The following is a 101588-nucleotide window of genomic DNA, read 5'->3' as shown; positions in this document are numbered from 1 at the left end:
AAAAGGACCTGGGAGTAGAAGCTGTTCTCTGCTGTGACCCCTGCTGATGGCTGCCTTGCCCCAGCTGCAGGAAGGGGGGCTCCTGTTCTCACAGGAACACCCCCCCTGTGTGTCATTGTCCCCAAGGATGCATCCTGGTTCCTGAGATGTAAAGGCCACAGGGAATTACTGAGCTTTATTCTCTGCTCATCTTCCCATCCTGTGGATGGTGGCCCCTGCCACCATCCACCCCTGGCATCCACACAGGCTGTGCTCACCTGCCTAAAGGAGAGCAGCATGAAACCCACTTGCTCCTGGCACCTCTCCATCAAGGAAACAGCTGGGGAACAGGAAGAATACAATGACACTGTTGACACAAGGAGAAAAAGGGGCAGGACAGTGGTATGCTGGGAGCTGGTAGGCAGTCGGTGCACTTGGCCCAGCTCCAGCCACTTGCTGCCCAAGCTCCTGAAATCCTTCCCAGAGCAGAGGAGCAGTCAGGCCTGACGAGAGTAAAGGTGACACTGGAGAGTTTTAGGGCACACTCCTCTGTCCATGCAGCAGGTGAGTGCAGAGCACAGGGGATGTCACCAGGGCACAGCCACCCCTGGGTGTCAGGCAGCACAGAACAGGACCTCCAGCAGCAGCAAGGATGGCCATGGTGGCCCAGAGGCCACCCTGCCCTGCTGTCTGCAGGCTGCATGCCCACCCCTTCCCAGCAAGGCAAACAGAACTCCCCTCCCTGCCCTCTTCTTCACTGGCTGAAGTCAGGGTGTGAAACACCTGCCTGTCCCTCACCCCTGTTTTCCAGCAACTGCATGGAATATTTACTACCCAGGCCCACCCAAAAGAAAGATGTGTCATTTTGTCACCAATTTATGGCTGGATGTCTTTAATCTTCAAGATACATCACAGAGACCTGAGGAGGAAGAGGAAGAACCAGCAGCAGGAACTGCCAAACCTCCTGTTTGGGTGGGAGCTAGAAGAGTGCTCCCTAGTGCCATGGACATGGCTGGCTTTTCCAGCCTGGAAAGTAGAGTTTCCTGCCAAATTCTGCCCAAAAAGCTACCTCTGATCTTTGGATTGATTTGCTTTACAGAATGAAGATGAGCATGAAAATGCATCAGCAGGTGCCAGAGCCACAGCTGCAGTTTCCCTCTGCAGCCAGGGCACACCAGGCTCCTGTGTCTGCCACAATGACATCCAGTGCTGTGATCCCAGGTGAAGGGACAGACTGGCACCCAGTGAGGACCCTGGAAAGCTCACTCTGCCCTGGGCTGAGCTTAGTCCAAGCATGCAGCAGCCTCTGGCGTGCAGCTGGAGGTGGCACAAGGCTTCTGAGAGCAGGCAGAGAGCAATCCTGCACAGCCAGCAGGCACGGTGGTCCCTGCTGTGCCACTGCCTCAGGCTCTGAGCAGGATCACAGAAATCCACAGTGGAAAAGACAGGGCATTCACTTGTAACATTCTTGTGCTGGGACAAAACACAACCCAGGGTCTGGGTGATGAGGGAACGAGGGTTGGGCTCCTGCTCACCCCACTGACAGCAAACCCACTGTCCCACACAGTCTTTAGCATGCTCAGGCCACTGCCATGAAGCTTCTCTCCCTCAGCTCAGGTAGCAGCAGCACAGCACAGGTGAACCTTCACCCAAGGACAGAGAAAAGGTTCTGAGAAATACAATCTTTAGTCCTTAAAACACTTCAGCATTTAAAGAGGCAAATACTTTTGTGCAAATGATGCTCAGACACGTGTAAAACAGAGAACAGCACTTGGTGCTCACAGGTGCACCTCAGCCAAAAACCTCAGAGGGAGGGGCTTGTCTGAAGTTCCTGGCAGGCCCTAGACAGGACAGAGGACTTCAGACACCAAAGTGCTTTCGCACACCTCCAGGCAATGTCACACCCTGACCAGGGCATAAGCCACCGTGGGCTCGGGTTTAATGTCTCAAGTCTGGCTCTAAGACTCCTGTACCTGCCATTCTGAGCAGGCTGATGCAGCTGGGATGTCAGGAGCTCCCCAGAGATGTTGTACCAGCACAGCTCTGGGACCAGCAGAAACCAGAGCCACCAGTGAGTGCAGCCCTGAACACACAGAGCACACAGAACCTCTGACAGCCTTTAATCTCTGCAGGCACACCAAGGTGACACAGCTGTGCCACAGGAGGGGACACATGCCAGTCCAGAGTGCAGCAACTGTGCTCACTTGTCAGGCACTGTGCAGGTGGTACTGGCTGATGGGGCACATCCAGAGCTCCTGCACCACCTCTGCAAGGTCACACTCGGTGGCACAGCACGGCCTGCCCAGGCTGTGCCCACAGAGGGTATCCAGAACCCACACCCTGCGCCAGCCAGGGGCACTGTGTGTCTGAAGGTCACGCCGGCACAGGGGCCAGCTCACAGCCCATGAAGCCTGCTGGTCGTTTCCTGTCCCTGAAGGTCACGCTGGCAGAGTGCAATGTCGCAGGCACGCCCCCAGCCCGCTGCCAGGCCCCAGGTGACCCTGTGCAGCTGCGGGGCACCCCGGGGGCTGCCCAGCCCCGCCACGGCCCCGCCGTCACTTGAGGCCGTAGAGGAGAGCAACCCCCAGGAAGAAGAGGAGCCCGATGGAGAGATCGGAGAGGATCCGAAGGCGTCCCTGTGCCGCGGACTCCTCCCGCCGGAGGCGCAGCTGCTCCCGCCGCGCCCGCTGCAGCTGCTCCCGCAGCAGCTGCTCCCCGTAGTGCGCGCGGTAGAAGGCGTCGAAGTCGAAGGGTGTCGGGACGGGCCCCGAGCGGGCGGCGGGGGGCGCGGGGCGGCGGCGAGGCGGCGGCAGGAGGGCGGCCCGGGGGCCGGGGCGCGTCGCGCAGCTCCTCGGCGCTCAGCAGCCCGCGGTCGTACTTGCGGCGCAGCGCGGCGCTGCCGAGCACCCGGTAAGCCTCGCTGACGGCGGCGAAGCGCGCGGCCGCGGCCGCGCTGCCGGCGTTGCGGTCGGGGTGGTACCGGAACGACTGCTCGTAGTACGCCGTCTTGATCTGCGCCGCCGTCGCCGTGGACGGGACCCCCAGCACCTCGTAGAGGTCGCGGCGCGGCCGCGGGGCTCCAGCACCGCCCGTCTGCGCGGCCCGGGACGGCGGCGGGGCGCAGCCGGGCCGCGGGGCCGCGGGGAGGAGCCGCCGCAGCCGCCCGAGCATGGCCGGCTCCAGGGCGGCCTCAGCGCCCGCCCGCCCTGCTGCGCGCCGCGCCGCGCCAAAGTGACGCAACGGACACTCGGCCGGGTCGCCGGGCAGTGACGTCACGCAGGCGCAGCATGGCGGGCAGCGGCCGCCGGCCCGAGCACCGCGGGCCGCCCGAGCTGGTGAGCGGCGACGGAGGGCAGCGGGCTCCGCTGGGGAACCGGGCTCCGCTGGGGGGAACCGAGCTCCGCTGGGGAACTGGGCTCCGCTGTGGGGGGTACCGGGCTCCGCTGGGGGATCCGGGCTCCGCTGTGAGGAACCGGGCTCCGCTCTGGGGGAACCGGGCTCCGCTGTGGGGGTACCGGGCTCCTTCTGGGGGGAACCGGGCTCCTTCTGGGGGGAACCGGGCTCCTTCTGGGGGGAACCGGGCTCCGCTGTGGGGGTACCGGGCTCCGCTGGGGAACCGGGCTCCGCTGGGGGGTACCGGGCTCCGCTGGGGGAACCGGGCTCCGCTGTGGGGGTACCGGGCTCCGCTGTGGGGGTACCGGGCTCCGCTGGGGGTACCGGGCCTCACGGCGCCCGCCGCTCTCTCTTTACAGTTCTACGATGAGGCCGAGGCGCGGAAGTACACGCAGAAGTACGGCGGGAGCATCGCTGCGGGACGGGCGCGGGCTGTGTTGGGGCGGGGAGGGGTCTCGGCATGGGGCGGGCAGCGGGGGGACCCAGCGGGGGTGGGGGGTTGGTCCTGGATCCCGCCGGGACTGGTGGGGGCCCTGCCGTGAGAGCTGGGGGCCCGGCCCCGGCGGGGAGCGGGGCTGGGATCCTGCCGGGAGCCGAGGGGTCTCCGGCCCTGACGGGAGCGCGCTGTGCGGGGGTTGTCGCCCGCCGCCCACGCTCTGCCGTGCCTCAGCTCCCGCATGGTGGAGATCCAGTCACAGATGTCGGAGCGCGCCGTGGAGCTGCTGGGGCTGCCCGAGGACCGTGCGTGCCTCCTCCTGGACGTGGGGTGAGCGGGGCTCTGCCGCTTCCGTGTCATATCTGGGGCCGGAGGGGTGCGCGGGGCAAGGGGGTGGCCAGGTCCCACAGCAGCAGTGTCTTCTGTGGGCTGCAGAAGAGGGACAGGCTGCTGTAAGGTTGGGGTGTGTGGCCAGCACAGCCTCAGACCAGCCCCGTGAGCCCAGCACTCCCCCCTTCCTCCCTCTAGCTGCGGCTCAGGGCTGAGTGGGGATTACATCTCTGAGGAGGGTCACTACTGGATTGGCATGGACATCAGCCCTGCCATGCTGGGTGAGCACAACCTCCCCTGAGTAGACCCTCGGAGGCCCCAAGGGTGGCAGCTGCTTGCCTGAGCTGTGCTGTGTTCTGTGCAGATGTGGCCCTGGAGAGGGAGGTGGAAGGAGACCTTCTCCTGGCAGATGTGGGTCATGGCATTCCCTTCAGGCCTGGCATGTTTGATGGCTGTATCAGGTGAGTCTGTGTGGCTGAGCTCTCCTGACACCCCCAGAGCTGCACAGCACCCATGGTGCACACCTGGTCAGTCACAGGTGAGAGGTACTGGCCTTGTCAGCCGCTCTCTTTGCTCTGTGCAACTTGGCTCCATCACTCCAGGACAAACCTCCAAAATTCTGCGTGTTAGAAGCAGCTTGTGACAGCTGTTTCCCAATGCTTGTCCTTTTGTGCTGGTGAGCTGGGAATTTTGTTGAAGGAAAGAAAGTAAAACTGGGGATATTGTCAGGGTGGCTGAGACTTGCTCAGAGGAGGAGAACAAAATAGAAGGGACACAGCTTAGAAAAGTCAGTCCCTGGATCAAGGTTTGGTGCTTGGCTTTGGGATGAAGGGGACAGGAGGACTTACCTGCTTAGAGAACAGCTGGGAAGAAGCAAGGGCTGTCCATTGCTGAGCCAAAAGCTCTGTTTTAGATTGCTCCTTGGGAAAACCTGCTTGGCCAGGCAAGGGACACAGATGAGCTCTGTGTCCCTCAGAGTTCCTCAGAAACGCTAATGATTGGACCAGGAGTAAGGGGTTCAAGCTGAAAGGGGGGAAATTCAGGTGAGATACAGAGAAGAAATTCTTCCCTGTGAGGGTGGGGAGGCCCTAGCACAGGGTGCCCAGAGCAGCTGTGGCTGCCCACAGCAAGGGCTGGAACAAGCTGAGCTTTAAGGTCCCTTCCAACCCAAAGCATTCTGTCATTTTAGGATTTGAGCACTTGGACTAGAGGGGATGCTTGGTGGTGCTTTTGTCCTTTAACTTATGCACCTTGTTATGTTTTGGCTTAGTGAGCCTCCAGAGGGGTTTGTGTAGCTGTGAAACAGAAGGCAAAACAACACAGACGAATTTATTTAATTTACCTGAGGCCCAGCACATGTCTAGTGCAGGAATTCAGCTCAAAGGGAGGTGGCAAGCTCTGTGAAGGAACCAATGACTCTGTCCTGAGGGTCTTCTTTTCCTTCTCAGTATTTCTGCAGTGCAGTGGCTCTGTAATGCTGACAAGAAGTCACACAGCCCCCCCAAACGCCTCTACAGATTCTTCTCCACTCTTTACACTGCCCTGGTAAGTGCCACCCTCTACCTGCCAAGTCTCTGCTGCTCTCATGTCCTTGCTTTTTAGCAAGGTACTTCAACTCAGGTTGTTTTCAGTAAATGCTGCTCTGAAGCAGGACTGGCAGGAGCAGCCACTGCCTGCCTTGCCTGGTGCTGCTTCTCATCAAGGTTGGATTTGATGGTCTTGGTGGTCTTTTCCAAACTTAACAGTTCATGTTTCTGGGATACCTGGTGTTCCCTCTGTGCCTCACTGGCTCTGTGGGCTGAGCAGCTCTCCTGGGAGCTTTGTCCTGGAGGTTTTGGGGAGGAGGGAGCTCGTGTCCTGGGCTGGGCTGGGGTGGCCCAGAGGGGTTACCTGCACTGGACAGGTGTTTGATCAGCTCTGTTTCCTGCAGGCCCGAGGATCCCGAGCTGTGCTGCAGTTGTACCCTGAGAGCTCAGAGCAGGTACAGCCCATCAGTCAGCTGGAGGGGGTACAGGCAGAGCAAGAATTTACTGTTTGGGGCTCTGAATGCATCATGTTCTTCCACATCATGGCAGTGTCTCTGTCCTGCCTGCCACTTCTAAAGCTCTTCAGGAGCCCCAAAAAATAACCTGTAAGGAGGATACCTTGTACAGGATCTGTTGTTTCAGGGATTGTTTTGGGCTGAGCCTTAAAATTGAAGTGGTGGGACAGGTTGTGAGTGTGGGTTTGAAGACTGGCTTAACTCAGGGCTGGAAAATCCAGCCCAGTATCCCTCTCCTGGAGAGTCTACTGTGCCAGCTAACCCAGGCTAGACTGAGGAGCAGGGAGAACCAACAAAGGCAGGGAATTGGTGCCTGGATGGGACTGCAGAACCAGGAGATAGGTGCAAGAGCTTAGCAGGAGGAAGAGCAGTCCCTCTTGGGAATGCCCAGTCAGGTGTGGTACTCCCAGAGAGAGTCCTCTTGGGCTTTCCTGGGGGATGACTGCTAATTAACTTTGCACCTGCTGCTTTTCCCAGCTGGAGCTCATCACAGCCCAAGCCATGAGAGCTGGATTTACAGGGGGAATGGTGGTGGATTACCCCAACAGTGCCAAAGCCAAGAAGTGAGTCCTGGATCTCTGTGTGTGTTTGGGGTGAAGCCTGGGTTTAGCAGTGATTTTTTTTTTTTTTTTTAATTTTTCCCTTCCCCTGAGCTGTTCTGTCTCCCATTATACAGTTCTGGACAGAGGTTAAAGCTTAGATCTGACTCTGTTATAAACCATCTCAGTCTTGCTTGGGGACTGAGACTTGCATTCTGAATCCCATGTTCATGCTCCTTATTCTTGTTCTTTCAGGTTCTTCCTCTGTCTCTTTGTTGGGACATCTGGCACATTACCAAAGGTGAGGGCCTCCATGAGGCAGCAGAGCTGCTGTCCTGGATGATGTGGAGGAGCTGTGGGCAGTGTGGGAGCCAAACAGCTCTGTGTGCAGATGTGACTTCATTTATACATGTTCTGCCAGTCACCAAGCCCTGCTCTCATAGAATCATAGACTGGTTTGGGTTGGAAGGGACCTTACCACTCATCTTGTTCCACTCCCTGCCATGGGCAGGGACACCTTCCACTATACCAGGCTGCTCCAAGCCCTGCCCAACTTGGCCTTGGGCACTGCCAGGGATCCAGGGGCAGCCATAGCTGCTCTGGGCACCCTGTGCCAGGGCCTCCCCACCCTCATAGGGAAGAATTTCTTTCCATATCCAATCTAACCCTTCCCTCCTTAAAGCTGTTCTTCTGATATCTGCCTTTTTTTGCCACAATTTCTGGAAGACCAGTTTGTTCCTGCTCTGGTCCTTCCCCTTGCAGTTCCCTGCATTCCCCTTAGATTTGATGGGCTGTGCCTGGTCCAGAGGAGAACACAACTTCCCAATTTTGCTTTCCAGGGCCTTGGTACCGAATGTGCCAGTGAAGAGCTGCACCAGGCAAAGTTCACCAATGAGAGGTATCATGTGGGGGTGAGGCTGCAGATCCTCCCCAACAAGGAGTGGGGGCCTTTGGGGGCTGAGCTTTACTGGGGATCGCACTGCTGCTGTGTGAGAAGCAATGGGAGGGAAAGGACAGGGAGGACTCAGCAGCCCAGGAGAGAACTGCTTTATCTTCCCAAGGGCCTGGACACAGGGAACATAACTAGTTAGTTCCCAGGACTCTTCCATGGGGCTGTAGGTGCTTACCCTAGAGCTGTAGCTGAGCAGTCAATCAGATGTGCTTTCTGCCCAGCACTGGGCTCTCCAGCTGGCAGTGGTGTGGGAGAGGGAATGTTTACAGGGCTCATGATGGAGCCATGGAGGCAGGCTGCAGTGCCTGAGTCCTGGCATTCCTTTTTTATCCTGTCCAGGTCTTAGCTGTGGCCTGGGGGTTTCTGCTGCTGGCCCTGTCTCTTCCCACAGCAGTGGTGCAGGGAGGAGCCCCTCTTGCAGCCATTGGGAGAGACAAAACAAAAACCAGAGGAAAGTTGTCGTGGCTGCCAGGAGCTTGTGGGTGCCATGTTTTCCTGCCTCTTACATTGCTGTTAACTGCTCACTTAGTCTAAGGGGTATCTGGTCTTGGAGGGCAGTAGCAGAGCTGGGAATGTTGTAGGAAGCCTGACTTTGTCTGCCTTGTTTGGAGTAGAGCAGACAAGGGGATGGTGGTTGTGCATGAGCCTGTAATGCCCTGAGATCCCAAAGAGCAGCATGCTGCTGGTGTGACATGGGTTATGGCCTGGGGGTGTGCTGGACTGCTGGATTTCATAGGTCAGGATACCTCAGCTCCGAGCCAGAGCTGGAATCGACCTCCTCCTCCAGTGTGTTTGGAGTTTGGCCACCTACCCCAGTGCTGGCTGAGCCTGTTGCCCAGGGTGGTGGGAGGGAAACTCACTACTTCTGTGACCCAGTTCTGAGTGACAATCCTCTGGGGCAGAGGAATGTTGCCCCCATGCCTCAGTTTCTCTCCAGCTGCTGTCCACTTTCCCCACAGGACACGGTTCAGAAATGCCAAGGGCAAGTCTGTGAAGAAAAGCCGGGACTGGATCCTGGAGAAGAAGGAGCGTAGGCGACGCCAGGGCAAGTGAGTCCAGCTGAGTCCTGCCTCAGAGGCTGGGCTGGCCTGCTGTCACCTGTCCAACCTCCTGCCACAAACCCGCTCCCTTCCCCTCCCGAAGGGGCCTGCAGGTGGTGCTGAGCTGTTCCCTGCTTTTCCCACAGGGAGGTGCGAGCAGACACAAAATACACGGGGCGGAAGCGCCGTCCTCGCTTCTGAACTGCTCTGGACACTGCTGGCACGCAAGGTGGCATGTGGGTGTCTCCAGAGAGCCTCCTGTGGATGGCACAGATGGCATCCCATGCCTGGGGACTTGCTGGGACTGCTCATTGTGGCTCTTAAAGGTACAAACTGGCTCAGGTACTGCCAAACAGCAAAGCTTCCAGGCCTGTTTCCCTGGTGAAGGTGCAGACAGTGCTCTGGCACTGCTGCTGGGCAGTGCTCTACAGTGCCATCACTTATCTTCCCGAGTGTAGTGAGCCAGCTGAGCTCCAGGTAAGCCAGGATGTGATATCCAGTTCCTCACTAAAGAGTCAAAGAGTTGAAGTGTTTGCTGGTGTCCTGCGTCCTGCCCTTGGTGCTGGGAGTACTGAGGTGGGAAGATGGTACCAAGTTCCCTGCCAGCTTCCCCTCTGCCTGCAGAGGATCCACACTAGACCCATGAGGACAAAGTTGCTGCTGGCACAAGTGTTACTCCAGTAGCCATTTACTCCTGTTGGTGCTTGGCACCAAGCCCACCCTGTTTGCTTTAGTGCTTCCAAGGTGACTGGGCCCCCCATCACCTCTTCCCTTCCCTTGAAACAAGGAGAGGTGCCACCCGGAGCTTTACAGTTACAAATGTTTATTCTACATAAAAATTCCACAAAATGGGAAGCTGTTTTGCACCCAAAGCCTTGGGAGAAGAAAGGAATGCTAGCAGGAAGGAAAAGAGGGAAGGAGAAGAGAGGCAACATACAGTGTCATCCAGCCCAGTGAGACAGAGCAAGCCAGGGTCAAGATCCACATAGAAAACAAGGACACTTAGCTCACAGTACAGCAACAGTAGAACTCCACGGGGGGCTTGGAAAGCCTTCAAGTACATTAATTACAAAAAAACCCCAATCCCCAGTTCGAGTGCAAGCTGTGCGTGCCCCACACTGCTCATGGAATACTGCATCAACACGCTCCCGGCATGGGGAGGGCGGGTGGCACTTGGAACAGAGGTGGTGGAACCCAAAGGACAAGCAGGTGCAGGTTGGGGGCTGGAAAGAAAAGGTGAAACATCTTCCCAAAGCACATCCACACTTGGTGATTTGGTCTGTACATGCAACGACAGGTAGGTGAAAAGGAACTCAATGGGGCTTCCCGTAGTGCAGGGGTAATTATTGCACCAAAACACCCTCCCCTCACAGCGAGGACAGTGTGAGCCTGCCTGTGGGGCAGCAGTGGCAGCCTGCTCCTCATCTCCCTTGCTTTGGAGCCCAGCACTGCTGCTGCCCCCAGGATCCCAGCAAAGTGACAGCAGCCCTGACTGGCCCCATCTGACTTCTGCTGCTGTGGGGGCTGCTGGCAGTGGTGGTGCCAACAAGAAGCAAGGGCCAAGAATTCCCCCTGGGGCAGTTCCTGGCCTTGTGCCTTGGCAGGGGTGCCACAGCCCTGATGTCAGGTGAGCTTGTGCCACTAAAGCCGTTGCCTGGAAGAAAAAAAAAGTCACCTTGTGCTAGCAGTTGGCATGGCTGCAGGGCAGGAGCATGGCTGCAGGCAGCAGCCTGGGAGGAGGGCTTTCCTGCCTGCCCAGTGTTATTGCTTCCTGGAGGGGTCCTGGGGCTCTTGCTGGCCTGGCAGAGTAAGCATGGACGGCAGTGGCAGGGAGCTGCTGAGACAGAAGCATGGCCACTCCCTTTTCCTGCAGCCAGACATGTCCCCCTGGAGCAGAGACCCTGCCCTTGCCTGCCTCCTAGCCCTGCCTGCATGGTCCTGGTGCCCCAAGCCCTTCAGTGCACACAGGCTGCAGTGCTGGAGCTCACATCAGTGGTGTGGGACTGTGAAAGAAGGGGGCTCTGGTCTGGGATGTTCCCATGGCTGCACCCCGAGGGCTTTGACTGGGCAGTGTGGGGAACCAGGCTGGAGCCACTTCCCAAGGGCAGCTGCATGCAGCAAGGGACTGGCTGGGGGGACCTCGGGTAACAGTGGCAGAAAAGCCATGTTAGGGCTGCTGCTGGGCAGGGCTGGCCCTGGGGCAGGCAGCACTCTGTGGCAGCAGCCACTGCCTTTCTCCTGCACCCAGAGGCACCACACACAGCCAGTGCCTGAGCCACAGCACCCTGCCAGCTTGTGGAGCTGCCCTGCCCTGGTGCTGGTGGGAGCTGGGAGGTGATGCTGCCTGAGGCTGGAATACTGGCTGCCATCAAGTGTCCCTTTTCTGCTACCAGCACCTGACAGCAAGCCCCTGTCCCAGAGTGGCAGTGAGCCTAGCCTACCTTGGGACTCCTCTGTGGTGCTTTGGCATTGCACAGGCCAGCAGAGCCCTGGGGTCTCCAGAGGAAGGTGAGGGCAGAGCCCTGTCCCTCACCTGAGGGAAACAGGCGATGGCAGTACTGGACCCCCCTGAGCTGACAGTGAGACCCCCACAGCAGCTGCATCTGTGTCATGGGCACAGCAGAGGGCACAGGACACCCAGGTTGTCCCACAGCACCCCACGGAGAGCAGATGCCTCACTGGATGGCTGGGCAGAAGGGCATGGTGCCAGCAGCAGCAGGGTGCCAGGAGGTGGCAAACAGGCACTGGCCTGCTCAGAACGAGACTGGATACAGGAGGAGGAAGGCTGCTACTCCTCGCTTGCAGGGGGCTGGATGCAGCAAGGGCTACTCCTGGGACCACAACAGGAGAAAGCCCAACTGCTTCTAACCCCCAGCCATGGGTATGAAAAAGCAAAGCTGGAGCAGCCCTGCTTTGCAGGTGAGTGCTGCCAGGAGCTGTGGACATCAGCAACAGCCCCAAACCCCGGCAGGCAGAGTCCAGGCCTGTGGGCAAGAGGAGCCAGGACCACCGTGTGCCAGGGCTGAGAGCACTGCGATGAGGCTGTGCTGCAGAATGAACAGCCAGTGAAATTCACTGGCCTTAGACTATCCGTGCCACCCTGCCCTGTCAGGCCAGCATCCAGGAGCAGCACTGGCCCCTATGTGCCCTATTCCTGTCCCCAGGCAACTGTGATGGCCCCAAGCCTTATTCCACGCTGCTCCATCAGGCACCCACCACCTGCACGTCCAGCCTTTGGCACCCTACTGGGGTGAGGGCTCATGTAGGGAGGGGACAGCCCTGCCACGGGAGGAGTGGCAGGGATGGAGCCCCAGAGCCAGACACAGTCACTGGCCAGGCAGGGCTGGGCAGAGCACACCCCTGGGGAAGGGCCCCAAAGAGAAGCAGCCCAAGGGAAGGTGTTTGCAAGCACAGATGCGGCTGACAGACATGAGAGTTCGAGGTGATGGGCAAGCTGGGGAGGTTGACTGGGCACGGTACTCCCGAGGACCCCTAACACCCATCATCCCTCCCTCCTCCTGCCACTAACACAGACTGCCCATCACACCGTGAGCAGCAGTGCCCACGGGCACTTCTGTCCCCCACCTGGTCCCAGCCAGCCACCCAGCCTGGAGCAGTGATGAGAGCTCGGGGTCCCCCCCGGGGTCCCCCTTGCACCCATCACCATCGCCGGCCCCCCGCCTGCGCCCCGGGGCTGGAGCTCCCTCCACACAGACGCACCGCACCGCACACACAGCGTCACAAACAACCATGCATTAGAAACTGAAATGCTGCTGGGAGGCTCCAGGGCTGCGTGGGTTGCTCCGGCGTGGCTGCAGCCCCATGGCACGCGCGGCTCCATCCATCGCACACAAACAGTCCTGGGGGGTGAGTCTAGCCGAAAATGCCGCCGAAGGTGGAAGCGATGACGATGCCCAGGATCACACAGCAGATTATGATCATGATCTTCTTCTGCTCAGGTGTCCCAGCAGCAGTAGGGAGAGAGGGGAGAGGGGATGGTGAGTGTTGGGGCAGGATGGACCCAGGAGTTCAGAACAGCAGTCCATCCTGTTCCCCTTTGCCCGTGATGGGCTCTGAGCAACACCCTGGGAGCCAGAAGGGCTCTGGCAGTCCTGGGCAGGGAGGGACACCCCTGCTCCTGCCTCTGCCTTGGGCTGGCAGAGCTGAGCTGGTGGCCTTCAGGTCCCCAAGCTGATATGGGATCAGGTGTTGGGAGCACTGGCACTGTGCTCAGAGTCTGAGCTGAACCATGACCTTTCCCTATTTTGTTTTCGCAAGGGATGTGGCTCTCGCAGCACGCCTGGTCCAGGGGTCCACTTTGTCCCTTTCCCTCCCCCCAAGCAGCACCCCTGCCCTATGGCTCACTGTCAGCTTACACACAGTCTGTGCTGGGAGCTCTGCCTCAGCTGTGCAACCCTCAGGACCTGGGCTGCTCCCAGTGGTGTGGGGTAACGTAGTCCCCGGGCACCTGCAAAGCTGGGGCAGGCAAGGTGCCAGCCGGGCCCTGCGCCTGGGATGGAGGTGTCAGCAGTGCAGGCAGGGGCAGATGGGCCCCGGCCAGAGCCGTGACTCACCCGTCTGGCTTTGCTCTGGTACTTCACGGCTTTTTTGGTGTCGGACACAGCCCGCTCCACGTAGTCCACCGAGTGCTCCACGTTGTACTCGATGCGGTCAATCATTTCTCCCTGCAGGAGGAGGACACAGCCCGCGCGCCCCCGCGCACGCAGACGTGAGCTCCTTCCTGCTCTGCTGCTCCCTGGCTCCGGGGGGATGCTGCCCTGGCCAGCAGCCCTGCATAGAGAGAAGCACCATCAGCTGCCTGCGGGCACTGGCTGTTCCCTGGGGTGCGGGCTCTGGACTGCATGCCCCGTCCCAGAGGATCTCTGTGCACATCCCAGCAGGGAGACAAGCAAGGGTGAGGGACAAGGGAGCTCCCAGCCCAGTCCTGGCGCTGACCTGTCCAATATCTCAGGTGACATCAAAGCCACAACAGGATCTACCAGCACCACCCCACATGCTGCTGAAACAGGAGGCGTGGCAGGGAGCAAGGACAGCGCCAGCAGCACCGTGAGGGATGCCCAGGAAACCACACACGTGCAGGGACCAGGGACCACCACTCCCATCTGCACAAGCACCGCACCGAAGGCAGGAGGGTCTGGAGCAAGGCCAGCCAGGACTGAAGAGCCCTACAGGAACCCCTGCCCCACTCTGCCCCTGCTGCAGGGGTAGGCTGGGAGTGGGGGCTCCTCTGGGTGTGGGGACATGGGTGGGGGTGAGCTCCTCCAGCCTTGTTCACCTCCTTTGGCCCCATCCTGACCGAATAGGGAAACAGCCAAGTCTGCAGCAGCTGGACAGGGTTGGCAGGAGTGGGAGGTTTGAAGCCCCATGTCCTCCTGCATGGCATGGAGGGAATTGAGGGCACAGAGCCATGGGCTCATAGCCAGCAACTCTGCAATGCCCATTTCTCAACCTAATGCTGGAGAGCACAGGGAGGACAAACCTTGGGGCTCAGGGGTTCTGAGCACTGAGCCCCACCAACTGCTCCCTGTCTTGTGTAAAACTGCTGCTGCTTCTTCCCACCTGTGACATGCCAGAGCAGAGCAGAGCTGCCAGCCCTGCTGCCTGCCCGGTGCCCTTCTATTCCCAGTGCCAGCAGCTCCGAGCTTCTCACCCACAGGAAAAGGATGCTGGCACTGTCCAGCCCTTAAAGCGGGGCATGGAATCATGAATTCCCCACGTATGTCCCCCACTGCAGACAGGACAGGCCACCAACACCACGGTGCCCTGGTGACCCTTGTCGTCCTGCCACTGGCCATCCCAGCACCACATGAGCAGCAGACATGCAGGAGCAGCCATGCAGAGCAGAGCATGCAGCACCACGGGGCTCGGCAGTGGGCCTTTACCTGCCACCGACGTCTCCTCGGGCCATGGCAGCATGGCGGGCAAGAAGGGGGGTGAGCAAAGACACAGGAGCACGTGCCTGGCTGAAGGGACTGGTGCCACGGGCTGGCAGCACAGCCGAGGGGCCACCCCGAGCTCACCCACCTGGGCCCGGTGCTCCAGGGAAGGTGAAGAAACCTCCCCCTGCATGGCAGCCATCCACTGCCCTCCTTCTGAGTCCCTCACTGAGCCTCCCACTCCACACACACAGCACCCCAGCTCTGAGGTGCCAGAGCCACCCTGGGTGGCTCCAGCCCTGGAGAGCCCAGCCCAGCCCCACTGGGAGCCATGCTGGTCCTAGATGTGGTTTTTCCCTCTCAGCATCCACCCAGGCAGGGGAGCACTGTTCTCCAGCCTCCCCACCCACCACAGGGAGCCCCATCACCCTCCAAGCCCTCCAGGTGAGCCCCTGGGCTGCACCTTTTCCCCACCTGGCTCTCCACCAGCATGGCCATGTCCATGAACATGTCGTGCAGCTCTCGGATGCTGTTCTCCAGTTTGATGATCTCACTGTGCCGTGTCTCAATCTCGTTCAGCGCCTGCTTGGTGATGTTTGAGTCCATGATGATCTGCAGAGACAATAAGTCCACTGAGCACCATGCTCAGACCCAGCTCCCATGCTGGGACGGGGGGCACCAAGAGAGGGATGAGCAGGAGCTACAGAGCCCCTCCAACCACCCAGGCCAGGCAGTTTGCAGTTTGTTGGATCCAGACTGCTCCAACAGATCCTCAGGCCAGCCCTGAGCCCCTAGGCCCCCTCCTGCATGGGCTGTGTTCATTACTCTCGTACTGAGGCCACTGTGGCAGCATGTCCAGTAGCCCATCCCCTGGGCTGGGGGCTGGCTCAGCTGCAGCTGGTGGCAGTGCTTACCCCAGAGGAGAAGATGGCCGGGTTGCCGCTCTCCAGCATGTCCTCCAGCTCCTCGCTGGTGGTGGTCCTGCCAGCTGCAACCACACAACACAGGTCAGCCCCCCGTCCCCACCACAGGTGCCACAGCCCTACCACAGGGCTCTGCTGGCTCCAGGGTAATTCTCCCACGAGTGGAAAAGAGCAAAGCTTTCAGCCCCAAGAGCACACAGGGCAGTTTGAGGGGCTGCCCTCTCACAGCCGGGCTCTGACACCCCACATTTTAAGGCCATCAAGCTGCCAGCTTGGCTGAGCTCACATAGGAATGCCCACCTGTCCCTCCTGGACACAGCAAGCATTACTGCAGAGCAGGGAGCAGTGCTAAGGGACCAGCAGCCAGCAGCACCCACGGTGTCTGTGAAGGAGGAGGGATGGGGAAGAAGCCACAAGCAGGCACGTTCTGGACAAACCCTGTCCCAGCCAGTTCAACACCATGAGGACACTGGGCTCAGCTGGACTGCCCAGGTTTTGCCCCAGCTGCTGTGTGACAGAAGCCAGGCTCTGTCCTTCCCCCTGTGGAAAAACTCTCCATATCTCTGGGGGCCTCCAGCCCTATGGTTCTTCTAAAAACAATTCACCCATACCATGTGGTTCCTTCCCTTCCCCGCCCCATACAGCGGAGAGAGAGGCTGATCCCTCCATGGTGGCACTGACCCCTGCATTAGCTGCAGTGAATTTCTTGGGCTAGCAGCCATGTGGGACACATGGAATTACAGCCAAACAGATGAAGATGCTGGGGAGGGCACTGGGGCTGCCCAGTGGGATGGGGAGGGGGAGCAGGTCACCTGAGACAGGGCAAGTGACACCCCACTGGTGTGAACAGGGCAGTCAGGCAGGAACAGCTAATGGAGAGACTCCACCAGGCTTGATGGAACCAAAACCTGCAGAGCAGGGCTGGGGCCTGTAGATGCTCCCCTGTGACATGCTGCCTGCAGCCAGTGGTACTGAAAGGACAACAGCATCCTCCAGGATGAGTCCAGGGCACCTCAGAGTGGGAGAAATGGGGCAGAGCAGAGCTCTCAGACACGTGGGCAGAGGCTGGAGCTCCGTGTGAGGCTGGTCTAGACAACTATGACCTGGTAGTGACCCCAAAGCCCTGAGAAGCTGCTGTTTTGAGTCACATAATAACCTGAGGGGGTTCACAGATGTGAGGCCTGAGCTTTGTCACCTGTGTACTCAGGGATTTCAGGATCAGTCAAGCTCCCCACCTACCCCAGCTCCAAGAAGGGTCCTCAGAGGAGAAGGGTCCCCAGGAGGAGAAGGGTCCACAGTCCATTTCCAGACACCATTACATGCTTTAGAGTGACAGAGCATCACTGCCACCAAGGATGACCCACGACAACCCTTGCCAGCTTTTCCTGCTGTTGGCTCCTCGCTCTGGGCTGACACCGCCCTGCTCCCAGAAAGGGAGAACAAGGGACCAAGCAAACAAATTTACAAACCCTCCTGATGATGTGCCCAGCTCTGAGCAGTCACTGGCTCAGTGATGAGGGGGAGCATGCCAGGTGCTGTCCATGGAGAGCTGCTTGCTCTGCCAAATGCCAGCCCTCGAGGCAGTCCTGAAGGGCTCCAGGAGATGCCACATCTCTCATGGGCTGGGATGGGATGTGGGATATATGTTCTCATCCTATCCTTCCTGCTGCCTCACTCCCCCTAATGCAGAGCACAGGGATGGCAAAAGCTGCATCGAGGTGAAGGATGAGAGCAAAGGCATTGCATGGATTAACACCTGGACAGGCAGTGCTGGCCTGGCCAAGGGCCACAGCTGCTCAGGAAGAACTTGCTTTAATGCTGAGCCAAGCCTGGGGCATGGAGACTGCATCTCACCCCCCACCACCCAGTACAGCACCTGCCAAACCATACAACCAACCTGCAGGACCTCAGAGGACTTCCCAGGAAGGCCACTGCCTCCTAACTGGGCTTCATGGTTTGGCTTCCTGGTCTGCCACTAGCTCCTCCACAGCAGTAAAATCAGCTCCAAGTGTCCTGGGTACCTGCCTGATCTGCTGCTCACTTTTCCACAGGGCCATGGCACAGCCAAAAATGGGAGTGAAAGGATGGAGCCACTGCAAGGTAGCACCAAGGGAGAAGAGCCTGGGGGAACACTCCTGCCCCAAAATTTGGTGAAACACTGGAAAATCCTGAGAATTGAACCTTGCCTCCCCAGAGAGCTCCAGAGTACATCTGCCTCTTACTTGGCATCTCTAGCAATTAAAGTTTCTTGGGGAGAAGCAGCTCTGCCAACAAGACAAGCCCAGAGCACGGAGGAAGCTGGAGAAGCAAACTCAGCCCTAAGCTGGCAGGGAGAGAACAGCAAGAGACAGTGCCCAGGTCACTGCAGAGCCACTGGAAACTCTGGGACAGGTGGACGTGAAGCCACTGAGGAGACTTCCCACCTCAAGGCACAGTCCTCAGCCCTGTAATGCCCTGCTGGACAGAATGACCACCCCCATGGACCAGATCCCAGGGGATGGGGCAGAGCAACCGTGTTAGGGTGTGGGGGAAGCTCCCAGGGAAGCTTCTGGTGCCACAGCTCAGTCCCACAGCCCAGCTGACACTGGCTGCCAGTTTGTCCAATTCTGCCTGCAGAAGGTTTATAAATAGGGAAGGCAGCTCAGGGCTGAAGGAGTCCAATGTGCCATGGCCAAATCAGGGCTCAGCTGGGCTCTTCAGGCTGGCAGCATCTCCTGGGCTGGCAGCATCCCTCCTCCCAGCAGCAGGGCTGCACAGGCACCTGCAGAGCCACAGCTGGGGCTCACACTGAGGACAAGGCACCTTTCCAAGGCTGGGATCCTCTGCCTGGAGCTGGCTTTTGAGCTCTTAGTAGACACAAATCCATACAATTCATGGAGAGATGGATAACGCTGTCCTGTCCACCTGCTTGTGAGGGAACAGGTACGAGTGACTGGCCCACTTGGCTGTCATCACCCAACTCAGACAGGTCTGGCACTGCCCATGCTGGTATCAGGACGAGAAGGATTCAGCTACAGAACCCTGTACACTTCATGCCCTCAGAGCTGCTCCTGGTGGGCAGTGTGATGCTGATGGTTACACAGCACAACCTCTGGCACACACAGACACAGCAGTGCCTACACAAGGAGAAGGGAACAGATCATGAGAGGGCTGTGGGGAGCCCCAGGGGGTGGCTACGGCCTGGGGCAGTGACTCTACATCACCAACTCTGCCACTGTCCTACTTGCAGAGCCAGATGTGGTGAGGATGGAGAAACTTGCTGGTACTGGGGAGCCTGCCCAGAGCACCTGAGCAACTGAGAAGTTCCTGCTCCCACCACTTTCTAACTCTGGACTCCTCAGCAGGAAACGAGAGCTGAGGATGTTGTGGAGATCTGTGCAGTCGCCACATCCCAGCTGAGCTCTGTCCCAAAGAGCCTGTGCAGAAGCAGCTGGGGCTGAAGGCCCTGCCTGGGACACCCCAGGCCAAGCAGAGCCCCTGCCCAGGCAGCACTCCTGGTAAAACATCCATAAGCTGTTCCTTTGGATGAGTCTTTTTGCCAGGAAATATTCTCCACTGGCCTGATGGGGGAATCCAGCTCTGGCAAAGGGCTGTGCATAGGGCTGTCCTTCCCCAGCACAGCCCCATCTCAGCTCTGCACCTCTTCTGTAGCAATGAGAAATGCACTTATCTCCCACACTCCTCCACACCTCCATCCTGAAGGGAACAAGAGTCCCTTGCTATCAGGAACTGGGGCACCTCCCCTACACCACACACTGCTCCATGGAGACTCCTGAGCAGCCCTTTCCCCACACCCACCAGGCTCTGTCAGGCACTGACAACCTGGCAGGATGGACAGAGCAGACACAAGAATAACCATGTATCTTCAGGATTTAAGCAGAGCAGCAGAGCCCTCCCAGAATTCAGTAGGAAAACAAGAGGAAGATTTCTTTCAGGTCTGCATCCAATCAAGGACAAGGCTGAGTCCTTCCAAACCTCCTCTCTCAGAGGGAGGCACGGGGATACCTTAAATTCCTGTTCACATGACAAGCCACTCCTCAGCTGTCACTGCAGGGTGATGTTGGCTGAGGGATGAGTCAGGCAGCTGGAGCAGTGACACATGCTGCTTTACAGCAAACTGGCAAGCTCTTGTTGAGCCTCGTGTCAGTCAGCCTTCCCATGCAGCCTGTTAGTATTAGACATCAGAAAGACTAATCTGAACTAAGGTTAAGGCTTGCACAGCTGTGTCTCCTTCCAGCCCTCCACAGAAATTCCCACACCCCACAGCACCCAGATTCCCAGACTAATGAAGCACATTCCCACAGGTGACCACCAAGGACACCAGACTGACTCACAGATCTACTGTCATTATTCACAGTGAGTTGTTGGAGGAAAGAAAAACATCCACTTGGTTGTTAGGAAAAAAGGAGGACTAAGTTCAGAGCCTTCCATCCTGATGACAAACCCCACAACATGTCTGGAAGTGAGATTATTTGCAAAAATCTCCTTTAATCTCTGCATGCCCTGGCTTCCCCCTTGATTATTCCCCTAATTACTTGGTTCCTCTTTGCTGGGAGATAACTCCTTTGCTCTAAACTATCCAGGTATCACTGACTGCCCAGAAGAACCATAAGGAGAGTGTTTCTACAGAGAGGAAGGACTGGACTGCTCCTAAGTGATGGGCTCTGGATGACTCAGAGATCTCAGTGCCACAGTAGTGTCACCTGGGTGAGGTGTCACCAGCCTCAGAGGTGTCACCTGAGGTCCACCCTTGACCACAACATAATGGCTGGGCGCAGAGAGGTGCCTGAGGCAGCACTGAGGCTCCTGCTCTTCCTGTGCAAGGGAGACCATCAGGAGCAGAGAGTGCTCCCATCTCAAGAACTTCCTTCTCTGTTTTCATGTTTAGCTTAGTTCATCCTGAAGAAGAGCGCCCTGAGGAAGTACACACAGGAATCAGGAATTCCCACGAGCTTCTTTGAATTAAAAATTAGCTGCAAACACAGAAGAAATCCCTCTCCTTGCGATGCCTGTGCTCTCTCTGCAGCATTTTGGGATGCACTTTGCTGGATGCACGTTGCCACTGAAACTCAAGGTCCCACCCCAGGTCCATCTCCCACAGGAGCCGTGGTCCAGCCGCTCCCAGAGGCTCCTGTGCATCCCAGGTTTTCCCAGGAACTCTGCTGGGCTGTGGGAGCAGCTCTGATCCATTGGGAGGCAGTGCAGGACGTGCCCCCTGGCACACACAGCACAGCTGTGTCCCATGGCAGGGTTACTCACTGATCTCCAGCTGCCTCTGGATCCTGCCCTTGCAGCGCTCCCGGTAGTCAGTCTGCGTGGCGTTGTACTCGGACATCACCTCCACGAACTTGCGGGACAGGGTGGAGTGCTGGGAGGGAAGAGAAGGAGACAGGGAGCTGAGGGCTCCATCAGAGGGAGAGCCCTGCTACCCCTGCAGCAGGGAAGCACCTCCTGCACCTCCAACCAGCCCAAAAGCATTTCCAGCCCAAAAGCTGCTGCAGAGAGCGTGACAGAGCACAAAGGAGGCAGGTGGCAGCAGGTGACACATCCCCAGGGGAGTGGACCAGAGGCATCCCTCATCCAGCCTACCTAAGCACAGCTTCCAGCCCCAAGAAGATACCCTGGGAGGCTGGCAGCACCCTCCTTGCACTACTTGTGCCTAGAAAGCCTGGAGGCCATGGCAGTGCCCTGGGTTGAGCCCTGCCTGCCATTGCCATGCTGCTGGGACATGCCAGACCCTGGACAAGCACAGCATGGACCCATGGGGATCACTCTGCATTGCTGGGGGCAACAGTACCCAGCCCTGCTCAAAGGCACAATCACAGAATCATTTAGCTTGGGAAAGACCTCCAAGATTCTCATGTCCAACCTGTGACCAATCCCCACCTTGTCACCCAGCCCAGAGCACTGAGTGCCACCTCCAGTTGTTCCTTCAGCACCTCTGGGGATGGGGACTCCACCACCTCCCTGGGCTGCCCCTTCCAATGCCTGACCACCTTTTCAGTGGAGAAATTCATCATGATGCCCACTGGCACAATGTGAGGCTGTTTCCTCTTGTATGTCCCTTGTCCCTGTGAGCAGAGCCTGACCCCCACCCAGCTGCCCCCTCCTGCCAGGGAGTTGTAGAGAGTGAGAAGGTCCCCCCTGAGCCTCCTTTTCTCCAGGCTGAGCTCCCCCAGCTGCTCCTCATCCAGACCCTTCTCCAGCTCTGTTCCCACCTCTGGACAGTCTCTGCACTGTGCCTGGTACCAGCAGCACCCAGATGTGTTGGTGCAGGTGTTCCTACACCTGGTGCAGCCCCAGCCAGCACAGCCCCACGTCCAGGAGGCAACACAGGTGACATCTCCAGGCTATGCTGCCACTGGCTCTGCAGCTATTCTAAGCCAGCACCAGCACAGTATTTATGGAGAGCCTCAGCTCATCTTCTCCCTCCTCCACCACACACCTCACACTAATGCCCCTGGCAGCTCCAGCTCCATCTTCTGCTTGAGAGGTGCTGGCCCAGAGCAGTCACAACAGCTCCCAAACAGCTCAAACTCCAGCAACAACGTGATGTGCCATCCAAGCCACTCTTCTGCTGCTCCAAAATTGTTTTTCCTAAAATCCACTTCATTCTCATTCAGCTGAAAACTATCAACATATGTTGATCTGGAGTCAAAAATAGCCTGGGTGCTGAGTGACACCCTTCCTGCTCACTAGCACACCATGCTACACCTCTTTTGCTTAAGAAATTACTTAACTCAGTGTTTATTTTCTCAGATTGTTATTTTATGTTCCTATGAGCATCCCACATGTCTACAATATGCATTTGATTTTTGAAGGAATATGGAGATTTGTGCAAAATCAGCGGGAAAAAAGCATTTTAAATGGCTTTCAGACATTACAGAAACCTACCTGAATATTCACAGCAAATAAAAAGCATATCAAAATGTACCTTGTGACTGAACTCATTAAACAGAAAATATTAACTCAAGTTAGGAAAAGGATTTGTTTCACTCAGGTCTAGCAACTCTGCACTCCCCAAACATGGACAAAGCAGCCCAAACAGGATTTCCAAAGAGCTGATGAAAGCTCTGGGTTTTCAGAGTGGGCTCTGAGAGCCCCCAGAAGCACACACTGAAACTGGAGTCCTTGCCCTTCATGTGATTAACAGGAAGGTATTTTTGAAGTGTTTCTCCCATGGGGTAATACACAAAATTTGTATTTATATATATAATATATACTTATATATGATATATACTTATAGAAACATGGAAAATACTGTCTGGGAACCTCTGGGAAGTTGCATCATTGGCTGCATTTCTGGACTAGGGATGCCCTTAGGAATTGTGACCCCTGTACCTGGGTCTGCTGCAGGCAGGTCCAGGTCTGATGAGACTCTTCTGTCTGGAGATGACCACAGCAAAGCCAGAACATAAGTCCATAATCCTAATGCTCAGCTACTCCTAGTTTACAACACGTTAACAAGGGGGAATCAGCTCCTCGTTCCTTCTTTTAGTCAGTGTTTAGCTAATAGCAATTCCATACAAACTGAAGAAGGCACAAAAACCTACAGAAACACCAAGTTTTCAAGCACCAGGCATGTCTAAATCAGCTCTCCAGTCTGGCTGATCCCAAATCCCATACAGAATGTGGGAAGGGAGGTGAGAGCAGGCCAGGCTTTGGGAATCCACAGCTGGAACTGGTCAGTGTCACAGCAGGAGGACAAAGGTGGTGGTGACCCAGGTGGGGCACAGGACAAGCGAAGACAAGCTGAAAGAAGCAGGGTCTGCTCAGCTGAAGGTGACAAAGCTTAGAGAGATCCTTTGGTTACAATAACTCAGAGGGAGCAAAGAAAGAAGCTGGAGCAAAATTCATCTTGGAAGTGCACAGGAGCAGGAAAAGAGATGAGGGACAAAGCTGGGACATGGAATTCCCATATTAAGGGGGGGGAAATCTTCGTAAGAGTGGTCAAACACAGAACCAGGGCCCAGAGGACCCATGTCTGTGGTGTCTCCATCCCTCTGGATACTGGGGAGACAAACACCTGCAGGAGCTCAGAGTCAGGGACCAGCCAGGTCAGAAGCCAAAGCTCCACAGTGGAGCAGTGTCACATTGCCCACCTCAGGCTCTGTGCCATGGCCAAGAGGTGCTCCCCTGCACCCAGAGAAATGCTGAGAAATGCCCAGATTGCAAGAAAACTTCACAACTCCCAGACTGAGGGAGTTTGGGTTTTTTAGCCTGGAGACGAGAAGGCTCTGGGGAGACCTTAAAGTCATTTCCAGTGTCTAAAGGGGCTCCCAGAGAGCTGGAGAGGGACTCTGGACAAGGGTCTGGAGTGACAGCACGAGAGGGAATGGCTTCCCACTGCCAGAGGACAGGGTTAGATGTGATATTGGGAAGAGATTTTTCCCCATGAGAGTGGTGAGGCCCTGGCACAGGTTGCCCAGAGCAGCTGTTGCTGGCCCATCCCTGGAAGTGTCCAAGTCCAGGCTGGATGGGGCGTGGAGCACCCTAGTCTAGCAGGTGTCCCTGCCCTTGGCAGTGGGTTGGACTGGATCACCTTTGAAGGTCCCTCCAACCCAAACCACTCCATGGCTCTGTGGTGGAGCACAGCCCTGAATCCCACTCTCCCACATACCAAGATGACATCTGAACCACAGAGTTCAACACAGACCAAATCTAAACCCTGCTCCAACCCACAGCTCTGGGTTATGCAGTTCCCATTTGGGGCCACCTCTGTTTTCCCCAGACACTGCTGAAGTAAAGCCTTGTCCTGAGAAACAAGGGCACAGCACAGCCAGTACCAGGGGCCACACCACTGACTGCCACCTCCCCTCCCTGCCACTGGCACCTGCACCTGGCATGACATCAGCTCTTGAGGGGCTTGCACAGAGGACAGAGCAGAACCCCTCAGGGCTTCCCAGCACTGCTGTCAGCACACAGAAGTGTCTCCAGCGTGGGAAGGGAAGGTTTTCCTTGGATGGGATCTGCTGACAGCCTGACACTGCCCAGCTGCAACAGAGCTCTGTCCACTCTGGATCCCTTCTGGAAGGAACAGAAGAGCTGCCCTGCATCAGAACTTGCTGCTTTCCTGCTGCTGCACCATCCTTTGGCTCTGCCATGCCCCAGCAATTCCCTGTCCCGCCTGCCCTAGGGACAGGTGGGCCCTTCCCCTCCCCCAGGGCCTGGGGCTGAGCTGGGACAGCATCTCCCTGCTGTGCAGGGCTGGAGGGTGCTCGGGTTCCAGCTGGGACCTGCACCTGCAGAGCTGCTCCATTACCATCGCTGCTATACTGATCTTGCACCAACCGTGGATGGGAGAACAGGCTTCCTGAGTGGCTTCCCAGGCTGAGGAGGAGATAAACTACAACAGCCAAAACTCCTCCAGCACCACTGCAGAGCATGCAGATATCAGGGCTTTTTGTGTGTGCATAACCTCCTGTGAGAGCCACAGAGCTACATCTGCATCCCAGCCCAGGTGATGAAGAGCAGCACTGGCTGCTCCTGTTGCCTTTATCCCTTTAATGGTTTGCTAAAACACATTCTTGGTTGCAGAACAGGGCTCTGAGATGCTTTGTCTTCACCCACATCCCCCAGTAGAGAGGACTCAGCTCTGCAGCAGTGCAAGGACAGATTCCAGGCTGGAGCAATGGCTGCATCCCACAGGGTGCTCTCTCACCAAAGCATCACCAGAAAGTAAAAATTACACACCAGCTCTGCAGGGCTGGGCAGGAAGACAGAGCTTCAGCCAGAGAAATCCACTCCACAGCTGAGCACAGGCCTCCTCTCCCAGCACTTCCTGAGATCCCTCAGCTGCCACTTCCCACTCTCCCCTTCCTGGTGCAGAGGCTCACCTGAGTTTTCCTTATCCGCAGGTCAGCCGATGACCTGTTCAGTCCTTCCTCTTGTTCGATGCTCTGCTCAATGCCTGGTCAGGGCAGAAGGACACATTAGTTTGTGCTGTTTGGAGAACAACCACAGAATCATTAAGGTTGTAAAAGACCTCCAAGATCATCAAATCCAACTTTCCACTGATTACCTCAAGCCCATTAAACCACACTGCCCAATGCCACATGTACTCATTTTTTGAACACTTCCAGGGATGGTGACTCTACCATCCAGAGCACCTATTCCAGTGCTTAACCAAAGGCAAGGGATTGCTTGGCAAAGGGACTGTGAAAGACTGGATCAAGGAGCAGCTGGTCTTGGGCACTTCCCAAATCCTGACTCCATTCAGCCTGGCAGCAAAGCCCTGTTTCATGACTGCAAAGCACCTGGTGCCCGGCCACTGGCTGGGATTTGGGGCTGAAAGGGCAGCACTGTCACCCCCAGGCTGGTGTGCCAGGACTGCCACATAAAATCAATGTGATTGCTTAGGTTTGATTGCCAGTATTCAAACAAATTGGAGAGCTGTTTCCACCAGAGAGGCAGGAGGAGAAAATCCAGAGCTGAAGTGTCTCTGCAAAATACCAAACCTCAAGACTCCTCCAGGGAACCTAAAAATAGCAGCTCCTCCAGCTGCCTGGACTGGCACAGGGAGTACCCACCATGCTGGCATGAGTGCCCTGCACTGTGCTGAGCACCCATGGAGCAGCACAGGGATCTGCCCCTTTAATTAGGAAGATAATTGACATGAAGCCCTCACTGCCCAAAGCCTGTGAGCCATGGCAGGGAGGAGCACTGTCATGTCCCACGGTGCTTTGGGCAGGAGGGCTGGCACAGAGCAGGACCATGCAATCCTGCCCCATTCCTGGAAGTGTCCAAGGCCAGCTTAGACAAGGCTTGCAGCATCCTGGTGTACTGGGAGGTGTCCCTGTCCATGGCAGGGAGTGAAATGAGATTATCTTTAAGGCCTCTTCCAACTCAAAACCATGCCATCATTCCAGGATTCTATGAAAGCTGCTCCTCAAGGCCAGCTCAGGACATACTAATTCAAAGACTTAATTGCAGGGGCTTATAAAACTTGGAAGAAAGCTCCCATCAGCAGGCTGGCCAGTGTGCAGAGACACACATCTCCACCTAAACCAGCCACGTGAGCTGGTGGCATCCCTGGAGTCTGGCTGAAGAGCCCATTCCCAACACTGATGTCCCACAGCTCTCAGAGCCCAGCACTTTCCATCCTGGAGCAGGTCCCTCAAGCCCAGCACAGGGCAGGTTCCTCCTGCAGCAGGGCTCACCCTCACCCTCCAGCAGAGCTCAGTGTATTTCATCAGTGACTGGGCTTCCTTCACTCGTCACAGAGCACTCCCCATTCCCATGGAATGGTATTGGCAAACACTGGGCATTTCTGACAACGAGTAAAATCACATTTTCCCAAGAAGCTAGTAATTAGAATTAGCCCCTGCATGAGTAATGTCTGGCCTGAAGAAGTCAGTTTGTTGTCAGCAGATGTTGTTTTTGATCAGTCCTGACTGTTTTCTGTCACTGATCATGCTGGCCATGAGGCGATTTGAGACAAAGCACAAGGACTAGTCATCTGCTGCTCCAGGTAAATATGATACCAGAGAAGCTTTTCTGGAGGAAGGAAACAGGAGCCTGTCCTGCAATCCTTCAGGCTTTCAAAGTCCCTTGCAAAACACTGAACAAAACACTTATGGAAAAGGATTTATGTTTTTTTAAGGCCAAACCCTATCACCAGAGATCCCAGTGTGTCCAGGGCCATAGGAATGGATCCCTTGGACTATGGAATAGATAAGATGGCCCCTGGCTCTCCTTCCTGCCTCTAGTTGAGATCATGTGCTAGGAGGACAAAGGGAGCATGGGAACAACAGAGGTACAGGTCTCCTGGCCCACACATGGGACATGGCCACACCAGTGGTGACCTAATGAAGGGCTCCAGGCATATCTGAGTCCTCCATGACTGTGAGACTTCCACAAAACCCTGGGATTAGTGAGGACACTGCCACCTTGGGGGAAGCACCAGCTCCTCTCCTACCCTTCAGACACAGCCAGGTCTTCTGCACCAATGCAAACCAAATCCCAGACTGATGTCCAAGACCACCACTGACAAATATGAGGTGCCAGGGGTGACCTGTCTCCTGTCTCAAGATGCTGTCATCCTTTCAGGCTCCCTCAGTCCCCTGGGGTCCAGTCTTGGAATTCTGGGTTGTCTGAGTGCTCCAGCACAACCCTGACCACCCAGACAAGGGTTGACAGCCACCTTGTTCTCACACCTCAGAGACTGACTGACTCTTCCAATAGTGGCAACGGAAGGTCACATCCTGCACCACATCCCACAGGAGCGCCTGTTCACTCACCCAGACCTGAAGAGAACCTTTGGCTAAGGTTTGCCCAGTGTCCAACCCCTGCCAGCAGCGTGGCCCAGGCCTCAGAGCCCACCTGGCTCCTGGCCCCATTCCCTCAATTCCATTCTGGGAACAGGGCACAAGGGTGCCAATTCACAAAGGGCAGATAAAAGCATCTGGAGGGTACAGCAGAGAGGGAAGGTGATGCTCATCCCTGGGAGTATTTCCAGCCTGGGACAAGAGTGCTCAGGCAGAGCCCCACAGCTCCATCACAGGCCAACACTCACTCTTTAGCTTGGAGCGCACTTTGTTCGCCGTCTTCTTTATGTCAGACATCAGCTCTTCCAGCTCCTCTTTCGTTTCTGGGGAGAGAGGAAAGAGCAAACATGGATGTGCTGCAGACACCACTAAACTCTGCTGCACTGCAGAGTGTAGAGAACGTAGCTGTGAGCACTTCAACTCCCTAACTGGAAATATTTCCAACCCCTGACTGAAAACACTCCCAATTCCCAGACCAGGAGTGCTCCCACATCCACACAGGGAACACTTCCACCCCCAGACTGGGAGCACTCCCACATCCAGACAGGGAACACTTCCACCCCCAGACTGGGAGCACTCCCACATCCAGACAGGGAACACTTCCACCCCCAGACTGGGAGCACTCCCACAATCCAGACTGGAACCACTACCACCACCCCATGCTCCGTGCTGGACTCTCCCCACACTCCTGAGACCTCCAGCTGCTTCCAGCTCTGGGGCCCCAACACAGGTGTTAAATTGAACAAGAATGAGGTCGGGTTAGACATGGGGAGGAAATGTCAAACCATGAGGTTGGTGAGGCCCTGGCACAGCTTGCCCAGAGAAGCTGTGGCTGTCCCACCCCTGGAAGTGCCTGAGGCCAGGCTGGATGGGGCTTGGAGTAACCTGATCTAGTGGAAGGCGTCCCTGCCCATGGCAGGGGGTGGAACCTTTCAAATTCCCTTCAAACCCAAACCATCCTGTGGCTCTGTGACCATATACAGGCTCCTCTCCCAGAAACCAGCGTGTCCTGAAAGAAGCCAGGATTTGCAGATGTGCCCCTCACCAATCTGTGCCCCTCTGCACAGCAGCAGGGCTGGAGCAGGGGCACAGCCCCAAGCCCAGAAAGCTGGGACCCAACTGTGGTCTGCCAGTGCAGCTCTCCCTGCTGCCACCCCAACACTCCCTCTTGATTTTGATGAGATTGATACTTAATTAAATAAAACTCTGTTTAATAGAGCTGAGGCATATTGACTGACTCATGTCAATGGTTCCGATGGCAGCTGCCAGTCACAGGAATAATTAGAAAATCCTGATGATGGGAATGTTTTGGGGGAAGGTCCTATTGTTCTGGAGGCTGTACAAATTCCCATCCCTGAGCTACAAGCTTCAGCACTATTAGGAAAAGGAGAGAAGGAACACATCTGTGAAGTCTTTCACCCCAGGATATTTGCTGGAGAATGGGCACAAATGCAGTGGAAGGAATAGGACATTTTCAGTTTAAGTTCTTATTTAAGTGACTAATTTTTTTTCCCCATTCTTAAAAAAACACTTGTAATAATAAGAAATAAAGAAATAATAACAAACTGTAACATGAAGAAATCTCTTGAAAGAATTTGCAATAATAGGAAAGCAATAAAAATAAGAAACTGTTATAATAAGAAATTAATAACCGCAATAATAAGGAATTAATAAATATTTCTTAATAAAGAAATAAACCAGCCTGGGCTGAGTAACTCCCTGCAGCCATCCATGCTGGGTAAGCAGACAAGGACCAGGAGTACTGGAGACAACAGGCTGCCATGGACACGGGGATGGGCTGGGAGCTGGCACTGTTCACCTGGAAAGAGGAAAGCCAAGGGGGCTCCTACTGTGGTCTGAGACCACCGTGCAGGAGGGTGGAGAGAAGCTGGGGCCAGGTGTCCTACTGCTCCTTGGAGGTGACATTCAGCTTCCTACTGAAGCTTGGAGGTGCACAGGAAGAGGACAAGCAGTGCTTGACCAAGCTGGGACAAGCAAAATGCAAATTAGATATTGAGAAGAAAAACATCCATGATGGTGGTCAAATACCAGATGCAGAGAAGCTGTGGGATGTCCATCCTTATGGATATTCAGCACAAGGCTGGGTGAAAGGCTGACCACTGGACCTGCTGGAGGAGACTGGCCAGGGACCTCCAAGGTCCCTTCCCACCCATATCCACCTTCAATTCTATTGAAAATTTCACATAACTCACTGCCATGTACTTCCCTTCTCCCTGTCAGCTCGGGCTGAGGGATCCCCCCTCTATTCTGCTCTTGTGAGACCTCACCTGCAGACCTGCTTCCAGCTCTGAGACCCCAGCCTGGGAAGGATGTGGAGCTACTGAAGCAAGTGCAGAGATGCTCTGAGGGCTGGAGTCCCTCTGCTCTGGAGCCAGGCTGGGAGAGCTGGAGGTGTTCAGCCTGGAGAAGAGAAGGCTCTGGGTAGACCTCAGAGCCTCTTCCAGGGCCTGAAGGGGCTCCAGGAGAGCTGGAGAAGGACTGGGGACAAGGGCCTGGAGGGACAGAACACAGGGAATGGCTTCCCACTGCTAGAGGGCAGGGATGGATGGGGTATTGGGAAGAGATTGCTCCCTGTAAGGGTGCTGAGGCCCTGGCATAGAGTGCACAAAGCAGCTGTGGCTGCCCCATCCCTGGAAATGTTCAAGGCCAGGTTGGACAGGGCTTGACCAGCCTGGTCTAGTGGAAGGTGTCCCTGCCCATGGCAGGGGGATGAGATGGGATGAGATGAGATATGAGATGGTCTTTAAGGTCCATTATGATTGTGTGACACACTGCCATGAAGCTGCCACTGAGCACACACAGGACAAGTGCTGAGCATGGGCCTGTGCTGGCCACTCAGGGAGCCAGCAAGGGCCAGAAGACCACACTGATGGAAGGAGAGGACAGAGAACAGGGCTGGGTGCCTTCCCTCAAAATATTTCCAACAGAGCAGCATGAAGATCACTCCTTCTGGCTTGATTTGAGTCACAGGCCATGTGAGGATTACTTGGCGGCCTGGCAGGCAGAGGCTGCCCAGACAATTATTTTCACATCCATGCTGTCTGTTTAAGTGACTCACTCAGATGTATTTAACCATTCCCAGAGAGTGACATACAGCCACGGGAAGCTGAAGTACCACAACACTGCCGTGCTATGGCCAGCATCCCTTCATGCCAGGGTGGCACTGAGGGGGCAGATGGGATGTTTCAGAGGATGAGTCAAGCTCCACACATCCCATAGCTCACCCAGGATGTCTGCTCCATTCCCACTGGCAATGAGCACAGTGAGAGCAGAGATGTCCATCCCCATGGCCACGTGTCTCCAGTCTCTGCTGGGAGAGAGGAATCTTTGGTCCAAGGTCGAGTCTTACACCCCTGAGAAGCCCGAAGCCCCAGGGCCTGCTGTGACCTACCTGGGAGGGAGCTCAGGCAGTGCAGGGAGCAGGCAGGTTTGCAGGCAGGGGCACAAACTCTTTCTCCTCCCTCTGCCAACAGCTAATGAGGCCCCAGTGTGACAGAGAGCAGACACCCAGCCCAGGCTGGTAACACTGCAGGCAGGCAGGAGATGGCAGGCAGGAACAGGAAGGCAAAAGAAGATAGGAGCAGGCAGGAGCAGGCAGGAACAGGCAGGAATAGGCAGGAGCAGGCAGGAATAGGCAGGAGCAGGCAGGAATAGGCAGGAGCAGGCAGGCAAAAGCAGACAGGAGCAGGCAGGAGCAGGCAGGAACAGGCCGGCAGGCAGAAACAGGTGGACAGGAGCAGGCAGGCAGGAAGGAGCAGACAGGATCAAGAGTGAGCAGGCAGGAGTAGGCAGAAGCAGAAGGGAGGAACAGGCACACAGGAAGGAGCAGGCAGAAGCAGGCAAAACAGCAGGCAGGAGAGCAGGCAGGTGCTGGCAGGCACAGACCTCCACCCTTCACAGGTACTGTCACTGTATCTCCCTGGACATTGTGGTGACAGTGACTTTGCTTAGGTGCTCAGCCCTTGACTCTTTCCTAGGACTAAGAAACCTCACCTCGGCAACCTTCAAGTCTTTATTGACAGTTACCAACCAAAATCATCAAGAAAAGTGCAATTCTGAGCTAATTCCCAGCTGAGTTACCTGGCAAAGCTGGAAGGATCTTTTGGCAAACACTTAGCTCTATCAATAAAAAATGAAAGAAGATCCTGGGAACAGTTCCTTGAAGAAAATTTAAAAAAAAAAAAAGTTTCTTTTTTGTCTAGGAACTTTCATTTATGGAATGTTGGGTATTTGTTAAAGGTGAATGCAAAGAGGAAGCACAGGCCTGAAAGCCCCACAAGGATCATCTGGTCTCTGGGAGCAAATAATAAGGAATCCTTCCTAGGAACTCTAGGGAGTTGGCACAAACATTTTCCACAGCGTTTCACAGCCTTAAAGCAACACAAATGAAATCTGTTTTACAAGGTACTAGTGATGAGATTGGCTAGAAAGGTCCTGAACCTGGGCCAGGGCAATCCCCTGTGCCAGAACAGACTGGGGGATGGATGGATGGATGGATGGATGGATGGATGGATGGATGGATGGATGATGGATGGATGGATGGATGGATGGATGATGGATGGATGGATGGATGATGGATGGATGATGGATGGATGATGGATGGATGATGGATGGATGGATGATGGATGGATGGATGGATGGATGGATGGATGGATGGATGATGGATGGATGATGGATGGATGGATGATGGATGGATGATGGATGGATGGATGGATGGATGGATGGATGATGGATGGATGGATGGATGATGGATGGATGGATGGATGGATGATGGATGGATGATGGATGGATGGATGGATGGATGGATGGATGGATGGATGGATGGATGATGGATGGATGATGGATGGATGGATGGATGATGGATGGATAGATAGAGATGGATGGATGATGGATGGATGGATGGATGGATGGATGGATGGATGATGGATGGATGGATGGATGGATGATGGATGGATGGATGATGGATGGATGGATGATGGATGGATGGATGGATGGATGGATGGATGGATGGATGGATGATGGATGGATGGATGATGGATGGATGGAGAGCAGCTCTGTGGAGAAGGCAAAGTCCCATTTGCCAAAAGAGATTTAGTACATCAGTGACCTCTGTGCAGTCCTTCAGTTCCCAAAGGCTGACATTTATTCTTGGAAACAGAGCTCAGAGTTTCACATTGCAACTTATTGATTCAAGCTGTGGAAAACAGGAACAAGAACATCAGATGCTGACTCAACCCTTTCCTAATTTTCTAGATTTTTTTTCAACTCTGGCCAACACAACCACTTGCAGCAGGTATGACAGAACATGGAAAAGGCAGAGGGGGACAGGAGAGAACTGCTCAACCCCTGCTCCAAGCAGAGCCAGGCCTGTCCCATCCACGCAGGAGCAACACAAGGAGCTTCAGCTGCCTGCCAAGCTGTAGAAAGAGGAAATGGCAAGGCCATCCATCTGCCTGTGCCAGGAGCAGGGCATGGGAGACAACCAGTACTGCCAGGAAGAACCAGAAGCCCTGGGATTTTTAACTTCCTGTGTGCCAGGAACAAATCCTGTGCAAGGTGCAGCAAGGAGAGACGCTGCCAAGGCTGAAGGTCAGTGCAAAATGTCCAGGTTTTTACAAAGGAGCAGAACAGAGATGATGCACAGAAGGGCCTGAAAAGCTTGTGGGATCCCCTGGGATGAAAGGTACACCCTGAAACACCCCTCATTCATCCACCTGCCTGTGTTCTGGGGTGATCCAGAAGAGATTAAATTGTAGCTTTTGACTTTTTACATCATTAAAAAGGAAGCAGGTGAGATCACAGAATCCTAGAATCATAGGGTGGTCTCGGCTGGAAAGCACCTTGAAGATCATTCCAACACCCTGCCATGGGCAGGGACACCTTCAACTAGGCCAGGTTGCTCCAAACCCTGTCCAACCTGATTTTGGACACTTCCAGGGATGGGACATTTAACTGAGTTCCTATAACATATTTGTAGGAAATTAAAAGCTGGCACCATCAGTGAAATTGCATTTATATAACAGCATTTGATACCAGTGGTGATGGATCCTGTTTCCCAAACTCTCGACTCCCAACAGGATCACCACAGGCTGCCAGGCCAGACCTATCACTGAGCAGGACAGTCTGGGGCCACTGGCTGGACACTGGGGGCTTTCTACCAGTAACTGGGCTTGTAACAGCAGAGTGGCCATGGGCATCCTCATGTACCAAGCCCAGCTCAGCCCTTCCATATCCTGCTGCTGAGACAGCTATCCTGAACACCTTCAGAATGTTCTCATTCTGTGGTCACCTTCCTCTGACTGTTCCTGCTGCTCCAAACTGGCCTCAGAGCTGGAAAATTCCCACAGGAGGCCAATCTCAGGATGAAAGGAGAGCTGTGCTATGTGTTAACCACAGAGTCACTGAATCATCAAGGTTGAGAAAGACATTCAAGATCATCAAGACCAACCTTTCACCAAATGGTTTTTACCATGCCCACTAAACCACAGCACCACACATCCAGTTGTTCACTGAACACCTCCAGGGATGGTGACTCCACCACAGTCCTGTGACAAGATTTAAACACTCTTTCAGTGAATTTTTTTTTCCCTAATATCCAATCTAAACCTCCCCTGGCACAACTTGAGGCTGTTTCCTCTTGCCTTGTCCCTTGTTCCCTGGGAGCTGAGCTTGACCCCCACCTGGCTGCCCCCTCCTGTCAGGGAGCTGTGGGGAGTGAGAAGGTCCTCCCTGAGCCTCCTTTTCTCCAGACAGATCTCCCTCAGCTGCTCCTGGTGCTCCAGACCCTGCCCCAGCTCCATTCCCTTCTCTGGACACACTCCAGCCCCTCGATGTCTTTGTTGCAGTGAGAGGCCCAGAACTGGACACGGGATTAGTGCCCAGCACAGAGGGATGGTGCCTGCCCTGGTACCAACAGCTTCTTCTGCAGCCACTTGCTGGCTGTTTATAACTCAGCAGCACCAAAGGACCTTGCTCACACCAAAGAACCTTGGTTTGGTGACAGCCCCATGCAAGGGTGGCAGAGCAGAGCCAGTGCAGTGCCTTGCTCTGGTTTCTGTTTTCAGAGGAAGTTGGATCTCATTTTTTTTTCCCAATTAACACTGAAACACCAGTTTGTAAACAGTGAGGGACAAAGGAGCGTCATGTGTAAATGACATAATTAATGCCTGTACACTGACATGAACTTGAACCCAACTCCTGGCTCCCAAAATCAGCTGCCCACCCTGCCTGCAGAGGGCTCATGGAGCCTCCTGCCTCCAACTCAGCAGCAAACCCAGACCCACAGCTCATCTCCGGCATCCTCAGCCCAACACATTCCACATTGCCTTTCCAGCTTCCAGCTCCACTGGAGCGGCTGTTGGGAAAGCAGGAGGTCATGGAGCTGGCAGGAAACAGCTCAGAGCAGGGGGAGTTTGGGAGATTTTTTAATTAAAAGCAGGCAAGGGATCTGATGGAAGCCCTGATGGAAGCACAGGATCCAGTGAGGGCTGTGGGGGAGAGGGCAGGTGCTGCACCCCTGGGACTCACCCCACCTTCATGAGGGGCATCCAATTAAGACAGCAAAATTCATGCAAGGAAAGGGCAGTGGATGGCTGCTCCCACCTGCTGCAAACGTGCCCATCTGTCAGAGCTTTTCAGCCCTGCAGCATCATCCCCAAGGTTGCTCTCCTGGAGCAATTATCTAGCTGATGAGCAAACACTCCTTCCTTGTTCATGGCCGCCTTCTGTCTTCCCTACAACTCTCCTCCAAGCCCTTCCATTCATCCTGTTAGCTCCAGCCCTTCCATTCATCCTGTTAGCTCCAGCCCTTCCATCCATCCTGTTAGCTCCAGGCTCTAGAGGAACCAGTCCCCCCACTGCCTGCTCCCATTCTGCCTGGAGCCACACACAAACCCTTGGCAGCTCCAAGATGGACACGGGGCACTTGAGCTGGAGTGCTGGAGCTCACATGGACCAAAGCTTCCCCAGCCCTCCCACAGACTCTGAGGGCACAGGTACCAGCTGAAGTTCCTCAGCTCTATTTTTATAACACTGACTGCAGTAATTGACTTACCTTCTTTAGTTTCTCCTGATCAAATTCCACTTTGAATACTCCATTATTTTACTCTGAGGCAAGGTCAGTTTAATCAGTCAATAATTACCCAGCTCATTCCCTCTCTCTTTAGAACTGATGCTCTTCTACCTCCCAAACTCCCAGTGCCCACTAGGTATGCCAGAAATTATTGGAAATCAACACTAATGGCAAAGGCACCATCTTACTCAGCTCCTGGAAAACTTCCCAATCAATACCTTCAGGCAGACTGAATCCAGCAGTGTCTATTTTTGGTATCAACTGTTTAGCAACAAACTGATTTACTGCTGGAATGCTGGAATTTAATCAGCATAAGATACATCATGTATTTCCCAAAAAAAGGAAAGTGTTTCCCATATGTTTGTGTTCTTTCTGCATTATTCTCCCATTTTCCTTTATTAATGCACCAAAATGGATGAGAAGTTCTGCTCTTCTTTAAGCATCTCAAGAAAACTTCAGCTTGTCCTTCTGGCCACTGCTAGGTGGGTTTTCTGGCTCCCTGTGACTCCCAGCTCCAGTTTCTGTGACACTGGGAGAAGGTGGGAAAATATTCTCCTCCTCACCACGCATGGGAGAACACAGGCCAATGTAAATCCATGGCAAGTGAAACTCCAAGAGTAGGAGGTACAAAGAAGTGGTAAGAAACACTGAGGTATGCAGGGAGGATAAAGTGCTTTAAATTCATTCTGTGAGCACTTGATATCAAGGAGCAAGACAGGACCATCCAGATGATTGAGTGTCCCTGCTACTGAGACCTGCCCTTGAAGGGTCCTTCTCCCAGGCTGTGACAAAGATATTTCACACTTCCTCCAAACAAATCTTTATACCAGATCTGAGGAACACAAGCTAGGCTGAATTTGGGATCAGAGACAGCAACTGCAATTCTGTAAGGTTTTAACTGGTCTCATAAACAGAGATGTTTGGAGGAATTAAATAATTCCTTTTTGTCCCAAGCTTCAATCACAGGATCATGGACTCACAGGGTGGTTTGGGTTGGAAGTGACCTTCAAAGATCATCCAGTACAACTCACTGCCATGGGCAGGAACACTTTCCACTAGACCAGGTTGCTCCAAACCTGGTACAATCTGGCCTTAAACACTTCCAGGTTGGATGGGGCAACCACAGCTTCTCTGGGCAACCTGTGCCAGCCCCTCTTGGTCTGATATTTTCCCCCCCATGTCCAATCTGATTCTATCCTCAGTTTAACACCACTGTCCTGTGCTGGGACCCCAGAGCTAGAGGCAGCTCCAGAGTGTCTCAGAGCAGAGGGGGAACATCCCCTCCCTCCCCTGCTGCCCACACTGCTGAGGGTGACCCCAGGAGAAACTTGGCATCCTGGGCTGCCAGTGCCTGTGGCTAGGTCAAGTCCCATTTGTCACCCACCAGAATCCTCCAGTCCTTTTCTGCATTGATCCATCCATCCATCCATCCATCCATCCATCCATCCATCCATCCCTCCATCCATCCATCCATCCATCCATCCATCCATCATCCATCTATCTCATCCATCATCCATCCATCCATCCATCATCCATCCATCCATCCATCCATCCATCATCCATCCATCCATCAATCCATCATCCATCCATCCATCCATCCATCCATCCATCCATCCATCATCCATCCATCCATCCATCCATCCATCAATCCATCATCCATCCATCCATCCATCCATCCATCCATCCATCCATCCATCCATCCATCATCCATCATTCATCCATCCATCCCTCCCTCCCTCCCTCCCTCCCTCCCTCCCTCCCTCCCTCCCTCCCTCCCTCCCTCCCTCCCTCCCTCCATCCATCCATCATCCATCCATCCCTCCCTCCCTCCCTCCCTCCCTCCCTCCCTCCCTCCCTCCCTCCCTCCCTCCCTCCCTCCCTCCCTCCCTCCCTCCCTCCCTCCCTCCCCCCCTCCATCCATCCATCCATCCATCCATCCATCCATCCATCCATCCATCCATCATCCATCCATCCATCCATCCATCCATCCATCCATCCATCCATCCATCCATCCATCCCCCAGTCTGTTCTGGCACTGGGGATTGCCCTGGCCCAGATGCAGGACCTTGTTTTTGACCCAGTTCAGTTCCATGAGGCTCTCATGCTTTTGTCAACTTTATTCCTGTACTTAAGTATCCTAAGGCACTTTAACCATCCCTCCCCAGCTCCTAGGACACACCACAGCTCTTTCCAAAATCAAACACAGCCCAAGTGCTGTATTAAAGTGTTCCAGATGGAAGAGTGAGTCTGTGCCCATGAGGGGCCCTATGATTGAGCATCCCAAAGGATGGGGGAGAAGGAGGGTCTGATGGAGGGACTCAGGAGGGAGCAAAGTCCTTCACCCCTGCACAAGGTGACACTCAGTGAGCCCATGTGGACAGAGAGACACAGGGCTTTGTGCAGAAAGGAAGCCAGCTGGGGAACTGTGGAAAGGTTATTTTTAGAGTCACACATTTCCATGGTAAAGAGCAAGTATTACCTCTGGCTGAAAACTTTTTATAGCACTGGCAGAAAAAACTGACCAGAATTAGTCCTACCTCCCAGAGCTTCAGCTGGGAGCGCACTTGAGATGCTGCAGTTGGTACCCACAGTAGCAAGTGTGAAATAAAGACTCAAAATGCACCCACAAAGAATGCAGACACCTGAACCTTCCAAAGCCAGATTTTTTTCCTTAACAAAAAAAAAAAAAAAAAAAAAAAAAAAAAAAAAAAAAAAAAAAAAAAGAAAACACCATGATTTATATTTTTAAACACTGACTGGAGTGCACGGAACTGTGATATTTCATTCAAATTGTCAGGTCCCAGTAAGGACAACACACAGGCAGGTCACAGTAGCTAGGAATGTAGGAATGGCTTTAGGGACATCCTGCAGCCACTGTCACCTGCAGTCACTGTCAGCTGCAGCCATCATCCCTGCATAGTGGTCATCTGGCAGCTTCTTCAGACTCCACTAACTCAAGGAAATGGGATAGCCCAAAATTACAAGTTGGAAGGAAGGTATAACCCACAGGTTGCCCTGTAAATTTGAGAGATCCAAATGGCTCATTCTCAGGGAAAGGTCAAAAAGGAGGAAAAAAAAATCCACCTCACAGCACTGGGTACTTGTTCAAGGACCTTTTCGTATAGCCATGGACTTACAGGGTGGTTTGGATTGGAAGGAACCTTAAAGCTCATCTCAATGCAATCCTCTGCCATGGGCAGGGATACCTTCCACCAGACCACATTGCTCCAAGCCCCATCCAACCTGGCCTTGAGCATTTCCGAGGATGGGGAAGCCACAGCTGCTCTGGGCAGCTTGTGTCAGGGCCTCACCACCCTCAGGGTACAACATTTCCTCCTTATCTTCAGCCCCAAATTTTTTGCAGACAACGACAGCAGCAAGGCAGGGTTTGATCCATCCATCCCCACCTGCACACACGCCTCCAAACACAGGAGTGAGCCAGCTCCGAGCCTGCACGTGAGTTACATGTGCTGGCCCTCTTCCATGATACCCATCCCAAGGCTGACTCACTGCCTCTATCTTTTGCTTGTTAATTTACCAAAATCAGAAGCAACTTGTTCCTGATGCAGCTCTGGAGCAGGGGAACACACCTGCCACTGGCTGGGGACCTCCCTCCCCCAGCAGGTTGAACAACTGGCAGCCTCTGACCAGTCCCCCAGCACACAGCTCTGCCCACAACCTCCCCACACACCGACCCTGCACTCTCCAGGTGCTGCTTGGGGGCTGAGTGCCATGGGAGTCACATGCCATGTCAGCTTGTGTGCCATGGGAGCTGTGTGCTGTGGGAGCTGTGTGCCATGGGAGCTGTATGCCACGGGAGCTGTGTGCTGTGAGAGCTGTGTGCCACAGGAGCTGTGTGCTGTGAGAGCTGTGTGCTGTGAGAGCTGTGTGCCACAGGAGCTGTGTGCCATGGAATCTGTGTGCTGTGAGAGCTGTGTGCTGTGAGAGCTGTGTGCCATGGAATCTGTGTGCTGTGAGAGCTGTGTGCTGTGAGAGCTGTGTGCCATGGAATCTGTGTGCTGTGAGAGCTGTGTGCCATGGGAGCTGTGTGCTGTGAGAGCTGTGTGCCATGGGAGCTGCACATTGTGGGAGCTGTGTGCCACGGGAGCTGTGTGCCACGGGAGCTGTGTGCCATGGGAGCTGCACATTGTGGGAGCTGTGTGCCATGGAATCTGTGTGCCCTGTGCTATGGGAGCTGTGTGCCATGGGAGCTGTGTGCCATGGAATCTGTGTGCTGTGGGAGTTGTGTGCCACGGGAGCTGTGTGCCATGGGAGCGGTGTGCCATGGGAGCTGTGTGCCATGGGAGCTGCACATTGTGGGAGCTGTGTGCCATGGAATCTGTGTGCTGTGGGAGCGGTGTGCCATGGGAGCTGCACATTGTGGGAGCTGTGTGCCATGGAATCTGTGTGCTGTGGGAGCTGTGTGCCATGGGAGCTGCAGAAGCTATGTGCTGTGGGAGCTGCAGGAGCTGTGTGGGATAGGAGCTGTGTGCTGCAGGAGCTGCATGTTTTGGGTGCTGTGTGGGAGATCTCTGCCACAGGAGCTGTTTGCCATGGGAGCTGCACATTGTGGAAGCTGTGTGCTGGAGGAGCTGTGTGGTGTGGGAGCTGAACAGTTTGAGAGTTGTCTGCCTTGGGAGCTGTGTGGGAACTGTGTGCCGTGGTAGTAATGTGGGAGGTCTGTACCATGGGAGCTGTGTGCCACAGGAGCTGTGTGCCACGGAAGATGTGTGAAATCAGAGCCACGTGCACTGGGAGCTGTGTGCCAGAGAAGCTGTGTGCCATGGGAGCTGTGTGCCACGGGAGCCGTGTACCATGAGAGCCATGTGCTGTGGAAGCCGTGTGCCATGGGAGCCGTATGCTGTAGAAGCTGTGTGCTGTGGAAGCTGTGTGCTGTGGAAGCTGTGTGCTGTGGAAGCTGTGTGCCATGGGAGCCACATGCATTAGGAGCTGTGTGCCATGGGAGCTGTGTGCCATGGAATCTGTGTGCCCTGTGCCATCGGAGCTATGTGCCATGGAATCTGTGCCATGGGAGCCCTGTGCTATGGAATCTGTGTGCCATGGGAGCCGTGTGCCATGGGAGCTGTGTGCTGTGAGAGCTGTGTGCCATGGGAGCCGTGTGCCATGGGAGCTGTGTGCTGTGAGAGCTGTGTGCCATGGAATCTGTGTGCCATGGGAGCCCTGTGTCATGAGAGCTGTGTGCCATGGGAGCCGTGTGCCATGGGATCTGTGTGCCATGGGAGCTGTGTGCCATGGGAGCCGTGTGCCATGGGAGCTGTGTGCCATGGAATCTGTGTGCCATGGGAGCTGTGTGCCATGGGAGCTGTGTGCCATGGGAGCCGTGTGCCATGGGAGCTGTGTGCCATGGAATCTGTGTGCCATGGGAGCCCTGTGCCATGAGAGCTGTGTGCCATGGGAGCCGTGTGCCATGGAATCTGTGTGCCATGGGAGCCGTGTGCCATGAGAGCTGTGTGCCATGGGAGCCGTGTGCCATAGGATCTGCGTGCCATGGGAGCCGTGTGCCACGGGAGCCGTGTGCCAGGGCTGCCCTGTGCTCTGGAGGCTGTGGGAGCTGTGAGCCATGTGAACTGCACGCCGCAGCCGTGGCAGTGCCCGGTGGTGCCGACGTGCTCCTCGGCACGCTCGCTGCAGCCTCCCTCTCCTCCCAGCACGGGCGTCAGCACCGGCGTCACTGCTGTGTCATCAGCTGCCTCTGCCCCAGCGCTCAGGAATTCATTGGAGGGGAAATCTCCCATCCAATGGAGGAGGGAACAGGGAATCCCAAAAGCAAGAGGGCCACCAAACCTTGCCTTCCTCCCACTTCACCACCCCGGTTTTCCCACAGTGTCCTTGCTCTCTCGGCAGGGCAGGTGACCTCTGACAGGGGGAGGGGAGGAGGGAGATGTGTGGGAGAAAACCCAAACACGTCTTTAACAAGAAGGATGAAATCACACAACTGGAATGAACAGAAAATAACAGAGATGCTACAAATTCCTGCAGAACAATGCAAGGATGCGCTTGGGCTGGGTAGGAGGAGGGGGGAAACAGGATGGATGCAGGTCTGGCACTGCACAGAACAACTGCCGAGGACTCACTCGCCCTGCCCAACTCTTACACAGGCAATATTTTTGTGTGCTGTCTCCTGGTGTTCCCCATGCTTTCCCCTCGGCATCTACCCTCCCACTCTCTCCCAGCCCCACATCCCTGCAGCTTCCTCCCAAGCCCTCCTCCCCCCTCTTATGCTGGATCTTCTTGCTGTCTGTCTCCTTTAATTATGGCTCCATCTTCACGCTCTGGAATTCACTCTCCTCTGCCAATTCATTCTCCAGATTCCTTCCTTTGCCTGGATTTTCCTTCCCCGTTCCCTCCAATCCTGGGTTCACTTTTGGGCACTTCATAACAAGAAAGACATTAAAGAGCTGGGGAAGGGTCTGGAGCACCAGAAGCAGCTGAGGGAGCTGGAGGGGCTCAGCCTGGAGAAAAGAAGGTTCAGGAGGGACCTTCATGCTTTCTACAACTCCCTGACAGGAGGGTGGAGCTGGGTGAGGATCAGGCTCAGTCCCCAGGGAACAAGGGACAGGACAAGAGGAAATGGCCTGAAGTTGTGCCGGGGGAGATTAAGGTTGGATACTGGGGAATATTTGTTCATAAAAGGCCTGTCAAGCCCTGGCACAGCTGCCCAGGACAGTGATGGAGCCACTGTCCCTGGATGGGTTTAACACGCATGTGGATGTAGCCCTTGGGGACATGGGTTAGTGGTGGGCCTTGGCAGTACTAGGGAAATGGTAGAACTTAATGATCTTGGAAGTCTTTTCCAACCATAATGAATCCATGATTCTATCCCCCAGATGTCAGCAACCCCACACAATCACAGCAGCTCCTCCTCCTCCTCCTCCCCCTCCCCAGTCTGCAGGAAGGGATGTCCTTCACTCTGCAGGGTGGTATTTCTACCTTTTAGAGAACAGGATTTATATTCTCTAGGGGGAATCCTTGGGGAAATTTGCACTGGGGTATCTTCCAACCACATTTGGCTCTACCCAGGGTATTCTGTATGCCACACTCAGTGTATCCTGGTCCTCCTCACAATCCCCAAAGAGAGAGAGAGGCTTTCCCCAACAACCTCCTTTTTGCAAGTTATCCTTTCCCACATTTGCAGTGCCTCAAAGCAAGGTGTGCAGGGAAGGAAAAGCACGAAGGAGAGTGTCTCTGGTCCTATGGCAGGATGTAGTAGCCAGGCACATGTGGGTATGTCTCACCCATGCTACTAAGCTGGACACAGGGACCAGATGATTAAAGGTTCAGGGTGGGATAGGAACAAAATGATGTATGAGCCCCATTGTGGGGTCAATCCTGGAGCAAGCACTGTGGTCCTGGACCACCAGCATCGCCTGGTTGGGAAGTCCAGCCATCCCCCACCCACCAGTGGCCTTTCTCTCTGAACTGACTACCTGTCCATGTCCTGCAACACAGGATGCTCTTAATCTCCTCTCCCAGACACACCATAAGGACCAAGGAGCAACCAGGAATAGACAGCATCAAGGAGTAAAAGTCCAACACTGGAGCAGTGCTGCTGCTGTGACCAGATGGCTCTGAGAAGGTGATTCTCCATCAAGTTTTTGTGAAGAAAATCCCAGCCTTTCACACTGAAGACACCGTATCAAGCAATAACAGCTCAGGCTGGTGCTGCCTTTCAGCAGGATTGCACACAGACACACACACTGGCCACAAAGCTGTTTCCCTCTGGCACAACCAGCATCCCACTAGGGACAAGTACATTTCCTCTTACCATTAATTATTACTTATTAGGAACCTGCAAGGATTGAATAGCTCATTCCACAGCTCTTCCTAGTTGTTTCAGTATCTCCCACCTCCAAGGTAAGGTGGAAACTTCTGCCCTTTTGCTGTAGAAGATGCCATGTAACAGATGAAGCCCCCAAACACCCCAACAACACAGAGAAATAAAGGCCAAGACCCTTCCCCAGCACCAGTGCTTTCCCTAGATTGACCCAAGTGAGAGGCTGGTCAGCAGGAGATGGCTGGCAAGGGTGACAGCTCTGCAGCAGATTTTATCCACTGCTTCCCCAGGGCTTGCTCTGATGACACTTAACAAGAGACCACGTCTCCCTGGGCACTGGTCCCACTGCACACACAGCAGCAGTTTGTCAGCACTGTGGCCCAGCTCTGCCCGCTCCATCCTGACATTTCAGTAGCTCTGTGGGAGCTATTTTGGTCTCTGCCAAAGGCAGAGCTCTGACACAGGCAGCCAGAGGAAGGAGGAGGCAGTGGGGATGCAGGAGGAGAAGGCTCCCAGACAATGCACACATCAGCATCACCAGCCATGTCGTGGAGCCCCCTGCCCTACGCTGGCTGCTTGAGTGAAGGGTGGATTTGCTTCCAGCCTGCCCCAGCCTGGGGAGTTGGGAAACTCCACAGAGCTGTCCTGGAGGAGGACATGGCACACAGGGACACCCCACACAGGGAAACCTGACCTGCCAACCTCCTTCCACCACCTCCAGACACAGCAGGATCTGCACATCCCAGCTTGGATAGGCAGAGGTTGAGCCTGTGCCAGAGCAGGAGCAGCTCAGCAGAGCACCAGGAGCCTGCACAGCACTTCAGAGAATCACAGAATCATGGAATGGTTTGGGTTGGGAGGGACCTTCAAAGGTGATCCACAGCCAAGGGCAGGGACACCTGCTAAGCCAGGGTGCCCCATCCAACCTGGCCTTGGACAATTCCAGGGATGGGGCAGCCACAGCTCCTCTGGGCAACCTGTGCCAGGCCCTCACCTCCCTCACAGGTAAGAATTTCTTCTTAATATCTAATCTAATCTCCCCTCTTTTAGATTAAAACTGTTCTCCTTTGTTCTGTCACTATTTGCATGTAGAAAGTCACTCTCCCTCTTTTTTTAAGTCCCCTTTAGGCTGGAAGAGGCTCCAGGCTCTCCCCAGAGCCTTCTCATTTCCTGGCTGAACACCCCCAGCTGTCTCAGCCTGTTTCCAGAGCAGAAGGGCTCCAGTCCTTTGATCCCTCCACGTTTCCCTGTGGAGACCAGGTCAGAGAGCACATCTCACCAGCAGGAACTGAGCCTAGAACAGCTCAGGGCAGAGGGGCAGCCAGCATGGGGCTGTCCTGCTTCAGCCCTGATGGGTACAATTTCACCTCTATGCAAAGCAGGAAGGGATTTTCAATTTACATTCATCCTGCAACGTTAATTAGGAGCCCCAGGCACACATAAGGAAGGAAAAGTTTTCCAACTCCCAGGTCCCTCCAAGCCATAACTGCTGCGTTAAACTCCAGGTCATGCTTGAGACAAACCTGGACAGTTCAGAACCTGGTGCCTTCAGGGACCCCAAGTTGGTCTCCTACTATAATTGAAACTGGAAATAGGAATACCAATGCCAGGGGATCATGGGATTATGGTCCTCCTGCTCGTGATGGAGCAAGGCAGCAGCAGCATTCCCCACAGCTGAGGTGCCAGAGCAGCTGACTGCAAGAACACCCCACCAGGGGCTCTGAAAAGCCTGTTTACATTGCAAGAATTTTGATTTTTCACATGACAAATTACTTCAATCATAAAAATATGCCTTTTTTTCCCCCATTTTTCTGCTGCTCACAGCTGATGGGACATCATTCCCAGCTGCTCCATCCATATCAATGACCACCTTCCCACCAGTGGTGGGTTCAGAGGCTGGTCCCGAGGGAAAGCCCTTCATCAGCAAAGTTAATGACTTTGGGCTGCTGGAAAAAGCAGCTCAGAGCTTCTCTAGTGAGTGAGCAGAAGCTCCCCAGGGCCTTGGGGCTGTGTCCAGCACCCTGCTCAGACCTGGTACACCCTGGAAATGGAGCTACAATGGCAAACACTGACAAGCCCTTTATCAGCATTTTTTCATGTAAAACTGAACAACAGGGCAAACAAAAAAGAACAAGATGGAGGGTCGAAATGTCACTTCATTTTCTTTTCAATTAAGAGCAAATTTTACACATCCTTCCCCAGCTAAATCTTGAGAGCAGCTCCATTTGCTGTGGCTCCACCACTGCAGAAGAGGAACAGCAGGAACTAAGCAGGATCTTCTTAAAATTCAGAAGAAAATAAGGTGGGTGATGTTCTGCCTACATTCTCCAACTTGCTTTCCCACCAGGCTGCTTTCCTGTAGCACCAGAAGCTATTAAAAGCCCTTGCAGTAGTCTCAAGAGCACAGAATTATCTTCCAGATTGGGAGCTCCAGATTCTTTTTGGTCATGGTGAGATATATAATCCACACATGGTGCCATTACCCACTCTAAGCACTGTCTCTGCAAGAACCCAGATGGATGCCAAGAATAAGGCACTTCTTATAGCTGAGGCATTTTTAAGAGATGTTAACATGCCTTGCATAAACGTGTCCTACTTTCTGACTCGGGTTGAACACACATGAGTCACTCACTGCATCCTCCTAAAAGCCCACACCTGTACAGAAAAATCCCACCTCCTCTCTCACACACCCAACCTGATCAGGAAGTGGTGACAAAGACAGGACCACGCTGGGTTTATCATCATGATTCAAAACTTTTAAGCCCTCAATGGAAAAAAAAATGTTACTCCACATCACTGCCCGATGCGCTGCAGAGTCACCTTCCACCGTCGGCACAGGAGGATGCTTTTACAGGTGACTCTGAGCTCAGGACAGACCTGGTCCTAAAAACAAGCTATCAGCATGAGGTTGGAATTGCCTTTCATCACAAACAGTAGGTGGGGGTGACAAGAAGTGACACAGAGACTTGGTGCTCCTTCCAAGTGGAGATACAATGGGGACAATGTTCTCCACCACACAAGGACAAGGCTTTGCTGCCCTCAGAGAGCAGATACAGCATCTGACTGGCTCTGCTGCTCCTCCCATGGCAAGAGGAGCCTTTCAAGTCTTGACATTGCCACCTCTCCTCAAAACCTTCTCACTAGGCTAAAAAGGACAGGAAAGGAAAGGGCTGGTGGAGGTCACACCAGCCGTGGTTTTTCACCAGGGCTTTGGCCGACAGAGAACTTTGGAACTTCAGCCTTGTTTCTTCAACAAAAAGCTTCAAAGAGAACACCTGTCAGTCTGAGAACAGCAGCTCCCTGCAACTGAGAAGAGCAGGCAGCATCACAGCTTGTTCAACAAGCCAAAGGCAAAGGGAGCACAGAAAAACCATTTCCAGCTAATCTGCCCCTGCTCTGCTTTCAACCCAGAGACTTTTTAGGAGAAACCTGTGGGTTTCTATCCCCTGACTAATTGAAGTAACCACAGATACAAACTGTCTTCTCATCTCTGCTTTTTTGCTCTAGATAAATGCTAAAGCACCTATGCTGCCTTAACTGCCCTCAGAGATCCAGAGACTCCTCAGGGTCAGCTCCTTCTTGAACTCAGGGGCTCTTTACCTGGGGTTAAGGTCTTCCTTCTCCTGAGCCTTTGTATGATCAATCTTTTAAGGCAACCCTTAATTTAAGAGACTAAAGACCAATAATTGTTGGTACTGGAAACAGTTAACTGGAAACCCTTTGACACAACCTATCCACCTGTAATATCCAACTGATTATTGCAAGTTTTGAAATATTGACGCAACTCAGAAACTTTTCACATTGTAATAAAAAGTCAAACAGTATTCAAACCACTGCCCACAGGCACAGAATGAGGGATGGTTTCATGTCATGGCACTAGAGAAAGGCTGGAACTGACACAGGCTCACTCTGGTATGTGGGCATGCCAGGATTTGGTTATTTTCCATCATAACTTTCCCCTGAAGCTGCTCCCTTTATGGCTGTGGTTTGAAGGGCAGAGGAAAAAGTTTCAAATCTGGTACCAGGTCAGATGGGGCTTGGAGCACCCTGGGATAGGGGAAGGTGTCCCTGCCCATGGCAGGGGGTGGAACAAGATGAGCTTTTAAGGTCCCTTCCAACCCAAACCACTCTGAGATATTATGATTCTGTGATACCCACCGTTTTGACCAGACCTGAGAGGAAAAGGCTTCCAGGTCCCAGGTTCAGGCTGGGACCATGGAGGTGACAGGAAACCAAAAAAGCAGCCTTTGGGTTATGGGAAATGGCACAAATGTCCTTGTGTGCATGCACACACACACTCAACAGCTGACCTGGAGATGGTGTCCATCAAAACAGACCAAAACAGCATCAAGGGCATTTCACAGATCAATACAACCATGGACCTAGAGTGGTCTGGATTGCAAGCGACCATAAAAGCTCATCTTGTTCCACCCCTGCCATGGAAGGGACACCTTCCACTGTCCCAGGCTGCTCCAAGCCCTGCCCAGCCTGGCCTTGGACACTTCCAGGGATGGGGCAGCCACAGCTGCTCTGGGCACCTGTGCCAGGGCCTGCCCACCCTCACAGAGAAGAATTTCTCTGTAATATCTGAAGTGCTGCTACCTTAGGGCTGCTTCCAGCCCTGACCACCCTGGCAGTGAGCAGAACAATGATGGATCACTCTCCTTATTGAAAGTGCACAGGGAAGTGGTTCATAGGAGGCAGGTAATGAAGAGTATCTGCACAAGATGGTCTTCAGCTGCACACACATCAGTATTTACAGATCACAAGCCAAGTCCTGACCTGCTGGATTCTATACCGCTTGATTAATTATTTACCTCAAAGCTAATTAATCATCCCTTAACTCTTGGTGAGGTCTTCTACCAGTAGGGCACATTTATGGAGTGACTCAATAAATACTTCCACCATTCAGAACTTCATAGGATTAAGAAGAAAAATCTTCTGTGAGAGAGCCCCAGGCATCTGAGAGGCCATGTTCCAGTTGCATTTCACCTTCTTTACTGGACAATTCTTGGGCCTTGCCCCAGTCCTGTTATCCGTGCCATGATGCTCAGTGCTTCTCCAGACAGCACTTTTTTTTAGTTGCATCCAAAGCAACTCTTTTATTTGCATTTTTGCTAATAAACTCATAACTTGATTAGGAAAACAGAGTTCTGCTCCACCTCTGTGGGGCCTGGAAACTCATTAACAGTGCTGAGAGATAAGATGCTTAAACCTATTAAGCAGACTCTGCTGGCATTAAAAACAATTTCAAGATTTGTTGCCTGCTCTCAAAAAACATTTCTCTCTGACAGACCTGAGGGACTGAGGCAGGATCAGTGGAAAGGGCTCTGGGGACACAGGGGGAGACATGTCACCACAAGGGAAGTGACAGGGCCATTATCAAGGCACACTCTCCTTAGAGAGTGTTTGGCCCTAGTGTTGCCCAGCCAGAGCCTTTGTAGCCATCATGCACAAAACATCAATAATTCACCCCCTTTCCCCAACCATAGAATCACAGAATCAATTAGGCTGGAAAAGCCTTCTAAGATGATGAAGTCCAACCATTCCCCCAGCACTGCCAAGGCCACTACTACTAACCTATGTCCACAAGTGCCACATCCACACATCTGTTAAATCCTTCCAGGAATGGGGACTCCACCACTGCCCTGCACAGCCTGGGCCAAGGCTGGATAACCCTTTCCATGATGAAATTTTCCTCAGTAGCCAATCTAAATATCCCTTAGCACAACTTGAGGCTGTTTCCTCTTGTCCTGTCACTTGTTCCCTGGGAGCAGAGCCCAACCTCCACCGAGCTCCACCCTCCTGTCAGGGAGTTGTGGAGAATAAGAAGGTCCCTCCTAAGCCATGGCCTGTCACTGTCACTAACACGGTGCAGACTGAAGTGACAGACTAATTTCTTTGTCCCTATCAGCCAGCAGCTATAAACATCTCCAATTCAGGCTGTTGAGTCTGGAATATCAACCCAAACCCCATCTCTCCTGTCTCAGTCACAAGCCAGGATTTATGGTAACACCTCCCCAGCCCACATGTCCTCATGTCACCGTCTCCAGAGGAGACTGGTCCAAACACAGCACATCATCACCAACTGGAGAGGAACTGGAGCGTGTTAACAACATGACACGTCCCTGAAAGGGCAGCCCAGCACTGCACTGATGCAGGAATTGCATCCATGAGCCAGCTACATTAGGTAGAAGGTCTCAAGTGTGAGAAAAATCATTCAGCATCACCACACCACATGAATCCAGCCCCATCCCCAGGCCAGGATATCCCTTCTGGGACAGCCTCAGCAGGCTGAGTGCTCCAACTAAGCAATGGGGTACCCAGGGTGTGGGCAGCCCAGGGGTGCAGGCTCACGGCTCCATCCCACCCTGCGCTCACGGAGCTGTGGAGCATCTGCAACAAACACTGCTGAGCACCCATAGATTACAGGCAGGGGATCCCAGCACTGATAATTCAGCAGCAAATTGCCAGGGAGGAAGCCAAGTGACACATCAGGGGGACTTTCTGATCCTACTGAATGATCTCCAGCTCATAAGCAGCAGTGTCCCATTAGAATGGCAGCAGCTTTCCATGATATTTCACTTTTCAGTCGCTCCCTGTCTATTATTTACACCTGTCTGCTAAATTCACTTGGAAATACCTCAGGGCCCATTCCCACAGCTCTGCTCTAGTTGAAGGATCAAAATCCAGAACTAGAACTCACAGAATCACCAGCCAAGGAGGAGGGGCTGCTGCTTGGTGCTGTGGTAGGCAGCCCAGTGACGGAGGCCACACACAGCTGTGGGTCCCTTCCCTCTAGCCAGCACCCATCCAAGTGGGTCCCAGTACAGCAGGGATGCAGGAGCCACAGCCCAGCCAAGCAGAGAGCAGTTTTGTCCTGGGACTGGCTATCTGACAGGTTAAATCTTCCCCTGGAGAACCGGGAAGCACGCTGCTCTTGATGGGAATAGCTCCTCTCCTGTGCTCCTCACTGCCTGCTGGAAGCTTGGCCATGACCTTGGAGCTTCCAACCAGTACAGAAATGAGACAGACACTGGCAGATGCAAGACAGCCTCCAGCATGGCTGCTGAATCACTGCTGCTCTGAGCTGTGGAGGCACTGGGGAGGAGCTCTTGCCAGAGGGAAAGCTGGGGGGACTTGAGGAAACTGGAATTGCAAAGAGAGGGGTTTGAGGAATGCACTGTGGATGGGCAGGGCATCAGTGGGATGGTCGTGTCCAAATTGTTGCAGTGAATGGCTCAATGTGCAAGAGGAAACTGGTAAAAAGAGGTGCCCACCAAGGTAGGACCAGAACTAGTTCATACCTCCATCAGGACACAAGCTGTGGATCAAGCAAACCCCCAGCAAGTTTGTGAATGGTACAGAGCTGAGTGGTGCCGAAGGGAAGGGAAGGGAAGGGAAGGGAAGGGAAGGGAAGGGAAGGGAAGGGAAGGGAAGGGAAGGGAAGGGAAGGGAAGGGAAGGGAAGGGAAGGGAAGGGAAGGGAAGGGAAGGGAAGGGAAGGGAAGGGAAGGGAAGGGAAGGGAAGGGAAGGGAAGGGAAGGGAAGGGAAGGGAAGGGAAGGGAAGGGAAGGGAAGGGAAGGGAAGGGAAGGGAAGGGAAGGGAAGGGATCCAGAGGGACCTGGACAGGCTGGAGCAGTGGGTTCACAGGAACCCCATGAGGTTCAACCAGGCCAGGCAATGTCATGGACCTGGATCAGGACAATCCCTGGTGCCAGCAAAGACTAGGGGATAGATAGAGATGGATGGATAGAGAGGGATGGATGGATGGATGGATGGATGGATGGATGGATGGATGGATGGAGAGCAGCTCTGTGGAGAAGGCAAAGTCCTATTTGCCAAAAGAGATTTAGTACATCAGTGACCTCTGTGCAGTCCTTCAGTTCCCAAAGGCTGACATTTATTCTTGGAAACAGAGCTCAGAGTTTCACATTGCAACTTATTGATTCAAGCTGTGGAAAACAGGAACAAGAACATCAGGTGCTGACTCAACCCTTTCCTAATTTTCTAGATTTTTTTTTCAACTCTGGCCAATAAAACACTTTGCAGCAGGTATGACAGAACAGGCAAAGATGCAGAAGGATGGATGGAGGAATGGAGGGCACCTTGTGGTCGCTAAAAGAGAAGAAATTTAGATTATATATTAGGAAGAAATTCTTCCCTGTGAGGTTGCTGAGGCCCTGGCACAGGGTGCCCAGAGAAGCTGTGGCTGCCCCATCCCTGGCAGTGTCCAAGGCCCAGCTGGATGGGGCTTGGAGCAACCTGGGATAGTGGAGGGTGTCCCTGCCCATGGCAGGAGGTGGAAAAAGATTAGCCCTTAAGTCCCTTCCAACCCAAACCAGTCTGCAAATTCATGATTTCATGAACTTCTAACCCCAGTACTATGGGAGCTGCTGGCACTTGCAGTGGGGGAGCTACAGGGGTGTTCTCCTGTGAGAAGAGCCTCACCAGGAGCTGCCCTTTGCAGGGCACAGCCAGTGCCAAATGGCTGCAGAACAGATCGGACAAGCAGAGACCCTCAGTGACAGTGCCTCAGATAAAGGCTACAAACGATGTCCAACAGCAGCTGTGAGCAAGAAGCTCAGCTGTGAGAGGAAAAAGCCCTGCAGACCCTGAGGCCAGTGCAGAAGGAGAGGCTGGAGGTGCTCCAGGCACCAGAGCAGAGCTTTTCCCTGCAGCCCACAATGAAAACTATGGTGAGGCAGGATGTCCCCCTGCAGGCACAGAGGATGCCATGCTAGAGCATGTGAATGTGTCCATAAGGAAGCTGTGACTTCACAGAGAGCTTAAGCTGGAGCAGGCTCTCTCTGTAGATTGAAGCTCTAACTGTGAACCTAACACCCAGAACCACTGCCCACTCACACCATCCCCAGCCCTTGCCATTCAAGACCTTCAAAGTACCCACACAAGCTGCTATTCACCCCAAACTCTCTGAGCAAACAGCCTCAGCCTCACCAGGACCTGAGACAAGCTAGGGAGTGTTCACATTCATGGTGGGGAAGAAGCCAGGAGACAGACACTGGTCTGGGCTGTGGAATGTGCATCCAGCCAGCCCCTAAGTCCTTCCACTCCCTCAGTCCCTTTGCCAACAGCTCAAGCTGGGCAGAGGGGATGGGGACAACCCAGGAGACAGCAAAGGAGCCTGATAAGGGAAAACAAAAATAAATCCCAAGTCCTGAATGAGCTTTTGGGCAGCTCATGACATCAAATACTGCCCAGCTCAGGAAACTGAGCAGAAACTTCTGCCTGGGGAGGTGGTGGAGTCACCATCCCTGGATGTGTTTAAAAAAAGACTAGATGTGGCACTGGGTGCCATGGTTTAGTTAAGGCAGGGCATGGGTTGGACCCGATGATCTTGAAGGTCTGTTCCAACCCAGTCACTCTGTGACTCTGTGAATTCTGTGAAATGGGAGGTCCAAGTGGTACTCAGGAATGTCCCACAGATGTCCAGGCCATGTGCTTGTGTGTGGGTGGCTGGGTTGGTGAACACCAGTGTGCCAGCTCTGCCAGTGGGATTCCAAGCCCTTGGATGGCAGGCAGGCAGCTCTGGGCAGGCAGCAAGGATCAGCCTGCAGGGGCTGGGCTGGCAGCTGCCCCAGCAGCAACCGCTCCGGATCAGCAGCTCCCAGGCACTTCCAGGAGGCAGAGCCCTTCCAACCAGCTCTCTGCAGGGTTTCCAGGAACAGCAAATGGGCAGCAGTGCCCCCACGGTGATTAATCATCTTCCTGGGATGCAGGGAATCGTTACTTCCCACCCCTCTGTGCAGCTGGTGCTGCACCCACACAGCACTGCAGCCTCGCAGCTGGTGGCACCCTTGGATCACTGTGGGTGCAGGAGGGGGCAGCGGGCAGAAACCCTGAGAGAGTGGGCTGGAGCCTCATGCAGAATGTGGGTAGTGCTGTGAGGCTATAAAATACAGGGATTTTGGGGGGAGTTCAAGGGGAAATGGGAGATATTTGCTGTCTGAATGTTTTCTCCTAAAACAAGTGCTGAAAGGATTTAAAACACAAATACTTGATTGCTGCAGTGATTTTGTCAAACATACGGCAGCACTGTGTGAACTGTCTCTGGAACAGGATTATCATGGAATCATTTAGGTTGGAGCAATCCTCCAAGATCATTGAGTTAACCCAGCACTGCCACCACTAACCACATCCCCAAGAGCCACACATCTGTTAAATCCCTCCAGGGATGGTGACTCCACCATTGCCCTTCACAGCCTATTCCATTGCCTGACCACAATTTCTGTGAATAATTTTTCTCCGATCTTGTTACATCCTTTCAGGGAGTTTAGAGAGCAAGAAGGTCTGTCCTTCTTGAGCCTCTTTTTCTCCAGGCTGAGAGCTGTTTTTAGCACTGGGTAGAACACTGGATGCAGAACCACATGCTGCACAGCATCACAGCCATGCCATGGGCCAGCACCACTGGACTGGACATCCTATTGCAGGTGTCTTTGTTTTGTCACTATTCATCAGGAAAAAAGTCCCATGTATCTCAGGAACACTCCAGAAGCACTGTTGGTTTGGCCTGAGCTTGAAGCAGCCGTAGCCCCGCTCCTGAAGGAACCAGTCAGCTCACAGAGTGGAGGGGAGGGCAGGGGACAGCAGGGCAGGGCAGATGTGCACAGTGCCAGGTTTGCCCCGGGCTGAGTCTCATTCCACCAGCTCCTGCCAATTCCCAGCCTGACCCCCTCAGATACTGGTCACTCATTCCTGAGCTGGTTTTGTGAGGAGATCTGCTCTGCACTGATCAGTCAGGGATGGGACAGGCAGGCATTCCCACCCTGATGTCAGACCCACTCTCCAGCTGGGCTCACTTGGTTGCTGCCCAGGACTGTCAGGGCTCCAGGAGTGTCTTGGAGCTGGTCACATCACCATCAACCTGTTCTCCCAGCAGGCTGTCCAGTGTCCCACTGGGTATCCTGCCTGTCCACCCCTCAATTCCTCTTCCAGTTTCTCCTCAATGTCTTATCAGTTGATGATGTCAGACCGTGGGCAGCCAAACTGACTGCAGCACCTGCAGCTTCCACACCAGAGGACTCCACCACCAATCCAGAGAATCCTAATTTCCAGACATCACACAACTCAAGGGTTGTGTTGAGCCTGCCTTCCTGGCAGGCTCCAGCCCTGTCCAACATGAGGATTCCCATGCTGCAGCCATGGTCTACCCTCCTTGGCACATGGCCACCCACCTCACTAGCCCAGGCAAAGGTGTCCCTGCACCCACCCAGCAATGTCCCACCCCTCCACCAGACCCAATCCACCTGTGCTCCTCTGTGCTCCTGCATACCCACTGTGAGAGCTCCCAAGCTCCTTCAGCATTCAGATTTCCTGCTCTGGCTACCACTTGCTCAGACTGCTTGCCTGAATTCTCCAGTTTTAATTGACTTCTTCTCCCTCTCTTCCCACCTAAAGCACAGCCACACACATCTCCCTGCCACATATGAGTACAGTCACCCAAGGGGACAGACGGACACTGCCTCTCCAAATCCAAATGGATTTTCATCAATAATTCCTCCTCAAGCTACTCCCAGCAGTTTTCCACTCACTATCCCTGACACTTTCCCCTCAATAATGTAGCTGTACCTTTGTAGAGTCAGTTCTTGGAATGTGCCCACAGCAGAAGCTCCTGGTGCACCCACAGTGGGGTCTCCATGGGTGATGCTGAGGTTCCAGAGATCCCAGGACTTCTGGCCACCCTCCTCCTCCTGCCTGTGCTGCTGCCCAGCTCTACTGCCCAGATCCTGCTGCTCCTGCTCTCAGCGTGCCTAGAAAGCACCAGTCTCCCACGTCAGAATAATCTCAGGAAAGAGTAAAAGGATTTAGGGTTTGCTCAGCTCAGCCCTCCTAAACCCATTTCTGCAGATAAGGGATTATCCCCAGTGCCAGCACCAGCGATTCAGCAGGAGAAGGCAGAGCTCCAGCTGCAAAAGGAACGCTGCTGGGGCTGGAGGGGGTTTGCTTCAGAGCACCCTCCCCACCTTAGGGTCCCTGTCCCTCTCTGCCCACACAGGCAGCCCCCAGGAAGGCACATGGCTGGGTGACGTGGCTCCCAGGGGTGTCAGTGCTGTGCCAGCTGTGGTGACACAGCTGCACAGGGCAGGGCTGGCCTCCTCACCTTGTGGATGCCAGGCTGCCACTGCTGATCCTGCTGTTTCCTTCTCCCAGCACTTTCCAGAGCAGCCCCAGATTTCTGTTCTTCACCCTCTGGTCTTCACACCCCCCTTAACACCTCCCCCCACCCTGACAATGCCAAACCTGAGAGCCAAAAGCATGAGGAATCCCAGTCATGTCCATGCCAGGAGGAGGACTGAAGGGATGGGGAGGGGATGGGGGGATCCTGGCTGCCAGAAGAAGATGAGAGAAACTCAACCACAGACCAGTGTCTGTGACACCCAAGAGCTGTGCCACTGATGCCTCCGATGCCACCCAGCATCCCACCTGCTGGGGACAAGGCCACAGCTCAGCTCCTTTCTCTCCTTCCTCCCTCTTTCTAACCTCTCTGGATGAAAAGACTCAGGCTAGGAGAGGGCCAACAGACCCACTGTGCAGCCAGCTTGGCTCACCCATCCAGCCACGTGGATCCCAGCCAGGCTCAAGGACCAGCCAAGGCTGGAAACCACAACGGGAGTGGGACCAAATTCACACAAACACAAGATGAACCAGCAGAGAGAGACAAGGGTGCCACAGGCTCAGGGCAGTGATGGCCTCGTGTCCCCTCACCTCCAGGGCTCCTTGCTTCCCACTCCATCCCAGCACACAGAACAACAGGGACTGAGGTACTGTCCTGGGTGACACTGCTGCCAGTCACACAAAGCCAAGGAGCCACAGGCCCCTCCTGCACTGAGATGGGAGCAGCAGCACCTCAGGCAGTAAGGATGGGCTCCTGCTCCACAGTCACTTCCTCACTGCCCATCACACAACAGGCTCTGGGGTGCAACAGGGAGTGCTGCCCAAAGGAGATAAAGTTTTCCAGCAGCAGCAATAACACAGGTTCCAGGAGTGCCACTAACCCTTCAGGCTAAATTAACCCAAAATAATTACACAACAGCTGATTTTGATTCTTTTTTAACTTGTTGCCATGAATCAGACTCCAGTTAGATATTAACTGCACTCAGTGTGGTGGATCACCCAGCACTGCTCAGGGTGATGGAGCAGACAATGGGTGCTGGTGATCATGGATATTGATGATCATGGAGCAGGAGAACTGCATGGGAAAAGGGAATATCACCTGGGATAGCACATTAAGGGGAAACAAAAGAAAAAGCCACAGGGGTACAGGAAGAGAGGGCAGAGATGTCACAGGTAGCCTCACTGCAGCGTTGGGATGATGCATAGGAAGCCCATTGTTGGAAAAATCCCAGCTTTACAGAGATGAGGCAACAGAGAGTGCTGACTTAGGAAGGCCATGGAACAGAGATGACATGGTTGAGAGAGAGATTGAACTAGAAACAAGTTTCAACAAGTTTCAAACTATGGCCTTGCAAAAAGACCAGGTATTTTAGAGAATTAGAACTGTGAAAGATGCATTGTAGCAAGACCTCATGGGGTAAAAATATAGGTGATTCGTGTTAGAAGCATTAGCAGCATCGTGTGGTAAAAGCCAATAGGCTGAAAAACATTTAAAGGATATTGTAACCAGGAAATAGGTTGGCTTCTGATGGAATGGTGTTGAGTTTTACATCTCTTATGTCTCACCCTTCAACAAGACTGATAATGGAATAAAATCTTTTAAAACACCTCTCAGTTGCTCCGTCTCTGTAAAGCTGGGATTTTTCCAACAGTCCAAGTGTCCAGTTCCTGTGGGCAGCACCCAAGGGCTGGCAGTGGGTGCCACCACGCTGGGCACAACGTGGCTGTGGGAGCCTCAGGCAGGTGGTGGCAAAGGGAAGGTGAGGAACAGTACGAGCATTCCTGCTTCCATGACCTGAGCATCCCTGGCACCCAGGGCATGAGCATCCCCACACCCATGGCCTGAGCATCCCTAAACTCACAGCCAAGGCATCCCTGGCACCATGGCCTGAGCATCCCCACAACCATGCTCACCCCTGTTCTGCCTGGCACCCCATGGCACCCACTGGACCAGACCAGGGCTGGTTTAGGGCTGAGGGGCAGCATTTTGCCAGTTTGTTCCCAGAGATCACAGGGAGTGCTGGACTGATCCCTCCCTGGACAGCTGTGTCCACATGGCTGACACTCGGCCGAGTCACCATGACCTGCCAGCCCTCTGTCCACGCCCTTCAAACACACATTGCCTGTGGCTACCCAAGCACAGCACCCACCACCCTAACACAGGAAACCCCAGCCCATCCCACACAGACAGATCCCAACTTCCACAGAGAAAGTGAAGGGCAACCCAGCCTGAAAAGCTCAAGAAACGCTGACCAGCAGCTAGGTCAAAAATCCTGGAGACCTCACACCCTGGGGTACCCCACCTCTTTAAAACCAGAGCTGGGGCAGGTGCTGGGGCCTGGGAAGGCTGGGGTTGTGCAAAGCCTACACAAAACACCTGCACTGCTGCAGCGACCTGCCAGGATGAAGCCAGAAGGGCAAACAGCTCTTTAAGCAAAATGTGTTTGTTCCTGGGCTGACGGTGGTACGTACATCGATCGCCAACAGACTCAGGCTGGAAATGAGAAGACCACTGGAGGGTATGTCCTAGAGTGACCCTTAAACAAGGACTACTGGCAGGAGAAACAAAACTCCTCCAAGACAGAGCTGAAGCAGTGTCTGTAAGGGTGACAAAAATATCTGTGTGACACAGGGACAGGACAAAACCTGCTGAGGCAACCCAAGCACAGTGTGGCATTGCCATAAGGGCCACGAGTAGCATTAGCACCATGCTGCTAGGGATAGTCAGGCCGAGTGAGGGACTGGAGACACTTCAGGAGGTCCTGGACCCCCGCAGTGGGCAGAGGAACCCCCCCCTCCCTGCACCAAACACCCCTCCAGTCTCTACATCACAGACAGGTTTGGTGTAATGGGCAGCCACAGCTGCACTGACCATGGGTGGAAAGAGGCTGAGAACACATTCCCTTAGGGACCTGCCTGGAGGAGGGAGAAGCAGAAGCAAAGAGGCAGGATGCTGAGAGCCACAGGGGCACGTGGTGCCTGTTCTTGCTGTCCCTTGAGTGCCTGCTCTGCTGTGGCTCTGCTGCCACACCATGCCCTTCCCACCCTGCTGAGGCTGCTGGTGAGGACCATGACATCCACCAGCTGCACTGCTGTGTCCTCCAGCCTCAGTCCCACTCCAGGAGCTGCAGGAAGCAACCAGAATCATCCAGCCTCCCTGGGCCACTCACAATTTTATGTCCATCAAAGCCACTCCACATCCTGACATCCAACTAGGCCAAGGGCAAAGTCCTGAATTTGGGTCAGGGCAATCCCCAGTGCCAGCACAGACTGGGGGAAGGAGAGATGAAGGGATGGATGGAGAACATCCTGCAGAGAAGGACTGGAGGATTCTGGGGGGTGACAAATGGGACTTGACCTAGCCATGGGCACTGGCAGCACAGAAAGACAACTCTTGGGCTTATCCTCAGCAGTGTGGGCAGCAGGGGAGGGAGGGGATGTTCCCCCTCTGCTCTGAGACACTCTGGAGCTGCCTCCAGCTCTGGGGTCCCAGCACAGGACAGTGGTGTTAAACTAAGGGTGGAATCAGATTGGACATGGGGAAGAAATGTCAGACCAAGAGGGGCTGGCACAGGTTGCCCAGAGAAGCTGTGGTTTCCCCATCCTGGGAAGTGTTTAAGGCCTGATTGGACCAGGCTTGGAGCAACCTGGTCTAGTGGAAGTTGTCCCTGCCTACAGCAGGGGGTTGGAATGACAAGAGCTTTAAGGTCCCTTCCAGTCCAAGCCACTCTGTGAATATATCCCTGCTTCAGGCCTGACTGCCTGGGCAGGGGCAGCTCCCAGCTCCACTAAGGCTGCAGATGAAGGGTGAGAGCAGAAGATGAATAGGGGGGATATGTTGCTTTTGCCTTCTGTGTCCAGGACATGCCCAGACACCTCTTCCCAGATCCCTTGCTCTGCTGGGACTACACTTGTTTCTTCTTCAAAGTCTGATGAAGTCTGGGCTGTCTCTGATTTCCCACCTGAGGGAAGCTGGGAGAGGGTGAAGGAGCAAAGAGAAGACAGGAGAACAAAGTCACCTTCACCTCTCCTCTCCACTGCTCCTCCCAAAGGAGCATCACAGCCCTGAGCCTGCAGCCTCCAGCACAGCACTACTGTAATTCCTGGTCTTCAAGAAAACCTCCTCCCTGCCCTGGTGGGACCAGGCACCAGGGGAAAGTAGCCCCAGAAAACCACTGCATGGTGGTGAGTGGAGCTGAGAGGGCACAGAAAGCCATGTCTGAGGGGGCAGCTCCAGCAGGAACCAGCCCCAGTCTTGTTCTTCCAGCAGCACCAGAGCAGCAGCTTCTTGGAGCACACTCAGCGTCCTGCTGGGACACTCTCCCCAAGGACCTGCTGAGAGGTGAGGTTGTACTCACAGGAGAGCACAGAGCCAGCTCAGAGGGGTCCAGCCAGCACCTCAGCACCCAGACAGCTCCAAATTGTTTTTTCTACACAGGCCAGTACTACCTCAACAGCATCAGACAGAAGTGAGCAGCTACAGCTTGTCTCCTTGCCTACCTGACACATCTCCACCAGAAAATGGTCTGCTAGGGGCCACTCTCCAAGGAACTCCCAGCAGCCAGAAAGACTGAACAAAGTCACCTGTGCCCTGGTGTTGAACACCACCACCCTGAGCCTGCACAGCTAAAATAATGAAGCTGGAAGTCAAGTGCCCATGGAAGAGAACCTCCCCTTCCTTCCTGGTGCAGCTGTAATGGACCTGCTTCCAGGTCTGAAATATTTACTGGGTCTCCCAACGCCTGCAGAGATGGGCTGAGCTGACAGGCTGAGAGACACAACTTGGGATCTGAAGATTTCTGTTCCCAGAGGCAATTCATGGAGTGAACAGCTGTGTTACATAACGCTGTGCTGGAGAGCCACGGAGCACGGCCACTGGAGGGATGCAGTGCTCATAGGACAGGGATGGCACAGAACCCCTCCTGACCACTCCAGGAAAACAGCCAATGTGATCTCACTGCTTGCTGGCTGGAATGTCACCCAAAGCCACCTCCTCTGGGATGCGGCCTGCACCATGGACCAAACAGGAGCAGCTGATTCCAGCGCCAGGAGCAACAACAGCCGCAGCACTCACTGGGAAGGATTTTAGGAACGGGTTTATCAGGAGCTGTGACTCAAATCTGGAGTGGCACAGTGATGGCCCCAACCCAAGAAGGAGCCCAGCCCCTCTGCTTTTCCAAGCCCACCCCAGTCCCACCATGACACTGCCCAGCAGGGTGGGGAGACCTTCCTGGTGCCCCTGCAGCCAGATCCAAACCTGCCAGGGCCACGGGCTGTCACCTCACTGTCTCAGTGGCAAAGCCAGCCAGCTCCCCACCCACTGGGCTCCAAAATAAGCCCAGGCAGCAGTGGCAAGCCAGATCCAAAAACAGTCTGTGCAGCCAGAAGAGGGATCAGCAGGAAGGGAAGGATGAGCCCTTCCATGAGACACAGATCCTGCACCTCCGCATGGCAGGAAGGTCAGCAAATCCAAGTCTCACACAGACACTGGACCTCACTTTCTCCTGCAAACAAAGAACACCAAGGGACTGCATCTGCCTAAGCACAGCCACTTAAAAAGCAGATTCCAGTGGGATTGTGTCCATGGAGTCTCTCTCTTCTATTACTGACCCTGAGAAAGCAGCTATTCACCAGCGGCCACTACACACCTCTCCATCCATCCCTCCACTCAGTATTCCAACAGCAATGCCAACCACTGCCCATACATTTCCCAGACCACCAGCCCAGCTCTGTTCCAGTCCAAAGCCCCACTGCAAAGTCCTCCAGCTCCAGGAGGGACTTGCTGGTGGTGTTTAAGGAGTTTGTATCTCTGACGGAGACGCTACACCCACACCAAACTAAGCTACACAGCACATGTGCCTCCAGACAAGGATGAGAAACCAGTGACATTCTCTTATTTCCTGGAGGAACATTTCCCCTCATCTTGCAGTGAGGGTTCCACATGATGCTAAAGTACTTGGAGATCACTAAGAAATAAGCAAGGTGTTGTTCCAGAGGGGATGAGCAGCATCCCAAATCCCTGCAGGGAGCAACATCTTGCCCTGATGGCCATCCCAGGTGTCACTCCTTGCCCTGTTAAACAGCAAACCCCACTGAGCACATCCCAAAATTAGCTTCTCACAACCTACATTTTAGTGTCCTTTGGTCCATCCCCCTGCCATGCCTCATGGGAACTTCTTTCTGAATTTCCAAATTAATCTTAATAAATTCACAGCCCTGGGTTACAAATTTGCATTAATGAGCAGGTTCTCTGTGGGTTCAGGAACACAGGAGGGTGGGGGTGAGGCTACCAGCACATCCAGCAACCTGGTAGAGCAGGTTCAGAGGTGGCCACCAAATGGTCCAAGGGCTGGGACAAGGGGCAGTGGGGTCAGATTGGACATGGGGAAGAAATGTCAGACTGTCAGGGTGGTGAGGGGCTGACAAAGGTTGCCCAGAGAAGTTGTGGCTGCCCCATCCCTGCAAGAGTTCAAGGGTACATTGGACAGGGCTTGGAGCAAGTGGTCCACTGGTCTAGATTTAAGGTGTCCCTGCCCATGGCAGGGATGTGGAACTGGATGATCTTTGAAGGTCTCTTCCAACCCAAAGCACTCTGTGATTCTGAGTCTCTCCACCACTGAGCCCTACCACACCCCTGAACACACCACAGTGCTACAAATCACTGATTTCAGATGAATGTGTGGGCTCCTCTCCCTGTCCAAACAGTTCTTGATGTGACAAACTGAATTCTCTACAATACCAAGGCAAAGTAATGCTATAGAACAAAACCAGAAGCACTTCCAATGTCCTGGATGCTTCTGGAAGTCATAGGAATGTCACCACATCTCGTTCACTGCATATCTCAGACTTTTAAATAGATTATTATGCTTTTAGGCCATGAGTGCCCTTTGCAGACCCAAGTGGACCCCATGCCACTGCAGCAGCCAGGAGCACAGCAGCTCTTCTCTGAACACTCCCAAACAGGAACACTGCAGCATCTTAAAGTGAAAGCACAAGAGCCTGGAGGATGATTGAGCAATAGCCTGAGACATGTGAACTCCCTCGAGAAAATCCCTCGCTTCCAGGCTTGGCCAAGGAAATTTTAGCTGAGGAGCAGCTGCCAGGAGAGGGGAGCCTGAGACAATTTAGGAAGGGAGGAAGGGCCATTCCTTAGAAGCAATTACAAAATCTACTGATTTGACATAGGGCTGGACACAGGGCAATGTGTGTGTGGGCACCCTCCTGGGACCTCCAGGCACAATTCCACAAGCAGCCATGGAATTGCACTGGGCAAATGAGAAATGGATGGGAAGAGGGTAGGTGAGCAGAAACCTGGTCTCAGCTTTCCAGCCTCTAAGCACTGGGAGCACGAGCAGTGCTCAGCCCATGCAAGCAACACCTTTGCCAAAATGAGGGCTCTCAGTGGCCTGGAGCCATCCTGCAGGGTCAGACCTGCAGCATCCAACACCCCTGTGACACCAGCACCATGATGGAGGAGGGCAAAGGAGAGTCACCTGGGCTCAATGTTACCTGAAGGTGGAGCTTGGGGCAGCAGAGCTGCTCCAGGGCTGCCCCTCAGCAGGTGAGCCTGGCAGGCTCCAGCACCACCCTGCAGAGCTCAGCCCTGCTCTCCCCACACAGCTCAGCCCTCGGATCTGCCCGCTCCACAGTAAGGGCTTTGCAGACACTGAAGCTGGAAAGCCTCTGCTGACTTCACCACCCCCACAGCCGGCTCCTCGGGCTCCCCTGGGAACAGGGGACCACAGCATTCACAGTTCTAACTCTGCCAGATCCCCCAGACACCCAAATGTTACCACCCTTTGGGTGCTCAAATCCCTAATTCCAGCTCCTGGAAACAAATCTCTTCTCTGAAAGACAAGGCTGGAGGCTTCCAGACAAGGTCTGGAAGGGATGGATTCTTTGACCAGCCAGCAACAAATTGTCCCCAGGACAGAGATGCAAAGTCCCAACTGCCCACCTCTGGCTCAAAGAGGAGCTGTAACATTTCTGGGCCCAAGTAGGTGACACTTGGTCTGTTCTGTCTTATCCACAGACTTTCCCAGGCAGCCCAGGGCAAGACAACAGCCAACCAGCACAAAAACAGCCACGTGCTCTTCCCAGCCTCCACACTGCCCCATCCTTTCAGAAATCCCCCTCACTAGACTCTCACCACCTCTCCAGGTCTTAAAGCCACCAGGCCAGCCCAAGCCCTCCCTCACCACCCAGCCGTGGCCACCTGCAGGCACAGAGGATTGTGCCTGGCCCCAGCCACCCACCAGTGAAGCCACGTGCCCACAGGACACACGGGGCTCACGGCTCACTCACTTTCATCAGGGTTGGGGGAAGCGAGAATGGCGCTGTGCTTCCTTTTCACTTCTTCCACATTCTCTGAAATTTTATCAATGAAGCCTCGAATTTCTTCAACCTGTGAAGTGAGACAAGACAGGTGTCTGTGACAGACCTGGATTTTTGGAAAGTGAAGGGATTATTATACCCTGTTCCAAAGCAACCATGACATGTCTGAACCACAGCAAACATCCTCCTGGGTAAATATTTTCCAGCTTGGAACTACAGTACCACTGTGGAATCAGACCTTCTCCATTCCACCAGCCAGCTCTGAGTTACAGCAGTGTAATACACACTGCATGTCCTGTATTCTCTGTGATACACTGAGAAACTTCTGGGATTTATATAAATCAGCATCAGACTGATTCCCAGACTCTGCGCCACTGGCAGAGCACTGCTGAGACTGCACAAGCCAGGCTGGTAGCGCTCAGTCCCCTAAGGCTTCTTCCTCCATAAAAAGCTCCAGAAACACCCAGTTTGATCCTCACTCCCCATTCCAGGGAGGCCACATTTTCCAAAAGATCCATTCTGGCATTTTCCCTCCATTTCTGTGCTACAGGAAGACACCAGCATCGCCCAAGAGGGGAAACCTCTCCTGTGTTCTCCACCTGCCAGGCTGCTCACCCTCTAACTCAGTCTTCTCCTTCGGCTCACACCACTCCTTTGCTCATCTTCCTCCACCTGCACATCAGATTTATCCCAGTTCCCACTCCATTGCCTGCACAGATCCTTTTTAACACCCCCCACACACATGCCATGCTAAGGGTGTGCTAAAAATCCGCAAGCAGATCTTACAGCCACCCACATGCCAGAAGACAACCTCTTGTTTGGGAACGGGAGGCACAAAATTAAATCAATCCCATGCAGAGACTGCTGCTCTGCAGAGGTGCTCTGGGGAAAGGCCTGAGAGCTGTGTGTGAGGCTTCCCTGGTCCCATTGCCTGGGCAACAGCCTCGCTGGGCTCTGGAGGAGCAGGGGGAGCAGGGAAACATCCATAGGGCAGCACAGCCTCAGGTCTGCAGGGAAGCCAGGTTCCTGATGTTCAGCACTCAGCACAACCCTGAGCATCAGCTGAGCAGCACCAGCCAGGGCAGGACCTTCATCCCATCCCCAGTGGCTGCAGGGAGCCTGGACCATCCACAACCCACCCTGGTGCCAGCAGAAAGGTCTGAACCAGCTTCAAAGCCACACTGGAGGAACAAACCTCTCACCTGCTCAAAGAACTCATCCATGAAACGATCCCGGTCCACACTGACGGTGACTTCATCATCATCATCACTGTCCTTTGCCTGCAACAACACAGAGAGAGAGAGGCATCAACGAGGGCTTCCTGCAGAGTTCATGGCCCTATTTCAGGAGCTCCTATGAGGAATCTTCCCCTTCTCCTGTGCTCAGTTGCTCCAAGGAGCTGGGGCAATCACTAGCCAGAGTGTGGAACACCCCAGGCACTGCCACTCCGAGCCCCCAGGATTCTGAGGGAGCAGAGAACAGACACATCCAGCAGTGAGGGATGGCCAAAACTCCGTGGCAGCCAGAGCCCCATGGCACGACCTCCACAGTGAGCATGGGACACAGCTAAGGACACCCCACATCCAAGGTGTGGGAGCTTCCAGGGCACCCTCAGCCCTGTGTGAACACACCAGCTCTGCAAGGAGCAGGAACTGGAAACACCACAGATTCCACCATGGGAAACACCAGGATGCTGCAATGGCAAAGCATGAGGCACGTCACAATGGGAAACACAAGGGATGTTGGACTGGGAAAGCATGAGGGATGCTGCCATGGGAAAGCTCGAGGGATGCTGTGATGGGAAAACACGAGGGATGCTGCCATGGGAAACACAAGGAATGCTGCCACAGGAGGAAGCATGGGCGATGCCGTGATGGGAAAACACGAGGGATGCTGTAATGGGAAACATGAGGGATGCTGTCACAGGAAACACAAGGAATGCTGCCACGGGAAAGCATGAGGGAAGCTGCAGTGGGAAACATGAGGAAAGCTGCAATAGGAAATGAGAGATGCTGCAATGGGAAAACATGAGGAATGCCATGTCAGGAAAACATAAGGGATGCCATGATGGTAAAAAGAAGGGATGCTGCCACGGGAAAGCATGAGAGATGCTGACAAGGGAAACACAAGGGATGCTGTGATGGGAAAATAAAAGGAGTGCTGCAGAGTGCAGGAAAGGTGGGAGCAAACAGATAATACAGCAGAACTAGTAAAGTCACAGCAGGCAAATGAGGGGCTGTCCTTGTCTGCAGAAGCATGTGTGTCATTGTCACCAGAGATGAAAACACCTCCTGTCCCAGCAAGGCGGGGGATGCAAGCTCTCAAGGGAAGGAAAAATTACAGTCCTGCACATAAGGAGACATTTAAAAGATTATTATCCAAAGCAGTTACTCAACGGAGGGAAATGGAAAATTAACAGGTTGGAAAAGTTTCCTCTTACTCCATCTTTACAAGAGAGAAGAAGCCAGTGGAATGGAGATTTAAGACAGGACTGCCTCTGCTCATCTCATGATGACTGCAGTTTGTTGCAGACACTTACACATCACCCCACGGTCCCTCTGCACTCTGCAGAGAGGTAGCCACTACAGTCTCCAGAGAGAGCCCTCTTACATTGAAATAAGCCAGATGAAATATCTATCCTACCCCCTAAAATAGTCTTTCCACCCTACAGTGACTGATTAGGGTGGTATCATCTGGAGACCTCAGCTTTCAGCCTTGTGGCACTTTTTGCCTGGGTAACTAACAGAATAAATCACACAGGACTCCATTTTCTTCATGGTGGAAAAAGCCCCCTCTTTATTCACATAAATAACTCCTTTTTATACAGTTTTACAGACCTCATGTGGGACTCCAATTGGTCAGGAGCTTTCTTGTTAATTACTTAATTGGTTAGTAACAAATTGTTACCCTGTATTGATTGGTCACTCAGATCTCTGGTGTGTACATGCAGGGAAAGTTGTTTTTGAGAGATAGTTTTCACTTTTCTATCTAATGGTGTAAAACAGTTTATACAGGTACAAGTTGTTTTTTACCCAGGAATAGATTGTTATGTTAATGAACTGCTCACACCAGGATTGCTTTCACATGGGAACTTGCAAAGGGCTAGCCTGACAAGGCCGGCCACTGATTTTAGGAGAGCAGGCTTGATTTTATGAACCCTTTCTTTATAATTTTTCTACCTTACTACAACAGGTAACTCACTCACACACAGTTATCCCATTCATGGTTATCCAGAGCCTTTGTGATCAGAGAGCTCCCACAATTCTGGTGAAAATCTCACCCTGACAAGGAAGAGCAGGCACGGTGCTGCTCTTACCCACCACTCTATGGGCACAGAAAACTGTGCCCTAAAGTCTGAAATTGTGCCCATTTGTGACACAGCCACTCAGGCCAGGAGCTGCTGGCACAGTGAGGCTGGGGCATGGCCAAAGCTGCCAGCCTGGGGATGAGCTGGTACATTTAAATCCCTCCAGTGATGGTGACTCCACCACTGCCCTGCACAGCCTGTTCCTGGGTTTGACAACCCCTTCCATGAAGACATTTTGCCTGATATCCAACCTAAACCTTCCCTGGAGCAACTTGAGGCCATTTCCACTTGTCCTGTCACTTGATAACTTGGGAAAAGAGAGTGACCCTCACCTGGCTCCATCCTCCTGTTAAGGAGTTGTAGAGAGTTAAGAAGGTTCCCCCTCAGCCTCCTTTTCTCCAGGCTGAGCCACCCCAGTTCCCTCAGCCTGGTCCTCCAGAGCCTTCCCCAGCTCTGTTCCCATCTCTGGACATGCTCCAGCCCCACAATGTCTTCCTTTTCGAGGGGCCCAAAACTGACCCCACGATTTGACCAGCCCAGGGGACGGCCACTGTCCTGGTCCCACTGGCTACCTATGTGCTGGGACAAGCTGGGGCTGTACAGTCCCTGCAGCAGGCACTGCCTTCTGCATCAGGCAGGGCCAGCTCTTTCCCTGAAGCTTTTTGCTTCCAAAATTCTGCAGTTTGCTCACACCAGGTCCACACCACCTCTCCCATTCCCTTCAGCAGTCACAGTCCAGCATCAAGAGGCAGAGCACAGCTCAGGCAGAGTTGGATACATGACCACATCCAACACCTCCCAGACCTCCCTGGAGCCAAGGGCAGGATTTGGCCACAGGCTCTTTTAAATCTTTCCTGCACACCAGTGCCACCAGACAGCCCAGTCCCTCCCCCTGTCCCGTGTCATCACTGCTCCAGCCTTGCTCAAAACCATCTGAGCACAGTGACAGCTGTCAGTGTCCCAACCCCAGCGCTATTCCTTCAGCCAGCACCAAGCCTGGCTGTAAGCTCAGGTCCACTTGGGGTCAACAACTGCTTCCACAGCAATGCCCACACATGCTCCATTGCTCCCAGAGCACTCCCCCAGCACCCACAGCACGTGGGAGGAGGGCTCACCATGGAGGAGGTCACGAAGAACCATGTCCTAAAGCTAGGAATGCATGGACAGATCTTTGCTACAGAGACACAAGTACCACCCATGTTCACATTCCACTTTACATATCACACATGCCTGCTAGGTTGGTGCTGTGCTTGATTTTAAGCATCAATAAATTTTGAAGCAATCACACACTTTGGTGGATGGTACCAAGAGCCCACTGGATGGGCAATTACAACACAGACCCCACCTACACCCCCCAGGACCCCGGATAATGCCAACAGATCCTGGGGATACAGGCTGTGAGTGATGGAAGATGCACCAGCCAATGCAAACACCACGCTGGATGCCTGTTTCCAGGTCAGGGGATCTTTCTTCCCCCACCCTGCTAAGCCTCTCCATGTCAGGGACAAGGACATCCACAGCAGCCCCCACAGATGGAGGGACACATGTCCTGCCTGCAGCTCCTGCCACCTCGCATGCATTGACAGGATGGCCATCTCAAAGGAAAGGGGGCTGAGAGCACCCTGTGAGGATGGATCAGGGGATTCTGGTGGGTGACAAATGGGACTTGACCTAGCCACGGGCACTGGCAGCCCAGAAAGACAAGTGTCTCCTGGGCTCACCCTCAGCAGTGTGGGCAGCAGGAGAGGGAGGGGATGTTCCCCCTCTGCTCTGAGACACTCTGGAGCTGCCTCCAGCTCTGGGGTCCCAGCACAGGACAGTGGTGTTGAACTGAGGAGGGTGGAGTCAGGTTGGACATGGGGAAGAAATGTTGGTCCATGAGGGTGGGATGGCCAGAGCAGCTGTGGCTGCCCCATCCCTGGAAGTGTCCAAGGCCAGGCTGGACAGGGCTTGGAGCAACCTGGACTAGTGAAAGGTGTCCCCACCCATGGCAGGGGGTGGAACTGGATGGGAAGCATCAGTCAGCCCCTGCAGCCCTGTACAGAAAAACACACCTTCAACACAACTTCCTCACAAGCCTATCCAGCCTTTTTTGCCATCATTCTGGCAGGATCTCAATTTGCCAGAATTCTGAGCCCCTTTTTGAAGCCTGTGAGCAGAGTATTTCCACTGTTAATTTTAAATGCAGGCTTGTACAGAAACCAGGAAGGCCAGGGACTGGCAGCAGAGGAAGAGCAGCAGGGGAGCAGGGTACCTGCCAAGATGCTCTTCTCCTTGTCACCTCTTGCTTGTCCCTCCACCTCTGAAACAGGCCTGCCTCATTGCACAAAGGATGCCACAATCCTGCCTAGTCCTGCCCGTGCTGCCCACTGGACCCTGCCATACCCAGAAATCCTGCAGGAAGGGGACTCACCACCCACAGAAGGGGTTTGTGCCAAAGCCACATACAGCCTTACCAGAGGCACTCATGGTTGAGGGCAGACCACTCCTGGGAGCACAGAGGCTGATGGACAGGCAGAGAGATGTTATTTAGGGCAGGCACTGGATAGGGGCAGTGGCACAGAGCCCAGCCAGAAGCCCCATGAAGAGGAAATTACACAGATGGAGCCTGCTGGTCAGGAGGGCACATGTCACTTGTCACTCCGGGCTGGAGAAGGACACCATCTGTCCAACCCACGTCACTGGAAACACCCTCGGTGCCATCCTGCCCCTCACCCCCCGTGCCAGGCAGATCATCCCAGCCCACCACCCCAAGCCCTGGGCCAGTAAGCAGCAGCCACATCCACTAATGGCTGCCTTGGACTGGAGCCAGAGGGGATGCCACTGGGAGAACAACTCACGGCATGCAGGGCACTGATGGATCAGCTGCTCCCAGCATCTCCCTCCACTCTGACCCTCAATCACTATCATGAGGTGTCCCCCCATGATAAATTCTAGCACAAAAGTAGGAATGAGGCCAAACTTTCAAAAAAGAAACATAAAACAAAAAAACCAAAAAAAAAACAAAACAAAAAAAAAAAACAAAAACAAAAACAAAAAAACCCCAAACAAAAAAAACCAACCAACCAAAAAAAAAAAAAACCAACAAAAAAAACCCAAAACAAAAACAAAAAAAGAAACATGTTTCAAAAGGAAACATAACAGTGGTTTGGCCTCATGCATCCCCAACTGTGAGCATCCCAGGTTTCCAAAGTCGCATGGAAAGCTCCTGTCTCAGTCAAAACTACCTGCAGGTGCTGCTCAGCACAAGCAGCAAACAACTCCCCAGCCTGGGAGCTCACAATGTCAGGCACACCATCCTCCCAGTGCCCCTCCTCTTCTGCCTCAGGCCCTGCCAAGCAGCACCTAGGACCCAGGGCTTCCAGGCTTTTCCCCCACGCAGAGTAGGTGAGGATAATCCTCCTTTTGCAAGGTTTTTATTTCTCCAGTCCACCAGAGGCCAAGCAGTGGCAGCACGTGGGCGCTGTCCCCGCAGCTGGGATGGCTCTGGGAGCCGCTGCCTCTTCAGTTCCACTGAGCAGCAGGAGCTAGATGGGGAGGGCAGGGCAGTCACAGCTCCTCCAGCAGCTTTCAGGGCCTCACAGGCTTCAAAGTGCCCTCCATAAGGGCCAAAATCCCAAGTGGAGGCAGAGGCAAACTGTGATACCATCCCTGACACAAAGGAGTAGCAGATGGGAAGACATCCAGAGCCCCGGAGCATCCCGGCTCTATGGGTTTTGTAACCAGCACATGCCAATAAATTCATTCCAACCCACCCCATTCCCTCTCCAAGCACTTTCTGAAAGAGGCAAAGGAGCACAGAACACCTGAAAAGACTTGTTGCTTGCTCTCCTCCAAACAGCAAAGCTGGCAGGGTGGGCTGTGCGGGGCACAACCAGGTCCCTGCCACCTCAGCAGTGGCCACATGCAGCCCCAAGCTCCTGTCCTCTCCTGTCAGGGCTGCAGATGGATTTGACCACGTCCAGATGCACCCAGGGAGCTGGTGCAGGCAGCAGAGGAACAATGGGGCTCAGCCCCTGCTGGGCACACCTGAACCCACACACATCCCTCTAACAAGCCCTGCTGGCACATTTTCCTGGGAAACACCTGAGTCCAAACAGGCAGTGAGCCCTTGCCTGCCTCCAGCACCCCACGGGGCTGTGGGCCCAGGCCATGCTGCATCCCACCCTACCAGAGACAAGGCAAGCCTCACAAAAGCACAAGGGAAAGAAAAAGCCACACCAGCTGCCATCCTCCTTCTAGGGACCACTCAGTTAAGCAAAGAAAGGCCTCATCTCTGAGATGAGGAGGCTGCTCCAGGGCTTCACTCCCAGGCTGCATCTGTTTGTTTTTATTTACCAACACCTCCATGCTGCTCTGCCCAGCTGAAGAGATTCCAGCCATCTGGGCTTGACTTGCTTTGTAAAATTATGTTCTTTTTGTACCAAGACCAGAACGCGGCGGGATGCACGGGCTGCTCCTGGGGCTGCCTCTGAGCAGCTGTGGGTCACATCTGGGATCGTGTCCCCACACAGAGTGGCACACGGGGGTCCAACAGCAGTCACCTTGCTCCCCATGTCCAAACCCCCAAGGCCAGGGCACTGCTGCTGACACTCTGTGAGGGAAGGACAAGGTCACAACAACGCAGCAGCAAGCAGCACTGACATCTCAGCCATCCCACGGAGCCCAAAGGACAAGCAGGAGAACATACAAACGTCCAGATCTCTGGAAACATCCCAGCCTGGCTCTGCAGTGCTTGGCAGCACAAGGGCAGCTCAGCACAGCCTCACCTGGACAAGGTGCAGGGCACCCAGGGATCTCCCACCCACCAAACGAGTCCCTCACCCTGGGGCTGCCCTTCACGTCTTGTGAAGGCTGACCTAGAGGCCAGACAGAGCCAAAGAATAAAGCAGGGGTTTCTTAAGAGGCTTCAATGGATCCACTTTGGGCAGCACAACCCAAAATGGTCACAAAATGTACGACCAGTCATGAGGTCTCACACTTTTATAAGTTTTGGTCCATTTGCATACTGGAGTTAATTGTGCAATTACAGCTTTAGTCCATGAAGTCCCATCCTTCTTGTTTTTCTCTCTCCAGCCCACAGTGTTTGTGCTCTTGGGCCTGAGATTTGGATCATTTGTCCTTGGTCCCCAGCTAGAGAAGGAATTGTTTTGTCTCCCTACTCTGTGAAGAGAGCTCACCATCCCCTAATATGAAGCCCAGACCCAGACAGTAAAGCAGCACAGAATCTGAAAAATATAAAAGCTAAAAACTGAGGTATCACCCTGACCTCCCCACACTTCAGGGTTTGCTTTAGGCATCTGCAGCAGCCAAAAAAAGCCCTTCAAGCAGGGCTGAAGTCCTGTTCCTGCAGGTTCCCAGGGAGGTGGTGCCAAGGCTGAGGATAAGGACAGCCAGAGGGTGTGCTCCCAGGAGCCCTGAAGAGCTGAACCACCCCAAACCATGCTTTAAACTACCTATGATCTCAGCCTCAGGCCTTTTTGCAGACCATACAGTGCACCATGATAAATTGGCCATTCCATGGCACACAGGCCCCAAACCCAGCTGTGTCCTATTCCAGCATTAAATCCAGCTGTCAGCCTGTCACCAGTGGTGTTCTCCAGGGACCAGTGTTGAGGCCACTCCTGTCTAACAGCTTTATCAATGACGTGGACAAGGGGATCCAGGGCAACCTCAGCAGAAGACACCAAGCTGGGAGAGTTGTTGACCTGCTGGAGGGCAGGAGGGATCTGCAGAGGGATCTGGACAGGCTGAATCAATGGACCAAGGCCAATTCTGTGACATTCAATGAGGCCAAGTGCAGGGTCCTGCACTAGGGTAACAACACCACCATGGATGCTCCAGGCTGGGGGTAGAGTCAATGAAAAGCTGGGAAAGGCCTTGGGGTGCTGGCCAGCAGCAGCTGAACATAAGCCCAGGTGGGCAAGAGGCCAGTGGCACTTGGCTTGTATCAGAAATAAAGTGTCCAGCAGGACCAGGGCAGGGATTGTGCTCCTGTGCTGGACACTGCTGAGGCACCACAAATCTTGGGCTCAGTTCTGGGCCCCTCACAACAAGAAGGTCAGTGAGATGCTGGAGTGTGTCCAGGGAAAGGAATGGAGCTGGGGAAGCATCTGGAGCACCAGAAGCAGCTGAGGGAGCTGGGGGGGCTCAGCCTGGAGAAAAGGAGGCTCAGGGGGGACCTCACTGTCTACAACTCCCTGACAGGAGGGTGGAACCAGGTGGGGGTCAGGCTCTGCTCCCAGAGAACAAGGGACAGGACAAGAGGAAATGGCCAAGGCAAGTTTAGTTGGATACTGGGGAAAATGTCTCCATGGAAAGGGCTCTCCAGCCCAGTTGCCAAGGCACAGGCTGTGCAGGGCAGTGGTGCAGTCACCATCCCTGAATGGATTTAACAGATGTGTAGTTGTGGCACTTGGGGTTGGTGCTGCCTTTGGCAGTGCTGGGGAAAACTGTTGGATCTTAGAGGGGTTTTCTAACCTAAGCAATTCTGTAATTCCAATATTCACCAAAACCAGCCCATACCTTCCCATTAACAAGTTTTTTTATGAATAAAAGTCCAAGGCACAGATGACTTCATGCATTCAGCAACATCTGCATGAGTCAGGTGGTGTTTCCAATTTCCAACACTAGCAGTGCAAGGGAGAACATGATTTCCAAGGTGCTTGCTTGCATTCCTGCAAAATAATTCCCAGCCTTTGGCAAGTCCAAGCCTTTTATCAGAACCATGATCACTCTTAAGCTCAGTTTTAAAAGCAATCAGGTAAAAGTTTCTTTAACTCTGAAGAATGAGTGTCAGAGGTGACAGAGTTGGCACCAGCCCTGGAGAGGGCAACGAGCTGAACACACTGACCTTCTCCTGTAGCTCTGAAACATGGACAGCACTATCACCTACTGGAAAAGCACCCATACTTTACAGCCAGTACTTTATAAATTTAGAGTCATGGCTGAAGAATGATTTGGTTAAAAACAGACTTAAATAAGCTGAAATTAATTTCTTAACATCCTCTAAGTGCCATCATCATTGTTGCAGCTCCTGTGCAGACCAGAGCTTCCCCTGGGCAGCAGAAGGACCTGCAGCCACAGCACTCATCTCTTCTGTCCACTCCATTCACCAGGGTGAGCCCTCAGAGAGGTCTCTGCTGGGATCATCACCCTGCTTTGGTGTCTGCCAACGTCACCAAGACCTGGTGATGTCCACTAGTGACACTGCAGCCTGTCCTAGGAAACTGCCAGGGAAAAAAGAAAGAAAGCCTCAGGCAGAAAAGGTGACACAGGCAGCACCACAAGTCCCATGGCTGTGGGATCAACGCAGTCTGCAAAATGGTAATCCTTCAAATCCCACTACCCCACCTACAAACAAGCACTCATGGAATATTGATTTGGAAGGGACCTTCAAGGATGCTCCAGTCCAACCTCCTGCCATGGGCAGGCAGGGACACCTTCCACCAAACCAGGTCGCTCACATGATCATGAAAGCTCAATGACATTTCTCTGGTGCTGTTGTCTAGTCCCTGTGAAAGAACCTCAGCACATCCAGGTGAGACACTGATCCTCCCAAAAGGCAAAGGTCCTCTGGAAAACCAAAATAGTCATTTCATGCACAAACCCAAAGTCTGATAGAACCTGATGGAACAGAAGCAATGGCAGAGAAAAAGGCAGAGCTGATACTGGAAAACCTGCAGCACACATCTGCAGAAGTACAGCAGCATGGAAGTGGCAGCACTCTCCTGAAAACTCACTGGACAGTGAGTAGAAAATTTCATTTTTAGTTATTTCCTATGAAAAGAAACCTGGGCCTGCAAGTGTTCACCAGAATCTGGAAGACTGCACTGTTAACAGAAAGTTCAGTCCCACCCTGCAGCAAATTTTGATGCTGCACAGCCAGGTCTGTCCCCTGTGTTGACATGTATCCTGAGGTGCCTGTGGATGCCTGAGGAGGAGGAGGCAGCAGAGAGGAGGAACCTTTTCCTGCAGAAAGAACATGCTGGCCTAGGAGCAAATGAACACAATTTGGGAAGGCGATATGGAATTCTAGAACCAGTCAAGAGCTGGTCTAGTGGAAGATGTCCCAACTCATGGCAGTAGGGTTGGATGAAATGGTTCTTTGAAGGTTCCTTGGCAACTGAGGGGAAACTTTTCTTGAGCCTGAGCTCTCCAGGCCTGCTGGAGCAGAAGGACTTCCTGTTCTCCTCTGGATGTCCCCAAGCTGAGCTTTTGGCCAGCAGATGTCCTGGGCTCCACTCACTACTTCCATCAAAAGGTGATGGAGGAAGAAACCCTCCTGCAAGGGGCAGCAGCAGCATCACTACAGAAAATACTCAAGAGTATCTCTGAAAAAGGTTGAAAGATGTTTCAGAACATCTCTCATGCAGGACTTGAGCATCCTGAAGCCTGTCTGCTGTGTCAGCCCCACCCCTGGAAGTGTTCAAGGTCAGACTGGAAGAAGGCTCAGAGCAATCTGGTCTAGTCGAAGGTGTTCCTGCCCATGGCAGGGGTGTTGGAGCCACACAGTCTTTGAAGGTCCTTTTCAAGCCAAACCACTCTGTGAGCCCATGCCACAGCCTGTCCCCTGCTCACAGCCACAAGTCTGCTCCCTGATTTGGGGGGCAAAAGCAATGCCCACATTCCCAACACCAGCCCTGGTTCTGGCCACTGCAGGCAGGGGCGCAGGCAGAGGTGCAGAGGTGCAAGCAGCCTGTGACACGTCACCCCTGCCCTCTCCCCTTCTTTCACTTCAGCAAAGCTTTCTACTCCTTGTGCTTCCACAGTTGCCTCGTTTCATACTTTTCCTAAGCAAAGAGCCTCTTTGGCTTTGTGCCTGGTTGGGTCCTGACACAGCATTGCTCCATCTCCATTTCCCGTGCTGTCCTCTGCTTGCCCTCCCCTCCCCACACATCTCCTCCAGGATCATCCTGCGGACACCGTGGTGCAAGGACACTCCCCTGAGGCAGGTGTGCTCAGGTCACCTGCAGCCAGAACAATACCACACACTGTCTTCCTGGCCTTCCACCTGGGCTCACTCTCCTCCTTTTTGCTAATATACATAATTTTCCGGAAGAAGCAATTTATCACAGTACTTAGCTTAATGAGCCTCACTGTACATGTTCTGCCTGTAGTGATAATTTTGCATATTTCCTGAGAAATCTTGTTAATGGGGAGATACATGGCAAAACAAACATTTGTACAGCTTCTGAGCAGCTCACACACAAAGACATTTCGATTAAAACAACGGGGATGAGACTGAACCCTTTTGGCTCCATCCTCTCAGACATCCAAGGCACAGCTGACCTATCTGGCTGCACTTATTATCACTCCTATCACTCTCTGGTGCCCACAGATTGACACCAGGTCTCAGTGGGTCAAGAGTACTCCTGTATTTAAGCTGACTTCATGGTGGGACCACCAGACCCCCATGCACCAGACCTGAAGCTCCCCAACACATATAAAGGGACTCTGGGGCTCAGTGTCCCCTCGTCTGTCCCTCAAACCCTGTCCCTCACCCCACCAGGCCCCTCCCAGGCTGGGGACATGACACACCACCCAGAGCTGACCTAGAGTCTGGGCTTTGCCTGCAGCCATGTTTAAAGCACAGAAAAAGGTTTCCCCAGTTTTTGGCTTGCCCTACCATGGTGTGCACCCACTGCTGTGAACAGCATCCCTGTGGCACAGGGACACTCAGGACCCCACAGCTGCTGGGGAACACAAGAACATCCCACACAGAAGCATGTAGGAACACGAGAACATCTCACACAGGAGCATGTAGGGCTCATCTACATCCCTCCTGTCACCTTCCTCCTCGCCCAGCTGCCCAGCCCAGCAGACCCCAGCAGTGAAGATTCATCAGCATCTCACTCCTCCCACTCCAGGACCCCAAGGGAGCAGGCAAAGCAGCTTTCCTGCCGCAGTGCTTGTGAAATCAGGAATGCTCTAAGGGCAGCCATGATGTTTGACCTGCCACGGCAGCTCTGCTCCTCCCCACCCCCAAAAAACCAGCATTTCAGCAATGCTAAAACCCGTCACGCTGAGGCAGAGCAGGCGGAGCTGCGGACACAGACACCGGCTGTCACCCGCCACGTGACAGCCGCACTCCCGACTGGGAGGGACATAGGACAGCTGAATTATTTATGTGTGACCCTTTTGGCTGAACAGAAGAGCTCGAAAGCACTTATGGCAACGGAGAGGGTTAAAAAAAGAAAGGAAGATGGCATCTAAACAAGTGAATATATTCATCTCCAAGGTCTGTAGGGACTTCTGCAGCCGGGGGGGTCTGGAAAAGATGGAGACACAAAGACGTGACCTCTGCAAACAGCAACTGTGGTCGACTTCACATTTGTGCCCCCAGGAGAGAAAGCCTCAGTAGGAAGAGTATGGAATTAAGAGGAAAGGATGGAGTGAGGTCGGGCTGCGAGTCCTGGGGCACTGCTGCAGATTTCACTGCCACAGGAGGGGACAAGGTGCATCCACAGAGCTGGACCTGGAGCCCACCTCGCTTTTCCTCTCCTTTTATTTTTAACTCCCACCTCCCACAACTCCCACTGGCAGGAGGCAGCGCTGGGAGCAGGGACTTGGATGTCAGGAGTGGGGATTCAGCCAGCTGGGGAGGGCAGTGGCACGGCACAAACACACAAACATCACTGGAGAAATGCACACAAAAACAGCTGTGGAGATGAACAACGGGCATAGGAGGAAAGTGCACCCCAAAAAATGGGCCCTCCCCATGGTTGGGGGGTAGGAACTGCATGGTTCCTTCCAACCTAAACCACTCTGTGATCCTGTAACGCTGGCACATCTCCCTCACTTCCTCTCACTCTCCAAACACCATTCATAATTATTTTACCATTTGGACCTGTGTCACATCCTGGAAATCCCAATGTCTCACTCAAACTGAGCTGTCAGCTCTATGGCACGATGGAGCACCACAGGACTCTCACAGTCCTGCATGTACACACCGTCTCATCAGGGCTGCTTCTGGGGGTGCTGGGGAACAGGACCAGCCCCAGACCCACTCCAGAGGGGCAGGAAACACCACTGACAGCCACAGCTGCGACCTGCACAGAAGCAGCTGTAAACAAAGCTCTGCTCAGCCTCATCCAAGGCATCCTGCACGGCCCATTCTCAGCAGCTCTCCTCCACAACAAGAGGACATGTTTTATCTGTAAGTTAAATTTCTTATCCCTAGTCCAGAGCAGACCTGGGGGCACTACTCCCACAAGGGCACTGAATAAGCTCCAGCAGATCTGATCCAAACCAGAGCCGGGGTTCAGAAAAGAGCTGGGATTAGCATTTTGAAATTCAAGTACCATTTTAAAAATCCCGTTAAGACGTGGAGCTCCTGCTCTGTAGAGCAGTGACTGCCCTGCATCCCCTCCTCTGCTCCAACAATGCCAGCTCTTTTTTTATTAATCCTTCTTTTTTATCATCCCTGGCAGAATTTAAACACTGCATTAACATGGGAAGAACCAACCCAGCCTATTAAGGAGGCAGCAGAGAGGATACAAGTTCAAACGCTCCCGACTCCGTGTCCATTGCAGCATCTTGCTCCTCCCTGGTGTCTGCCACCACCAAGGGTGTAAATCCATGCTGCCTCACTCACTGCAGTCCTGCCAGGGGGCACCCACTCATATTCAGGGCAAGTGGATGCTCAAAAGCATTCCTCCATCCCCAGGAGTCCCCGGGAAGAATGCTGCACCCTCAGCATGAGGCTGATGAATAAGGAGCAGCAGCAGGAGTGAGGCGAAAACACATTTTATTTTTCTTAAGGCATATTTAAAGGAACAGAGAAATTTTAAAATACTCCATGGCATCACTTCTCAGCCAGCAACGGCTGCCAAAAGGACATTCATGAGGCTTCTTTTTACTATTATTATTAAAAAGCCTGCTTTCCAATCCCATTTCACAGCCTGTGCTGGTGGTGGAGACAGAGCCCCATGTTTGGGTGTTTTCCAGGCAGAGTGGGGAGGCAGCTCTTGGGGGAGCCTCTTCCTCCCCCAGAATCCACAGCCACCCCTGGGCACATAGAGTCAGCCCTGGGCATTCAGAGCTGCCCAATCACCCCAACAGCTGCCCATCATCCCCGACAGCCACCCCCTCAGCCCCTCGCTGGCATCACCCCAGCTCCATCCTCCTGGTGTTCTTCAGACCAAACCAAACTCCCGGCCAAGTGACCCTGGTGGGAGCTCTGATGCCCGACCAAACTGGACACCACAGTGGTGCCCACTGCCCCTCGCTCTATGGCAGAGTCCTCCCCACGGGACAGACCCCCCTGCAGTCCCAGGCGGCTCTGCAGCGCCAACCGTGAAGTAATTAAAAAAAGAAAAATCCACAAAAAAAAAAAAAAAAAAAAAAAGAAAAAAAGAAAAAAGAAAAAAAAAAAGAAAAAGAAAAAGAAAAAGCACTAGAGGGAGGACCAGGGGGTGGTAGAGGGCGGGGGCTGGAGCAGCGCTCCGGGATTTCGGGCTCTGCCCTTCCGGCCACTGCTGCTGTCCCCAGGGCTCGGCCCCACGCGTGGGCAGCAGCACCACCGCGGCTCCGAGGGTGCCACAGGGGGCCAGGGCATGGGCAGCGGGGGCCACCGCACCGGAGGCTCCCTCCGCCGATGCTCCATGCGCGCAGCCGCCGCCGCCTCCCACCGCCCGCGCTGCGGGACCGCGGGGGGCTCGGGGCCTCCGCGGGGCACAGCACCGGCCACGGCCGCACACAAAGCCCGAGGCCTCCCGGACAAGCCGGGTCACGGCGCTGGGGTCACCGCGGTGCAGCGGCCGCAGGCGCCCCCCGGCCCCGCCGCAGCGACTGCGCCGGAGGATGAACACGCAAAACGGGAGCGGGGCGGGCGCGGCACGGTCCCGGGTGAGCACGGCACGGCCCCGCCGCCCGCGGGCAGCCCCCGCCCGCAGCGGCACAAATACACGTCTGTATCCGGTGATGCTGCTCCGCCGCCGCGGCCCCCCGGTACCGCGCAGATCGCCGCTCGCACCGCCCGGCGCCACGGAGAACCGGAGCGGCCCGCGGTGTGCGGACGGCGCAGCCCGGGGAACCCCTCCCCTAATCCCGACATCCCGGCGATGTCCGGGGGGCTCATCCCCTGCTCCCAGCCCCCCTCGCCGCCGCCGTTCAGGGCAGGGCGGCCCCTGCCTAGGGAGGGGGGCCGAGGCGGCTTCGGGCGGTCCCCGATGGGGGCAGAGGGCTGCCCGCATGCCCCGTATCCCCCGCATCCCCGGCGGCGCCCCGCACTCACAGCGCGCAGCTCCCCGGTCCGGTCCTTCATCCTTGCCCCGCAGCCGCTGGGAACGGCCAGAGCGCGGGGAGGGGCGGGCGCGGAGCATGCGTGGAGCGGTGCGGAGAGGGGCGGGGGGACACCGGGGGGACCCTACCATGGCGGGGGGGACTGGCAGGGGGACACTCGCATCAGAGTCAGACTGCGGGGAGGCGGCACGTGGGGCCTCACACCGCGGCGAGGCGGCCGGAGGAGGGGATGGCACAGCTGGGAAGGTCACAGCTACAAGGGGATGTCACCACGGCGGGGGGATCGCACCCGGGGGAGAATGTCACAGCTGCGGGTCACACCCAGGGGACCCCACACATGGGGGCGTCTCATCTACGGGAAGGGGTCTCACTGGGAGGGGCCCACGCGAGAAGGTCACAGCTGCGGGCACACCCAAGGGACGTCACACTTGGGGGCGACACACTTAGGGAGGCCACAGGAGGAAGTCACATCTGGGAATAGCATCGGGAGGGATCGCACCTGGGGAGGTCATACCTGTGGGACATCACAGCACAGTGCTCCTAAGGGTGTGGAGGGATGCACAGCAGGGCACCCCCAAGAGCCACCCCTGCGTGTCCCTGGGGCCGTGGCAGTGGTGCTGGGGCTCCGGCAGACAGCGAGGTCTGGGGGCACCAAAAAGCCTGGGGACAAACAGGGCATACTGGGGGATCCACTCTGAGGACCCCAAAACCGGGCCCGCAGGGAGCAGAGAAGTGCCAGCAGGGCTCGGACAGATGCTGCCAGTTTGCCACTTTTGGGGAAACTGGCAGTGTTGGGGAGACACCCCTCTCCCTCCCCGCTGCCAGGGCTGAAAAGGAGCGGGATCTCCCATAGCCGAAGCCTGCAGGTTCCTGCAGGTCCTGGGGCCGTTGGATCCAGCCGCGAGGTCACGGGTCGCACTTCCCGCAGTCCGACAGTGTCCCGCATCCCTGGGGTGCCCAGAGCTGGGGTACTGGGGTACCCTGGTGCAAAGGCTGGGGGGCTCCCCCGCGGGTGTTACGGCCAAACCCAGCCAAACGCAGCTCACCCTGCGTCCAGCCCCACTCGCGCCTCACTGACCCGCACACGCCACACACCACCCCGCACAGCACCCCACTCACCCCACTCACCCCCGCTCACTGCGAACTGTCCCACATACCGTGCACGGCCCACCTCGCCCCGCACAGCTCCACTCTACCCCACTCACCCCGCACTGTAGCGCACAGCCCCGCTCCCTCCGCACAGCCCCAGTGACCCTGCTCCTCCCGCACAGCCTCCCGGTTACCCGCATAGCCCCGATTATTCCGCATAATTCCGTTTTCCCCGCACAGCCCCGCTGCCCCGCACAGCCCCGGTTACCCCGCAGTACCCCGTTGCCCCGCACAGCCCCGTTGCCCCGCACAGCCCCGTGTTCCCCGCAGTACCCCGTTGCCCCGCACAGCCCCGTGTTCCCCGCAGTACCCCATTACCCCGCACAGCCCCGTTGCCCCGCACAGCCCCGGTTACCCCGCAGTACCCCATTACCCCGCACAGCCCCGTTGCCCCGCACAGCCCCGTGTTCCCCGCAGTACCCCGCTGCCCCGCACAGCCCCGTGTTCCCCGCAGTACCCCGTTGCCCCGCACAGCCCCGTTACCCCGCACAGCCCCGTGTTGCCCGCAGTACCCCGTTGCCCCGCACAGCCCCGTTGCCCCGCTCCCCCCGCACTGCCTCTCCCTCCCCGCAGAGGTGAACCCGACCGGAGCTCCGAGCGCGGCTCTGGGGCGCGGCGCCCCCTGGTGGCTCCAGCCATATCCTGCGGGGTCGGTCTCCCTTCGTCCCCCGGCACCGCCGGCACCGCCGGTACCGGGCGGGGTTCGGGCTCCCTTCTCGCTCCTCCGGGAGAGCTCATCCCCCTGGGACAGCACCGCTGGATTACACCAGGGCCACCCCAATATTCCCATATTATCCCATACGTGTTCTTCCCCTAATTACCCGTATCCATCCCTTTACCGCCTTTGCTTCCTATCAAAGTCAAGGCTTCCTGCAGAGGAAGGGACCATCTCCCTCCCAGAGATTTGAAACTCCTGCTCCCAGCACATACATGTATTAGCTTGAAAACCAGCTCCTTGCATGCCAAGAAGTGGAACAGGAACAGGTTTTTTGGCCACCACCATCCAGGTGCATTTAAAGAGCTCTGATGTCAAGGGACACCCGTGGGCACCTCAGCTGGGACTGCAGGAGCAGGATCCCATTGTGCCAAGAGGTCTCATTGGTGGAACTTAAGCATTGGGCACAGTTTAGGTGCTGGGCACAGCTCAGGTGCCAGGCACAGTTCAGGTGATGGATTCATTTCTCCCGTTGATGCTGCACTTATTTACTGCAAGTTATTAGGGCAGGGGCTCGCTCCACCCCAGCGAGGGGGACACAGACCTTGTTGCTGTGAATCACTCCAGTGCCAGGGATGGTCTCACTCATGGAAGGATGTACAAACTATAGCTGATCTGACCCAAAGAGTTGAGACATGGCTGTGGGGTGATCAGTCTGCCAAGAGTCCTGGTCATGCAGGGGCTCATGGAGCTCCTCACTTGTGCTACAGGCAACAGAGGCTTGCAAATTCAGGGAGCCAGAGGCACAGCTTGCTGGAACAGTGCCTGTGTCTGCAGCACTCAGCGTATGGATGGACTTTCAGGTGTTAGGCAACCCAAAATGCAGCACAGAAACACAAAGACACAAGAGGAATTACAGAGGTGTTTTGAGCAGAGGCTGCAGAGGCTGCAGCAGATCCAAGATCAATCCTGTCATTCTCAAGGACTTACCTCTATCAGGAAAGACAGAACCACAACTGCCAATGGAAGAGTTCACACACACACAAGGGGGTGCAGAATAAATCCTCAACAGAAACACAGAGAAAAGCGAGTGCTGGGCTTGGAGTGAGGCTGACAGTGCGAACGTGATGAAAATCCAGAGTGTAGCCCTGAGCCGCAGCTTGGCTGCGGATCAGAAACCACCTGAAGCTGCTCATTCATTCATTTTCAGTCACTGCTGTCACTTCAGGGACACTATTCACTTTGGAGGGATAAGACAGAGATCCTGGAAGAGCTGCCGAAAGTTGTTTGTCGAGGATTAGGCTGGAAAGCTGTTCATGGAGGAACAGACCAGAGCCACAGAGCACATCAGCGCGGAGGGAGCCAGGGAGGCGTTCTCCGTGCCAAGAACACAGGCAAGTCCTGTGGCATAGGAGAGACAGGATCTCAGAAGCAAGGAAGGGATGAGGTGGATGGGCCATTCCACACCACCTCCCTGCAAGGGAGACTCATCCCTCATCCCACTCAATGCCCACAGAGAGATGCCAGGGAGGGCAGGAGCAGCAGAGGGGAAGGTCCATGTGACCATAGTCGCAAGTGGATCCAGCTGGAGGTTCCCTCTCCCTGCTGGAGGGAAGCAGGTATTGTCAGTGGCAATTGCTCCAAATGCTTGTCTCCATGCCAACAGCCATTAAAAGTTGCTTTTGGACAGCTAACACAGGCTGCAATCCCATGTGTCCAAGGATGGGAAGATGCTGGCCAAGATCTTTCTAGGGACAGGACTCCTGTCCCAACTCTGGGGAAAGTTCATATAAGCAAACAGGGAGATGATGTTGGGAGGAAGGGGAACTGTGCCATGACTTGCAGAAGCTGAGGCAGGACACTCAGAAAGGCATTGGATGGGGGTGGAAAATTGGGAAGAGCCATGTGTTGTGGCCAAAAAAGTCAAAATGGGACAGGAGAAGGTAAACAAAGGAAAAAGAAAGGTGACCAAGGAGGAGAGGCAATTCAGCCTTTTGAACACATCTGTGGTGGAAAAAAATCAGACATTATAAGGGCTCAGTATTTCCAGCAGCAGTAGGAAAAGTGGACATTCTCTTGTCTACAGCTTGTCTCATCTCTCATTCCCGACCCCATGTCCAGAGCTGAAAGAGCATCATGGCGCTTACAAGAACATGAGCAGAGGGAACAAGATTTCCCAGTGAGTGGCAGAGTGGGACAGGAATCCCCCAGAGAAACAAGAACCACCTAAAAGGAATCACAGGCTCTCTCCACCTCCTCATGCCTCAAGTAGCAGCCTGACAACACGTTCAGGGTGCAAGCTGCCACTGCCAATGCCCTGCACAGGAAAATTTCCCACAGAAAAAAGAAAATATATGATAGGGATGATCTGTATTCTCTGTCTTTATGTAAGAAACAAGTTGAAAAACATTTCTCGGGTTTTTCACAGATAAGCATGTGTCATCTGTTACGCTGCCTGAAGAAATTCATGCATTATACCTTGATATTCATGATATTCAGCCTGACCTTTCTGGATTTCTAAGGTCACATAAAGCCATGGGAAACCCACCTTCCCCACCTTCCCAAAAGATGATTCTCTCATTCTCAGATCTAGAAGGCTTGAAACAACCTGGAATAGCACACCTCCAAGACAAGTTTCACTTTCGCGCGTTGTAGAAATCCTGCCAACTGTTGTGAAAGTCAGATGATTTTTAGTACAAGAACTTGTGAATAAATTATAGAGAGGTCTGATTCTATCAGTCCTTTCTGATATTCTGTGTTACTCTAGAAAATGATTTTGACAGATGAGAGAGAAAGGGAAGCATCTCCAGCCTGCACGGCACTAGGGTTCACTTAAAAACCTGCTCGAACCAAAGCACTGAGGGATATTCAATGAAACCAAAGCAATCAGTTCAGTGCTGGAACAGGGCACATGGACATTTATTTCTTGACTGATCCAATGAAGTGGGATTTTGCTCAGGTCAGCTTTACTCTGCCATGCATTGAAATATTGGCATTAACTGCAGAGAATGTGGGCTGCACCTTGGGAGAACAGTGAGCATTAATAAAAGAGCAGTGGGGGGTGAGAGGCAAAGCAGCCCAGAACTTCCCTTTGCTGCCGGAAGCCTTCCTCTGCTACTCCAACCCTGTGGCTAAAATTAAAACATATTGATCCAACAATTAACCTCCAGTAGGGATTTAATAATGACCACTTAAACCCTGTGGTGCAAATAAAATATTCCTCCCCTCCCCACACACCAGCCAGGGGCAGGACAGATCTCTAGAGTACATGGTCCTGCTACACCTCCACACATCCCAAACCCCCATCTTGGTGCACATCCCAACATTCTTCCCAAATACCTGTCCTGGTGCATATTCCCACCATCGTTCCCAAACATCCCTCCTGGTGCACACTCCAGTGTCCTCCCCAAAATCCCCTCCTGGTGCACTTTCCAACAGACTTCTCCAACATTCCTCCTTGTGCACATCCCAGTGTCCTTCTCAAACACCCTCCTGATACACATCCATACATCCCAGCATCCTTCACAAAGGAAGGATGCAACTCCCAGTGCACATCCCCAGTCCTGGGATGGGGCCAAGCTAATGCACCATTTGAGATTTCCTGGCAAGTCCCCAATTTGGAGTTATCACAGCCCAAACCTTCCTCCACTGAGACCAAAACCCATTCTTGCAGTCTGACTTTGGTGGTAAGCTGTTCCAATCATGTGAATGACTCATCTCTAGGATTTTTTTTCCCCGTTACATTTACATTGGAATTTCTAATGGATGTTGATTTGCATCATCCAGGCTCTGTCAACTGCCCACAGCCTTTTCCTCCACCAAGCTATCATTCCTGCCATTCCCTTTTGTTTGCACAGCTCATTCAATTTGACCCTGGAAGGTCCTGATGGCCTTTGGGCTGAGTCCTGCCCCCACCCAGCCCAAAGCACTGGTGAGGCTGCTGGATTCAGCCTTGGACAGATGCCCATTCAGCTGGAAGTTCAGTTGGCTCTCAAAAACCCATCATAGCTCCAGTTTGCTCAAAGGAAGAAGCAGACAAAGCCTCAGAGAAACCAGCTATGTTGCTGCAGCTGGTGTAGCCAGAGCTGGGGGCTGCCAGTCATGCACAGACCCTCAAGTCTCACTGCTAGACCCACTCTGGGACCCTGAGCAATTCCTGGCCTGTGCCTGTTGCAGGCTCCTCTTGCCCTCCCCTTTCAGTTCAGGGTTCCCCTGTCTCGTTAACTCATACTCACCCATCCCAAGCTCTTGTGCACCCACAACAGTCCTTCCTCTCACTTCTCCTGTTGAGTTTCCCTGTATGGACACCCCTCTGGTGAGAACTGTAGCCCCTCCTCATGGCTCCAGGGAGGACACCGGTGTCCCCTCCTGCCTGTCTCCAGGGCCCATCTCCTGTTCAATCTCCCTGAAAATGCACAACCCCACTCCAGCCATAGAATCATAGATTCATGGAACAGTTTGTGTTGGAAGAGATCCTAAAGTTCACTTCATTCCAATCCCCTGCCATGGGCAGGGACACCTTCCACTATCCCAGGCTGCTCCAAGTCCTGTCCAGCCTGGCCTTGAACACTTGCAAGAATGAGGCAGCCACAGCTGCTTTGGGCAACCTGTGCCAGCACCTCCCCACCTTCATAGGGAAGAGTTTCTTCCCAATATCCTACCTGACCCTGCCCTCTGTCAGTGGGAAGCTATTCCCCCTTGTCCTGTCACTCCAAGCCCTTGTAAATGGTTTCTCTCCATCTTCCTTGTCAGCTCCATTCGGGAACTGGAAGGCCACAATTAGGTCACACCAAAGCCTTCTCTTTTCCAGGCTGAACAATCCCAATTCTCACAGCCTTTCCTCAGAGGAAAGGTGTTCCATCACTCTAATCAACTTGGTGATCTCCAGTTCCAGCTGTGCACACCTCCTCTCCAAGCCAGGTTCCTTGGCAGGCTCAGAGCACCAATGCCAGTTGTGACTAAAAGATCATTGACATTTTCATATGTGTACATGTATATGGAAATTTGCTAGTTTAATTTATGAAAGTGCAAATTCAAAGAGCATTTGCTGAGGGGTCTCTTCAAACCAGCTTTTACCAGCACCACTTTATTCTGTCAGGCCAAGGAGGCTGCAAGCATGACAGTGAAGAACTGCAGTCTCTTACTTTGGAAGAATTGATTTCTTGATTCTAGTAATTTTTAATTTTAAAAATTTCCTTGTGTGTTTCTCTATCCAGAGTTCTAAGTAGCAAAATAATATAATTATGTACATCTTAGTGCATCTCACACTCAGGACACTAAATCCTGCCATAATAACTGGTCAATGAGTCAGGAACCCGACCTCATCAGAAAATTCCACTCTAACTGGATCTGCTATTGGCATAATCTCAATTAAAAATGTGTTTTGTTACTTTATTGACAAAAAAAATTATTCTCATAACCTCTTAACTCCATCCTGAGAAGCCTTTCAGAGAGATGCAGTTCAGCTATTGGTGATAAGCACCACAAAAACACCCAGAAGAGTGTGATAAACACACAAGGCCACAACGTGAATGAAGATTAAAATATAGAGATAACAAGTGCTGCATAGTCACTGAATGTTTTTCATCTTGGGTAAGTCATTACAGACCATGACAGAACACAGAGATCAGTTCTGCTGCTCCAGTACCACATGTGGTACCTCCAGAGTGGTCACATCAGCACCAGGCACATCACCCAGCTCCAGGCCAAGGACACTGCTCTGCTGTGCAGGCCACACTTCCAACACATCCTGGAGCCTCCTTCATCAAAATGAGGGGCAACAGGCAAGGAAGTTGAACAGAAGTCCCCTTATAATTGCAATTGCCAGAGAGATTCAAGCTGCCAGACAGATCTAGGAATTACAGCAAAGGTCAAGGAAGAACAAACTCTGAGAGTTGCTGATTCCTTTTTGGAGTTTGTTTTCTCACTGAAGACTGGGACAACCTCAAAATGGCAAAAAGGGAGTGAGGAAAACAACGGAGCAGCAGGGAATAAGGGGATGTTCTAACAACCACACACATGGCTGCAACCACGAGTCTCTTGTTCCCTGTGAAGGAGGAATGTGCAGAGCAAAAGAAGGATGGCCAATTCATATTTTATACCCTGCCTCTGAAGCCTAAATTCACAGACACATTCAAACATGCATGATCTTAGCTTGAGATTTCTCTTTCCATCCTTTGTTTGGAACAGAAAGCACATGGAAATGTGACTCGTGCACAAACCAGCACAGCACTGCCAGTCTGCAGGGAGCTATGTTCCTCTGAACTTGAAACAGAAATAAAAATAAGGGGGAAAATGAGAAAATAACAGAAGAAACTGGGTAAAGAGTGGGTAAATACAAGCTTTCCCAGGAAGCACCACAGTGTTCTGCAATCAGAGGTGCAACAACAAACCACCAACAAATATCAACCTCAAATGAACAGCTTGAACAGTTCAAAGTTCAGCTGCTGTGCAAATGTTATCATCTGCTCTCACTGTCTGCAAACCTTCCAACCCCCAAAAGCTCTGTGGTGAACTAAGGGGAAGGTGTGTTTTCAATTGTGTTCCTGAACAAAGAAACTTCCTGCTTGCCACTGCAGAGCCAGACCTTATGGACACACAAAAAAATGCGGAATGTAATCCTTTTGTCCAGTTCTCCATCTGTCTTCCTTTGCTTTAATTCCATATATTACATGTGGCAGAGAGCTCTCTCTCTAGGAATGAATCAGTCTTAAGGTAGAGGTGGATGGATTAATTTTACTATTGATTGCCCTGTACACAACAGCTAACAACAATTATCAGCATTTCTCAAGAAGTTATCTAGTCATTCCATTAATCTCAAACAGCATCCATGCCTTGACCTTCAGCATCACCCTCTTCTCTAAGAAGAAAACTAAATTTACCAATTTTTCTCATTATTTCCTTTTCAATTCCTGAAAAGGTGTTACAGGGTTCAGAGGTTCCATGCCAGTATTTCAGAAGAAATGTGAAAAATTGGCTGTATTGTTAGAGTCTGGTAACAAAGGGCCTGGGAAAAAAGGGCTCCTTCCAGAGATACTTGTGGAATTGCAAATTCTGGGTCCAGAGATGTTACAAGCTCCCTCCCCCATCCAAAGAAAGCAACAAAGGAAGGGCTTCTGAAGCTTCCAGGCACCAGCACTGGGACTCCTGCTGAGGGGTGGGAGCTTGTGTTGTAGGGAGGATGCCAAGTGCTCCAAGCAGCAGAGGTGACACTCACGGCTCCAGTGGCTGGGGCACAGCAGAGGCAGAAGTGTTGATGAGGTCCTGGGGAAGGCTCTCCCGTGCTTCCTGCATCCGGCGCCGTGCCCGCTGGAAAGCCTCTACAACACAGAGGTGACAGCAGGCCAGAATGCATAAGACAGCCTCAGGGAAGGGAAGGGATGTGTCTTTTCAGGGAACATCATCTCTCCTGGTGCAGGATCCCACTTCCTACAAACAGGTTACACCACCAAAGCACCTGATGCTGTCCCACCTGCTGCTCTCTGATTTCTGTACACAGTGGAATCAGAGAGAGCCTGTGCCTTAGTGCTGCCAGCTCTGCCCAGTGCCAGGCAAGACTGGGCAGCCCAGTCCAGGCTGTGCCCTCACATGGTGGTTATCCCTGCTGCCTGCTCAGAGCTGATGCTTCCTGAAGTTTCCAGCTCAGAGCAGAACATTTAACCTCTGCCATGGACTTTGAGAGCTCACAGGGAGGGGAATCACTCCCACAGTAATGGATTATCCTGAAATATCCTGCCCACTCTGTAAAAAGGGAGCTGAAGTTCACCAAGACAGAATGACACTGAAGGCCCTACCCAAAACATTGTAGACAGAGCTCTGCTGGCTGAAGCCTCCCAGTCGGTCCAGTACACTCTGCATGTGCTTTCTCAGGGCACTGTTCTCCAGAAAGGCTCTGCACAGAAGCACACCAGCAGGTCAGGGCTGCCAAAATCACCACAGGAGATGAAGTTGATGGAGCTCATACTCCCTTTGCTGCACTCACCTGGACTGCTGCAGGCAACAGAGCCGGAATGTGACGCTCCCTGTGCTCTCTGTCCGGAAACCAAAGCGGCTCAAGCGCTTTCCCTGCAGAGATGGCACAGGTTAGAGTAACCCCACAGTGAAAACAAGCGTGTTCCACCAGACTACAAACTCCTGTGGGCATAGTCTTCCCTTCCCTGCAAGGCTGGAAAGAAGGGTACATAGTTCCAGGCTGTGTTGAGGGCAGGACCTAAACACTTGCAAGCTGACAGTGCAGTGCTGGGGCAGGGTTTCAACAACTGCTTCAGGGCTTGTTCCCACACAAAGGTGCCACTAACATCACCTTGCTCATTACACCAGCAGCCACCTCTGCAACTTACTGAAGAATATGAAGTTTCTATCTGCCTCACACCCATTAGCTTCTTGCTTCGGGATTCTGTTCTCTTCTGCAAGCTGTTCCAGGCATAATACAGCCCAAATTCCTCACAGAAACCAAGGAGAAGTCTACAGCTGGTATCAAATGTTGACCTGACAAACACTGTAGAGGCAGAGGTAAGCCAAGGCTTTGGTCCATACTTCCCTACCTCTCTGAGCTGCTCACCATTCAGAAGGCACAGCTCTGCCTCAGCGTTTGCTCATTCCTCTGCTCAGGATTACAAGACTCACAGAGGAGACATTTCTTTAGCGAGAAGAACAGGAGCAGCAGCTCATCCTTGTTCAAATCTGGTCCAGGCTGACCATGGACACCTGAACCCAAGAGGAAAATGCACCACGTCCTGGTAAGAGGCTACTCTGCAGCTGAGCCCACCTTGAAGGTCGATGGTATCCGGATGTAGGTTAAGTCCTCCAGCTCAGGAGATCCCCCAATGAAAAACCTCCTCATTTCAGCAACAGGTCCCAGACCCACAGGACGCCAGGTGGGGATGGTGAGCATGTGGACACCTGGCCCAGGACAAGAGGACAGCTTAGCTGCTGTGACCTGTGATTTATTCAGTCACAGAGGACAGCAAAGGCAGGTGGATACCTGCTGACTCAAGAGCTGTCTAGAAATGGAAACACTGCACAGTATCAGAAATGTTCTAAAAGCATGTTCCCATTGAGTCAGCCTGTTCTAGTCACACAGCCAATGCTGAAAGTACCCTCTGCCCAACAGCAGCATCTCCTCATAACACACAGGGGTCACTTCAAGATCCCATGTGGGACACAGTGGGTTATTGCCATTGTACAGATGGATGCACAGCATCACCCCAGAGCTTTATCACACCAGATGTTGTGATGGCTGTATCAAAGGATCAAGGGCAGCAGCTCCAGATGTGCCTCACATTCTTTGCTGCACCCCAGACAGCTGACTGCTCCCTTGAGTACACCAAATCCCTGGGACTGGCTGAATCACTTCCCAAGAGGAACCACTCAACTCATTCTCCCAGACAATTAACACAATGTCCCAAGGATACTTTACCTGGACATGTTGGCAGCACCAAGGACCCGTATCCTTCCACACGATACCTCTGCCAGAAATCCAGGGATAGGACCTCAAAGTAGAGAACAGGCCACTGAGGGAGACTGTCTGCAAGATGGGGAGCAGGTCACAGCTTTGGGAAAGAGTCTATCAGTGAGAAAAAGAATGCTAAATGCCCAACTCCACTAGTAGGAAGACACAGAATCAGAGAATCATTTAGCTTTGAAAAGACCTCAAGAGCATCGAGTCCAATCTGTGACCAATCCCCACCTTGTCACTCAGACTAGAGCACTGAGTGCCACCTCCAGTCATTCCATGGACACTTCCAGAGATGGCGACTCCATCACCTCCATGAGCAGCCCCTTTTAGTGCCTGACACCCGTTATGGGAAGAAATCCCTCCTAGTGTCCAGCCTGAACCTCCCATGAAGCAACTTGAGGTTTTCTCTTGTCCTGCTCCTTGTTCTCTGGGAGTAGATCCCAGCCCCCAGCTGGATCTACCCTCCTGTCAGGGAATGGTGGAGAGTGAGAAGGTCCTCCCCAAGCCTCCTTTTCTCCAGGCTGAGTCTGCCCAGCTCCCTCTGTTATTCCTTGTGCTCCAGACCCTTCCACCACAGTCCTTTCTGTATTTCTTCTACAACAAAGATTTACAGCTGATTAGTTTCCTCTATAAAACTTGAACCCTCAGATTTGAGGCTGAAAAGAGAATTATTGAGGATAAAAATTAGGGAAAATTCTTTAAGAGCAAGTCCAGACTGGGCTGTCAATTATCTTTGAGCAGACAAGACAATGTCTTCTTCCATGAATGATCTGAAGCCAAACAGCAGAACCTGTTTATCTCTGACCTTTCCCATTGCTATTGGGGAAATATTAACTTGGATTCTCCTAGATTTCTCCAAGCATTTCTTTCTCCCACAGTGAAACAAACTCATTTTGTTTCTTCTAGTCTGAAAATTCATTAGTGTTGGTTGAATACACAGATCCAAAGTGTACACTGGATTCAAGTGGCAAGGCATGCCACAGCGCTGTCCCTAGCAATTGTATCCACAGAGCAATAGGATTGGTGAAGAAGCAGCAGGAACAGGCAGTAGAGAAGCCCAGCTTAAAATAGAGCTGAAGTTTCAAAGTGACATGAACTATAGGGATTATACAGGTCACTGAGCACGTCTACAATTGTAAGACTCAGCACAGAGTTTTAGCTGTGTATAAAAAAGCTGCCTGGTTCTCCAGCTGCAGAATCCCAGGGCTCTGTGCAGGCACAGCAACATAGCCCTGCGCTCCAGGTTTAAAGAGACAAGCCAAGATCCAAGTAGTTTTCCAACTGGTAAAGGTGCCTGCAGCCTAGAAACACGGCAAAATCAATGAATCCATAAGAAATGCTAATGGATTCCTGGGCAGGGCAAACACAGGATGTGCCCAGGGGCTGTGTGGTGTCAAGGTGAACTTTTGTTGAACCAGAAGCATTTCCCTCTGTCCTTTCACCTCCAACAGGACAGACAGCATGATAGCTACAGTGGGACCAAAGGATTTCAGAGTAACAAGGAAACACACCTTCATCTTCTTGGGTGTAAAACATCTCCACAGTGAAGGGGTAGCAGAAGTATGCCACATTATCCTAGAAAAAGAACAGGGCAGAGATCAGATTCCTGGACAAGAGAATTTATCACCAGCATTGCAGAGGGCATAGAGAGCTGGGAGAAAGGAGCTAATGGTAGAAAGCAGGTGATGCTGCCCAAAAAGATCAATTGCATCCCGCTAACAAACATGTAGTGGGATGGATGTAGCAGGATGGACCTGCATACACTCCCTAGTGCCATGTCGATAGAATAGGATGTTGAAAATAACAGAAAAGGGGAGTGACACACCTCAAATGAAAACTCAGTCAGTTGCATAACTACAGGGCAGCCTCAAATTTTACAGGAGCCAAGCCAAGCACAGTACCTCAAACAATGGCATTACTGAAATGTTGTATGATAATTATTTTTGTAATATGAGAATATATAAAATACATTAAAAAGCTGGTAAAATTCAAAGCCAATGTACATTCTCTGCACATTCCAGTCCAAGGCAAACTGGAACAATGCTTGGTTAACTCAGAGCATTGGAGAACACAAAAATCAAAGCTCCAAAGGCAATCAGTCAACAAGAATGAATAAAAAAGTGAGATTCTAGAAAATGCATGGGAGTAGCTTTATTTGGTTTTGTTTTATTTGAGATGGTGGCCCCTTGAAAAAATGACAAGTATAATTACAATAAGGAGAATCCCAAACATGCTCTGGTTTTGAAAAGAGCCTCCAACTCATGACATTTGCTGAATATATCTGTAGTTTGTTACCCATGTTCCACTCCAGAGACTGCCTGTTCAAATTGCTCTGCAGGTCTCAAAGTGTCCTTACCAAGCCCACTGCCTTGGTGGCACAGGTCTGAGTCACTCCTGAGAGCTGCTGGAACGGGGAGCTCGACCACTCTGCAGGGGACAGGAGAAGATGAAGGCTTGGGGTAAGGCCAAACTCACAAACCAGAACAGCTCAAAGGAGAATGTCAGTCCCTGATGACTGGGGTAAAAAGCAATGTCACCCACCCTGATATTCACAGAATCATTAAGGTTGGAAAAGCCCTCCAAAATCATCAAATCCAACCTGTGACCGATCCCCACCCTGTCAACCAGTCCAGAGTACTGAGTGCCACATCCAGTCATTCTTTGGACACCTCCAGGGATGGGAACTCCACTACTGCCCTGGGCAGCTCCTTCCAATGCCTGACCACCCTTTCCATAGAGAAATTCTTCCTCGTGTCCAACCTGAAGCTCCCCTGGTGCAACTTGTCCTGTTACCTGTCTGTGAGCAGACCCTGACTCCCACCTGGCTGCACCCTCCAGTCAGGGAGTTGTAGAGAGTGAGAAAGTCCCTCCTGAGCCTCCTCTTCTCTGGGCTGAGCCCCTCCAGCTATCTCAGCTGTTCCTCATATGACTTTTCCCTGTCCTGTTCCAGGCACTGCTCTTTAGAACACCCTGAAAAGCACCAACTCATGTCAAGAGAAAAGTAGAGCCTTATCTAAATGCATTGAGTAGCACAAGTGGTATCTTGACAGATATATCCAGAGAGGGGAGGCAGAGCCATAGTTTTAGGAGAATTAAACATGCTGCAGGATGTGCATGTAAGTGCTGGGAGCCTTATTTATCCATCAAAATTTAATATGTTAATATCAGCACGAAGCATGATGGCAAGCACTGAAATCAGACAAGGTCACTGTGGTGGAGAGCACAGGAAGGCTGTTCTCTGCAAGATAAGGAATGAAGTTTGGATAGACTGGTCACCACCACCATCTCTATGTCCCAGTCTGAGCTGAGTTCTGCCATTTTAGCTCTGAAGGCCTCTGACTAGATCCCAGCCTCAACATTAATTTTTGCTGACTCCCAGCAGAGCTGGTCTGATGGACCAGCCAAAGCCTGTTTCATCTCTTCAACTGCTGTGATGTGGCTGGGAATGTGAATACTCACGGTTAGGCAGCTCCAGGAAAAAATGCACATAAAGGTTGTCATACTCATAGCCTTGAGCTGAAACTGAGAAGAGAGAATGAACTTCAGCTGTTTGATTCCATACAAATTCTTCCAGCACTGACTGTAGATTTTTGGGAGACCCACCACCAATAACCTCAAGGAAAATCAGTTACTGCTGGAAGCTAGGAAAAGCCTTCAAAGTAACAGGAGATAACCCACAGAGAAGATTCCTCCTCCAGACTAGCCCTGTCTCTGTTTCACTAACCAGATGAGGGAGTTCACACATTTAATTGGTTTCTTTGGGAAATTAATAGATATTATAGCAATCTGCTCTCCTATTTTCAGACCTAGGCCTTCTTAGAACAGCTACAGCATTTGTAACCTCCAACCTGTAAATGCCTCTCAAGGGATTAGTCTACAGGAAACAGGGAGGAGAAGGAGGAAGTAAAGGATTCTAGGGTCTCTTGAATCTAGGGATTCAAAAATCCTTGGATCACATCCTCAGCCATCCTGGCACACCCACATTGGCCCCCTTTAGAATAAAGACTCACCTATTTCTCCATTCACGAGAAGTCTCAGAGTACCAGGAAGAGGCTGGAAAAAATAGCAGACAAACAAGACAAAGAGCTCAACAACCACTGGTGCAACCTCAACAATTCCTTCCCAACAATATCTCACACAGGTATTTCATGGGTTTTCGGACATAAATGATTTACTGTTCTGGCCAGGGAGGAGGCATGATTTGTCCTATCACTTCCAGAAGTGTACAGTTCCTCTGGAAAGAGGCTCTCAAGAGACCAAACCCCCCAAAGCCCAGCCTGCAGGAATTTACTGTTCTGTAAATAGGTCTCTTACAGATGTCAAGATCAATATAACACACAGTGAGAAGTCACTTGCAGAAATCACAGTCCTGCTTCTGTCATGCTCCTGCATTTGCCCAAGATGAGGGAGCAGGGGGAAGCACTGAGACACTCTATCAAAGTACTAAAAGGCACAACTTTCACTGTTTTGTATTGTATTTCACTGATTTGTATTCACTGTATTGTCAAACAATATTTGAGCAAAAGAAGATTGCAGTTTGGATAATTCAATGAGAATGGAAACTGCATGAGTCTGAGTCTGAGGGGCAGTTTATTTGCACAAAGTGGCACATAGAGCTGTTTGACACTGAAGAAGTTAACAGCAATCACTGTCCCTGAAGACATAAGCCCTCCTTCCTTCTCAAAGTACTACAATCACAGGCCTTGGGGCACTGCACACAGCCTCACAGGGACTGTAACGTTCAGCAGGCTCTGAATGGGCAGGATGCATCTCTGCAGACCCCAAATCCACTGCCACTTGTCTCTTCTGACCCAATTTTCTGCTTGAAACCACAAAGTAAAAGCTGCCAATCCCCCTCCAGAGCAGAACAGTCTTTGGAGACTGTGCTGCAAGTGCAAACTGTGGGAGCCAGGTCACCAGACCCCAAAGACAACAGAACTCCAGTCCCTGCCAGTGCCTCTGGAACTCACCATTTCAAAGTCTGAGCCCACGAGCCCACTGAGGTAATCCCTGTGCCGCCCGTACAGCTGGGAACACACACACAACAACAACAACAAAAAGAGTGGCATTTTGATTATATCTGCTGTTATGTACTGCAAAACTTAAACTGTATATAATTTAAACTCAAATCATTACCAGACTTAGCATATGTGGGGTTGTTACAACAAATATGGAGAATGTAAGTATCTACTAGAACACAGATGCATAACTGCTAACACTGCACAGAACTTCAGCTTAGGTTCTCCAAGGCCAGTTTTAAGGGAAAAGAAGGTCTGAAAAATTGGATCTTAAATGTTATCTGAAAAACACAGGTTCAGACTATTCCAAGGAAATGGCCAGGCAGAGATCAGTGTAGTGAAATCACTATTTCCTTGGTGACCACAAAACCAGTAAGGAAATGCACAAGTAAAAATCTAAACCAAAAAGTACTTTCATAAACTGTCAAGAGACAAAAAGGCAATTCAGAAAAATCAAGATGTGAAATGGGATCCCAATATCCTGGGACCTTACAGGTAACAAGATATCATTTAATAAATATACAGGCAACAAGAGGAAGATTAAGGAAAGGGTTTGCCTACTGCTCAAAAAGGAAGGAAAAACACTGGCAGGTGACACTAGGAAGGCATGGAGTTGAGTGGTTTCTTGCATCAGTTCTCACTCTCTAAAGCACTGCAGCCAGAGGCAGGACAACTACAGACAAGGTCTCTTTAAGGAATAAGGGATGAAGCAGAGAGTAGTATTTGCTGTAGTTCTCAGATCCCTGACCATGATGAAGCTCAGGGCAGTGACATTTTGTCTCTTCAGGTGTGCAGAGCACCAGCAGTTCCATCTCCATGATGATCTGAGCTGCCTCTGTTACTCAGAACTAGTGAATATGCTCTGTGGCCAGTACTTACTTCTCTGAACACACGCTGCTCACGCTCCTCCTCCTCTGGCTGCACCTGGGCAGATGCATTCTCAATAGTGTATTCCCACACCTCTCGCTTCTCCCCATCCAGCTCGATCCTGCAGAGCCCAAAACACATGGGAAAAACTCCCCCATTATGCAGAGAATAATGGCATCAATGGGGCCCTCCTGACCCAGCAGTGTCCCCTCTACCAGCCTGTGCAGTGAGACAAGGGCACTCATAGCCCTCTCCTCACTCCCAAGTACCTGCCAGCATCATTCCCTCAAAATGGAAGACTTGCTTGCATCTGCCACATGCATAATGTAATTTTACAAATGATAGAACAAGGAGGAATGGCTTCAAACTGACAGAGGGCAGGCTTAGATGGATATTAGGAAGAAATTCTTCCCTCTGAGGGTGGTGAGGCCGTGGCACAGGTTGCCCAGAGCAGCTGTGGCTGCCCCATCACTGCAAGTGCCCAAGCCCAGGTTGGATGGGGTTTGGAGCAATGTGGAATACTGGAAGGTGTCCCTGCCCATGGCAGGGGGTGGAATGAGATGGGCTTCTAGGTCCCTTCCAAGCGAAAGCATTCCATGATTCCATGATAGCCTGCAACCCCAGAGACTTGCCCCAAAGCCCCACATAGCACACACACAGTGACACTGAGCGTTAAGCACACAATAACATTTTTCTAGAAATCTCTGAAATGAATGAAATATTTCCCAATTTAAGTGATGATCCCCTGCCCAAAGGGTGACCAGGAAACAGCCATTTCAGCCCCTAGCCCCCAGTCCCAGGAGAGGTCCCAGCCCTGTCCCACTCACCGGTAGGCTCCTTTGGTGCCAGTGAAGTCAGGCTTCACTGTGATCACCCCATTGCCATCCACCTTGATTGTGCAAAGCACATTTTCGTACTCCCTGTGACCAAGCCTGAAGGAGGACACCAGGAAAACACAGTCTAAACAGAGAACATGGACACTCTCCTGCTCTGGAACAGCAGAGCTGGTAAAGGAACTTGGGGGTACAGAAGGGAGCACATAGACACTTTCCTACATTGGTTTAGAAGCCTTTTGGATGTACACACTCAGCTACCTCCCAACTGAAGAAAGAGGCAGAAAGAAATTGCAGCCCACATTACTGAGCTCTTGGGATTCTCCCCCCTTAACTAATGAAAGAAACAGGAGTTTTGAGTAAGAAGGAAAGATGGATTTTCTTTTGGAAAATTACAATCACTTCAGGATTTTACTTACTTCCCATAAGGTCCCAAGTCCCCCATAATGTACATGGTCTGGACAGGTGTGTTAATTACATGATTGTTCTTTATAAATTCTTCTGAAGGTTCCCAGGTGATGATTTTTGACTTCAGAGAACTTGCTTCTCTGTCAACAAGAGAACAGCACCAGTCTCAACTCACCTCAGCAGCAACAAACCCACCATGATGAGGAGTCACAGTGCTGGATTACACGTGTGACACAGCACAAGCCATCAGCTCCCACAGACCAGGCTGACCCACAGCTGGGGCACCAGCACCACGAAAGCTGCATGAACAAGCTCCAAGCCCAAGTTTGAACTCACACAGACCTACGGTCCTGTCTTCTCCTCCTCACATTGGCCATCCTCTCAACCAGATACGATGGCACTTCATGATCCAAGTCAGTTACCTTCTGGCAGAGCTGGAAGAACAGACAGGAACTAGCTTAACTAGACATCTTTCCCAAACACAGCTCTCCTCTTAGAGGAGGGAACAGATATGCACACAACCATGCGCAAGGACAACTTGCTAAATAACTGCAGAATTCCTTCACTGTTCTGGTGGCAAAACACAGCTCACTCCAGCCAGCAAGCTTCATACAGAGCAGTGCTCCTACAGAGCCAAGTCCCTCTGGCTGTCCTGACCATTGCTCTGAACCAAGGACATCCCACCCCAGGTCTGGGGCACCAGTGGAAACTGCTTTGCAGCAGTGTGTTCTCCTGCACTCAGAGTATCTGCCTGGCTGAGAACCAAGAAATGCTCTCTCTGCAGTAGAACTGGAAGTTTTGACAGACACTGAGTAACTAAGAGCTGGTACCTCCTCTAGGTTGGTGAATCGGTCGTGGTCAGTGTAGGTGAAGATGCGACAGTTCTTCCGACCTCCAGCCTTCTCCAGCTTCCGGATCTCCTCATGGTACTGCCAGTCCAGGGGAGTCTGGCAGGCTGACTCATTCAGGTACAGATCCACCTCAAACTGACAGCACCACAGGTAAAGCACAACAGCTGCCTTTCACCAGCCTTGGCAAAGTCACAAATATTTTTCAGCTTTTTTCCAAAGCCACCCCAGACACAAGACCCTTTGAGAATCCCAGCAAATAACTCAAGCTCCAGAGCAGCTCCAACACTGCTCAGGCATGTGGAAGCCAGCAGCACCACCGATGCCCACCTGGAAAGCCTTGGGCACAGTAGCTCGCCCTGAAATAAGGAACCCCACAGTGAGGTGCAGAAAAGGGGGTGTCAGGAAGCTCCTCCAAGCCTGTCCAGTTCTGGACAGGACAGGAGACACATGGAGCTCCTGGAGCAGGTTCAGCAGAGGGTGAGAAAGTTCATCAAGGAACACCTTCCTTATGATGAAAAGCTGAGGGAACTGGGGCCGTTCAGCCTCGAAAAGAGACATTGAGAGGGTCCCTCATCCCTGTCTGTCAGTGTCTGCAAGGAGGGGTCAGAGCATGAACGAGGCTCTGCTCCTTGGGGACCAGCAGTGGCACAAGTGGAACGGGCAGGAACTGATACCCAGAAAGTTCCAACTTCTTCCCTGTGCGCTTACCAAGCCCTGACCAGGCCGTCCAGAGTGGGTGTAGAGTCTCCCTCACTAGAATTATTTCAAAGCCAGCTGGACACAAGCATGAGCAGCGTGCTGTGAGGTCCCCGCCTGAGCACGGGAGTCGGACTGGATGATCCCCGTGATCCCCTCCGATCTGACCCATTCCGAAGTCCCTCTCGCCCCCCTCTCCGTGCACCCACCTGGCTGAAGAGTTTCTCCTGCCACCCCACCTCGACCTCCTCCTCCTCGTCCTCCGGAGGTCTCTGGGCGCCTGCGCGAGAGGCCGCGGTAACCCGCAGCGGCGCCGCTCCCGCATCGGCGGCCCGATCGGCCCGGCCCGGGCTCTCGGGGCCGGCGAGCGGCGGCACCCGCGGCAGGAGAGGCCCGGCCGGCGCGACCCGCTGGATACGGACCCTGCGGGGAAGGAGCGGAGCGTCAGGGCTGTGCGGGCCGGCGGAGCCGGGCTGGGGCCGGGCAGGCGCTCACCGTAGGCGCAGGTTGCGGACGGGGTCCCGGGAGCGGTACACGGCGCTACCCCCACACCGCGCCGCGCCCGCCATGGCCGTGCTCCGGGGAAACCGGCGTGCACGGGTGGGCAGCGCCCCCGCGCGGCCGGAGCCTCCCGCACAGCCGGACCCGCTCCGCGCCTGGAGCCCGCAAAGCTCCGCGTGAGAGGCGCCCCACAGCCTCCGTGTGAGGGAGGGTCCCACACACCCCTCCGTGTGAGGGTTCCCGGCCCCTGGCGGGATTCCCCACAGCCTCCGTGTGAGGGAGGGTCCCACACACCCCTCCGTGTGAGGGGTCCCGGTCCCTGGCGGGATTCCCCACAGCCTCTGTGTGGGGGTCCTCACGACCCCCATAGGGAGGTCTCTGTCCTTCTGTGTGAGAGTCCCCACAGCCCCTCAGGGGGTCCCAGGCCACCAGGGAAGGGTCTCCCTCAT

The 101588-nt window shown here is 53.3% G+C and overlaps 3 protein-coding genes across 5 annotated transcripts; 1 reads left to right on the top strand and 2 right to left on the bottom strand.

Moving 5' to 3' along the window:
• Positions 1 to 3162: 3162 nt before the first annotated feature.
• BUD23 (BUD23 rRNA methyltransferase and ribosome maturation factor) lies at positions 3163 to 9238 on the top strand. Of its 2 annotated transcripts, XM_053995283.1 has the most exons (12): positions 3168 to 3314; positions 3732 to 3769; positions 4043 to 4138; positions 4337 to 4419; positions 4503 to 4599; positions 5587 to 5683; positions 6069 to 6119; positions 6657 to 6742; positions 6974 to 7019; positions 7558 to 7616; positions 8630 to 8719; positions 8857 to 9238. In XM_053995283.1, the coding sequence occupies exons 1-12, from the start codon at positions 3267 to 3269 to the stop codon at positions 8909 to 8911; spliced, it is 846 nt and encodes a 281-aa protein (XP_053851258.1). In that variant the 5' UTR covers positions 3168 to 3266; the 3' UTR covers positions 8912 to 9238. The 2 variants fall into 2 exon arrangements, with proteins under 2 accessions (XP_053851259.1, XP_053851258.1); XM_053995284.1 differs by lacking the exon at positions 7558 to 7616 and having other exon boundaries at positions 3163 to 3314.
• A 278-nt stretch (positions 9239 to 9516) lies between these two features.
• STX1A (syntaxin 1A) lies at positions 9517 to 80794 on the bottom strand. Its single transcript, XM_053995282.1, has 10 exons — positions 80697 to 80794; positions 65355 to 65432; positions 64123 to 64222; positions 28045 to 28119; positions 25367 to 25440; positions 20790 to 20898; positions 15522 to 15595; positions 15082 to 15219; positions 13285 to 13395; positions 9517 to 12661 (listed from the first exon to the last, which is right to left on the bottom strand). Exons 1-10 carry the CDS (start codon positions 80724 to 80726, stop codon positions 12584 to 12586), a joined length of 867 nt encoding a protein of 288 aa, XP_053851257.1. The 5' UTR covers positions 80727 to 80794; the 3' UTR covers positions 9517 to 12583.
• Positions 80795 to 89223: 8429 nt separating this feature from the next.
• Positions 89224 to 101215, bottom strand: MKS1 (MKS transition zone complex subunit 1). Of its 2 annotated transcripts, none has more exons than XM_053995746.1 (17): positions 101134 to 101215; positions 100848 to 101061; positions 99922 to 100077; positions 99428 to 99525; positions 99103 to 99231; positions 98678 to 98782; positions 97863 to 97971; positions 96936 to 96992; positions 95976 to 96018; positions 95425 to 95487; positions 94322 to 94392; positions 93477 to 93540; positions 91927 to 92034; positions 91276 to 91409; positions 90490 to 90572; positions 90302 to 90399; positions 89224 to 89827 (listed from the first exon to the last, which is right to left on the bottom strand). In XM_053995746.1, exons 1-17 carry the CDS (start codon positions 101205 to 101207, stop codon positions 89721 to 89723), a joined length of 1713 nt encoding a protein of 570 aa, XP_053851721.1. In that variant the 5' UTR covers positions 101208 to 101215; the 3' UTR covers positions 89224 to 89720. The 2 variants fall into 2 exon arrangements, with proteins under 2 accessions (XP_053851721.1, XP_053851722.1); XM_053995747.1 differs by having other exon boundaries at positions 99434 to 99525.
• Between the last annotated feature and the right edge of the window lie 373 nt (positions 101216 to 101588).

This window comes from Vidua macroura, chromosome 20, assembly GCF_024509145.1.
Source record: "Vidua macroura isolate BioBank_ID:100142 chromosome 20, ASM2450914v1, whole genome shotgun sequence".
NCBI classification, from domain to species: Eukaryota; Metazoa; Chordata; class Aves; order Passeriformes; family Viduidae; genus Vidua; species Vidua macroura.
This window is presented reverse-complemented; position numbering and strand designations above follow the sequence as displayed.

Excerpts from the sequence above, each read along its gene's own strand:
- BUD23 (XM_053995283.1), top strand. The coding sequence starts at position 3,267 with ATGGCGGGCAGCGGCCGCCGGCCCGAGCACCGCGGGCCGCCCGAGCTG. Across the intron at positions 6,120-6,656 it reads ACCCTGAGAGCTCAGAGCAG|CTGGAGCTCATCACAGCCCA; the intron begins GTACAGCCCATC and ends TGCTTTTCCCAG. Across the intron at positions 6,743-6,973 it reads AACAGTGCCAAAGCCAAGAA|GTTCTTCCTCTGTCTCTTTG; the intron begins GTGAGTCCTGGA and ends TTGTTCTTTCAG.
- STX1A (XM_053995282.1), bottom strand. The coding sequence starts at position 80,726 with ATGAAGGACCGGACCGGGGAGCTGCGCGCT. Across the intron at positions 15,220-15,521 it reads CGGCCATCTTCTCCTCTGGG|ATCATCATGGACTCAAACAT; the intron begins GTAAGCACTGCC and ends TTGTCTCTGCAG. Across the intron at positions 12,662-13,284 it reads ACCAGAGCAAAGCCAGACGG|AAGAAGATCATGATCATAAT; the intron begins GTGAGTCACGGC and ends ACACCTGAGCAG.
- MKS1 (XM_053995746.1), bottom strand. The coding sequence starts at position 101,207 with ATGGCGGGCGCGGCGCGGTGTGGGGGTAGCGCCGTGTACCGCTCCCGG. Across the intron at positions 92,035-93,476 it reads TTACACCCAAGAAGATGAAG|ACAGTCTCCCTCAGTGGCCT; the intron begins GTGTGTTTCCTT and ends CCCATCTTGCAG. Across the intron at positions 90,400-90,489 it reads TGTTGCCTGCAGCAGTCCAG|AGCCTTTCTGGAGAACAGTG; the intron begins GTGAGTGCAGCA and ends GCTTCTGTGCAG.